The 109,658-nt window shown below is 41.1% G+C and overlaps 1 protein-coding gene across 2 annotated transcripts; it reads right to left on the reverse strand.

The window, feature by feature from the left end:
- Positions 1-21,483: 21,483 nt before the first annotated feature.
- ldlrad3 (low density lipoprotein receptor class A domain containing 3) lies at positions 21,484-95,536 on the reverse strand. 2 transcript variants are annotated; one of them, XM_019258317.2, is made up of 6 exons: positions 95,008-95,536; positions 69,077-69,223; positions 60,113-60,238; positions 58,293-58,424; positions 22,585-22,990; positions 21,484-22,265 (listed from the first exon to the last, which is right to left on the reverse strand). In XM_019258317.2, exons 1-6 carry the CDS (start codon positions 95,060-95,062, stop codon positions 22,061-22,063), a joined length of 1,071 nt encoding a protein of 356 aa, XP_019113862.1. In that variant the 5' UTR covers positions 95,063-95,536; the 3' UTR covers positions 21,484-22,060. The 2 variants fall into 2 exon arrangements, with proteins under 2 accessions (XP_019113862.1, XP_019113861.1); XM_019258316.2 differs by having other exon boundaries at positions 58,293-58,427; positions 95,008-95,534.
- Positions 95,537-109,658: the final 14,122 nt, after the last annotated feature.

Genomic DNA, 109,658 nt, shown 5'->3' on the forward strand with positions numbered 1-109,658 from the left:
GAAAATAGTAGTTTGACAAAACAAACAAAGTTTTTTTTCTCCCTTTTTAAAAATCATTTTCCAGAGCTTTCTGTACAAAAATGTACAGGATTTAAACATCAAGAACATTCAGTGTTATGTTCTGTCCAGAGACAACTAGCACCTGCAATCTCCTCCATCTTAAACATAACCTATGTTGTGGGGTGCCAGTTAGCTCAATAGTTAGAGTGGGCACCCCATGTACAGAGGCTCAGTCCCTGCTGCAGTGGCCCTGGGTCTGAATCCGACCTGTGGCTGTTTACTGCACGTCATTCCCTCTCATTCTGTCTTTCTGGAACTGGACACTCCTGTCAGTCTTCAGCTGCTGCTATACAATAAAGGCTCAAAAAGCCCCAAAAATATCTAAAACCCCCCCACAAAAAACAAATGTTGTGAAGAGCATGGTATATGGACACTTTTATGGTGGACTAGCTGGGTTTCAGCATTAGCAGCTATCTCTAAATGTTCTTGTATATGTTATTTTCAGAAGACATTAGACAAAAAACAGACAGCACCTTCTGGACAGCACAGGAAAAACAAACAAACTAACCAACGGGATGTCAGAACGGCCAAACAAAACATGCATGAAGATGCTACGGTAATGTCACATTGTTTACAAAGTACTGAATAAATCAAATGAAATACACTCATTTCTGTAATTATTTAATTATTAGCTTCTTATTGTCCAGATCACCCATGTTTTCTCCTTGTGTGAGGGAACCACGTAACATCTGGTTGTGAAGGATGGCAAAAAGGTCAAATATTATATTATAACGCTGCTGGTCTCAGCTAATTATACCACCTGATCTTATTCACTAAAAATACATCCTGCTGTCTAAATCCATATGAATATGGCATATAGTAAAGAGGAATATATCTAGCCTGAAATAAGACTTAATAATTTAAACGACATTTCCCTTCACAATTCTGCAAGGTGCACCTGTACATTATATGAGGTTACTTAATTTCATCCTATTTGATCTAATATATTGTATATTGTACTGTATACTGTACATTGATTAGAATATACACCTCCGAGTTGCTGTCTTAAATAGCTATATTTTGCTTATTGCCTCAACCGTCCATGGTTTTCTGCCTTTTTAAATTGCATCTATCATTTGAGGGGCAGAATTAACCTGTGAATGGAGCTTTATTTGGTTCACTCGTCTAAGTGCAAAAACAGCAAAGCAGCCACTTAATCAAATTATCCCTGCCTGTTGACATTGCACTTTGTGCTACACAGGAATGTTGATCTCACTCAAACATACTTTCGCATACTTACTGCCATCACATTCCAATAGCTAAATTAGTCACTTAACAAGGATGGTATTTGTGTAACACTTGCATTTATCAATGTGTACATACGTTCCTTGTGTATGTTGACTAAAGCCTTACAGAAATCCCAGTGGTAGTTGAATGGAACTAAAGTACACGTGTGTTTTTATTTGTGTGGTTATTTCCCAACAAACTGCAGTGTTTTAAGAAGCTTAATGAAGTGGTGTTTGTGGGTGAGAGTGTAAATGTGTGTATTTGCCTGCCAGCTGAAGCAGCCAGGTCAATAGGACGTCTGAGGGTATAGCCTCCAGGTTGAGCAAACTGCCCCCTGCGAATCCACTGTGTGAGCTGTTGACACTGAGCACAGTTAGATTGCCTGTGGCTACAATACGGACATGGCCTGGGCTCAGGGGGCTTGGCTTGGGGTCGAACCCTGTTCTGCCCAGTCGTTCAGACGCCCTGGTGAGAGCCTGTCAGCTTGTCTGAGCTGAAGAGGGCTAATCCTTGTAGCTACGCCAGGGTCTGCTCTCAAAAATATCCATGTTGTACGTAAGTGACGGCAAGGTTTCAGTCCTTCAGTGTTTTTCTTCTATTATCTTAATGTCCCTTCTGTCTCCTTTCATAATAATACCTTTCCCCTGTAAGATTTGTGTTCGCATGGCCTGAACCAGGCCATTGACATGACCAAAACTCTTACACTAATTAATTTACCCCAACCACAGCCAGAACCTACCTTGAACCTAACCCTAAACTATAAAAAGTAACCCACAGCTTGCTCAAATGTGGCAGTTCCTTTCATAACTTGGATCATATATATTTACTGTTTACTGTTATTTTTACTGACCATCATTTCTATTGGATAGTAAAGTACAGCGTGGTAATTGCTGGGCTAGAAACACAGTAACTCAAAACAAGCTGAAAGTGAATGCATCTAAAATGTATCCTGTCTCCTAGAAACTACACTGATGCTACTAATTTGCAACAACAAATATTTCGTAAGAAATGTAATGTCAGCTGGATTACTACTATTTGTCACAGAATGTTGATGCTAAACGTATCAAATATAATAAAATAGTAAAATGTCCCCTGATGATACACTTCATTTGTTTTCCCTACAACATTTAACAATATCCGCTTGCAGCAAATAAAGCGGAATAAAACTTTCGTTATACTTGTATGTTTATGTCCTCAAGATTTGGTTGTGGTTGGGGAAAAAACATGCTTATTGTGGTGTCTAGGCTGGGGGTTGGGCTCCAGGTGCTCTCGTTACAGGGATGGGTGTGGTGCTGTGGAGCTGTCTGCACACACCTGAAGCTGATCATCATCTCGAGCAGTATTTAGAGGCTGGCCTCCTGCATGCTGCTGCCAGATTGTCACCGCGTCGTGACTCCAGCTCTTCGCCCTCCTCTCCACCAGGCTTCTGCACCAGTCCGCCCCAGCCTAAACCCCTCGACGGCCTCTCCCTACCTCGTCCCCGGCTCAAGCTTCCCCCGTGAGCTCCCCTGCCCCTGCTGCCTTCCTGACGCCCGTGGCACTCCCCTGCCCCTTTTTCCGTGGTCTAATAAACGGCTGCTTATTTGGCAAACTCTGCTCCTCTGCATTTTTGGGTCCATTACCAGCGAGACACCACACTTATGTTTATTTGATTTGATAACAGCTGTAAATCAGACAGGAAACAAGTGGAGAGAGAGAGAGGTATGACATGTAAACAGAGGTCCTAGGAAGAACTAGGGACATTGGGGTATGTGGTATATGTGCTTAACCGTTAATCTGTTGGGGCGCCGTTGGCTTTCGAGTGAAATTGCATCCTAACCAACCTTTGCCTAATCCTAACTACGTGCAGGAGTCAGGATGCAAAGCCTGGATCAAACCCTTCTCTACACCTCAAAATGTAATTGGAAAAAAAAAAGTAATATCTAAACATATTCTTATAATCATGATAACACAGTCTTTGGTGAAATTCACAACATCTCTCTGTTTTACATTTCAACTGTCCCTCAACTCCCATTCTCTCTCTCTCTCTCTCTCTCTCTCTCCTTCTTCTCCTTTCTCTGACTTATCTTTCCATTCTGCAGTAATGAGCGTGCTGTAGCTGCAGGCCTGTCCGTGCTCTGTGTTAATCCTTCCTTTCAGCTGGAGGGCCATTTAGAGCACAAGCACCCAGAGCCCGTTCCAGAATTTAATTAAACATTCTTGGTGTCGCTGTGTTACCTTGCACTCGCTCGCTTTCTCTTTCAGACATGCACACGCATGCATACACACACCTAGACTTTTTTTTTATTTTTGGAATTCAGATGATTCCCACTCAACAATTTCTGTGTATTTCTAGAGGCATCAAGTCTCTCCCATGTCAGTGTGTACTCTTTACCCCGAATGCCTGACTGGTGGAATTATTCTATCCATTCTATCACACTCACTTCAACTATTTTAGTTTTGATAACAAAGAAAATAAATATGAATATATATATATATGAAACAACTGCCAAAGCAGCAACAGTTATTAATGCAGGTACAGGTCATCGCTCCCTGAGCTGCTCAAATGTTTATTTTTCTGATCTCTGAGTGACGTCTTACAGGTGCAACTGAAAGAATTCTCCCATGACTCAGTTCAGACAAGATGAAGTATTGCAAAATGGCCATGTTATTCCTCTATTTAGTGATTGGAAGGGAGCATGTTACAGTTTATTTGACTTTATGGAATTTGCTTCAGGCATCTCTGCAACCTCATATGACATATAAAGTCTGACGTTCATAAATCAAATCAACTTGTTTCACTACACCTCAACCCTCAATGCCTTGTGTATTGGGCAAAACACCCATGCGTGCATATACTTTTGTGTACATACTGTACATGTCTGAGGCAATCACACAAACAATTTTCTCCAGTGATTGAAATTGCTCTCAGAAAAGCGGCAACTTTATTGATTTGGCTTCTGTCTGAATGTTGTTTGTGTGCTGGTTTGGCTAAAACCCACTCCTGTCTTTCTTTAATAGCCAAACTCTCAGGGGGTAGAAGAAGACTTTTCTCTTCTGTCACACATACACATGTATAAGGAGGCATACATATATGTATATGCATACAACAACACACAACACTGTTGGACAGGTGTAAAACGTGCCACCGGTCAGTTATGCACAACAGCCAATCAGGCAACATAAATCATTTCTCGCCAATCAGATCTTGAGGACGAATGGAATACACAGCGTTAGTTCCCCCTCGCTGTGAGTGAGTGTGTGTTATCTTCCCTGGACTAACAGAGGCCCTCATTCATACTCAGGTCTTTATAACTAGCCAAAGAAAGACTAATTTGGGTGGAGGTTTTTTCGTGGAGGGGGCAGCATGGGGGAGCTGTATTGTTTGCCTAATCCGCAGTGACTGGGAAGTTGTACGCTGTGCAAATAGCGCATATTTGAGCAGCTCTGCTCTAAAGTAAAGCCCCTTCTGCCCCAACAGTGAGATAAGCATTGGGCTTGGTTTTATTCAGACAGCGATGTCTTAACGGTCAATTTTTTTGGCACTCTCTCTCATGCTGTTTTGTTTTCCAATTCGAGCTGCATAATGCATCAAATCACACTGGATATAGTGGCATCGGGAAATATTTCAACGCTGTTAGAGAGACAATTGTGCTTTTTATCCTACAGCAATTTAACTTATTAGTGCCTTTATCTACAGGGAGACAGAAAGAGTTATGATTTTTTTTTCCCTGTTGGACAGTAAAGAGTGACATACTGTAGTATTGTAGAATGATGGAAAACGGCGGCTGCAGGACTCTGCAAGAATTTTGCGGAAAGCTTTATGGTTGTCTTTTTCTCTTTCCTTTTCTTCTCCTCCACCTTCCCTACCACCTGAGCTTTGGGTTTAAGAGAAACCTCAAGATTAAAGTTTAGAAAATCACTACACTGATTAATTCAGTGTCCCCAAAATGTCCTGTGTGGTTAGATATGGGGTGCTTTGATTTATAACTAAAATCATAGACAAAGACCATCTGTGAGCAGAGTAGTCAGTCAGCAAATCAGTTTGTCATCCTTCCATCCATCTTTGCATGAAAAACAGAACAGTTTTTTATGTTGTCATCCAGACCAGTTAGCCAAACAACCTACTAATATGTGAGGCGGTTAGTTAGGTGGGGTTGTGCTGCTTTAGTTACTGTTTAGACATGAAATATGTTTAATGTTTATATGGGTGATGGGCTCTGTACTGTGCATGTGTTTGTATGAATGTGACATTTAGTTGGCATGGTCATGCCACAGTGAAATGTTTCACCTTGTTTGACGTGGAGGCGCTGGGCCCGTACCATGGCCCCAGGCTGCATGTGCAGTGTCTTGACGATGCGTCAGTGTAAATCTAAATGTTCTGACACACTGCCTTCTCCACAACTTCAAGTTTCCTTTCACATAGCCCAGGGCTGACTTTACTATCTTGCCCACTATTTGACTTTCAGATCAGTCAATCTATTACATTACCATAGGATTGGTTTTCAAACACTGCAGACATTCTGGCTTGGAGCGCATAAGTCAAACAGAGTGCACTGAAAGGTTTGATAAGGAGTATGGGACCAACAGCTAAATCCGCTGTTTATTCTATAGCGTTTTAAGGCTCAATAAATTCAGACAGCTGCAGCAGTTAGTGCCATTGTGTTACCTTTTGAATTATTGCGATAGATCTCTGTATCAGAACTTTAAAGGCCTTGTGTAGTCCAGGCCTTTCCTAATCTCCCGTCATCTGCATAGAACCGCATAAAACTACCACTCACAATGGCAGCGCAGATCAACACCAACAAGGCTAACTTGTCCAACAAAGTACTGCTTTATTTCAGCCACCCTTTAAAACACACAAGCTATAATCTATGGGGGGAGTGTTTGGATTTGAGGTCTGAATCTCTCAAAAGCAGTGCTCTCCTTTCTTCCCTTTTTGCTGTATTGAGGAATTCCCTTATCTTACCCCACCAGTGGCGTAGCACAGAAAAGAGCAGGCCGCTCCATTGTCAGCCCCTTAGAGTTCCAGTCTTGTTTGATAGTGTTTTCTGCGGGTCACTTGACACCCCCTCCTTTTTTTTTTCCAACACCCCCCCATGCCCCCTCATTGTTTGCTTCTTCTATTATTCCCCTAACCAGATTCAGGGTGGGGATTGAGGGGGGGGATATTGAGAGGTGGATGAAGGGAGGATAGGGAAGTTTGTCATCAGTTTGAAATAATGAAAGGCCTCAGTCTGCTAGCAGCCAGCCAGGGTGAACCAAAAAGCCACGGAACCATATGGAGCCTTCAGACAATCAAATTACTTTTTTCCCGTCTCTTCTCCCCCTTCTTTCCTTTTCCTTTCACTCTTTCCTTTTCTTTTTAAAATTATCGCAGACCTTTGCATTTGCCACCCTAAGGCCGGGAGGGCATAAGTGGAAGATGCGACCAAATTCCACCGCTCCTAATAAGTTAATGAAATAATGAGATCATCCCCTGTCCATCATGCACTAAAGAATTCTGGGGGAAATGCCTTCTTCTAAAGGTGACGACCCTTAAGGGGTCAAATATTTCAGACCTCCAGTTTTTAGAGAATGGGTGAGGGACAAATTAACAATAATGTTACAAAACATATGTTTGAAAATTAGGAATAGATGAATGTGAAGTTTATTAAGCAACACATGGTTTGTGGAAATAACCGACATGCTATTCAAGCACTTTTTATTGAAAAGTTTAACACTGTAGGAATAGTTCCTGTTGAGGCGAGGACAGAATTATAGCTGATGTGAAGGATGACTGTTTTTTCACCTGTTACAAAATGATTTCATCTCCACTTGGAGTTGCTTCCTTCACCATGGTAACAGCCATTCATTTAAATGGCAAGGTGAGTGGAGAATAGCCAGAGGGTGTTTCATGGGACTGAGAGACATGCACGTGTTTTGGGGTAGAACTCACGCCAGAGTCAATGCCTGGGTGGCCAATTAGCAAAAAGGAAATAAAAGACCCTGTGCCATCAACCAATGACGGCTGGGGGAGCAGAGAAGGGGGAAGGTTTCTTTTTTGTCTGTTTACCTCTCCCTTTCCTCCCTCCCTCTGTTCCTCTTTTACTCTCTAACTTTGTCTGTCAACTTGGTGTCCACAGCAAAACTCCGTCGGAATAACAAATGAGGATTACTAGACTGGAAGCAGTGGGATTTCTAGAGTTGTGTGTGTCTGTGCATTTATGTATGTATGCGTGGCCGTGTGTGTGTGTGTGTCTCACTTGTTTGTGGAACAAAAATGTCCTAGTGTGTCCCTAGACAGACATTTGGCTGTGTCCCATAGGCCATAGAGGATTACAAACCCTCTCTTTGCCTCTTCACACTGGCCCACAGTGCTCCACTCCCCCTGGCTAATGACCCAGTGAGACACATTCATTCCTTCAAATAGACCTCAGATCTGGGCTCATCCCTGATATTTCCTTTCCATAAAACATTTGAACGCTAGAAGCTGATTGCTATGAAATCAGGAAAATAAAAAAATCACACCCTTGGATTTTTGTGCTCTTCCTGCCATGTTGCTTATTGGGACTTTTTTAGATGTTTAGTTGCTAAAATAGCTTTTGTTGGCTTTGCTAAGCAACGACCATTTATCTGTGCTATCCAATGTAAGGCATCACATAAATGAGACATTTTTCTGTTTTCCCAAGTGGCTAAGTTTGATGCTAAATTTGTTGTTGGAGGCCTGAGCATGGACCACCGAGCTGTTCAGCACCGTGTACAAGGGGCTATCCTACTGCTTCATGAGATCAACAAGGTTGTGGTTTAAGTACTGTTAGCCATGTTCCTCCCAGGCCTTCTTTATAACGATCTGGGAGTAGATGGAGTGTAAGAGAGACCTGTGGGAGCCTGTCTTCACTCTCCTTTGCTTCAGCCTTTTTCTTTGCACTCTGCCCCTCCAGATATTCCACTGAGCTGATCCTCCCTGATGCCACGCCAAGCCCCGAGCATATTACTCTCCTGCAGCAATACAGCCTATTTATACACATCAGGGTTATAGAGAGTGGAATGTTGCCAATAGTGGAAGAAGCCAAGTGCTACAAAAATTTAGATGAAAGAGAGAGATGATTTTAATGTGGAATGTGAAAGTTTTGATTTCTATATTATGAGTGTACAGTTGTTTTTTGTTAGTGAAGGAGCCAGGAGAGACTTCCTGCACTTGTATGACTCATGTAATATTGTACATACTACTGAAAATGATCTATTTTTTCACCGTGTTTTTTGTCTTCACTCTCCTGCAGGGGAGTATTACTTTGTGGCAAGTGAAGTTAACGTTAGCTGGCTTGGAAATATCCTGTTTATACTTTTCTATAAAAATGGTTGGAGAAGCATTAAAATGTACCACTGCTCGCTTTTGCTGGTATGCACAGCATGTGAGTGTGTCTGCGTTTCTGCACAAGCAGCCCGTTTTAATGACTCCGGGTCTCGCTGTTGTAATTGAGAATAACTAATGAGTGTGCGCCGGTGGGTGTGCATTTCTGTGCAAGCATGCGTTTTTGTGTGCGTCTGCGTGTATGGGTGCGTGTTGAGGAGCGCAGGCCTGGAGTGGGGTGCTGCTGCTGCATTTGGGTCTTTGTGGCTCTCTATGAAACGGGGTCGACCTTGTGGGGCTCTCCTCTGGGGCCCAGACAATGCCAGTGCAGGATTATCCACCCCGGGACAAAGTGTGTGATTACCATGAGAAAACAGCCAGCTCCAGCCCTGTAGCCAAGGACTGCCAGGCCTGCTGGAGAGGTGGGCCGCCACTCATTAGCTGCAGGGAGATGCTGAATGCAGGCACACACTCATCGCCTTACTCATACACACACACAAACACACACACAAGGAAACACAATGACACACACGCACATAGTGACACGCATGCTCATACTGATACACATTTGCATGAACTCACAAATGCAATTTGTAGACATACAGTACATACACAGTCAGGTTTACAAAAACAGCAGCATTATCAACTTTTCCTAATTCATGCAAATGTGCTATTTGTTATTTATATGATAAATACATAGGTTTTAGCCAATTGGGACTTAACATGGCCTTTTTATATGAAGGCAGACATGCAAAAGCAAAAACTACCCTAATCTTAACCAAGGAAATCATTTGATGAAACGTTAACACAAACAGTGAGTCAAAGTTTGAACAAATATGTAGATGTCAAGGCAATTTCTCTGTTAAATCCATACAAAATCCAAGGTTTTGAGAGACTGTGTTACTTTATAAAGCATGTGAGGCTGCTTTATGTACAAAGTCATACAGACCAAAATGAGTATCTGTCAAGCAAGGAGCGATAATTCATTATCATTGTATCATATTTTACGTATTATTTGTTCTTATTTTACTTATTTAAGGGTTTGGCTAATCTAATGCCCCACACAGCTCACACTTGAATATATTAATTATATTGGAACATGTTGATATTGGAAAATAAATTCTGAATCATATTTTTATAATGATTTTAGCCATACCACCAACTAATATCAAAATATACTTGTATTTGTGTGCATATGTGTAAATATGTTGTAACATGTTGGCAGTGTTGATGTATTAATATGCATATATGCATAATAGAGCATGTGTGCTCCACAATGCACAGACAGAGATTGGTGTCCCATCTTGCTGCGACGACCCCAAAGAGAGCCACAGGTCTATTGTAGAGTTTGCATGTTAAGCCCCTGATCAGTGGATTTCCCACCTCTTCACTGAAGAGTCTCTCTGTCCACCCTGGATTAAAGGGATGAGCTGATACTCTTCTATCTCCTCATCTGTCCCTCTGTCTCCTCTGAGGAGGATGAGGAGAAGATGTCTTTTGTTGGTGGGAGGCAACCCACTCAAATTGAGCTGGAGAGGGTCTGAGATGGAAGAGGTCTTGGGGGAGGAGAGGAGCAGACGGAGGGAGGATGGGAGACATGATTACTGATGAAGAAGACGTTTTTAAACGCCTACCAGGAGGTACCTTAATCCATAGGCACCAGAAGACAAGACAAGCCGACACACACGCTGAGAGGGTGGAGAGATTATGAACGTATTGTTTTAACTGGGTGGCAGCTCTCGGTCACAGGATAGGTCAAGAGTTCAGTCCTCTTGCCACTTTGACCCTTCACAGTTACAGCATTTTGTTTTGTGTGAAGCCACTCTTTTATTCTTTGTCTTTTACAACTTTGTGCTATTTTACAACCTCTTTGTTTCCTCATTGTTGGGAGGAGTAGAAGTAGCAGTGGGTAGGATGGATTGAGATGGTGGGGAAATGTATTGCTACAGACATATGTGTTGCTGAGGATTACTTCTGCTTTTTATTTGACTTCATCTTCATCTTGTACTTTTTGTAATCTAATCTTTGTTTTCTCTTCCTCTCCACTTGAATTCATTCATATTTTGCCTCTCTCCTCCACACTTCCCTCTTTTAATCCATCTCTTCTCCTTTCCTGTTCTTCTTACCCTCTCCAGGGTGGGAGACAGGTCACAGCTGTAGGGGGACGGCGAGCCTGTCACGTGTTGCTTTGTCTCGGCCTTTACCAAAACATACCACCACAAGTTACCCTGGCAACTGCCTTTCCTTTAAACCACCCTACTGTAGTTGGGAGGAAATGGCAGCAAACCTCCTCTGGCCAGTATTCTCCTGTGACTCCCCAAAAGGTCACTTTGACTTTTAATTTCTCTCCGCTGGGTATGATTCATGGTGTGCTCTCTTATGTGGGCCGGTTGATGTTTATATTTGACTTCTAGAAGAGCTAAAATAAATTCAGATCTGATTGGACACACAGCTATTTATCTACCTGGAGATGGCTGCCAAAACGCTATTCGCTGAAGCAGGAGTTAGTGAATGTCACGAGAGAGAAATGAATCCTGGTGTGTAGCTCTATAAATATTTGACTCTCCTTCCTCGAGCCCTCACCGTGAGAAGAGGCTCTACCTATTCCTGCTCTCCTTACCAGAGGGAACAGGGTGGCAAGTCGCCTGATTAATTGACTTAAAGAGAACATAGATCATGTTTTTTGGGAGCCCTAGAAAAAGTTTGGGCCTATCCTCTGTATCCTACAGAACATCTTATTCAGCAGTAAATTTGAGCCTGTTATCAGTGAAACATTACACTGCTAAAGCCTGCCCCGCTTCTTCCCACATTCCCTTTTTTGCAGTCTCTTCTTTAAACTGAGCCCCGTATGGGTTAGAAACCCATTCTGTCTCAGCACCCAATATTCCTATCTCTGTGTCTCTTTTCTATTTTTGGCTACTACTTAAAGGGAAATTGGGTCTTATTTGTTCTTACTGTTGGCCATGCTACCTTTACACTCTCGATTTTCGATATTTCAGGCTTTCGAGGATGCAACTTTGTGGCTATCCAGTTAGCCATCAAACTTTCCTCAGAAGTACATCTTTGTACTGTGAGCTACAATAGCTAAACCAGGGGTCTGCGTTCCGTGTTTACTTTTGTAGAGATTCAGGAAACATGACCCAGACAAAACAATGTGATTCGGGGAAAGTAGTGCAAGCCTCCCAAGGCTTTTCAAATAAAGTTCAATTTTACATAAATCATTTCAAACTGTTTCCTCTAAAAATAAACACTGAACGCAACCCCCTAGATGAGCAATTGTAACTTACTGCATGGGCAACTTGCAGGCTAACCAAACTAGTGTTTTCTCGGATCTCTTGAAAGTTAGCATTGACCCATAGTTAGAATGAAAGAATAAGAACAAGGTTGAAAAACAAAAACAAAACAAAATAAAACAACCCTGAAATTAAGAAAAAAGGTTGAAGACATTTGACAAATCTTCGTATATATTGCTCTTTTTGGCAATATTCCCAAGAGGATAGCTTTCACTTGAGTGTGTGTGAGTGTGTGTGTGTATGTGTGTGTGTGTGTGTGTGTGTGTTCGGCATGCACACTATGAGATCATCTGTGAGTATCACAGATGGCCTGGGGTCCCTTTGCTGACATGACTCTCATTTATAATCATCAGGGGTGGATGCTGCACCCTTGCCTCTCTACCCAGTTCATTCTCTCTCTCTCTCTCTCTCTCTCTCTCTCTCTCTCTCTGTGAGACACACACACAAACACACATATACACACACAAACCACGGACTAGTGCACTCTACCTAGCAACGCTCTGCACTGAATGGCATCACACTGCTCCGTGGTCCAACTCTAAAGTCAGCGGAATCAATAGATGGCTGATGTTTGAGGATCTGGCTGCTGTCCACAAGGGGGACTGTTTGTCTTTGCTGATCTATCATCACAATCACCACAGCGTTATGTCATCTTCCATTCATTCAGATCTCCAGATCTAGCTGAAGAAAAAGAAGCTGCAAAGTTAATATTCTATAAACTGATTATTCTCAAGAATTCTGCTTCTGCTTTTCTTCTGGCATTAGATGTATGCAAATGAGGCCAGATGAAATATTCTCATCCTTCCCGCTATTCAACAGTTACTATTAATTTTTGAATTCCCCGAGTGAGGGAACTCAACAAGCTGTTACACACAACTCCCCACTGCCCTCCCTGTACACAGCAACTGGTGCTCATTGAAGAAAAGGGATCAGCTCCTTCTGGTGTGTTCCCTCGGCCCGTTTAGCATAGGTCCCCACCCTGGGGCCTTCGGGCATGGCTCTGTGCCCTGACACTGGGGTCTGGGGGAATGCACACCCTGCTGAATGCTTTCTAATGGCTCAAAATGGTCTTTAATGAGCTTGAAGATGCAGTGCTCCGTATGGCGTTGTTCACCTGGGAAAATCACAATCTGTGCACCCCGAGGACCGGACACAGGCCTACGTATATACACACACACACACCACACATATACACATCCAGCACATACACACCCTCACACACACACATTCAACTGGCTTTTTGCAGCCTCAGCACACTATTGTCCTTTTAGTGAATAGACCTGGAACGTGGTCAGTCACGGTTCCATTAGGGTGCTGTGTGTTTGAGGACTGATGTGCGTGTGTGTGTGGTTTCATTTAGGTCTAATTTTTGTGTTTGTCTCCACTAGTCTTGCAGTTATTACACCCCCTCTGTCCAACGTCTTCAAATACTGAATGTTGTATTCATTGCATTAGTGATACTGTCGATAGCAGAATATATTGAATATATAAGATGCAGTGGCCCCCACCTCTCTTCATGGTGGTGCTAGGCACTAATTAACAATAGCGGTGCCACATATAACCCCATTCGTTCCCTCTCTCCACCCCTCCAGCCCCCTCTCATTCCACCAGTCTACTATCTGCCTCACAAGTCTCTTGGGTCTCATAAACTAGCACACTGAATTTGGACAATCCAACATGTGCTTTGTTTCCCCCGACCAGGGCTTTCTCCTCATTAATAATTTCCCTGTCTTCTAACCTTTTCTGCATAAACCTTTTCCTCAACAGTTTTCCAGGTCTGCTTCATTTGTTCTTCATTTTTTTCTAACTTTAATACGTATTATATTTAATTCACCATTCTTTTATTTCTTTGTATGAATATCAGTCAGACATCAAATATATTTAGTGTGTTTTTTTTAACTGTCCCCTTTTTATTTTTGAAATCCGTCTTTTATACATGACTGTGTTTTTGTGTCTGCTTCTGTCCCATTTCGATCTGTCTTTCTGGCTGTCCCTCTCTTGTTACCTCCATTTGTGCCCACGCAGCTGCAGGACTTTCTAACATCCATGACCAGCAGTGAGAGGTGCTCTATCAGCAGAGGGTGTGAACGTGACCAAGTGGGGATTTCCCTCTCTTCCTTGGGTCACAAAGGCAGGATGGCCTGCAACAGAACATCAGTACCAACAGAAAGGCACCCGCTTTTGTTTGCACTTAATGGATGCTGCCCATTCACTTATACACTCCCCTCCTCAATCTTAGCTCTTTTTTTATTTTTCGGCTTTTCTCTTCTTTTCCTTTAGCAAAAGCATTGCTATGAAAGGGTTTTTTCTCTCTCTCTTTCTTTTTTCTTTCCTTTCTTTCTTTATTACCGTAGTATCAGAAATAAAATCTGTGCCCCAGCGGCATTACAGTTGAGTGCACATATCACACAAAAGTCAAAAGTGTCTTTGATGTCAACCTATGTAAATCTTCTACTTCATCCATCTTGCTTTAAAAGTTTCCGTGCAGATGTGCACTCAGCCCCCCTCCACACCTGAGTTTTACTGTTCCACTTCACAGAGCATCAGTGGTCAGGTCAGCAGAGCACGGTGAGCCTCGGCTTGTGGGCCCCTGAGTCAGGAGTTAGGGGGCCCCTACTGCCCCCCAGAGGGAGTGCCCATGGACGCAAGGGGAGGGACAGGGCGGCCCTGTTTGACAGCCCAACACACAGGATCTGCTGGTGACCAGGGGGCCATCGAGGGGGTCAAACTATACTGCTTTAGATAGCACCACACCCCGGTTCCATCCCCCTAGCCTCCGGGCTGTTGTTCCCTTGGAGAAGAGGGTGTGTATGCAGGAGAGTCCAGGCGAGGAGAGGCAGGGCCCGGGACAAAAGACGGTACTCCGGCCAGCACTGTTCTGCATGGTAGCGGCCGTATTCTTCTCGCCTCTTTTTTGCCTTTTCTTTTCTTTGGGTTTGCTGCCTTTGTGGGGACGTGATGGAGGCCGGGGGGCAGATATGATGGATGGAACTAGGGGGCATGGACGAATTAGGGGGAGCGCAGGGAAGACGGAGATGGAGGGGCCCAGTGTCGTGCTCCCTGTCTGAGTGGAACGTGCGAGGCATGGGGTGGCCCTGGGTGGTAGGCGGACTTGGGCCATGGGGGGGTATAGTTTCTATGTTGTGTGCGTGTCTTTCATTTTGAAAGAGTGTGGATGGAAGTTTGGGGGAGGGTGCAAGCCTTGGTGAGAGGGAGCGTGTGAGGGATGTGAGGGTCCATGCAGAATCTATGGAGGATGGTGGAGGATGTAGAAGTGAAGAAGGATGTTGCTGCTGTGGGTGGGGAATTGTAGGAGATGAGGGTACATGTTGAGGAAAAAAGAATTGCATTTTAGCATCGTGGGGGATCTAACTTCCCAGATGAACCTGCAGGAAAAGTCCACCACAAGCACAAATATTGTCCACTATTGCAGAAATGTTGTATATGACGGACTTCAATGTCCAATATTTTCATGATATATATATTTGGTTTAAAAACATCTGCGCATCTGCATCTGGAAGTTGAAAATACAGTCAATCTACGATATTTTTTAATAGTAAAAGTGTAGAGACTGCCTGTGTGTGCATGTGTGCTCCTAGTGTATGCGTGCATGTGTTCTGGGTGCTGCTGTATGTGGAGCTCAGTTCTCTGGGGGTGAAAAGACAGATGAGTGTACAGAGTTGGGATGAGACCACAATATTTCATCATAGACAGTATAAAACCAGGGCTGGATAAATTGTTTAATATAATCATCATATGGCTATCCTTTGGCCAACAACACATAATACCACACACACGCTACATGATGTTGTCATCAATTTTGAAGCTTCACTCTGCTCTTTGGTACTCATGTTTCTCGTGTACAACATCTTGCTCTTTATCTCATCACATCATAAGAATTAGAAATAGTAGTATTCCCAAGGGGGTTACCCTCCTCCCGTGGCCTCCTTACTGCACCTTGCACTGTGGAATGTCCTCTCAGCAAATCAATGACAGCAAGCTTCTTGACTAGCTTCCCTCTCCCACTGTCCACCTTGCAATGTGGAATGTCCTTATCCATAGAGATACACAAACAAGTGCTTATAAACCCCAGGAACAGCTTTCAGCAATTTGCATAAAAAAATCAAACCCCCATTCAATTGTCTGACACGGTTCATACTCAGAACTTGTTGCCACTTGCCAGGTAATTGCAAAAATAGATTTAATGTCAAGTGATGATGTTTTTGTCAATAGCAGAATCTGCCGTCGCCGCTCATTTATCTTGTAAACCAATTGTTTCAAAGCTTGTTTGAAATGTTTCAGATTGTTGTCAAGGTCACTGAATGGGACTTTAAGACAATAAGTATGATGCTACTGAAAAGAAGCAACCTCATACCACTCCCTTTGTCATCCATCAGATTAACTGCAGGTCTTTGTTGACACATACAGACCACCTGCTGCATGACAACTACGCCACACTTTCACTTTCCTCTCCCAGAGAAAGATAGCAAACCTCCTCCTGGTGCATCACAGACAGGAAAAATAAAACACACAAAAAGGAAACCAGGATAGACGCCAATCTTCCGCCCATCAGATACCAATCAAGGCCTGGCAACCTGCTGGCATCCCTCCGGAAGATTGAGATCAGTATCTGGCAACATGCTGGTTGTCCAGTAGCTGGCAGCCTGGTGGCTGTCACCCAGTGCCCAGAGAGAGACATCCTCTTAGGGCTGTGACAAAGGTGGCTGGTCCTCAGGGATTACCCATTAGCATGCTAGTCTGTGTGTTTAACACTGGCCTGAATGGAAAGGACAAGAGCCAGCACCCTGGTCTATTCTTAAGCAGGGAAGTGTTACTGTTTCAGCTGCTAATGCCGGTCTGACTTATGCATATATACGCATACATGCATATATATGAGAGGAATTTTCGTTTCCATCGGTATGCTGACTGGCTTAATGACACTGAGTGACGTCAAATACGATGCATTAAAAGTTTCAGTGCGCAAATTATAAACTTCAAGAAAACAATTTCTTTAATAACTTCATTATTTACTGAAAGAAATATGTTTTTTTAAAAGTAATTATGAGGCTTTTCAGCTTTCATTTCATGAACCTTTCCTTGACTTCTTCCTAACAATATGCTTGGCTGGCCTTTTGAACTTGCATCAGTCCTTTAGTGGTTATCAGACTGTGACATCCACTGATTTAGGAACCGAAATACATATTGTTTGTTGTCAGATGTGCAGAATCTGTGTGATTAGTCCCTTCATGACATGAAAGACTGGCATAAATCACATAGAAAGTGAGTGTTTTTATCTGCCCAATTCTAGGATTTGAACACAAGCAATACAAGGATGTTGAAAGCAGGTGGTAGTTGAAATTGTTCCTGATGTATCCATTCAGTGAAACTAAAAGGTTTCTCAGTGGTCACTCTTTTTCTATGTGTGTGTTAACCTAATGATGTGTAAAGACGCCTGTATGGAAATGTGTATTTGTGAATCTCTGTGATTGTCCTCAGCGATTGTGTCTTTCGTGTGCATGTGTGTCTGTGATTGTGTGAATCGCTCCTCTTTTTCGTGCTGCTCTCTGTGTGATTATGTGCTCAGACTTGCTGGCTGGTGGCTGATAATAACACAAGAGGCCGTGTGTTTGTGGATCTCTTAGCTGAGGAGATTCCCACCGTGCTCAGCGTGTCTGGGCTCTGTGTGTTTTTGAGGTTGCACGCGTGACTCCGCCAGCTGTTCTATTCTCTTGTTGGACCCCTCAACCCTACCCAGCCCTTGTCCCTCGCCGACCCCTCCTTCCCTCAGAGGCCTGCTCTTCATCTGATAAGGGTTGCGCTGGCCAAACCCTCAGCAGAGCTCCTCACAGCCCCTCAGAGCTGCTCCGTGCTAACAATACACCCTCCTTTCCCCTCCACGCTCATGCCATTTACATGTGAAAACACTGGGTCTTATCTCCAGTTCACTGGAGCTATGGCACCGCAGCCAAGTGAGTGTGAGTATATGTGAGAGAGAGCTGCAACTGTGAGCACCGATTTGACTGAATCTATATTTATATCCCTACTTGAACTTTACATCGCTTCCAGTAGAGAAATATTATCAGAGCATACATGAGCAAATTAAATATACAGTAACCTCAAGAGTCTCATTCAGCACTAAAGAATTAAGGTCTCTCTTGTCAGTGGGATATTAGCCAGCTTTATCACACTTGCACTGTATCCAATAGCTGAAGGCTACGGTAATGCCAATCCAAGTCCCCAAGAGAGGAAAACCAGTCTCTCTGCTCCATCACCTTGGAATATTGCCATGGTGTATGATAACATTAATCCCCAACTACTTGAACATTAACGTCACCACTTTCCTACAATGACAGCTGACCCAACTATCACCATCACTCCTCTTCCTTACTGTCATCGCTTGCATCATCTTCTATCCTCTGCGTCATTGCCCCACCGATGGTGCCTTGAATTAAATGTAGGGTAGAGCATCTTCTTGTGCAGCAACACTACTATTTTTCAATATATGTAGAAATTCTCTTCTGCCAATCCACCAGCTGCCGGGCAGACAGAGACAGGACAGAGAGCAAAAGAGAAGCGTGCAGGCTTTTAATTAAAGTCTGTGTAGTTAAGGGCTCGGGCTAAGCAAACATGGGCCTCCAGCATCAGAGTTTAAGATGAGGTAAAGGAGAGCGGGGCGATGAGAGAAAAGCTCCTAACGTTGGACGAGGGAGGAGGGGTGAAGGGGAGCAGAAATGAGAGATGTGTGAGTGCAGGAAGATAAAAGATGAGTAGACGGGGATAAAGAACTATTAGGAAAGGGCAGGTAGAGGGATGGGGAAGGACGGGAGAGGGGGTGGATGTGTGCTGTCAAAGATGGTATCACATGTTATCTGATGTGTCATAATGTGATGCGGATATTGGGGTGGGAAGGGCAATATGAGATGCAGGGGTTTGGGGAGACATTACAATGAAAATAGGGGGCGACTGGTGAGATAGTATTCATTTATGTATCACTGTGTCATGGATAAGATGTAGATAGTTGCCATGAATCTGAGATGTATGCGGATCTGAGCTTGAATGCTAAGAATTTAAACATTTGTGTATAAAAAGCTTCTTTGACCAAGCCTACATTTGACATATTAGATTACAACAATGCAGCAGGACAGAAATGAAGAGCTTCAATCTTCACATTGGAGCTTTCTGCTCTGAGCTTTGTCCACCATGGTTACATGGTGACATCTATTGGTGGAAATGTAGAACTGGACAAAAGCTACACAATAATGACTTTGTCCCTTTACCAGCAGAGGCTTTCTAAATGTGATTAACATACTTTTTATGCCACCACACTTGACAGATATAGTAACTTATTACTTTGCAGATTAAGATTTTACACTTTATGACATACAATCCATATTTAGACAAGCGCTTCATATTGGATTAGAAAGTCTTATCCAAGCTTTTATTGCTTTGGTAAAGGTGGTCAGTGCACGTGTTATCAGTGATACTAATTAAGGTTCTGTTCCATTCAGTTCAAACAGAATCAGGGTGCTGCTGTTTGCTTACTGGAAAGGCTCTGCTGCAATAAATGGAATGGAACCTTAATTAGTATCATTGATAACGCCTGCATTGAACCTACTATTGCCATGGTAGAAAAAAGGTCTATAGCTCAGATTAATCTTGTTTTTATTTGTAATGAGTCTGACTCTCAGGTGGGGCGCCACTGAACTAAACTACCTGTGTGTAAAGCAGACAAAAGTAGCTCTCACAGTGAAATGCTACATGGACACTCATGCTTCAGCATTAACAATCTAACAACAGAACAGGGAGCCTTTCATTGCAGAACAACAAACTAAACAACTGTTGTCTTCAAGTGCATTAAGATGATGAACTTCTGGACTTCTACATTGTGGTATAATGTTTTTTTTATTCTGTAGTAAGTGATCTGAATACTGAAAACTTTCACCACATGATGTTTCATTCTCTCCACTCACAGCGTAGACTCAGAAGGCATTCATGCAACCGAAGCTTTATTATTTGGGGATCTGTGAGCTAAGGCTTGTCTCTCTGGGGCACACGCTCATGGTACAGCTCCAGACTTTGCAATAAACTGAATCTGACAAAATATTAAGTTTGTCAGAAAATGTAATATTAGATCTCTAGGAAGACTCATATACACACAATCTGAGTCAGAATTTTATATTACTTTCAATTTACAGAATACAAGAGATAAAAAGATCATGATGGGCAATGTTACAAATATGTAAATAACTAATCTCATGAGATCAAATTAGAAAAAAAAGAAAGAAAGTAATTTGATGTTAAACATTCCTTAAAACAAAACCAAGATATAAGCAACAGAACAGACAGACTGGTATACATGTCCTGAGAAATATTCCAGTTTACAGCAAATAACATGCATTCTGTTTTTCTCAATAAAACTTTGCACATTTTAATATAATAACGGTACAAACAAATGTGACACATAATCATTCCTTTGGAGGGTAATAGTCTTGGGATTGGGTTAATAATGATTATCTTTGGTTTGATTGTTTTCTTGCGCTGCATCATCACTGCTGGCTTCAGAGGAAAAGTCAAATGCAAAGCACAAACACATTTCCACATTCATCTCTCACTTTAAACTCTTACTTATAGATTTCTTTACTAGTCTGAACTCCTATGTACAGTGTCGCACAAACCACTTTGAAATGAACAAACAAAGGTGAACAGACAATGGTACATTTATAAACACAGATCCTTCAGATATGGATTTCATCATGTCTAATACTATTGAAGATGATTTTCCAGAATGATTCACAACCAGGTTTATATACATTTAAAAACTCAAACTACATGCGGACAATCTGATCTAAGACAAGGCATTATTAAATGTATGTTGTCATGTTAGCTTGCTAAAATTCTGTTTGTGCCCATAAACATATCACAAACAAAGACACTAACAGCCAAACCGGCACAGAATAAGGCCTCAGCAAAATCATTTCAATTTATTTTTGACTCGACATAAAAAAACAAAAAACATTATTGGTCTTCTAACAGAAATGTAATAAAAAGTTATCTTTGCCAAGAGAGGTGGATCTTTTGCTTAGAGGAATGATTTATGAAGCTCACTTGGTAAGGATACACTTAGATAATTTCTGCTCAGCATTATTTAAAAAAAAAATCTCAATGGTCCTCTTCACATTTTGTGCTTGAATTTAGCCAAACAAGAAACAAGAAATACTGTGAATGTGAAAAACTGAAAATGTTGTGAATAAAGCACACAAGGCCACTACTGCTCCTTTAGAAATATCTCAGATAGCTCCCAACAACTCATCTGAGCTTGAAGGACCACTGCAGAAGTTACAAAATGTTGTTTTTACTATAGTCAGCTATATATAATCGGGTCATTGTTCACGTCAATACTGAAAAAAAAAAAAGATTAAAACTTCCGAGTACCTCTGATTGAGCTGCTCTACTATATACAACTGCACAACTGCGGGTGTCTCTGTTCTAAACTAATACAAATCTTACGCAATGTTACTGTATTGTCTAAAACTGTATTAACTTCAGGAAGAATAAGGCAACAACATAAAATGATCAAAGTACAATAAGTCATCAAACTGTAGTACAGATTTTATTTAACATTCATTATTTTACTATATATAAGCATTAACCTCACTATGGAAAATATTGTAGATGTGAAATGTGAGGATTATCAGAGAACGGTGCTCGACTTTGACTAACCACTCTGTCATGAATATAATATACCACACTGACTATTTCAGCTGTTATCATCATATGTGATTTGTTACTTAATATGTTAATGAATGGCAGTTTACTTATTTCTTTGGAGATGCAGGCTATGGTTGCTATACAGTATTTCTTCAATGATGAAAACCGTATGAAATGTGTAACTATTATGGTTATGGTGTAGTGCAGCCATGACCCCAGCAGGGGGAGCCAGCATACAAGCTCAGTATAGCAGGATGAGCTTGTCTCTGTCCAGTGCTTCAGTAAGCCGATAGTGTAGGCAGCAAGTTATGGGCACTGTTTAATCTACAGTCTCTTAGTCCCTATTGATTCTTCTCAGCAGGACTCTAGTGTGGACTGTGCTGGCCTCATGTGGCCCTGCAGCCTGGTCCTTCAGTCCTGCAGTCTCTCCAGTCTAACTGCAGTTTCTAAATGAGACCATCTACAGCTGGTCCGACTCCTCTCTGGAGCTCGAACTCAGCTGCGTGCCCAAGGCCACAGTTCTGGTTGTGGAGGGTGCAGAGGGAGGTGCTGTGGGGTGGCTCAAAGGGTCTTGCGGGCCCTCGTATTGAGGCAGCTCAACATCCGATGGAAATTCACCTTCTGAGAGGTATGGTGGAGGAGGGAGATCAAACCAGGGAGGCCGACTAGGAGAGAAAACAGAAGAAACAGATAGAGGAAGAATATGATGTCAGCTGTGAGGTATTACAAAAGACTGTGCGATGAATATTCTTCGACCAGCACCAGCAACAGATTCAAGATGTATACCCGTTTAGCTAACGAGTAAATGAAACTGCAGTCTTATTATGTTGTATTAAAATGATAAACTAAATTAGATCATAGTTTGCTACAGAGACAACATTCATTGCTGCTATTTTGTCATGGCTTATAGTGCAGTGCTACCTCTATAGGTAAAGACAAAAGATTAAAAACTTCCATACAGCTGTGAATCATTATTCCTTTCACCTGACATCCAGAACAGCTTGTGAGTATGACGGAGGGGAGTCCATAGAGAGTTCGGAGGGATACAGGGTACCAGACAGCAGCTGCAGTGCCTGAGGAGTGGAGCGGTACTGGCCCGCTGCGGTAGGGGAGCCAGGGGAGAGACCTGGACCTCCGGGATGGACGTGGCCCCGGTCCAAGATAACCAAACGTGACAGCAGCAGGGGCTGATGGTGGTGGTGGTGGTGATGTGAACTCCCTCTTACACCTCTGGGCAGCAAAACACTCCGCTTCCTCTGGTGGTGGAGCACCAAGGCCAACAAGGCAACCACTAGGACGAAGATAACAGCACTGCCAATGACGGCGTAAGTGATGCTGGGGTAGTAACGCAGACGATAGTCCAGTGTCACAAAGTCCTGCCCCGGAGCTTCTGTGGAAGAGAGGAGAGAGATGAATTGTAAGAGCGAATTCATGATTATGTAGGAGGCTGGAGAAAATAGGAGGATGGGTTAAGACAAGGGAGACAACAAGGGGAATAAAGGACAGTGATGAGGAAAACAATTTAAGGGAACAGGACGATTAGTCGTGGAGTTACAGATCCAGGGGAACGAAAGAGAGTGAACGAAAGATGCATAAATATTAAGCAGTAAATTGTTTGAGATTCATTGTGAAATGTGCTCTGTGAGATTCAATTGAAGCAGCCTGTCTTGGAGATGAGATGGCTACGTAAATAAGCATAACAGCAGAGAGACTATGCCTAAGAGCCCCTAGAGACAACAAGAACAAATGGAGCATCGTGTACAGTGAAGAGGCTAGTTTTGAGCCCAGAGTTCAAAAGTAGGGATCCTCGCTCTTTTATTACGAAGACAGGGAAAGAACAGAGAGACTAAATAATTCTTTGTGAGTACAAAACAGCTTACAGCAGTTTTAGATAATACACGAGTTGAGTTCAGTTGAGTTGCTTTGCACTGAAGACGACAGAACGCAGAGTAACACCAGAGGCTGTCACGGATTACCATGTTTGTTGCAGGGAAATGGGGTATCTGCAAACTAGTAGTCCAGAGAACATAAAGTTCACACTGAGAGCCGTGGTAAGCAGCAGTAAGAAATGCAGAGCAGTTGAACCTCCGCTGCCTGAAATGAGGAAAGGGACTACTGTAATGCAGACGGCAGTGCAGCTTATTATTCCAGATGGGATGAGGGGAATAGCACTTAAACATTTCCACTGACTGATATTACAGTATGAGAATTTCAATCAGGCACTTGGGGTGAGGCTCATCTAAATGGTTTCTGCTGCTTACCAGCAGACAGAACAGTTGTATTAAGAAGAGAGGGAGGGGGTGTGTGTGAAAAAAATCCAATTTATTATGAAGCTGCAGCACTGTACTGGCTGTGCTAATGAGGAATAAGCTACATAAAAGTATTTTACAGATGCTGCTTCAGTTCATATTACACTAATACCTCAGGGGGCTGTAAACATTAAACCCCTGTGCGCCTCCTAAAAAGTTCAACACTCATTGAAGCACTTTCAATGTTATGTGTTCGAGGTTTTCTGTATTGCTGCTTAACAGCCCGCCTAATATACGCTTAAAAGGACTGATATCTCTGTTCACTACTCATCATGCAGACAGTTGAGCATATTGCCCAGAAAGCTGGCCAGGAAACGACCATTGCAAGTTATCTTGAGGTTGAATCAATAGTCTGAAAATGCTTGAATCTGTAAGGATTAGATCCCCTGAAACTGCAAAGAAGCTTTTTGAAGTATCCCAGGCTTACACAGATTTACAGGCTCTTGGGGGATATTGTGTTTAGCACAGGGTAGGGATCCCCTCCCACATGTACAAGCTAGAGCTACAGGCCCTCAGAGACTTAAAGGAAATGTGCAGAACTCCACAAAAAGTCAACCAGGGTGACCCTGTTATACTGAGTTATAGGTCAGATCTATAAAACCACACCAGCTAAAGTCTATGAAATGCAACTTCGCTGTCTGATTCCAAATAAATGAAGTAATATGCAGTTTATATGTACTGGAATTCAAATCAAGCATTGGTAAGGCTCACGATGTGCACTTCCACATGTCCACTTTTGTTTTGTTGGAAGATTGAGACCATGCTCCAGGATCTGACTATACCTTAGTCCCTCCATTACACTGCAATGCAGAACATTTTATATTATATATTTGTACAGCATGATGTTATGTATTAATTAGTGAGCTTTAGAGGTTCACATAAAAAATATTCTGTCTCCACAGCTAGCTGTTTTCTTTTGTTTCCAGTCTTCATGCTGAGCTTAGCTCACCAAGTTAAATATGAATGGCCTCATATTGAACTGACAGATATGAGAGTGGTATCAAACTTCTTATCTATCGGTGAGATGACAAGTAAGTGTATTTCCCGGGAATGTCAAACCACCCCTTCAAATAAAGGTGTCAGCAGTTAGAGAGAGTAGAGCACCTGTGTGGATAAAGCTATGAGCTATCATTAGGGGAGGTTTTTCTCCTCTTTTTTTTTCTAGCTCGTTTTCTCTGTCTTCCAGACACCATTCTGCATGTTTCCTCTGTCTATCTGACCTTGAAGGCCTGTGGGAGTCTTCAGTAGTGTGTGTGTATGTGTGTATCTGTGTGTGTTGAATTCTCAACAACAACTACCCTGGCAAACAGCCTACTTTTGTACCAGTGTGTAGTCAGGGGCCCCATGCTTTAATTAAATCTAATCTAATTCAGATGCTCTACCCGCCCGTTGCCCCAACCAGGCACCAGCCAATAAAACAAGCCCCACTCGACCCCTCCCTTGTGATTTAAAATTGGCTACTCCTTCACGCTACCAATTAATTATGAACTGGACTCTAAGCACAGAAAGGCCAAAACAAAGAAGAATTATTTCCATAATTACCTAGTAAAAAAAAGTACAAATAAAGAGATCCCCACCGCTGCCACCCTACACTGCCTATCAGGTTTCAGTGCAGTCCTTTGGGAGTAGAGAGAAAGGCACACAAAAGGAACTCATAATGCTGTAACATTAACAATGGGAGTCTACTCGGTACATTAGTGATAGAGGCCTGAAAGACTGTTTCAAATCACACAAGATGAAAAGAGGGGGAAAAAAAGAAAAACTGAGGCAAGCTCTTCTTCAGTCAGGAGAGGTCCTGTGTCTCTGAGCCCCCTGGCCCGCCTGCTGTGGGTATGATGGAGCTTTGTATTCACATTTTGGCTGTTAGTGAGTTGTAGTTGCTGCACAAAGGAAGGTATGATCATCAGATGCAAAGATAGGTGAGGGAAGGTCACGCTATAACAATGGTAATTCTGATATTCTTCTGTTCTGATTCAAAGAAAAGAGTCCTAATCATGCCTTCACACTTCATATGCTTTGATAGCAAAATCCTTAGCTTCTATATGTAAATGTAATCTCGATGAGGTATGAATTGACTCATCAAAGTCCTCGATAGCTGAGCCAGATGTTGTGTTTAAGGTACATCAAAGGAAAAAGCCAAACACACAACTCTGATACAATCTTTTTTTAATCTCAAATTCTATGGGTCAACATTTCTGTGTATATTTCATCCTATAAAATAAAAACCTGTCTGACATATGTATAAAACAGGTCATTCAAAGCAGTGAACTTGAAGTTAATTTACTGGCTTTCACACTTTTACCCAAATCTCTGGAGCTCACATTCCATGTACTCATAGTGCCTGGTCCTGCCAGCATCTCTGACAGTGTTACTTTGCACTGCATTCATTCGATGGAACTGTCATGATCAAAGTTGAACATCAAAGTTCACTAGAGGCTTTCCTGTCTTGTCAAACTCGACATGAAAGGCTCGAGTACATCTGTGCTGTCGACCAGTGGCAAAGCTGCTTGGACACTGTTGACTTTGGAGGGGGCAAAGTCCAAAGTGAAAGAAGATTTCCTTTTACCTCATTACAAATTCCTGAGACCTGCTGCATGGCTTTCTGCAGGTCAGAGTACAAGTTGAAGTACATCAGTATAGTGGATGGTACTTTTGTAACCTGTAGGTAACTGGTTAAAGGTTATGGTAAAAAAAAGGATAAATGGTTGAAATAAATAATCAAAAGTAACAGATACATGTTTAATAAAGCTAGCGCAATAGTAAGGGATGAAAGAGTAAAAAGTTGACAGCTAAAAAAAAAGGGTTGAAACATTCAGTTTCTTTTACTCTAAATGGCAGTCCTATGAATGCAAACTTGACCAGACTGGGAAAAAAATACAAAACATTTTAATCATACTGGGGATGGCCTACATAAACTGAATTTGAAGAAGTAGACCATTTTAAGAGGCTAATTTTCAGGAATGTTTACATTATCCCAAGGCTGCTTGGATAGAGAGACACCAGTTTACAAGGGTTCAGTTGTATACTCTTCCCTCTTTTTGAAATATTTATGGCAATTATCATGCACGTTTTCAAAACACTTACAGTCTGTGATGATTGGTGCTGTCGCCATTCTGCGAGCGGATCAGTGAGTTGTAAATTACCATTTCATCTTGAGCGGGGAAACAAGATATATAGGTGTAGCTGCATGTTGAAAATGGGCTGTGCATGGATGTACTTGGGGTTGCACATTAATAACCCCACTCTGCAGCTGTTCCTGGTGATATTGGCACCTCTAGTGCTTCCATACCATATTCATAAACTCATAAACCTTCTATATGTAGAGGCTTGGTGAGGGGGGCAAGGTGCAGACTTTCAACTCAGCCACTCCAATTACATCAGAGTGCCTTCTCCCCACATCTCCCCCTCCTCATCCCCTGTTCTCCCCTCTCGCTTCCACACCACCACCTTTGTGCCTTTTGTTTCCCCCTCTTGTTTCCCCCTCTAATGCCTCGCTCTTCCTCCCCCCCAGCTTTGTGCTTTCCATAGCTCCCTTCTCTCCTCTCCACCCACTATTCCACTCTATTCCCCTCTGGTTGGTAATTTACTGTCATGGAGATGACATGTCCCTTGCCTTTATGAAATACAACAGCTGCACTCACCCTGGATTGTGCACTCAATAAAATGCTTATCAAAAGCAAAAACCTATCGGATCTCTCTTTCAATCTTTCTTCACTTTCTCTTCCTTTCCCTTTGCACTCTTACCGCCTTGTTCCCTCCCTCTCCCTCTCTCTCTCTCTCTTTCTTTTTTTTTTGCATTCCATTATCTGCTGCCTGCATCAATCTTGTTGCCCCTGTATGAGAGGAGAGAATTATAGGGACATAGAGAGGTCAAAGTCAGCACAACAGTGGACAGAGGAGAGGCGCTGAGAGAGGACAGAGGTAGAAACAGATGAGAACAAAGTCCAAATGGAGAAGGAAGAGAAATTTAGGTAGGAGAGCACAGTGTCTTTTGAAGTTTCATATGCACACATCTCAACAGAAAATTGAACTCCACTCATGCTGCTCCAAACTAGCTTTAAATCTATCACAAGAGAGAGAGTCACACAGACCCCCTGCTGGATGCTTTCAGTCCCAGGAACACACTCGTTCTGCCTGGATCCCTTTTTGTGTTTTTCCAACCTGGCTAATCCAGGTTTATTTGACAGTTTTCTATTTTTGAAGTACTTTTTTTGTGGAAAATAAAAGACGCTAAGTCATACATATGCTATATATACTGTCTATGAGTATATAATGACTATTACATAACAACAGTTGCCAAATACATGTTTATGGTCATTTAGAAACATTGTGGAAATTACATGCATGTTTGTGTTTATGTACACATATTTGTCTACACTGAAATGGAAGCATCTATCTTCAACAATGTGACACACCGTAATTCTGTGGCAAGGAGAATATGTCTGCGGTAGATTACATTAACAGGTCTTTTTTTGAGGGGTGGGTGGTATGTATGCGGCACAATTCAACATATAACATATATACATTATTATACATATACACATTATTTGAGAGGCTAATGCTATCTATTAACTATATTGTCACTTAGGCTATATTAATACATACAGTCCCCATCAGTAAATTCATAGATGCTAGCACACAACACAACAAGGCAGTTTGTTCAATGCTGTACTGGCAGAGGGGACAAAAATGTTGCTATTGTGAGTTCTAGGTGTATGATGGCTCTCATCATCCTGTCTGCAAATTTGGGTGTGGGACGGCATGTCATTTTCAGATAGTGCTCTGAGTTTACGGATAACATAGAGTCTTTGCTTGGATCTTTTATGGATAGACTTGATGTGCTGATCAAACTGGTCTTATTTTCAGTCCAAGATATTTAAAGTTGCTGATCTTTTCTACTGTCTTGGGTGTGTGTTTGAAGACCATTACTTTTGTTTTGCCCATGTTCAACTGCAGTGCACCATTGTGTGAAGTGAGAAATGGAGTTTTGATAGGCTGTAACAAAGAGTGAGTAGTCAGAGAATGGCAGTGTCATCAGAGTACTTTAAGTATGTGGTGATGGGTGAGTGGCTGGAGCAGTCATTTGTGTAGAGGGTGTATAGAAAAGGACACAGCCCTGAGGACCCCCTCAGTGTTGGTGATGAGAATTAATGATGAAACTGGAAAGGGAAGTTGAGGTGGTGAAGTAGCAAAGTTTGTAAGATTGTAGCAAAGTTGACTGGTAATTCCAGATGTTGGAGGAGAGAGTGGGGGATGCATGTCACAATATCCTCTGTCCTATTATTTAATGAATACATTTCCACTAAGGGTTCTGAAGGGTTTCTTAGGCACTGGTGTGATGGCGGATGTTTTCCAAATGGTGGATATTGCTGCTGTCCTGTATGATTCTCAGGAGACAGAGTGGAGGATGGGAGAGAGCTCCATGGCACAGAGCTTGAGCACCTTAGCTGGGATGCCATCTGGCCCTGGTGTGTTGCCAGACTTGCACCTGCCCAGCAGCTGCATCCTCCTGTGTGAAGAGGCTCATGAAAGAGAAGCAGCTTCTCACAGACAGCAGAGTGAATATGGGTGTCAAACAATTTCCTTTTCCTTACAAAGGTGACGGGGTCTGTTAAGTGGCTGTACACTAGTTAAAGCCCTTACTTCATGAAAGACTTGTTATATGCTCACATTGGTTGTTTTAAGGACAACCCTCAGTCCCAGCGTTGCTCCTGTTTTTCTGAGGCTGTGAGATGTGTGAGGTAATCCAAGGTTTGGAAGGTTTGGATATTTACTGGACGCTCCTGTGGGTATGGTGGTGGTAATGCAGAACCTGATGTTTACTTACTAGAGGGATTTAAATAATTTATCGACCACTCAAAGGTGGGTGTGGCTGATTTAATACAGTACAATATGAAGAGGATTGTTGGCCCTATTGCTATCTGAAGGACAAGGATGAAGGAGAATATGATAAATCAGACCTCAACCATGCTCTCTTGCAAATATGAAAAGATATAAAAAAATTGCTGACTAAGATTTAAACACACACCTCCTTACATCCAATAAACTAATGGTCAAGTGTGATTTTGTATATTTAGTGGGGTTAGCTATTTATCAATATATGATGAATAATGAATTTATTCATTCATTCTTTTCCGTAACTATTTATCCTTATCAGGGTGATCCCAGCTGACTTGGGCGAGGGGAGGGGAAACCTTAAAGAGCTGATGCACAGAGACAAACAGCCATCCTCACTCACATTCACATGCAATTTAGAGACCCGGAGAGAACCCACGCAGACAGTGATTCAATAAATTTATGCAAACTCCCCCGAGTTCATAATGAGTCATCAAAAAGATTGAAGTGTTTTACAGAAAGAGAAAAGAGAGATTTTGATGGATGAAAGCATATTTTCGGCACATCTTATATAGCATATAATAAGTGATAAATGAACACAAGGACACAGGACTATAGATTAGAAAATATATTTCATGTCATAGTGTCTTTGAAGAACCTTAATTAAAGGGATAAAATAGTTGACGTGTTACAAAATGAGCAAATATAAAAATATCATTTTCAAGATGTTTTTCCTTTTCATCAAAATATTTCTGTATACTCCATTAAGAGATGCTACAGAAAGGATTGTGTGCAGCTACTGAAGCAAAGTGAGGCCCGATGTTAGTGCACAATCGGCTATTTAGCATGCAGTGATTAAAACAAGCTCTGAAGCACTCCTTTGTCTGTCTTTAATCAAACTATGGTGCAGATCAACAGTAGACATGCCGTTGGGTTGCTGTGATACAAGTGTTTTTTTTTTTTTAAACGGAGTGCATAGCTTTATCCTGATTGGCTAACCGCCACTTAATATGCTAAATAACAGCTGTCAGGATATGCTCATCTGAAGATGAATGAGCCAAATAAAAGGAAAAGAAATCGGACCAATAAAAGACTCCACATATCTTAATTGCCACACTTAAAACGGGAATGGAGATACTCCCACTCCCCCCCCACCTCTGGCTCAATCCTAAAGGGAACAGATAGGGCCTGCACAGATGCTGGTGCTGTACTTTCCCCATGCACTGAAGACTCATTTCATATTCACAAAGTGCTATCTTTAAAAAGAGTCCAAAGTGGGGGGAAAAAAGTAATCATCCTCGAGCTTCAGCATTCCAGGGTTAGCTGCTACGTGTCGGGTACGGCTGTCTCCAGCTGATAGTCACAGCAGTGCTTTCTCTCATTGCAGAGTCACTTTGTCTGACTCTAATTACAGGTGTGGGGCTGCTGGCTCATTTGGGCAGCTCTGTTGCCACGGCTACGCCCACAACGACACAGTGATAAAATGCAGAACAAGTGACAGCCAGCTCATAGGTCAGCACATTAAGTCCAGTACAAAGAGGAGCATGAGCAGAGAAGAGAATTAAACCACTAGGTGGCAGACAGTTCTCATGTTTACTTTGCAACACACACACACACACACACACACACACACACACACACACACACACACACACACACACACACACACACACACACAGTCACATCCATGGTATTGGGCGGGCATGAAGACCAGAGGAAGGGTGTGCATTGGGTTGAGTCGACATGCCTTTTGGTTTCAAACACCCACAAACAGACACAATTAACACACAGTTCCCACACACAGAGTGCAAGCCAACCAGACACATACATTTGTGAGCACATAAAACATTTTACTTAAGGAACTTACGTTACAGTAAGTTCATCTGATAGTTCAAACACATCCAGACATTTGCACACAGACTGCTTTCAGATGTTCAAGTGAAACAAAATCCCAGAAATTCTTTCATCCTGGTCCAGAGCGAACTAGTTAAACCCATGCCACATGGTGGAGAAATAAAAAAATAAAAAATTGGGAGGGGGGTAAACTACAAACAGCAACTTGTGGGCTGTTTGGTGCGCTCATGCCTTTATTCTCCTCATACTGCACTTCCAGCAGAGAGAGATCTAGAGGGTGAAAAACAAACTCCTAAAAGTGACTGCGGTGGTTATGGTCACAATAAACTTCGCTAAAAAGGATTATAAAACTGAGACTATCCTGGTTTTACCGCCTTTCTGACCCAATTTACACCTGCTTAAGTCTGCGTCTGGAATATAAAACAATCAGTCTACTGCATTTACTCCCATCTTTTTTATGCACACTATACACAGCAAGTGGGTAGGTGGAAATGTGAGAGGTTCATCTATTCTCAAAAAACAACAACAACAAAAACAACAAAAAACATCTAAAAATAAGTCGATTTTGCGGCAACATGTTTTCTTTTTTCGAGATGTTGTCCTTTTTGGTACATCACCTTGGCTTGTAAAACCTGTAGTGATTTTATTTCTAACTCGCAGGCAGACACTGTCTAATGCAATCCAATCACTCTAGAGGTGGTCTGCCTGATCTGGTCATATGCTCAGAGTGTTTGTGTGCGTTCCATTAACATACAATCTTCTTGATCTAGACACCCAGATACAGATCAAACTTTAATTCCCACACATAAATGGGGTCCATGCCTCACCTCTATCCCAGCCCGTGCTTTAGGTATTGCACTCAAGATGTATGGTATTTGTTACCGAAGAGACATATCCACTCAGGCAACACTGATAAATGGCCTCTGATACAGGCATCCTTGCTGAGAAACTATAGAAACACAGGTCCAATGTCCTAAACAAAAGGACATTGGATTTTACATTAGGTAGGCAAATTAAATACTTCCTACATTAAATCATTTCTAGGCTGCCTGCATTGTAAAACAATGACACACCTAAAGGGTAATCTTGATCTGGTCTAGTAATGACTGAGAGCGTTGCAGCCTGCAGCAGCTACAACGTGATCCTTATGTACAATTGTGCACTGTCAAAAATGTGTCAGTTAAAAGTTCTTGTTTTTGCCACTGACCAATTCAGCTTGTTATTATATGTATCTGACAAGATGACTCTAAATGGAACATTTGTTTGTTTTGTGTCTAACCAAGTCTAAAAGGACTTTAAGATTTGTCATTCAGAGTTTATTGTGCTTGAGTGCAAAAAAGCATGGCTTGGTGTTATGCAAAAGATTTTCAATGTCATGGCTGAATATTAGCTGATTACGCCAGTGTGGATGGCTGCCAGTATGTATTTGAGCCAGAGTACATGGATGAAGAGCTCTTACAAACTGAAGAGCAGACAAAGCGACAGGCAGAGGAGAATGAACCAGCTGCTACGTGGCTGTGAAAACTCAGGAGATTGGTGGTGTTCCTGTGGGTGCTGTGATCCAGTCCCCACAGAGAAGATTTCACAGACTGGATTAAACGGAATGCATGTTTAATTGTTCTGCATGGTCCTTTCAATAATGTTGTCAGACACTATAAATAACAATCTGAGTCTGTCAGTGACAAAATCAAGTATTTTTGATGGACATATTTTGACCGTGTGCAATTGTATGCAAAAATTCTGTTGTAGCCCATTTGTCACTTTAACACAAAAACACAGGGAAACAAGATCCAGATGGAAAAATACTGAAAATACCCTTTAAATCTGATAGTAGAACTTTTAGGACTATCATTTTTTTTCTATTTTAAGTCCATACTCCCTCGAGATGTTTGAGTTTTCACCCTTTACTTTAGTGTGGGATCACCCTCGTTGTCCTCTATTATGTGTTATTGTGTTTAGAAACTCTCACTGCCAACAAACTTTCCCCTGGTGGGACATGAAACATTGATTGATTGAAAGCTGCTCTGCCAAGCCTCTGGGAAGCAAAGCATGTTAACTGTTCTGTGACAGGACTGTTCCAGATCCCTTCGGCATCCCAGTATTAATATTCATGTCCCATGCTGTCATCGTGCTCCTGTTGCTGTGCCCTGTCATGTACTATACGTCTGTTCTCGTTAGCATGCAGAAGGAAAGAAGGAATTAATGGGCAGGCTGTGTGTATGCACGTAGTACTCCATAAGCCTGCATATGGTATTTTTTTTCTCATTTAGAACTTCTGCATATCTTTCCATGGAAGAGAGCAATAAAAGCGTGTGTGTTGGATGTGTTTGTCCTTGTTTTTGTCCGCCTCTCTGTAATGTGGGCCTCCAGTCTGACTGTATATCTCCAAGTGTGTGTGTTTGAGTCAAGCTTTGGGGATGGGAGGTTTTCATGCTTCATCGGGCCTCTATTTGCCTGTCCTGTAATAACTTGTCCGCTCCATTGCTTGCCACTATCAGACCCCCTCATAACACTCAGTCGCAGCTTACTGTAGGCTGCTATAAGGGTGGAGAGGAGGTGGGCTAGAGTTAAAAAAATGACTTGAGCATCTATAGAACATTCACAGAGAAAGAAGGCTGGAGGGATAGCTGCGACAGAGATGTTGAAGGCATGAAATGGGAAACAATTGACTGACAAAATTTAATGAGCAGTAAGTACAAAAGCTATATCTAAGGAGGTTGTATGTTTTTTTATGTATGGTGCAGCATTTGGAAGTCGTTAATTTGAGGTGACTCTGTATGTGAACATATGTCCATATACAACACAGTATGCATGTGCTTAGAGATCCATTTCTGTATTATGTACTTGAATGGTGTTTTCAAGGTTCACTTGACAAGACACAAAATTAAAATTCATTAAAGCAATAATTTGACATTTTTGGAAACACACTTGTTTGCTTTCTTGCCTCATGTCTGTGTGACATGTTTTGACAAGGATTTCTGTGCTGGACTATTTTTTTTTGGCTGGGTGCAGTGACTTTACAGTGTCTTGTCATCACTGTTACCAGGCAACCAGCTGAAATGCACATGGCCCACGAATAGACCGGCATTATCCCTGTAAAATCAAAACATGCATTTCTGTTGTATGGATTAAGTAAACCACATATAACATAAAAATGACTGTTTAAGCAGAGCAAGATAGCTGTTTTCTTTATACTGAGCTAAGCTAACCAGCTGCTGTCTGGAGCTTCATATTTAGTGGACAGATAACAAACTATAATAATAATAGTAACAACTGGATTTCCCAAAATACCAAACTATATGTTGAATTCATTTATTCATTTACTATAATAATAAACTTTTTGGCACAATCGTGTGTGATTATACTTATAATTATACTTATATTAGCAATAGCAAGATTACCAGTCTTATTTTGCAGGAAAATAAAATTAATTAAGAAAACAAAAGAAGACACAAGAAACAATAAAAGCAAACAAAAATCCACTAGCTAAAATAAAAGTTTCCACTACTGGATCTAGAAAAGAACTTAATGCTCCTGCTGAGGGAAAATAGGCGAGCAATGAGAAGTGGGATAGAAGAGTAGCCGACTCTAAGGCATGTTCATAAATAACAGGCTTTAGGATGCTGGTGAACAGATTTGGCTATGAATATCACTCCTGTTTGTGTATCACAGAGAAAGCTACAAAAACAAAGACGCGTCACTCTTTGTTCTATTCGTAACATGTTGCTTGCCTCGACTGAGGCACAGAAGTGGGAGTTTCAACTGTCTTTTTTTTTTTTTTTAGGAATGCTTTCAGTGGTTGTAAGAGGCACACAATTTTTTCCAGAGGAAAAGGAAGAATGGGGAGGGTGAGAGGTTACTTTGGGTTGTTGAGAGGCTTTGACTATGAGCCTGTCCCCTCAAACCTGACAGGGTACAGTTGCCATGGCAACAGTTCTTTAGGGCCAAAAGGTGAGTTAGGAAGGGGTGGAGGCTCGCCTTAGAGTGGACACAAGCAGAACTCGCATCCGCCCGACGCGTGCGCACAAAGAGATGGCGCCCGAAGCAAAAGATGTGATGGAAATGAGCGATAAGACTGAAGATTATGGGCTGTTCTTTGGCTTGTGTGCATTTGCAGGGATGGGATCCGCAGGCTTCGACCAGCCCTCTCCAGAGGGACAGGAGACTATTATAAACTGTAGCCTGCAGCTAGACTCACAAAAAACAGCAGGCAGGGTGATGTGCAGGAGTCACAGAGGAGACACAGGCTCATCTGACAGCCTCAGTGACAGGGGGGTATATATGGGATGTCTGAATGTTGAGGGCAAAATTGGTTTTATGGTTTGGTGACTTTCATACAATGCAAAAGTACTACTTTGTGTTTAATGTTGAAAAGGAGCTCAGGATGACATTCACAGAGAATTAGGATATTCATTAAGCTCAAATGTAAAAACACAAGGGAAAATGAACAGATTTTTCTCTCTTCTGAAATATATTCCTGCCAAGAGGATGATTTAACACAATACAGTATGCCACGATATGTTAAAACCACCGAGAACAGGATGTAAGCACAGCAGCGAATTTAAACAACCCTTTCACATTTATCTGCTGTGTGTCCTCGAGAACAGAGCCACACAGATATAATATGAGCCATAAAACCATAAAACCCCCTGAATGAAGTAAAACACCGCATTTCCGTTCTATTAGAGCTAGCCCCCAATATAAGCTGGATTTATTAGAAGTCAGACTCAAGGTCAACTGAGAAGGTAAATAGAACCAGAGGGAACTTGACCAAAAACGTGAGTCTGATGCAGAGGAGGACAGGGCTGAGTTGATTGGTAAATGATGCTGTCACAAAAACAACTATTTTAAGGGCACATACTAAAAGCAAAGAACTATTTAAAACCCTATTACTCAGAGGCAGCAGGGTGTAACAGGACTAGTCTTTTAATAACTTGAGTAGTACAGCAGTGAGGATTGTGCTGTACTGCCAGCATCCCAGAGTGCTATCTCTAAGACTTTTTTGTTCTGCAGTGCACACCACTAATTTAAGTTTCACTGTCAACAAAACCTTTGTTTCACATTTCTTCAAAGCAGTGAGAGGTCTGTGTGTCGAAAAGCTTGAACTGAAAGGATTTTTCAACTTGAAAAATATGCTCCTGTCCTAAACCAACAACTAGGTATGCACAGTTTCACAGATTCAGAAAAGCATCTCCAAAGATGTAGGTTTTAAAGCAGCTGCTGGTGGTTTTAAATGTTTTAAGTCTATTGCGCACAATGCCAAACATCTTCCAAAACATGAAATGTTAATTAATCCATATGTATTTCTTGGTCACTGTTTGCTATGTTGCATAGTAATTTTTTTGTAGATAGTGAAAGTTTTAAAATGCCTTCTTTGGAGATGGATTCAGTGAAACTTTAACATTTGAGAATCTTCAGGGTTGTGAGTCCAACCCTGGAAGAAGTCTATAGAGGCAACATGAAAAGATTAATGTGAATATTGAAACATCTTCTATTGAAACATTTGCATTTCAGCAGCTGACTCTCAAATCTCTAATGTCATACCGTCCGTGACTACACTAAAACAGACATGTCTTGTTTTGCTGGGAAATCTTATGAAGAGAGGCTTATTGATTGTAAAAATTCAGTTATAGTTCTTTAATAAAACCTTGCTGTAAAAGAACGCATGGTAACTGTCACTCTTGTCACAATCCCCATGTGTGCTTGTAGTTAGGCTGCTAGTGCTTATCCAACTCTCTAAGGAGAGCTATCCCCACATCCACATACTGCAACGATAAGATTAGTGCATTATTTTTGCTGCTTGTTTAAAGTTGAGTGTGCTGTGTGTAGATGTCAGGGGTATTGATCACATAAGTGGCAGTTAAGCCATCAATCATTCTCAGGCTGCCACTCACAGGTTTACCTGCTGAGTCTGTCCCAAAGTGCCCCGGTGACTGGCAGGTTTACAGACGAGATTAAAGCGGGTTAAAGAGGTTGCTGTGGTGCAGCTTATTGTATCAGTGTTGATGTTATGACACACAGAGATGTATTGTCTGTCTTTTTCTTTGCAGCCCTTATCTACACAGTGCTGGATGCTGTAAGAAACAACAAAAAACTAATCCATTTGAGCATTATGTGACATCTTTTTTTCTGTTTGTGTAGAAAGTTGTAATACTTTGAAATGGGGGTTAAAATCCAATTATTTTTAAATTGTTCAGAGTGAATTATGAGTTTCAGCGTGTGTCAAAAACAGAGCATTTAATGTTCCCTTTCCAAACACAGAAGATAATGTGTTATACAAAATTATATTACAGTATATCTGAACACACACACTCACAAAACACTGAAGGCAAGATGTCAAACTAAATTTTAATGTTGGATATTTATAAGCAGTACAAGTAAAAGCTGCAACCTTCTGGTTTAAGTCTGGTACAAAGTGTGCAGTCAAGAAAACCACAAACACACATGCAAACACACATGCAAACACACATGCAAACACACGCACACACACACACACACACACACACACACACACACACACACGATCATGCTTGCATGAGCACACAAGCAATACATTCCTCTTTGTAAGTTTATCTTCTCAGAAGTGGTGGCAACGGGAGACTGTGTTTCAGTGAGTGAAGTTCCAGCTGAGAGCATTTGATTTAGTTCTCAAAGCGGAGATCATAATTACATAGATGGGATTAATTAATCTTTTTCTTAATAACAATGTAGGAAATAATGAATTATATTAATAATAATAATATAATTCCAGGTGGTTTCTACCTGGATTTATTTAAGACTGCATCACTTAAATTACAAAAACGTTTATCATACATCAAACCTTCAAACAACAGATTTTCACGTCTGCTGTCACTTTGATATATTGCTGCATATATCTGGCCTGCTTAAGTACTATAGGCACACAAGTTGGAAAAAACACACACACACATTTTTTTGACATGTTGTGTAAACATGTTTGTTTGTGTGTTTGTCCATAAGTATGCAGAGGGGCCAGTCAATGTTCACATGGCTGAAGGCCGGCATGGACTGCCTGTTCATGGCTTGTCTGTTAAAAGTACAGTGAACATTGGTCCACATTATCCAGACAGGCCATGCTACGATAAGTCTGAGCTCAGAAAGGAGAAGGGAAGTCAGGGCAGGATCTGGCTACAGATCAAGTGGGATAAACCCTACAGGACACACTACACATTTACACAGATGTGTTCATGTTCGCTTTGCAGCCGTCTACATAAAGCACTTAAGTCTTTTGCTGCCATGCAGACACACATGCACACGTATTAAATATCAGTGCCTGCATACAATGCCAGTCCTCCCATTGCTTCAGTTCTGCTCTGTTGAGAAAGAGAGCAAGATCCCTGATGCCCATTCCACCATTTAATCCCCTCTCCTTCAACAATAGGCCTGGTCAGGCTGGAGGACGCACAAGGAGACCCTGCGTCTTTTATCAAAGTTGAACAACAGAACAACACGGCCCTGCTCCTGTCATGCTCATATCTCTGCATTAAGCTAGAGTGGAATCAATGGCCTCTGTCTATGTGATAAGAAATGAAGCATGATGGTCAGTCGTGCAGCCTGAACATATTTGCTCCTGGTGTGACAGGTAGGGTTGAGAAAGCATGGAAGGATTGGGGATCAGTGCCCGAGGGGAGGCTGGTACCTGGAGGTCAGAGATAAGACTGGTGTAAGAACGCTCTCTGCAGATAAATGTTTCAAGTCATGACCTTTTACATATGAGAAGGCAAGGAGGAACCAATCAGTGAAAATGTTGGTCATGCTGTGTGGTCTGAACGCACAATATATCTTTTGCATAGATATTTTGACTCATTGTAGCCACCCAGGTAATTAAATGCTAATTCACTGTCATGACTGTGACGGTCGATGGAACTGAGCCATGGTTTGACGTTTGTTACACCTGTGCTCATCCTGGTATGGCCACTCAAAATGTCTGCTGTGAAAAATGTCTATGAGGAGCTGTTCTGATGAAAATATGAGGAGAGGATAGAAAGAATTCACAGCAGGAGTCTTGGGTTGCCTCACCAGAAGTAATGCTAAGTATGTCACCATCTCTGCATGGCCTTTTGCATACTCCCTGGATATTGTTGTATCTCAATCTTTTTCTTGTGTCTGATCCATTTTTTCTCTCCCTGCACATCCATTTGCATCTTCTTGCAAACCAAGCGAAGCACACAGCTGGAAATAGCTGACTGAGATGTTCTTGAAGACCAAAAAAGACTGAACAGCAATGTTCAAAAAAAATTGCGAGGATGTGAGGAGCAACAGTCTTTGGCACCTTTTCCCCTGGAAACAGCTTCATTAACCAGAGGGAAATAAAAGAAACACCTCTTGTTGCTGAAAGGCAAGGCTATATCACAACACAGCCAATTAGGATCAATGCTTCTAAAATCAATTCTGCCTGTACTTTATTGTATATGTGCTATATGCACAAGCCACTGTGGCTTCTTGGCAGAATCGAAAGGGGCTCAGTGTGTGTTTAACCTTTAAAAGTAAGAGACATTTTCCCCTGCTATACCCTTGCTCATTCCTTCCTTTATACTTTCACGCCGCCACCCCCTTCCATTTATCGACAGCATTATTTCATTCGTTTGATCACTGAAAGCTCAATGAATGTTTTTTTGCCTTTCGCTCACAGATGTCTTTGTTTCCCATTCAGTGTCTTCGTGCTTGTTGATCCTCAATACGCTCTATTCTCAGCAGGAGCCTCTTTTAATGGTTTAGACAACCACATTAATGGTTCCTCCGAATCAATAACAGCCAGCCACAGTATGCGTTAACAAACACTTACACTGCATCATTTACAACATAACAGATGCCCTTCCATGCACTCACACACACGTTTGTTTCATCACTGTAATTAATAAAAAAATATGCACATTTATTCATTACCCCATTCATCAGCACCAGGCTCAGGCGTGTATAATGTTACATATTCTGTAACACAGGAACACAATCTCTCGCCCACACAACCACAGATGAGACAGACCACACATATCAAGCTGTGGAACTCAGTGCATATGAGTCAACTTTATGCCCATCTGATTAATAATGCAGCCTTCAGCTATGCATCATCTGCAGCCTGAGGGACTGGTATGAAACTTTGGTCATGTAGCATATTGTGGAGGGTTTGTATGTTGAGGTACAGCTTTCACAGAGAAATTATAAGTGTCCCACTTCCATACTACATGCTAAAACTACACAGTATATGGAGACTTGTCTTGAGTTTAAAAGCTACTTTTGGTGAGATGAAATTCTCTTTTACAGACAGAAAAATTGTATTACATGAATTCTAATAGGCATCAACAAAACCAAATATTTATCATTCGCAACCTCCCTAGAGCTGTGTCATTGACATTCTGTTTTTGTTTTCCAGTAATAACTAGCATGTAAAATATGAGACATATCAGCACTACTTAGTAATGATCAGGTCTATGTTGTCAGACTTGGGTTAACTTTGATCAGTTTAAGATTGGTGATCCTTAAACTAACAGAAAGAAAAGAGTTCTTATTCTGCCTTGAACTGAAAAGCTCTTGTTGTTCTGTTAATCTGTTTCTTATGCTAGATGGAAAGTCTAGGTATCACCAAATCACTTAGAATATGGATATCTGTACCAAAATTAAATATTTAATTCTGAACCACACTTTTGCCCCTGAACAACTGACCTCCAGACAGAGCCACATAAGTCATTACAAATGAATGCGGGTGATATGAGTTTTATCTTTTAAACTTTTATCACTACCTTTTATAAGGTAGCCAATTCGGTGCTGTGTAAAGAAAAAGAAGAAAAAAAAAAAAGCTTTTCTTGGCAGAGCTGGAAGATGCTGCTTTGAGAAACTAGGCTATAGCAACTATAAAACACCACTCGAAAGCTGTCCCTCAGGAAAACACTGGGTTGGTCTAAACACCCACATCTATTGTGCACAGTCTACAAGAATTTCATATATAGCACAGTGCATACACAGAAAATGCACATAAAGGAGTGTTTCATAATGAGAAGAATAGATAAATGCACATTATAGGTGCTTTGACACGCAATAATTGTCAAACATTTGCACTATAGCAGATAACCCTGATGAAAGAACACTTTAAGTATAAAAACTGTTTCAAACATGTGAAAGATCCAAATGCAATAATCCAATGGTCATCTGCTTTCAATCTTAATAGACTGTCATCTGAAATGCTTGTTGGCTATGAGGCTGGTTTTGGAGCCCACACATTTGAATGACAGCTATGTAAGAATTTCTCATAGAGGGCAGACATTTCACAGGTACAGCCAAGTTATTTTTGTTCCGTGTTTAAGCCGTGAGAAACAATAGACTACTGCAGGCTTGTTACTCAATTTACAGGAAAAATAATAACTGACCAAAGCCTGGTGTATCAATAAAGAAGAAGAAATAAACAGACTCTGACTCTGACTTTTCTGACTCTGATATTGCAGTGGCTCTGCTCCACTGATAATTAAAATAAAAACACCAAAGGTAGTTAGTCAAAATGTAGCCTACCAGAGGATTAAGAAAGGTCAAAGTAATTTGCAGATCAGCCATGGAACTTCAATATCCTTAATCGATTGCATATCAAGCTGCCAAGTCAGCCAAAATGACGTATAATTGGTTCAGAGTACCATGTATAATTCAGCCATTAATCATGTCTGAAACTTAATGTAAATTTAAATCAGTACTACATGCATTGCTACATGCTTGAAGAGCTGTGCTTATCTAAATTGCAATATATTTTTCAGATAAGAAACTAAAGCAATAAGGAAGATTATAAAAAAAAGCAGCAGACTATCCTGCCATGCTGTTAATTATTGCTTCAAACGCTGCATATAAAACATATATACACACATATAGAGAAATACTATACTTTATAGTATACTATAGGGTAAGACTGCTTTTTATGTAACAATACATTGTCTTGGCTTTCAAAGAACTGGGTGCAGAAGTGGTTTTTTTTTTCTTTCTCCATCTCTGTGGCAACAACGTACTGTAATGTGAACAAGCCAGCAGCTCACAAATGTACACCACAGACCTGTAAAGACATTAGTCCTGCAGGCACACTTGTCCTTGTTTTTTGTGCATTCTCTCCACCAAACAAAGCTGCTTAGGAGAAGGACCAAAGGTGAAACACACCACAAAAAATCTCTTTTTAATATTCACTGTATCTCTTGCTCTGCTATTTTTCTCTCTATATCCCGTGGCTCTCAATCTCTAGCATGGTTTGTACATACTCGACTGTCCATATGACAGTAGCAATGAGAACTATACAAAAAGAAATAATGGGCGAGGAGGAGACAGAGACAGAAAAAAAAAGGATGAGGAGGATATTAGAGGGAATGAAACACACACACAAAAACACATACAAAAACACTACTTGGTCTTATCATCTCAAGTGTTGAGTTTAAGCCATGCCCATCGGAGCAAAGCGACTGCAGACTGCCAAACGAAGCAAGAGCAGAAAACAGAGGCGAGAGGTAGAGCTTATAATGAGAGGAGACAAGACACTGGGGAATGAGGAGGTGAAATGGTAAAGAGAAGTGATGAGAAAAGATTGGAGATGGGAGCTAAGTGCCAAAACTGAGAAAAGTTGATGGGAGGTTAATGGTACATGAGCAGAGTGAGTCGGAGAGACAGCAGCTGAGAGATATGGTGCATAGTCCAGTAATTACCATGAATGAGAGCACTGTTGCATGCAGGGGCTAATCTAGGCCCCCTATTCAATCTCTAGGCTTCAAGTATGGCCCCTTTAAAATCTCACCCTGTAGTTTTTCAGTCCTGCTCCACTCTCCTGTCATCGTTCACACCACTGTTCTCCATTTTGTTTTCATCCTTACTTCCGCTCTTTTTTGTCTACCCTGCTCTGTTTCACTCCCATCTCACCACTCCGGCTCGACTCATCCTGATCACTCACTTTGTTTCTCTCTGTTCTGCTCTTACCTTTGCTTCCTGCTCCTGTCTCTCGGCTTCCTGCCTGTTTATTCCATTCTCTCAGGACGCCTCGTTTCCTGCTTACTTTCTCATCTTGTCCTCCACTCAGATTCTCTCTTTACCTCTTTTGGTGGGTTTTCTGTCTCTACCAGCATCCGCGACCCCCTTGCCAGCTACCATTTCCATCTCCCTGTTTCCATTTGCTTCTTTGTCCTCCCCCTTGATACCCTGTCTTTCTACACAATGAATCCAGGAGGTTTTATCTTTCTTTTCTTCCTCAATGGCTTTGCCACTCTCCTTAATCCCTCATCTCCATCAGCTTCCCTCTCACTCTCTATCACTCTATCCCTTGTGGTTTCCTTCCCTCTTCCGCTCTATCGTTTTCACACTCACATTTTGCTCTTTTTTCATCCCATATCCTCCCCCCCTACCGTCCTCTCACATTTCTATCTTTCACACTCTCTGACATGCAATCCCTCTTTTCTCTCTCCAGGGCACTCTTCTTTTTCTTTTGCTCCACTTAAGCCTTCCTTCTTTTTGCATTTCCATGATGGATACACACACATCTAACATATATGGACCTCCAAACACACACACACACACACTATTGCACCCTCACCTTTATCACCACCCAAACACACACCGCCGTCAGTCTTTTGTCTGTCGAGCAACACCTCCAGCTCAACCATATCATGGGTGAATGCACACTTACAGTATTGGCAGAAAACACATTTGCAGAAAATAACCCGGTCCATCAAGTGAGAGCTGACTGACACATAATGCATCACTCAAGGGTGTCTATCTGTTTACGCCTACTATCTGCACACCATTTGGTCCATCGCCACTTGAGTAGATGCATCTGGGAGTAATAGGGCCTTTTAGTAATAATTAACTAGATTAGTTACTGTCAGGTGACCAGTACACGTTTGCACATTTTGAAAAATCATGAATGAAAAGTTAATGCAGTATTTAACAGACTGGAGGATGTGTTTAGTGATCCAAATCCGAAGCAACGTGATAAGTAAGCCAATCGGTTTTTGTAGCCTAAAGGAGTGGCATTTAAGGGGGGCACTCAATTATTCCCATTTCATATTCAGATTTCAGCTTCTATTATTTGCTTTAATACACCAGTCTTTCAGCCCTGCAAAACAGTGACACCAAATCTAGTATCACACTGTGATTTACTCGAGCAGGCAAGAGTTTTAATGCTACTAAGTGGCCCTGCTATTTATGGATGGGTGCATTAGTCATGCCTAAAGAAAAGATAACATAGTTAAAAAAAAATGATTGTGTGGGGGGCAAATTAAATTGAGCTCTGGGCACATAACCATCTCTTAAAACTACTGTATCTAAATTTCTCCAACATTCATCAAAGCTTGAAATCATATTTAGTGCACCTTGTTTCTCTGGTTCCATAAAAAATGCAAAAACAGCATTTTCTCCTTCACTTGGGCCACAAAGAGCCAACAGAGATTAAACAAATGTTGCTTGTACAAACTTATGGAAACATTTCTAAAACAAGGAACAATTACACGTCCCTTTCAATTTTCTTTTACTGCACACTGAACTTATTAAAGGCTTCATTAATAATCTCTGAACCTTTGCAAAGAAATCACAGTATCTGCTACCACTTAACAGCTATTGAGGGCAGGTTGACTAATGAGCAGTCAATATCTAGTATTGGTGCAGCCTCAACAATTCTTGGTCTTTTTAATGTGATATTGCTCGAGAAAGATAATGGCTTCTGAGCCCCATTGGAGTTTTGCACAATGGAGACTAGGCAAGCACAATTGTACAAAAGCACAAACATGTATGGTAAAAAGACGTGAGGTCACAGGACCACTATAACAGGCTTAATAAAGTTGTAAACACTCAAATGTCTGGTGTGAGAATGTTAACCCAGACATCTGATCTAATGACGTATTTGCTTTATTTGCATATCCAAAGTGTTTTACACTTGAATGATTTTGCTTTAATCAGACTAGGTCATAGCTATAAAATGTAGCTTTGTGTAATAAAATATTAAGTTTATATTTACTTTTTGGGAGAAGTTAGGGAAAAAAAGACACAGCAGGATATTTGAAGATTACTTTAAGAAGACTTTAGAGTCAGACAGATTGCAGTGCAATCCAATGCAGGTCTGAGCCAACCTTTCACCAGTCAGGCCAACCAACTAGTAGCCTCTGGACCTGCCAGCACAGGTGATGGCCAGACTAAAAGGACCACTGAGGGCGAGACCAGCATCCACCTATCTGCAGTGACAGATACCAGAACAGCCTGTTATGAATTTGGTTGGTTCAGATTTTGAGGGTGATGGTGACAGAGAGCACTGGCCAGTCCCATCTGCATCAGTATATGCTATTTCTGTTGGAATTCAGGGTATATTGACGTGACAGACCATTTCAATATAAATACTGTTGATGGTAAAATAAAAGGGATTCATCTGAGTGTCTTTATATTTTTAGATATTTCACAATAGCCTAAATATCCTGTATAGCCTAAATTGATTAAAAATAAATCCATTCTTCTCTACCACCAAATCTGCTTTAGCTTCACTGTCTGGTTTTACAAACTAACAAAAACTAAATAAATAATTTAAAAAAACCTATAAAAGGACGATGAATTTGTAATACTTTCTAAATTAGAGCACCAAATGCCATGTTGCATGGTCTGAATACAAAAGGGGAGTAACACATCTTTGTTGCAGTCACTAGATAAAGAGTACCAAAAAGAATCAGGATGATAAAAAGTGTGACAGATGTTCTCCTGCTTACTGCTACACAAAATATTCCCCAAAGAGGCCATTGTGAGTCAGTGGAGTCAGACAAAAGGGGCAACTTTCTGGTCACATTAGAACAAATAGCAAAACATGACCCAATAGAGAAGAAAGAAATGGAGGGAATGCTACATGCGCAAGTAATACCACAACAAAAAGAAATCCTTGGGTGTTTGGCAGACATGGTTCAGCATAATATCATCCAAGAGGTTAAAGAAATCTTTCAAAAGTACATTTTAAAAATGCTGATAGTTTAGATGCTTCAGGCCGAACAGAGAAGATAATCAATTGCCTTGGGAGATATGGGCTTGAGTACAAAACAATCTTGCAGACCAGGGATAATGAACTATGCATTCTATGTTAACTGCAACAGACACTGCTTGAACTTAGTTCCAGCAGTCAGCCTAGAGAGATTCAAAAGCTCAGCAACACAAGATGGACATGCAGGCACTTTGCCTGCTCTAATATGATGTGCAGGCCACCTACATATGTCCTTGAAGATACCGCTAGTGAGCGAAGTCATGACAAGTCTGTGAAGGCAAAGGGCTTCTTGCCCAAACTGATGTACCTTAGACTGTGCTTCTACGGTCATTCTGTAAAGTGCTGGATGACAACAAACTTCTATCTGATATGCTTTACTAAACCTGGTGAGAGGTGTTGAAACATTTAAGGAAACAGAAATTACAGAGAAGAATCCGTTTTTCATGAGCAGTGGAAGGGTCTTCGCCACACCTTAAAAATTCAGTATCAACATAGGCCTAAAAAATAGAAGACCAGCTCTAGACTAGAAGGATCTGTAGTGGCATCCAGTGTTGGGGAGCATAGGAGTGACCAAGGATTGTTTTCCTAGACTCTATGATTGGGGAGTTACAGAAACACTTCTTCAAGCTGAACTGAAATGTAATGAATGGTGTTCAAGCACTCTTTTCCAACAGCAACAGCATTTTAGAGAGTCACCTCTTTTTTCATTCAAACGTGTCACCTTGATGATCTGAGTCAGCTGAGCTGCACCAAGCCTAAAAGACTTTGGAAAGGAAAAGAAAAGAAGAATTGCTCAAGTTCACTGTGTTCCTGGAGCCTTTCAAAGAGGTGCTACATGAACTTTTCCAGTTGTGCAAAATGACTAGTGCAATTTACTGATGGGCGACTGAGTGACTGGTAGTGCTTAACATCGAGTCACAGAGAGCCAAGTCTCTGGATATGGATAAGTTTATTGGACCTTTTAGTAGCCAGCACAAAAACCACAAAATACATCGGTTCTGAGACAGAGCATATGTGTGACGGTGCCGTTAAATAAAAGAACAGACACAGATTTGAAGCTTAGAACTTGGTGCAGAAAACACACAAACGCAGATAAAATAAGTTAAATGTTAAATGAATAATATTCTAATATTATTAGACCAAAATTGTGTTGACCTATTCACACAAAACAGTTACTCAATACAAAACAATTTTCAGACTCTTGTGTACTGCCACTATTCATGTAATATTACCTGTACTTGGGCACAGGATGCTGTACAAGAGCCTGAAAATTGTGTCCGCTGTTTTCGAAGCGAATTTCCAACCCTGTTTTTATTTCTGATAGAATTTTCTGATTTCCCATGGGCCCCCCCATGACTGTTTCCTAGTCCGACCTGTGCCACCTCATTTAATAAATCCTGGAATCACTGTACCATAAATGACTTAAATGATTTACAGATGCAGAGATGGAAAGAAAAGGCTAAGAGAGAGGGAGCCCCATTCAAGCACATTTTACATGGTGATCTCACTGGTTGGCTGAAAGCAAAAAAAGAGGTAAGTGTGCAGTGAGGGGCCTGAGAGGGGCACGTCTTTCAAGCTAAGTGTCGTTGGAGCAGTGAAATGTTGCAGTTGCGGCCAGGCTTAACACACTCTAATGCAAATGTGATGCTCCTAGAAGCAGAAATCAGTGAAATAATGAGCTTGTTTTCTATTCCCCTTTGGAGCTTTACATTTTATGGTGTTACTTAAATGGTTCAAAATCAGTTCATTAAGATAGATTAAAGGTTTTTGGCTGGAGCGTGGCAACTATGGACCAATCCAGCTAGAGATTGACACTTGAGCTATATTATCTCGAACTGGCAAACCTGAACTTTCCTCTGAGTCAATCATCCAAAAAAACTATTAAAGTGGACGAGTATGGGATTGAGAAGTGATGGAAAACAATAATCGGTCCACCCACATGCATATACCCAGATACATGGCCACACTCAAACAAAAAAGGCACCATTATTCAAAGTACAACTCTACCAAACAGCAACAGTAGAGCTATTGTTTGGACTGAAATTCCTCCACTAGCCTGTGGGTGCAGGTCGTCACTTGACCGCCATCACCATGGCGACTGAATGAGGATAGGTTTAGGAGGGAAAGGTTGTTAATTTACAGGAGCCTGAACAGCAACGGCTGACGGGAAATAATTCAAGGACAGGGATGATTCATGCAGACTCTGGTCCCGGGAGTGACCCCACTTGGTGGCCACAGCCAATGGCAACGAGGTCCTTAAACAACAGGATCTCTGAAAAGACTAACACTTAGCCTTGGTGAGCACAGAGAAGGAACAAAGGGATGACAGGTAATGAAAGATTAAACAAGGGCGGATATGTTCTAAAGCAGGCTGCGAATACATGGATAACAGTATACATGCTAAATGTTTCTGCTAGACCCAATTTAAAATGAACTCTTACTGTACTGGCAAATATTTTCATCGAAACTTTAAATGACGGAAATAGAACAATGCACCCCCTTAGTCCAACTTTGCCAGCAGCAGCAAACAGCATCTTGGCAGCTGGCATCTTCTTCTCCTGCAGACCAACAGCCGAGAGCTCGTCAACACCACATTGTGAGCATGCTTTAGGTTAACAAAAGCGCAAACCAGAAACTTTTCCAGAGTTCACATCCATGGGCGGTGACATGCACAACCTTCCCTATTTGTGCCTGTCAATTGTGCGTTGGCTCTGACGAACTGGCACCATTACATTCCACTCCCACACCTCAGTCTACTCCCGTTATACTGTATTTTCCTGCACCATTTCACACTCCCTCCCACACCATTCTCTCTCTGCCAGTGCTACTGACGAAGGGCATGAACAGACCAACATCTCAGCGTCAAACACATCTCTACCACAAAAATTGCACATGGATTAACTTGTCATTTTAATCTATAGCAGCTACATTATTCGGGGCCAAAGTCTGGCAGCAATCAATGGGGGAGGACGTGGCTGTGTGAGAAGCTATTAGCAAGCTAAAAGGATAGCAACAGTGAATACGGACAGGACTTTTAATCACTCTGACATTCTTTGTTCTTTATGTATCGGACTGACACTATAAATTAATGTCTAGTTTACTGGTGACTCTAATGGAGAGGCAGGAGTTACTGTTGGATGTCAGCACACACTGGCTGTATATACAGCACTGCTTGAATTACTGGTGTTTATTGGCCCTGTAAATGGCAGGGCTGTGACGACAGGTGGCTGAATACTTAGTGCTCATGCAAAGCAGCAGATGTACTGCTAGTGGATCTATCGAGTAGTTCTTACACAGCCTTAGGAGGATATAACAAGTAGAAAGCTGCAGATTACTCTCTATGGGAGGGGAGCATCCATGGAGTTTAAAATTAGGGATTTGACTTCTCAGAGAACAGTGCTCCACACACAAACCAGGTTAAAATAGCTTTTTGTACTGTCATTAGGAATATCGGATGTTGGTGGACATGTGGCAATGGTGGACAGAAAAAGTGTATGATAATATTAATGTTTCAGTTAAGACATTGTAACTTGCCAAATGCCCTTGACAAGCCGTGAACCAAGTGATTCTCACTGAAAGCCTTATCAAAAGAAGCTGGCAAGTTAAATTATTCACAGTCATGTTCTCTAAAAAGTCTTGCTGCCTCTTCATTTTGCACATCTTGGAGGACATTTAGTTGGTGGCTTAATTTTCATCAAACCAATCAGGGTCAAGAGTGAAGTCAGCTGCCAGTGTTTTGACAGCATACTCATGTAGCAGACTAATGTTAATTGTCATCTTGCTGCCCAGCAACTCGCTCTGACTGACAGTTCTCTGAGGACCCGTAGGCCAATGATGAGTCTGATGGGGCCACTGGTAAAAAACATTTTCTAGCAGTTATCCTTCATACAATCTAGGTTGCAAAAGCATTTTTAAGTTTGCGGAGGGACTTAATGACTCAGCCTACCCTTCAGTTTGATTCTTTCATTGTAAGGTACAAGATACACCAGAGCAGAAAGACTATAAATAATTTATTTATATTGCATTGTAATTTAATTCACAAGTGAATAACCAGCAAATGGTTTAAATGTATTCCAAGATGTGTCCTGAAAGTCAACTTTTCTGAACCATTTTGGTCTGCAGAATTGTTAAAGTAACCTAAACCTAATTAATGTATTAATATTTGTGTTTGTGCGCCACATATGGTGCAGTCCTTAATCATTTAACGATTAATTGGCTTTTATTTATCCAATAATTGCACTCTATCATTAGACACCTTTTAGGGATGGAGGCAGTCTCTCAGTCAACCCTCAGAGTGTAATAACTGCACTTAGGACTGCAAATATTAGACCTTAGATCTTCAGTGAGGTGCTTTAACATTTTCTGATCTAATGACTACAGATAGTGGTGTTTTCATTTTATCAATGAATGCTAATTGTAAAACATAGGTAAACATTTTAAACAACTCTGCACTCTTCTCTCTTCACCATTGTTGTGAAGACTATCATCAAGATCTAATGCCTCAGTCGACATAACAAGAGGCAGGTACATGCTGCCAGACGCTATTGTTCACTTGTGAGGAAAGAAATTGATTGTACTGGACGCGAATATAGATCAATATTTCTCAATCACTACACAGATCCATCTAGCATTGTGTGGCTCTGCATTGAGCTGTGGAGTCTGAAAAGGACAGCTTTGTGTTGATGTATGGACTCTCTTTTTGTCTCTCTTGCAAACACAGACCCCTTCACTAATTAGGCAAAATAAAGAATAGAATGAACTAGAACAATTTCACAAAGTTTCTCATAAAGGCAGTGGAGTTGTTTTTTTGCAATTAAATATTCATAACAATCACTGTGTGCTCTTTTTAAGTGTGTGCATGTGTCTGTGTGTGTGCTTGTGCACATGTTTCCTTGGATATGCAGAGTGGCTCTCTTGTTCCCAGCCAGGGCTCCCCCCAGCATCTGGCCACGTCCTATGAGCCCCGCTGCGGTGTTTCAACAACAATTTGTTGCAGAGGCAAACATGCGCTCTATCACTGCAAACGCTATAAGCAACCGTGAAGACCAGAAGAGCACAGAGAGGCTCTGCTTTACTAGCTTTCATGTCATTTCTGTTAAATCAGCTTCACTAATTAGGCAAAATAAGGAACAGAATGAACTAGAAAAATTTCTAAAGAATTTTGAGTGTGCCTGACTCTGGCTCCGTCACCCCCATACATTATTACTGACACTGCTCAGCAAATTGAGTATTGAGTATTAATACAACAAGCTGTATCATCATTGCCTTTTTAATGGGCTCTTATTTTGAAGGGACTCTTATTTTGAAAGACATTTGTCTTGTGTGTGTGTGTGTGTGTGTGTGTGTGTGTGTGTTTGTGCATGCTCGTGTGGTCTTGTGTCTGTTAATGAGACTTTTATAAAGTCTTTTATTTTGAAGGGACTCTTATTTTGAAAGACTTTTGTCTTGTCTGTGTGTGTGTGTGTGTGTGTGTGTATGCATATGTGCATGTGTTTGTCTTGTCTGTCTGTCTGTGTGTGGCATGTCTGTCTCTCTATCTATGTGTCTGTGTTCGTGTCTGCGAGAGAGAAAGATAAAATGGCTGACATTAAAAATGTAGTCTTGATACTCATTGTTATCATACAGAGACTTCAACAAAGTTAGTCAAAGGCAGGCTTGAGGTTGCCAAGCAACCAGGGTCAGCTGCTGGCCAGAGTAAATAGGCACAGGTGCACGCACGCACTCTGTGTCTCTCCCCTGAGACACACAGAAAATCTCTAAATGAAGCCCCTCGAAGGTGGCCAAAAATGCCAAAAAAGGTGTGCCGCAAACCAAAAGCTGAAATGACCATCAGCATCCTCATCTCGTGGACAATTTCCTTGCCGATTTTCAGGCGAAAATTGTATAAACTTGGCTCGGCCTCGGGAGTTAGAGAAAGAACAGGTGCTCCCTGCTCCTTTTGGAAATTTCTCTTCTCAAATTAACATGGGAGTAGATTGGTCAGGAGATGCATATTGCTGGCCCATCTTTGTGTCTGACCCCAAAACTATAAAAATTACAGCTTCAGCGGTGTTTCTGACCCCAAAACTATAAAAATTACAGCTTCAGCGGTGTTATCACTGCGCCCGCCTTGAATCTTCCTACGTTTTGTGTGGTAATCATGTCTGTAGAGTGACATTTGCAGCCTCAATTGCAGTTTACAAATGTATTTTTCGAGAAATTGTTTTCTCCCTCTCCAGTCTAGCCATGATGCCACGCACTCTAGCTCTCGAACATTCTTCCAATACACACCCATTCATTTTTTTGCAGTGGTTTTTGATGATTTATCTGCAAACTGTTTGGCGAAACGCTTAGAAAAGTCATAGCAGTCAATTCAATGATATTAATAATAATAATAATAAATAATAAATAATAATAATAAAATAATAATACGCACGGTGAATAGTATATAGTGTGCTCTTTCAGGCACACTCAATAAAATTTAGATGCTAAATCATAATAAGTATAATTATAGCCTGGAACCATTTACCAGTCCGTGTCAGATCAGAGGCATTATTCACAGCCAGGGGGAAAATCTGAACATTTTTATTCAGTTTTAGAGAATAAATGATGTGGAAAAGTTTCACCAGAATCTACTGTGTTTATATTCTGAAGTCTAATATACATCTGCTGCCAAGCTTCCATCTGTTTAGGTCCTGAGTTTGAATAAGGTTTTAGCTGACTTTGCCTATCACAGTATTGGTAATAACATTACTGTCTTGTGGGCTAAAGACAGGTTATTTTCAACATTTTTTTTATTGTCCAGACTTAGCCAGTTTCTGTTTTGCTATTTCTGACAGACAGTACAGAGTAAATCAGTGTGACAGCCGTACCTAGACAGAAGGAAGGGTAGGGATGCACACATTTGTTTGTTTTTTATTTATCCAATGATTGCAATGATGTTAAAATATATAATCTAGAGAAGACACAGCAGTGAAACCATAAATCTTCCTTGTGTGATGTGATGCTTCAGTACATCATGAAACGTAATGCAGGATTGTACAGCTTTACTGTCAGAGAATATAAAATGTGGCGTACTACTGTGTGTGTGTGTGTGTGTTGTTCACAAAGAACAAATGCACATTTAAACATATGCACAAACACACACACACACACACACACACACACACACACACAAACAAAAACACCTTTGATGCCTGTGACCACACAGTATACCTTATCTTAAAACACACAAAGCAATTGAGAGCTTTTGAAGCCCGCGTCCTGTTTTTGCCGTCACATCACTTATATACGTCCCCTGGCTCTGCTACTTTTTCTCTCACAGAATGACTTCAGTTAAGAAAAAGGCCACGATGAAGCTGCTTTGAGATAGAAGAGATGTGAGAATTAATCACTATCACACTCTCCCATTGTCACCACGCCATCTGATACTCTTTTTCTACTTGTGCTAATTAATGTGAAATGAGAGACGCTGATGTATGCATTTTAAATCGATTACTTTTCTTAAACGACTCCAAGGGGATTCTCAGACACTTTTTAAAAAAGCATCAGCTTCTGTGCCCATCACTTTTGTACTGAGTCCTTCAACTTGTCAGCGCCATGACCTTCACAAAGTTTCTCATGAAGGCAGTGGAGTTGTTTTTTTGCAATTAAATATTCATAACAATCACTGTGTCACTCTCTTTAATCACTCTCTTTAAGTGTGTGTATGTGTGTGTGTGTGTGTGTGTGTGTGTGTGTGCTTGTGCAAATGTTTCCTTAGATATGCAGAGTGGCTCTCTTGTTCCCAGCCAGGGCTCCCCCCAGCATCTGGCCACGTCCTTTGAGCCCCACGGTGGCGTTTCAACAACAATTTGTTGCAGAGGCAAACATGCGCTCTATCACTGCAAACTCTATAAGGAGCTGTGAAGACCAGAAGAGCACAGAGAGACTCTGCTTTGCTAGCTTTCATGTCATTTCTGTTTCCAGAATTACACAGCTCAGGCCTCTGGGTTTGACTTGAGATGGATGCTGGTCTTATCCTCTCCGGCTTATCGCTACCCCTCACTCAGTTCTATCCAAATCCCGGCTTTTCTCTATACCAAATCACCTGTCTCTCTTTGCTTACCTCCATCTTTCTACCCATTGGTATTCATTGCTCCTTCGACTCCATTTCGGGTTCACTATATTATGTTTATGTGGTGTGCTTTCCATTTCTTTATCTCTGTTATCCGTTACTGGCTCCCCTTTCCTACTCCTTCTATCTCACCACACAGTGATTGCGCCAATGCATTTATAGAAGATTGTGTACTGTTACATTGCACTGTTTGCCACTTTGCTGGCTCTCTGCTATTTGAAAAATCAATTACCCATCAAATAAAACGATAAACAGTAAAAGCGGCTTTGTGCTGCTCCGTTTGTATCTAACTGTGCCAAATTGTTTGAAATCACACTGATGGGAAATAAAAAAACACCGGAGGCATAAAAAGAGCTAGGAGGATGGTGGTGCTTCTATGGATCTAATTATCGGACACCTCTAGGGCAGGATAAGCGGCTGCTACTCTATAAATGTCATGACGACGCGGGGATCTCTCAGTAGACTATTCAAATCAAGGAACCAAATGTGGAGACACTGAAGCAAGTAATTATGGGCAGTAAGGAAGAGCAGTTGAACAGAGGAGGAGGTACAGGAGAGAAAGTGAGCAAGGAGATGCTGTGCTCAGGTGGCTTAGAGCGGATATTGTATACCTTATCTGTCACCTGCAGGTCTGTGCTTATTATAGAGAGAGGCAAAGTTAGAGCAGAATGTAAGGTATGTGTGTGTGTGGGTGTGTGCATACAGGAAGGAAATGCAAAGAGTCAAACTGCAGCGATGTCTTCACTCCACAGAGGGTGATGATAAAAACTGAGCTGCTCATCCTTCATCGGTTCTGAAGGTCACAACAACACGGGGCGCAGCTTCTCAACACTTGTACTTTACGAAGCGCTACAAGTTTTCGGCAGCAAAATAAGCGGGAGAACATTCAGGTCGTTTGCACTCAGTGCATACAAATACTACTGTAAGTCTTTAACAACACTTCCAAACACAGCCAAGATAAGGCGGGTTCACTGTTTCTGTGAGCTGAATTGAAAACAAGCGAAACTACTCTGCTGAAAATACAGCCATTATTTATGATAAGACACCTTTTAGAGATGGAGGGAGTCTCTCAGTCAACCATAGCAAGCCTTTTAATAAAATTTCAGCAAGGCAGAACACTCTTTTTTTAGGAAACAGAGTGTAATAATTGCACTTAAGACTGCCAATATTAGACCTTAGATCTTCAGTGAGGTGCTTTAACATTTTCTGATCTAATGACTACAGATTGTGGTGTTTTCTACCAGATAATTATCAATGAATGCTAATTGTAAAACTAACATGTTTCTAATTCATCAAGCTTTCCTTCATACAGCTTGTGAAGACTGTCATCAAGATCTAATGCCTCAGACGACATAACAAGAGGCAGGTACATGCTGCCAGACGGTATTGTTCACTTGTGAGGAAAGAAATTGATTGTACTGGACGCAGATATCGATCAATATTTCTCAATCACTACACAGATCCATCCAGCATTGTGTGGCTCTGCATTGAGCTGTGGAGTCTGAAAAGGACAGCTTTGTGTTGATGTATGGACTCTCTTTTTGTCTCTCTTGCAAAGAAAGACACACAAAAACATGCAGGTAAAACATTATAGAATTTTTTTTACTAAATCAGCTTCACTAATTAGGCAAAATAAAGAATAGAATGAATAAAATGTAGATGCTAAATCATAATAAGTATAATTATAGCCTGCAACCATTTACCAGTCCGTGTCAGATCAGAGGCATTATTCATAGCCAGGGGGAAAATCTGAACATTTTTATTCAGTTTTAGAGAATAAATGATGTGGAAAAGTTTCACCAGAATCTACTGTGTTTATATTCTGAAGTCTAATATACATCTGCTGCCAAGCTTCCATCTGTTTAGGTCCTGAGTTTGAATAAAGTTTTTGCTGACTTTGCCTATCACAGTATTGGTAATAACATTACTGTCTTGTGGGCTATAGACGCTGACAGGTTATTTTCAACATTTTTTTTTATTGTCCAGACTTAGCCAGTTTCTGTTTTGTTATTTCTGACAGACAGTACAGAGTGAATCAGTGTGACAGCCGTACCTCGACAGAAGGAAGGGTAGGAATGCACACGTTTTTTTTTTTTAATAAAAGGGGGAAAAAAACACACCAGGGTTGGACTTCTAGCAGAAATCATGTTGGCTTGCGAGTGGAAGTACAGTTGAAGTGTTGACAGAAGCTGACTGTTGTACCATAATGGTAGCAGCTGCGTGTGAGAAGTGAAGCTGCCAGTGGAATAAGACATTCACACAAGAAGACATCAGGGATGTCAGGGATCTGCAGTCGGCCTTTATAAAGCACTGACTGCAGAACACATTCACTGATTGATGCTTTCAGAAATCTCAGAAGGTGTGCCATATTGAGTGATTGAAACTCCTCAATCACCATTTTATCTGGTTTAATAGCAAAGCTGTTCTGAAATCTGCTGTAAAGTTCACTGCCAATATTTCCAACAATTATGGCCTGATTAAATTGAACAAATTCCAGTTTGTCACAACAAGTGACAGTGATTACGACTGATGTGAAATGAACTCTGAATGCTGTAAATAAAGAGAGGAAATTGATGTTTTTATATTTTAAAATAGACTTTAGACTTTGAGAGAAAACTTACTGCAGCACTACTCACCCTGCATAATTGGTGTGTCTGTAGCTATTTCTAAACACAGTATGTTAAGGCTTCTCGTGCTGTCTGCAGTGTCCACTATCTCATTACGAATCATCATCTACAGGAACATTCCTGGTACTGTATAATTACAATACACATGAAAGAGACTGCTAATTGTGATCTCCACACCAAGTACCAATGTATGCAGTCTGCAGACCATTAATTCCAAGTTATGGACTATCCCATCTCATGAGATTTAAGATTAAATCATGTATGTCTCATGTCTCGTGAACCTGTTATGGTGCATTCTTTAAAACTGTTTGTTTGTACTGTTAATTTGTATAATACGCTCCTTTGAAAAAAGTACTTTATTCAAGAGATAATGAACAAACACATCAATAGAGATATTGTTAGTTTTTGTTGTGCATATGGTCTCTCCATCTGGAGTTTCTAATGGAGCCTCTAATTTACATCCCAAAATCTGCACATTCTGTGCACAAATTACCTACTGTGGTAAAGTGAGTGCATATTTCCCTTAGTGTATCGTGTTTATGTCTCTTTTACACTTCTCAGATGATGTTCTTACTAATTTTCCACTACATGTTATATTTTGTTCTTTTTCCATGAATTTTGGCATTTTCAAGCAGTTCTAATATTTGGCATTGTCTCATTTTAATTCCAAGTCCATGCTGCTTATTTTGCCTCTATCAAGTGCACTGTGGTTGATAAAAAATGTCAAACTTTACATGTTCTGGTTGTAGCTCTGTGATTGATTTTGCTGTTTCATTCGTCTGTGATTTGTATTTTGGTGAAATGTGCAAGCTCACCAACCATTACCCCAATAAAAAACAGTTTGAAATGTGTGAAACTTCTCTGATCTACTGTAATTCAGTCCATTGCCACTAAATGATCCTCAGCCTCAGTATGTTTGATTCCCAATGCCTGAACAGATGTTTCATTTCCACGTCTTCACATGACTGTCTCATACATTTGACTTAAAGACCTACCTGCTGTAGTTAGGCAGAGCTCCTCGTCACTGTTGTCCTGACAGTTGTCCTGGCCGTTACACAAGAAGCTGCGGTCTACACAGTGGCCATTTCGACACTTGAAGCGAGACTCTGAGCACACCAGTGGATTACCTGCTGTGGTAGAGTCAGGGCAGAGGTGAAGTGTCAAGTGTTAGTTAATACAGGGTTACGGTGAAAGTTTTCCATTCAAGTTAACTGACAAACAGGAGCAAATATGTCAGTAACTCCTAAAAAAACAAGAATATTTTGTTTGTGCAATTTGTTAGATAATTAGTTTTTGTGTCACAACTCATCTAAAACAGTTTGATATGATTAAATATAAAAGAAAAATATGGTTATTGTGTTTTCATGGGGATTTTCAGAGAAGAAATTAAACAACAATGTGAGTTAGTGAAGCATTTGATCTGGTGTGTCTGATAAAAATCGTTCAAAAACCCTGCCCAGCACTTTCACTTCCTTTTAGCACACATTCTAGTTTTGTCTTTGTTCTAGCTTCTGCAAAATGAGGCCGAATTATCTTGTGAGAAGATCCAGACAATTACACAGTGGTGATGCAGTATGTGCTGGGAGCGTGGAGCAAAGCTCCATTTAAATGGCTAGATTAGATTTGTAAGCGTGGGGCCCTGCAGGCTAGGAACACTGCCTCTGACAATAGTGAGTGATTGACTTGATGCACAATCCCCTCTGGAAAATCAGTGATGGGATCATATGAGGACAAATGATATGCCTGATAAAAAAAGACTACACCTGGATGTTCCCCTTTGTCCTTTATTTCAATTCATGGGTACGAGGCAAAACTAGACCGAAGGATGCAGAGTCAGGACTTGCATACAAATAAAGATGACTCGAACTTTCGTAAAAGTTAATAGGATTTCCGACATTTGACATTTTTAGCTTGTCACCACTATTATCTGTTCTAAATGCAAGATTTGATAGTGAGTGGAGCTGGCAGCAACGACGCAGACATTGTCTTTTTTTCCCCCCAAGCAATACTGCTCTGACATTATAAAAACCAAAGCAGAGCAAAAGTAAGAAGTAAGAAGTAAGAAGAATGCAGCACCTCTGCCCACACCTGAAATACTGTTCATAACCAAAACTAAAAAAACACTTACATGAGGATCATGTGCATGATGTGCCTCTGGAAAAACACTGAAATCTTTGTTTTTAAAAATCAATCGTCCAACCTCCAGAGATGAAGGTTTGGATTTTAGTTCAGTGAGGTCTTTAAAATAAAAAAGAATAAACCAACAATAAAAACAACACTGATAAAAGACATACAAAGGTGTGGCCATTGTTCTTTTTATTGGACCTCTTTATTTGTCTAACTAGCTTTGCTGCCTCTAAATTAAATGAATTTAAACATTTTTATCACCAGGTAGTTTCTTGGATTATTTGTCATTGACCCTTTCAGACTGCATGCAAAGCATCTGCAGGTATCCCTTCTTTTGCTTTCATTTCCTGCTTAATCAAACTCCACACTCCTTGTACACTCCTTGTCTGTAATTCAGACTTTCTGTTATACATGTATATTCTCCAAACTGCTGAATAGCACATAATAGCTTTAAAGTGAAAATTGCTGAAATGCTGAATACTATGCTCAGATTATACAGGAAGAATTGTTCTTGAGTATATTACCTATTCAGCACTTGACCCACTGCTGACTACATGACCAGTGCAGTACCTGCAGTATAAACTGTTGTGACTAGGGGATAGTACATCACTGAACAGACCATGACGTCTGGTGGCCATGGGATGAGACAGATTGCTATTGTTGAAACTGGTTGTCGTGTGAGACTCACTGCAGTTCTCCTCATCACTCCCGTCGGGACAGTCGCTGAAGCCGTTGCAACGGAAGCGTCCGATGATGCAGTGGACGCCATTAGCGCAGGCGAAGAATGTAGGGGCACACTTTGACTTGACCTTAGCTAAGGATAGATGGGTTGGGGATAATGGTGGAAAGAAGAATAATTGGTTAGACCATGGGTGGTGTGGAGATGGTGCAGCAAATTCAATGCATTACATCATGTTTTATGACAGAATTAGCCTTGGCTGTAATCCAGCAATAAAGTTGACAAAGTTTTCTTAAATTTATTATCGCAATAACTTCAAACACACAACCTCATGTCCTCAAGTTAAAACAGCAAACCATCCAACCACTGAACAAGGTTCAAAGAGTCAAAAAGCTGTTTTGTTCTCGACAGCAATTAATTACACAGCAGCATTTGTTATGCTTATCTTCACATTCTTTGAAGGATGACAAGGAAAGGGCAAGATCTTGAGCTCAAAATATTGATATGGGAAGAAAACAAGTTAATGACAAAAACAAAGAGAGGAAATCATGTGGGAGTGTGTTTGAATGGATTCTGCCATTGATCAGCCTAAGCAGGCCACAGGACTTATCTCCAGGACAGGCCTGAGACTGAGTGACAAGCCTGCAGAACATCAATGCCTGGCATCCTCTGTTTAGCACTAACCCTGAGTTTAAAGTCAAACGCATTGATCTGTCCTGGCAGAAGGAGAAAAACAAGATAGCAGGTAGATACAGGCAAAGACATCAGAAAATAAAAGACCTTGTTTTAGTCCGATCACTGTGAAGTTAGAATTTTAGACCCTGATTTGGCAACAAAACAACAAAAGACACCTCCAGTACAGTCATCGCTATTTACAGTTTAGAATAATGAGCCACATCTACGTGAAAAACAGTTTCCGCCCATTTTTCTACTCTTTATTAAACCTCTCTTTATTATGCCCTTCTGGTAATTTGCATCACAATGCAAATGCTTAAACTTGTACATGTGGCTTTTGTGTGAGAGCTACTCCCGTTGTAGGCATTCTTACTGGAGACATAAAGGCAAAGCTAATTACAGCTAAGATATTGTCACGATGCTTGTGAAATACGACTGGAAGTTAATGCCAATGAAAGATCGGCATTATAATCATGCATAAGTATGGCGCAACCCACACACTCAAACAGAAGGTTGAAGGGAGAGTGAGTAGGCATACTAGACATCTCCAAGCATGCCACCAAACAGACTTTCTATTTTATTCTCTCTACTGAATACAAAGGGAGGAATTGGCCTGCTTATAGGTTGGCATTGTGCCGTCCCAAATGCCAGAAGTGCACATTTTTCCCTCTACAATATATTGTGGTAGGCTGATTTATGAGCTCTTTCAAGCTGCGGCGATTATGTGTAGCGAAGGGGGGGAGGGCTAGGCACAACAACCATGAGGGTTTGGAGCGGCTGTCTCCAGGATGAAATGTAATCCGCTGAACGCGGGAGGAAGCTGGGATAGCGCCCGATCTCTGTGTCTATAGTCTGAAAAGCCTTTGTTTACCTGGACAGCAGAGGCTCTAACCACCCAAAGCTTATTTTGCATGGTATATCATGTTCATTAGAGGCCAGGCAGAAAAACAGACATGATTTTGAGCTGTAACAACGTAAGCCAGAAAAACATGCTGCTGTGGACTGGGGGAAATTGAAATTCATCTGGCTATAAACCAAAGCACTATCATCCTTTATTTTCCATTTTTATGAATTTTACATGTTGAGGATTTTTGCTTCTTTCTAGATCGAAATATTTCTGGGCTGGAAGGACAGCTCATTAACTTCCTGCCTCACCCCATCCCCATCACCACTTTTACTGCTGGCAGGATTCATCTGACCCAGTGTTTGTGTTCCAAATTAGCTCAAAAGTCAGATGAAGGGCAAGCTTATGAAGCGAAATTCGTGGGTGGGAGAGACAGTGCTGGTAAGAACGATAGAGCTAATGTGCTTAGCTGTATTTTCAGGGGAGGGGGGGAGTACATAGCCCTTCATAGCCTGAGTAGTTTTCAGAGTAGGAAGATGAAAAATTAATTAGAAGGAGCAAATTAAGGGTGGAAGGGATAGTAAAAACACACATTTATAAAGTTTCCTTTGATAATCCCGTGAAGGTGTCCTGTTTTACTCCACGTGCACAGTTCAAATTCATGCAATGCTGTTGATCCAGGTAATGCTGAATCTTTTCAGCACCTCTACCTTGCTCTGCAACCTATAGCCATCCCTTCTGTCATCACTCTGTTCTGTTTTTTCTTGTAGTTAAAGCTGCTATAATTCCATACCGAAGTTTCTTTCTCTTCCCTAAGCCTTTTTTGAATTTGTTTACGAAAGGCAGGCAGGGTGTTGGACACCTTCCAAACTCGGTTTCAGTGTTCAGTTGAGCAGCACAAATGAAAACGAATGAGGTTAGCAGTCGAGCTGATTCCTTGAGGTAAGACTATCACTGGCAGAAAAACGTGGCTGCATCACACACAAACAAGCACAGATGGACGACATGTAGACAAAAACACACACACATGAACATGTCTCCTCTTTCTCTATTTTACTGTCTCCAATACAATTATAGGCACACACACGCACCATATGAGCTGCCTATTTTGACATCTGCTCGAGATTTCTTCCACAAAAATATTTAAAATTAAGAATAATGTATCATGCTTGCTCCAAACATCCATACTTTGTTTTATTTTTATGGATTTTGGAACATAATAATATATTTCTTTCTAAGTTCAAATCAAGGCCAGGCAGTGTATTTTGGGTTTTAGAGTAAATCATCTGATAATCTAACAAGTTGAAAGTGAATATTGTTCATCTTTTTTTTCCCCTGCTGTTTTTATCTCCCATGTGGCTTCAGCATTCATGCCAGGCTGAATCTAACAGCAGAACCCTTGTTGGAGATGAAGTATGCTTTGCTCTTCCGCAACATGCACCTCTACTATATGCCCCTCACCACACTTCTCCCCTTTTCTCCCTCTCCCTTGCTCCCTGGAGAACAGAATAACTTGTTCGGCACAGGTAGGTTTGGTTGTGATGGACATGCATGATTGACAGAGTGAGGAGAAACACCAGAGGAAGAGACTAATAAGAAAGAAAAGAGGGGCGTGTGAGCAGGAGAGAACACAGGCCTGAGAAAGAGTGGAGGAAGCAAAAGGACTTCAAAGCTTTCTTTGACCTTGCTGAGCATTTCTGAGGGGAGGAAATCAATAGGTAATGGAGTCAGGGTGTAAGCAAGAAGATCAGGTGAAGTTTCAGGCTAGGGGGCTTGGGGATCAAAATAATCATTCCGTACATTTCACTGTCTAAGCCTTGCACTGTTGTTGTACAATGCAATAACTTTCTGTGTAGAGGAAAAGGTATTGCAACATTATAGAGCTGCCTTCATCTCAAGGGCCAAGCATTTACGGGCCACTGGCCTTCTGCAAAGCCATCAAACTTTATGCTAGGTGCTGAAGCAAGTACGACTCATATATGGTACAGCTGGCACATGTAAGCAGAGGCAAGCAAGGGCATATAGTGAAAAAGCAGTGAGTGATCTGTCTGATAATAACCCTGCTGGATTATTCATCATAGAAAGCAGCGTGCTATTAAAATTGCCTTGTTTGATCCGGTAACGTCCAACATTGTATTGTAAAATGAAAAGACAGCATTTCTTATTCGTTTGAAGATTCTGAGGCAATAATTTAACCTGATTTGTGCCTATTGATCAGACAAGGAAAGCATTCAATCTAAAAGATAAAACTAGAAGAGAAAGAAAGACTGTATGTAGGACCCTAATCAATATTTCATCCTGGTTCCTTGGTATTAATTACACCAGCTCATGAATCAGTCAACCATTAAGCATGTGGGATGGAGCAGTATTAGTCCCATTAAAATATTCCCTGCTGTCCTTACGTTTCCTGCCATTAATGCTCCATATTCTCTTGCTTCTCTTACCATTTTCCCTTTGCTCTCTATACAGTTTTTTTTCAGAGTAAGGCTAAAACAGCCCACACAAACAAAGACACGCTACAATCTCGCAAACTCCTGCAAAACCACGTGCTTGTCCTCCGACAATGTCCTCCTAAATGTACACACCCACACAGAGACACAAAAAACAAACACGCTCAGAGCAAAGGACACTGATGCACAATGAAGCAGAGCATGAACAGGAGAACAAAAACAGATCTGGCAGCAGTATATGGCTCTTTGTGTTCGAGTCAAAGCATTGGTCACTGTTCTTATCACAGAAACACACACTCCAAATCTTACCAACCCCGTCCCAACCCACAGAGGGGTTTTATAAAAAATTAGCAGTGTGTGGAGCCTTGATATCTAAATCATAACCGATCTGCCTCAGGAGTCTTTTTTAGCAATTTCCATCCCTGATGTCGGGGAGAACTTTGTTGTTGATAAGCATTTAGCGGCTCCTTTGAACTCAATATCTCGTGGGTATTTTGTGGAGGTCAGTCCACAACAAAAAAACAAAAAGTGGCATTGATGCTGCTCCAGGCTTTGGCTGTGTGTAGAAAGCAATAAGAAAGCGATATGATAGTGTTTGAGAAATCCAATGAACTGAATTTATTTTGCTCCTAATTGTTGTGAAAAGCTAACAGGATTAATAAAGAGTGCGTCAGGTATTGAACACACTATCCCAGTGTTGGGAAGTACTATTAGACTTTCCAAGTAACTGTCAAATCATCATTTTCTTTTGAGTAAAATATGAAAAGATGCGTAACCCTTTTTGTGCAGCCGAACTTTGACCCTTCTAGCTAAAAGTTAGAAGTTTTTAATACATGGATTTTTCCCACGCAGAGATGCCACGGCCTTCAGCCTGCAGGGCTCCTAGTTCAGAGCACTCTTCTTTAGAAAATTGGCTTCTCTGTCTTCTCTCTTTCTCCCAAATGCTTTTCCGTCTCCTCCGTGTCTCTACTTCTTCCTTTAAACATCATGTCACCTCACCCTTTCGACCTCACTGTGTATCTCTCCTCTCTTTGCATGCTCATGCTCTGTTCAGACAAGGGCGAAGCAGCTAATCCTCGCTCTGAGGCCCAGTCAGATCAGTCAGCTCTCCTCCTTCTCTCTTCTGTCAGTGTCCATTTCGTCTAACACTCTCCCATGCTGTCGTTACGGACACCAGAGAGCAGGCTGGTACTTCTGACCTTTTTGTATGAGGAATTAATCAGTAGCCTGTCTCTGAATCATTGCCTTAAGCCCCTCTGTTACGGCTGTCGCCGTTTCGCCCTGCGCATATATGTGTGTGTGTAGTGTTTGTTTTCCCACTATAGGTAAATTCAGGTGTGCGGTTCCCGGTCCCTGGTTAGCCCCAAACTGGAGGAGGCGGGGACAACACGTTCGGCAGCTGTGCAGGGCCAGGATTGGTGCGGCATGATTTCCGCGCCACCAATGAGAGGGCCCCCGCAGCAGCATCACCGGCATTTAAACCACCGCCGCCCGAGCATCGTGGCGGCTTCACTTGTTTGTGTGGTGGTTGTGAGCTTGCCTCGTTTGTTGGTAATCGAAACTGTGGAGGATAGAGTATTGAATTGTTGGGACTGGGCAGGGATTAGTTTAGGTATATATTTACTGATCACACTAGAGTGTATTTCTGTTAGCCCCATTAGTTTAGAGGTGCTGTTTTTGATGTGTTTTTGTTATTTAGAGTTAGAGACTTAGTTAGTGAGGTTTTTCTTTCTCGTTTTGAGTTTCTAGTTAGATAATAGGCTCTGTTTAGAGTTCTTCTTTTGTTATATTTGGTTGTTCATTTAACAGCACTTGCTCGCCCTAAAAACTTTCATTTAATAAACTACTTTTGTTTAATAACCTTTAAAATCTGGTTTTTATGTTACTTCTTTCATACCCTCAGACATGCCAACCTATATACATACAAGCAGGCCCACATAGAGAAGATGTTCAGTAGTGGAGTTTCTGAAATGCAGTTAAATTCATCTGGAGCAAAGCAGGGGTTACACAGCATAAAAAATTGGACGATCTGCAGGGGGGTCCTGGCCTTGTGCAGCAGGAAAGTAATACAATAAGCTGCATCTTTAATGCAATAAGACTGGCTGGAGATATTGCCTCTCTTCTCTGTGCCCAGACTGTTATTTAAGAGCCGGGAGAAAGTATTTACATGACTCAAGTTGACCCTTGTACTAGAGGGGACCCAGAAGAACAAACAAACAAGTGAGGAGCAGTGGGGCTTGGGAGGAAGGGAGAAGGCTGTCTTTTCTGGGTGAATAAACATTCCCTGACCATTCAAAAGACAATTCTTGGCCTATGAGGTGTAGCAGACTGGAATACTTCTAAAATTAGTTAATAAAAAAGGACAGAGGTAGGCAATTTGAGGCCAAGTCTACATGACAGTCAGGTCAATAAAAAAAGGACAAAAAATAAATTTACTTTTTTGGCAAAATAACTGAAAAAATAAAGTAAAACCTGCCAAAAAGTGTCTTTGTAAGTTCACGTGTGGGTGGATCTGTCTTGCAAAACACTTTTTTGGCTGATTGGCCCAATGCACCACAGTGTGTGCAAGTGAGTGTGCTTGTTGGTGCCTTTGCAAAATTGGAGTTTATAAACTCGGTACAGATTAATAAGAAAACTGACCTTTTGTATCCAACCAAGTCATTTGCAAGTCCAAATTGATTTGTTCTCCTTTGCATTTCCCTATTAGCTACATGGTTTCCAAAAACATAATCCTCATCATTGAGACACCAGGCGGATGTCATCACATCTGACCTTTACTTCAGGCTCTGCGTGAGTATTCCTTGAATTGGAGACACCCACATCAGCACAATGTGTTGGCTAAACAGCATGGGCTCTACTCTCTAACTACAGCTGTCTCCTGATGCAGATGTGTGTGTTAAAAATAGACACTGGCCCTAATAGCACAAAATCCACATATGAATTATAATATACTGTATAAAGTTATTGTGCAAGGTTGCTAAAAACATAATGCTATAATCGTTTAACTTACACTCAAAATTGACTAATTAAGGTGAAAAAGCTTCAACAATAATGGACAATTAAAAGACATGTTCTTAGAAACCGCCTGACATATGCCATCTGCTCATATTACAGATGGGAGGAAATTGAATATCCTGTAGTGGTCAACACTGCTCTGCTTCCATAGTAATGCAACTATGATTGCAGATATTATCAGATACACTGTGTGATATTTAATTGGTTAAATAAAGGTAGGGGAAAAAAGGCCCAGTCTAATAGCAATATTTCACAAAATAAAAGCAATTTTTTGCATTTTCTAGAGAAATCTGAACACACTCCTCATGTAGCTCACTGACAGAGGAGGAAGAAGTAAAGTCAACAGTCTTTCAAGTTAGCAAATCTACCATCCCCAACTGTTAAATATATCTATATCTATATCTATCTATCTATATCTATATATCCTTAGAGGAGGATGTCTAATTATAATTCTACCCGCAGAGAATCCAGGCATTGTGTTTTCCTCAGATAATAGACATCCAGACAGAACTCCTGCTGTAACCACCATAATGAGTCCTGCTCTCAACCTCCTCTCCTTCCTTAATTTCTTTGTTTCTTCCTCCCTCCGTTGGTCTGTCTCTGCAGAGCCCCTAATGGAACCTGAGGCTTGTCTGGGGATTTTTGTGAAGCTGTCGCCGGAGATATGGACTGACAACTAGCCTTATATTTGAGGATAATAAGGGGCCACTTATGCCAGTGCAGATAATGTGGACGTCGACAACAAACACAAATAGATCCCTGACAACCGGAGAGGCAGGCTGAGTAAGATGCTTTATGATAGCTTGCTTTTATCTTTAGCGGTATGTAGTGTCAGCAACAGACAAAATTGCCTGTTTCTAAGTTCAAAGTTAAAGTATTTGAGGTTAATTTGATTGAGCTGTAACAAACTGACACATGAACTGCAAAATTAGATGCAACGGAAACACTTAATGTATCTAATTCTCATGCAATTAGTCCAATGCATCAGAATATTATTTCTCCACGTCTGACAGTTGTTGACAGTTTAAGGCCATCGAGTGGTGAGAATCTGGGGCACAGAACCCATCCATCTCAGTAGTTTATTAATGTGAGATGTTTTTCAAGTTGCAGGGATGTCAGTAGTTAAAGTGTACTAAAGAAATATAGCCTAGGACACCTTTTGATATTGTCCTCTGTACATGTAACTTAAAATGTTCCCTGGGCTGCCAGCAAGGGAGACTGCCAGAAGAAAAGATTAGAAAATGAGAGAGGTGACAGACTGGAAGACAAACCATATGTGTGTTTTTTTAGTTTGGCAGGAAATTTAAATTATTATTTTTTTAAATCTCTGCAAGGAAATGGTTATGCTTTTTATAATTGAAAATATGCCCGTGTGAGGAAAATTACAAGCCAAAAGCCAAAAATAATCAGATGAGATAGAGAGGGAAGGGAGACGGAGAGGAGTTAGAAAGCTAGATGAATCTATCTGGAGATGGGGGTTTCCATTCTGGGTGGCAGGGCCTCAAAGTCAATCTTCATCAGCAATGCCATCTTTGCGTGGAGCTCTGGCTGAGCTAGGAGGGGAAAGAGGAGGAGCAGCAGACCAGAAAGATCAAAGCCCACTAAAAGTGAGGATCAAAACTGAACTGTTCCTGTAGCCTTACAGTAGAATTATGCATGCGCTGCTATTCCTGTGCGCAGTAGTAATCGGCCTTTGCTTTGATGGTATTAAGTTTTGCCCCAGTGCTAAACTGGGGCTGAGGGTCTGGCAGGGGACAAGAAGGAGGAGGAAGAGAAAACCGAAGATTGAAGAGGGAAGTTCATTTAAGTTGGCAGAGAATTAGGTTTAAATGGCCGCTATGCCTCTATGGATAGGGACGGGATAAGAATGCAACTGCAATGTTGGATAGTGAGAGGTGTTCAGGAGAGGAGCTGAGCAGACATGACTTGAATGTGAATAGACTTCAATGCTTTAAGGCTGAAAAAAAAAAGGAACTAAACTGGACTTACGACAGCCTTTCTCGTCGCTCTTGTCAAAGCAGTCGGGCAATCCGTCACACTGCCACCCACCTGGGACACACTTCCCATCTCCACACATGAAGTTCCCAGGGATGTTGCACTCTGTGGTGAAGTTATTCCCTGGGAGCAGCTGGCTCTCTGATTGATAAACAGACAGAATGACACAGGAAAGTGAGAGGAGGACAAGGAAGAGAACAATCTATTAGAATCTCACTCCATAATGAAATTAAACAGGTAGAAGGATATTACATTCCAGCAATATTCATCATCATAATGAGAACACTGGTACTGTCTCCATTGTCTAAATATAGAACAATGTTAAACACAGTGGCCTTATTTAGAGAGAGCTCATTATAGGGTTAACAATATTGTAGGTGTATGGCTCAGCTTAGAGCTGGGCAGTATCATAATTGGTATCATAATTAAACACCAGAACACACACATACAAACAAAACACATATTTACGTCTTGGATACAGATATCCACACACACACAGACACACAGACACACACACACACACACACACACACACACACACACACACACACACACACACACACACAGACCTGAAATTAACACACTCAGCAGTGAGCCTGAGCATTGAACTGGTCCGGGGCGTTTCAACTTGACGCAGTGCAGCTGCGGCATAATAGGCTGGAATGTGAAACATGGCCTTCTGGCTGAGGTTTGACACTATGCGGTGAGAGGTTTAGCTCGTAAACAAAACTATAGGGCAGTAATGAGGAGTCCCGGACAGGGCAATGCTGCAGTGCTGAAGCTAGATTCGGCAGGTAGGCCACTTCATCACACTTGAGAGCGGGTTGCAGGAGGTGTGGACCTTTGAGCCCTATGTAACAGTATGGTTAACCAGTAAAGTGACTTATTGGGTCACACTTTCAATATTTCTTTGTTACACAACTCCAGTTGCGAAAAGCAGTGATGTGAACATGTAAAAAGGTTTTCGTCGTTAATAACTTGAAACTAACAGTAGGACAGCCTCTATCTCACACTGACGATGACATTTAATGACAACAAGTTTCTATAAACCCCATCCCAAAGAAGATAATTGCTTACTAACCTGTTTACTGCTTACTAAAAACTTTTATTAAAGATGATGCTTTGTTGTTCAATGCACATTTCCTGCCTAATGCCTAATCTGGGGGTTTATTAAATGTAAAAATGTGTTGTTAGTGGTTAACTGTGACACTAATGTCTCCAAAAACCCCAGTATTGACGTATATCCACTTATATTTCTAATAATGTCAAACAAATAGCAAATAACACATACAATATGGCAGATTAAATGTGTCATGTTTCAAAGCGATGCAAAGAGATTATGTTTCCTGCAATAATGCAGTTCAGAGAGAAGGCGCTTCTTCTGCTCGTCCAATATTTCAAAGTAAATCAGATAAATGAATTCACTTTGTGCAGAGGAAACAGGGTTTGTTTTCTCTATTTAATTATTACAGGCACACATTCTCACAGCGGTATTCATTATTGAGGGATCCATCGTATTCCGATATAAACAGTAATATTTGACCTTTCAGTGCTTGTTAATTCATAACAGGAGATCACGTGTTCCAACACAGTTAGTTGATATTCACTTAGTAGATGTTGCCATTTCCCAGAGTACAGCTGAGTAACTGACACATAGAAATCATCTGTTCTTGCATCATCCTTCTCCCACTGCCCTCACTGAAGCAAGTTGTGGAAACCATGTATAGATCCAGCACAACCCTTCTAATCCTCTGCAAGGATGATGCAAACCCCTCTTTTGTCTCTTGCAATATAAAAAAGGGGAAGTGAGTGTTAAAGAGGAATGGCTCCTGTGATTTATGAGGGCTGGAATGCATTTCAATTATCATTTCTTTCATTGGTGGGAAGCAACTGTTGATGAGTACATGCAATGGAATTAAAACCTTCACAAAACCTGAACAAAAATTAAACTTTTCATGGCTGCTTCTTAGCTCAAGTTTCAACTGTGTGGTATAATATTTGATTAAACTGACTAAGACATATCCCAATGGTGTCTACCATTTCTTGTAGACACCACAGTCAGCTTCTTGAATATATAAACAGCCATCCATTTTTTTATGTTGTTATCTATCTGAGAAAACACCACCATATTCACAAAACCCATCTTTTCCTCGCCCCTCTTTCAAATATGCACACTTTGGAGACAAATAAAGAGATAGAGAGATAGAGAAAGGAAAATCAACATCGTAATGTCAAAGTTCTTTATGAGCCATCTCAGTTGATAAGGATTTAAGATATGGCTGGACTACTTATTTGACTACTTTAATTGAAAAAAGTACTTCAATATATTTCAAATTTGCAAGATAATATGCACAACTAATTGGCATATTTACAACAGTAAATTAACATATCATTACAAAGTCATCTTTTTAAGATGCTTACGTCACATAGAAAAGGTAAATATATGCAATATAAGCTAAACTCTGTGTTTACAAGCTCTATTTGACTTCTTCATAATGGAGCCACACATGCTTACACTTAGTATAGTATAGATGCCTCAGAAACCAGCAGCCTTTTTACGGACCAAGACACTTACACTGAGACAAATGTGATTAGGCCCACTCACTGACACAACTGAAAAGCACCACGTAAACGTCCATTCAGACCCACACAGAACAAGTGTAGGAGGGAGACATAAAATGGTTTCAAAGAGCTGGCTGTTCGGGAGGCATCAGGTTAATTGGAAAGTTGCTTTGAGAGCATGAGACAAAGAAAGGACAAAGTATGTGTGTACGCTTGTGCCTGTGTGTGTGTGTGTGTGTGTGTGTGTGTGTGTGTGTGTGTTTGAGAGACGGCCAAATAAAATGAAGAAAGAAGGTTGACAGACAGCTCATCTTTTCCCATAAGTCTCAAACGCTGCCAATGGCGAACCTTTGCATCACTTCTTGCATCCAAGTTGTGAGTTCCTCTTTTGGCAAGCTTGATGCTATACCCATGTCATTCTGTCGATACAGTAATAAGCTTGAAACCTTACAGCGGTTTACCGTTGAGGTAACGAACAGGCTTGTCTCATTACTGAAGTAAGCGTGGCTACACAGCTCATTACAGACTGCTTCTTTGAGCTTGTTAACAGAATAACACGTAACGCCAGTTCTCTGTGGGAACCGCAACACTCCAACAAGGTGACCTGAAAAATTTTAATGGATGTGGACTGTGTCTACTCACTCATTCATCCCATATGCTTTTACCTGTTATGTTGTGGATAACCCCAGGGCATTATGCACAGCTGCACAACACTGCTGTGTGCAACCGTGGTCCCACAGTAGGTGTGTGAGGGAGAACTGAAGGAGATAAGGCAGGGATGACGCTGGACGCCTGTGTATCTTGCTGGGGGAAGTGTAGACCAATTACTCAGGGTAAATATTGACTATACTATCCTTTCCTCTGCACACCCATCCCGCGCCTTCCACTCTTTTCCACCCTCCACCATGCCTGTGTCACCTAAGGCCCTATTTAGACTGTTAAATCATAGAGGGGTACAATCTTTCAGGCATTAGCTGGATACTTTTTAAATTGCATTTTCTGTTTGAAATACTTCCAAGAAGTTTCTCTGGTTCACTCTGGGTGAAATTCTTCCCATTCCATCCCCATTTTAGTCCAGCTGCTGCTGGTATCTGGCTTGCACCTCTCTTACGTCTATGATAATTTGAAATTTAAAAAACAAAGTCTCATTTCCCAATGGTTCTGAATAATACTGAAATCAAATTTGGATTTTTTTTTTGTGATATTTTCTAACAGCAAAATCATTCCTAATGCAATATGTCCTTGTTGAGTCATCAGCGGCATGCAATATAAACACAGCTGATTACACAAACACAGGTTTAGAAATCCTCTTTATGTTTTAAGACACATGAAACTGTTGAAATCTGCTTTGTATAAGAATTTGTGTTTCCACAAAAACATATATAAATACCTTGTTCAAAATTCTTACACCTGAAAATTGTATATTGGACCATGTTTGGCTTCCAAAATAGTTATGATTCAACAAAATCTGTTGAACTTTAATTTGAAGTGAGTATGGAGAAACTTTGCCCCTTCAGCAGTTGAATGTGAAAACAGCCTCCTGGTATTAAACTCAAAAACACATATGCACAGTGAAGGTCAAACATCCATGAGAGGTACCAAAAAGCTTTTTACATTTTAAAAGTACCCTGTGTCATTTTTGACCACTTATACTGCTGTGGGGCAATGCTTTTACTGGAGGGTTTCGGTTGCAAATGCATGCATGAGTGACATCTAATTTAAAGCTATCCTACTGCTTGACACTTGGTGGCGGTAATGCACAAAAATAACGTAGTAATGTGCCTGCAAAGGCAAAGAAAAAAGACAAATGCAAGCTAGCAAACACAGTTGGGACTTAAAATATTCAAATTGGTTTTGAAAATGTTTTCTGATAAAGGAAACACATCTAACATGTTGTCGGGTGAGTAACACTCAATGTTAAAAAAGAATTTTGTTTACAAGAAAACTTCTTCCGGCACCTCAAAACATTTTTGGTTTAAAGAAAATATCAAACTCATTTCAAGTTCAAACAAAATCATGAAAATAAAATTGTGTGGATGGGTCTGGTTCTCCAGAGTATTCGATTTTTCCATTTTTTTAAAAGGAAATTACTTTTTGCATAATTGGAACTGGAAAAGGGAACATGTACCCACAATCTCTTAAAAGGGTTGTCAATTATTCAATATCGTTGACCACTGTTGGCCATTCCAACGTGAAAAAAATCAAGTCAATGCATAAATGGCAGGCCTCCAAATGTCATTCCATGATTTTCCATGGGTACACTTCATACATAATGATTCTGGAAATGGCAGCCTGGAGACTTCAGTGCACCCTAAGCAATTCTCTAAAAACATAAAGCATCAGTTCAGCCACCCACATCTGCAACTGTCTCCCAGATCTTATGAATATTTTCATGTCAAATGTCAGCATGCCGTCAATACACTGGACAGCTAATTTGGTAATAAAATCTGTATTGCTCTCGACAGAGCCTGTTGAAAATGTAATAAACCTTAGCATGTATAGATGGTCTCCCCTACAAGACCTTTTTGGGTACATTTGGACTTTGGGTTTGCTATTGGTCCCCTCACTCTGTTTGGTGGGTGAGGGGACCAAAACGAGATGCTCACTAAGGTAAAGGAGACATAAAGAGAGGTAGATGTATGATGAGAAGAACAAATGGGAGAAGGGGGGAATCAGGATACAGTTGGAAAAGGAGTCACGCAGAACAATTATGGAGGGGAAAGGTAGAGGGGTAATAAAAAAGAAACAAAGAGGTGAACAGTAACATAATTTTCTGCCCTCCGATATAGTATTAGCCGCGCTAAGCAAGTTCTATTCCCTGTGCTCTGAGCATGAAAGGTCAGTGATATAAATCTATATCTGAGATGACTATTGGCTTAGCTGTTACTGTTTTAACCCCATCTACCACAGCTGGCTAAGAAATCTGACCTGCATTGATTAGCCCTGGGTGAGAGATTTGGCCATGGATTGAAACAGAACCAGAAAATTGATTGAGCCATCTTTGGATATCCTTTGTAAGCAGTACCATAGAAGCTAAAGTAATACTGAGGATTATGGGAAAGATATGACAATATATTATTTAGAAAGTGGAGTTGTTGAGCTCTCCAGAAGAAATAAAATCAACCATCCTTTAGTGAAGCGTAGCGTCGACTGCACCACACTGTACAAAAAGTCTCCAGTGAATTATGTAAAGTCCTACCGGAAATCTGAAACAAAGCAAGTAAAGTTACATAATATGATGATAATGTCAATACAAACATGAACAGCAAGGTTTGTTTGTGATGGAGGAGAAGTGAGGTGTAGCTCCAAATAAATACTAGCTTTTTCAGGTTTAAGAACAGAAATTTTCAATACACACAACTCCTTAACTCCATCAGGATGCTGGCATCCATTGCCCCAAATTCCACCGGCGTAGATTCGACACAAAACAGTGTCAGTCTCAGTTTCATATGAAACTAGAACACACATACACATTCAGTGGTGCCAACCATGTCATGCTAGCTTGATGGGAAAGGGCAATGTAAAAACAGATGTGGCTATTTTCAAAGGGGCCTCTTAATGTTTCTCCATACCCAAATTAAAATGGGTTCTATTGGTATCCACAAATCTCCTCTTGTCCACTTAAGCTAATCGCTTGCAACTTTGGGCAAAAACATTAACAATACAGGAATTACAGAAATTAGTTAAACTCATTTCATTGTAGTGAGACCATCTTTAAAACCTTTAAAACCTCTAGGATAATCACACCCTTATGAAACTTCACAACCACAGACAAGAGACCAAGGGGCTTTCAGAGAAGAAGTGATTGCCATCCAATTTCAACAATAAAAAAAACAATGTAAAAAGTCTTTGAGACACTCTAATACACTCTAAACTTCTGATATTTGTATAGGCAGATATAAATAAATAAAAGACAATATCCATTACATATTTGTTACTAGAAAAACCTGAGGCACAGTGCTGACCTACATCTTAAATTAACCTTTAGGTTTCCAGTTTTGAGACCACTTCTGTGTGGAATATACTGTTAACCCACCCACCTAAACGTTCTCTACCGAAATATGTTTATTACACTGAAGTGTAAGAGGTTAATGGGCTGGCCATACAAGCAGGGCAGGCTCTAAGGTGCAGCATCAGAGGGAGGGGTGGAGGGGATTAGGCTGTCGCTCTCATTGTGTGTGTGTGTGTGTGTGTGTGTGAGCCGGAGAGAGAAAGAAAGAGCTTCTCAGAGAAAGGACAAGATTCTCCATCCTGTCCCCTCAGCTCACTGAAGCGTCCAATATAAATAAGCACAAGTGTAAAGAACCTGGTCTGCATCAATTAAAGCCCCCCTACAGACAGACAGAAAAGCACAGAGCAACAGAGCAAGCAAAGGGGAGGGATAGAGAAAAGGGCAGTCATGCATGGAAAAGGACAGTAAAGCCTGAATAATATGAGAGTGACTATGACTGTGGGTCTTTCAGTCATTGTTTAGTCTTTTTTTGCCACATGGAAACTGTGAATCTGTGTGTTTGAGGGGGAAGGACACAGGCTTCACCACCTGCTATGTAGTTACTTTGTTACACACAACTCCTAACTCTTCCACTCCTAGGAAGCTAGGAAGTTGGCATCCATGACCAACATGACTGTCTTTACGAGGCTATAGCAAGCTTAGTTTCAAATTAAACTAGAACATCTAACACATGAAGATGTGTTCTATGGGTACCCACAAGTCTCCCTTCTTTCAGCTATTGTTTAGTCTTTTTTTTACCACATGGAAACTGTGAATCTGTGTGTTTAAGGTGGTGAAGGCACAGGCTCCACCACCTGCTATGTAGTTACTTTTGTGGTGTCAATTCTTCCCCTAGCAACAAGGACAAATGAGCAATTCTAAATTCTAAAGTGAAATGAGTACAGCTCTTAAGAGAGGCTATGGTAAAGTTACATCATAAGTATTACAAATCATTTCAACAAATGCGTGCTGTGTTCACAAATCCCCATAAAAATTCACAGCAGAGTGTAAATACTTGATGAAGAAAATATGCTAATAAGATAAGCAGATATTAAGTCCTAGGAGGCCTTTTGTGAATGTATGTTGACTATACAGGATCAGTGCAGAGGGGTTATGAGTTTATACCCCCCACAACCCTAGATTCTTTGTTTGAGTGATTTAGGAAATTACATACATCTAATTACTTCCTTATACATATACATTACTCTGCACTTTACTGCTTTTTGAACCCCTAGTTAGACGCTAAACTGCATTTTGTTGTCTCTAATCTAATCCATATTAGTCATGTTTATAGTCATGACTACCGTCTATATTGGAGATGCTGAATTATTGAGTCAAATCAATAACCCTGTGCAACAATTACACACTATGGTGCTTTCAAATACTCTCCCTTTTCTATGTTGACTTTGTGATGTGACATGGTACACTCAACATCTAGGCCATATCTTTTATTGTAGCATTCATTGTGTAGCACACTCAAAAAATAAGACTTCCTCACACAGAGATATTCGAGGCATTGTTGTGAGTGAGTCTTTCTGCCAGAACTTCTGCTGCTGTCAAGAGTAGAAGGACATCGACAGCTGACACCATCCCTCCTCTCTCTATCACTTAATCCTTAAAGGAAAATGTAGTCTTTTTAATTCATTGATACAGCTAGCAACAGAACAGCACTTGTAGCTTCTGCTTTACAACAGAGGCCAACAAGGCAACCAACACAAGTAATCCCACAACCAGACAGATTTTAAATAAATCTCACCCAGTTGTATAAAGGCACATTGTAACCCCAGTAAAGACTCAGATAAGTTTACTGAATGAAGTTGGCCCAAGCCATATAAATATCTGGGTTAAATGAGATCACTTCCTCTTTCCGAGGCAGCTTGTGCAGCTAGCAAACTAATTGTGGTCAACGATCTTTAGAAAGAACACTTTCTCAGTTCTAGGATGTTTCCCATCAGAGGTGGGTCAATTGTAAAGGCCCTTAAACAGTATTGCAAATATAAGGCTTAGCATTAATGACAGAGATTGCTTATTTAATGGCTGTTTGATGAATTGAATGTTGATGTATCCTCTAAAGCAGGGATGCTTTGTTATTGTGTATGTGCTTGTTAAAATATGTTGCTGTGAAGTGTTGAATGTTTAACGATTTTGTTAAGTTATCTTGCCTTTTGTTTTGTAAGAAAAAAAAAGAGTTGTCCTTTCTATGTTAGTGTAGCCTGGAAGCAACAAATATTAATAGATCAGTAGAATCAATTAATAGTAGTTTCTGATGAGTTTGTTATGACCTCTTATAGGTCAGGTTTTTGTGAGAGAAATGGAACCGACCTTTGGACTTCCTGCAACATGATGGCAAGCTACTTGGAACAAAATGGAACGAACTGAAAGGAACTGAAGTGAGGCCTCCACAGGTTGGACACACACACGCAGGACTTAAGAACTCACACTGGACCACAATTAGTTGTGTTTGTGTGCCTATTTTTTTAAGTAATTATTTCTTACTTGAAAGCTAAATTACAGATCTTGGTTAACTGTGCTTGTGTCTGTGGTCATAATCATTCAATTTAATCAATCACACTGGTTATTTGGAGCTGAAAACAAATGCATATTCACTTGAATGTCATGCAATCATGCACTACTTTGTGAAAGTAGTGCGAAGTGGGCCAAAGTTAAACTCTCCAAAACCTACTTTTACAGTAAACTGGAAAAAAATCACCTTAATTATGAGTTCCAAATTAAGAGCTTTGGACTTGCCTTGATATGTTTAGAATGGTCACTGCATCACAAGATCTCAGTTATAAAATTAGTAGAACTCATGGCCAAAACTGTGACAAAACAGTAACAATGGCTCAGTGTTGTAGTGTCCCAGTAACAGTGACAGTGAACCAGTACACACAACCTAAGTGGAATCCAGCTATCATTAATACACTTGTGGGTTTCCTGCTATGACCTGTCAAAACGCCTGCTGTGCAACCAGTCCATTCTGTTGCTCAATTGTTACCAAGCAATAATGAGACCAATCATCTGACTATGCACTAGATTTAGACTTCAGACTAGTTTATTCACAGTGACAGCTGTGAGCACAGTTTGTCCTGATCCTGTCCTGATTTTCCAACCCCAGCAGCTCTGGAAGATGGTTAAAATCATAATGGTAGACTATATGGTATGGTATGCCATGTCTTCGTAGCTACCATGCGTACACTCACTGTCAACACTGCAGCTTCAAGCACTGGTCCTTTCCCCCCAGCAACCCTTCCAGCCAGTGCAGCAGAATGCAGTGTTTGGAGAAATGCTCAAACTGTTGCTCAAACTCTTATAAATCAGCTTGATTCTCCTTGACGTTAGCAGCTTCTTTTTTCACTGCACTTGTCTGTTCAACCTCTTCCCTGCAGACTCATGTGTTCCCCCAGGACTTGAAATCTGCTACCATCCTAATCTTTAAAAGGGCTGATAACTGAGACCTTAACTGCTGTAGACATCTATCATGCCATGCCTCTCTAAGTATTTGGTAAAGTGGTCAATAAACAACTCACAGTTAAGAGACCCACAGCAAGGACAAGATTCACAAAGAAATGTCTAGCATGGTTTGACAGCTGCGTCTCAAGTCATGTACAATATGTTAGAGTTGAGGGTTTCCTGTCAGACCCATTGTCCTTGTCCAAAGGGTTCCCTGGGGTCCATTCCAGGGTCCTACCCTTTTCAAGATCGGCGTACATGATGTTGCCCCTGCTGTTGGGAATGCTCACATCCACCTGTACGCTGATGACACCAACATATCTGTAGATTTTTTCAGTCCTGGTTCCATTTTCACAGCAGCAGATGAGCCATGCCCAGTGTCATTCTGATTAGATTGAGTAGAGCTGTTGTTGTTTTTCTATGGGAATGTATAATTAATGAAGATTGTATCATGTGACTCTAGTCTAGAGTAAGCAGGATCACACTCTAACAGTCTTTGTGTGTGTGTAACCACATACTTGCAGCATGATGCTTATTGGTATAATACCATTACATACTAGACTGAATACTTATCTACTGTGTTTAACACACAAGAAGAACCTTCCTGTGGAACCATGCATATACAGACAGAGAGATATAGACTGAACATGGGAGGCAAACTGAGCAAGGAAGTTAAACAAAGGCAGCACGGTAGCTTCTGATGAGAGCAAAATAACATTTAAGAATCCTCCTCTGTCACAGAGGTATAGTAATACTGTGCTTTACTCATTTCACATGACACTTCAAATAATGGTGTCACAAAACAGGAGTCACACATTTGCCCATGCAACTAATGACATAAAAAAAATCAGCATGGGCATGCCAACCTCTTGAGGAAACAAATAAAACATAATAAAAACAGGAACTTCTTAATGCACCCACCTTAATGCATCAATCATAGACCACATGCAACACATATGCATAGAATTAGAGGTTAGGCTTGATCTTTGAAATGATGTGTGTGGTTTGAGTGGCTGTGTTTGCTCGTTACTGTGTTTAGATCAGAGTATAATCAGACCAGCAGCAATGGTGGGTGTGACCCGTCACACTACTGTATCTGGCGGCAGCTTCATATCTGCATATTCATAGGTTTGGCAATTTTTGATGAAGACGAAGGAGTGGATGTATTTTTTTTATATTTTCCAGTAGTTTACTGAACATGTTTTATGAGAAAACAAACATATTATTCAATGTGGAGTATTTTTACATGGGGACAAGCTTAACCAAGAAGATAAGTTTGTCCTTTCAACATGTTTAGTCCAAGTTCAAAACTGTTAAAAGTGAAAAATAAGATGAATAAAATCCCAACTTATAAAACAGCTACAGCAGAAAAGGGTTAACACTTGCATGGCCAAAATAAAAAACCTCTTGTCATGACCACATCAAGACAACCAGACTAATTGCTCCCAGCTGACTTCACCACCCCAGCAAAAGTAATCCAAGGACATCCCGAAAAACCACCCACCGTCAGACCAAATCAAAGAAGCCTTAAGCACCAACCTCAAGAGGAGAGTGTAGCTCATTCTCAACAGGGTTGGCCACAGTGCTGGTCAGCTCTCACACCCCCCAGTGTGCAACTAGAGAGACAAACAATAGACCACAAGCTCGTCCTCTCTAAGCAAGATTAGCCACTATCCGTGCAGCAGATAACGAGGCAATTGCTTGGAGTGGAATAAGGACACTGGCTCTCAAGACAGAAAGTCAGAGTAAATGCCTCAAGGAGGGAAGACGGAATATAAGCCAAGTCTTCTGATGTGAGAACACTGTAGTTTGTGGTTTGTAATTTTGTCACATTTTCTATCACAGGCAGAAGATGATACAAGAAATAATGTACAAACTCAAAATATTGAAAGCAACTAGTCTCAAGTTAGTTAAGTGTAATGTGAAAAGACTTGATTTGTCACAGTAGTTTAATGGAATGTCATTGGCTTTTCTATCTGTGTAATTCCAAAAGTTATTTTTGTTTTTCTGCACTGGATTTGCTCTCTTGGACTGACATCAAACACAGTGTTGTTTTCAGTCAACATGCCTGAGTGAAGTAGAGTTTTCTAACCTCTTTTAGCTTATGGCATTATCGCAGACATTGAGGGGAAACTGTGATTTCAGAGAACAGTCTGGGCCTATATTTCCTCAAGACCTTCCTTGTAACTAATCCAATCACACAAACACACACGCTTCGCACAAAATTAAGCAGACTGTATCACATGGGTTTTACCTGAAAAGATGCATGAAGCTGCCTGGGGTTTGCCAAGCCTACTGCTGTCTCCATGGAAATGCAAACAATAGCCTATATGTTGAAACACAATACAGAACTTTCTGCAGTGATACAGCGACTGTGCTTTCTTTTTACCATATCATTTTTGCATTCTGCTATGATCAGTCAATGCTCAGTTCTACTTCCCTTGTGAGACGGTGACCTCTTGCACTACCAACAAGCGATGCTTTCCAGCATTTGCACATTTCGAAAGAAAAAGCCTTGATAATCATATGAATTGAGTATAACAAGTCATTAAACAGTGAGTTTATTTCTGGTTTCATTAAAAAAATCGAACCGTTGGGACATGGCCACACAGCGACTAGAAGACATCTAGAAGGGAGGGGCGCAGACAAACCCTCTTAAAAGCATCAGCGTTGTTAAAGAGGCTGCATTATTGATAGTGCATCTGTGGGCTGAAATAGTACCAGAGTGAGTGAAGCAAGGCAGGGAGAAAGAACGAGAAAAGAAGAGACAAACTAGAAACAGCTATTTTTAACAAAAAAAAAAAAAACGTTGTTTAGAGATGTGCAGATCTCGCCAACTAGTAATGCAAGATGATCTCTTGATCCTTAAAATATTTTCAACTGAGTATATGGAAGTATAATTTGGAATGTGTAATATACATACATACACACAGATTTAAAAATCAGTGGGTGATGATCCACTTCAACTAAATCCTAAATCCTAACAACGGTGATGGTCGTGGCTTGATAGTGAAAGGTACAAAGAAAGTCAGAATATAAAGTAAATGAGAATTTCTCACCTCGCAAAGGAGCTGATGAAAGTGCTGTGTGGCTATAGTAACTAACGGCTGTCAGTTCAAGTAATTACTCCCTTCAACTGATTCCCCGCAGCTGTTTTTGTGTTCTTATGTACGAACATGTAAAGGTTAATGGAAACATAAAGATGCATACGTTGCAAGCAAACATGCACACGCAGCTCTTTGACAACATGAGCACAACACTGATTGTTTTATTACCCTCTGTCTTATTATTATGTATTCATTTAGCACCCTCTCCTTTATCAAATAAGCCATGCAATGACTGCATTCCCTTGCCTTTGGATCTTGGGAATGATGGCTGGCCAAATTAGCCCGGCTCAGTTAAAGTCCCCATTAATCATGCGCTGGTCTCCCAGTGATCTGGGATCACAGATCACTGCTTACAATCCCATAGCATCAGTTTATTTAGGCGGTTTATAAATCTGTCTGTGTCGAAATAAAATGGAGATTAAATGCAGGCTCACTATTAAAGGACATCAAATCCAGCACAAACATACTCAAGGGTCTCGAGGTGTAAGGTATTTTCAGAAAAGTTGTTTTGGCTGCAGTTTTCTTTCAACCACTTGGCCTAGGCTTTAGAGAAGCAATTGTCCACCTAATCCTCTAAAGGATGACAGTCGCATTTTCAACAGCATCCCAGCCTATTAACATCACCTTGGGATTACCTTCACATGGAGGAGGAGCTGATGGAGGTAGGGGGGCAGGGGGGTGACTAAAACAAGATTTCAAAGCTGGCGCTGTGGGCAAGCTGCTCACCACTGAAAAATAGACATTGTGTTTGACACAGACGTACAGAAAAGATAGAACATGAACAGTGATACAAGTACACGTACACACAAAGCCAGCCATATAAATATCTTGTCATTGGCTTGAATTGTTCATCAATCCAAAGGAGGAAGTGTCTCCCGTCAAACAAACACATTTTTCCCATTAATTCTTATTTTCCACATTTGCCCATCACCAGTGCAAAAACTCAATGTCAACACTCCCCTGCATCTCTTTCATCATGCAGTCGACCGTCGCAGAACACACGGGTAAACACCATATGCCCTTCATCTCCCACCACGCCACGAGACCCCTTGCTGAGTAAATTGGCATTTCCGCAGAGCCAGCTAGATAGTGAGAAATGATGCAGACAGTGGCACAGAGGGAAGCTGCCTGGGTTGACCTCGTGTTACACCTGTGAAGACTCGTGTTTTCCGGCATGCTTTCTAGCTCACACTGAGCTCTGGATGTGACAGGAGGAAAGTATCTGCAAGTAAAGGATTCAGATTCTTAAAAAGAAACAGTTTGCATAAGGGAAACGAAATCTACAAAGCAGTCAAGATACTACATGAGCCAGAAAATGACACACACAAACTCAACTGTCATAGGTAAGAGTTGAGAGTATGTACATTTTTTTTATAAAAACAAATGCTTAAGAAATAGAAACTGAGCTATTAATTCTTCTGAGGACATGCAGGCTCATTATGCACCGTGGAGGAGATGTGAGAGGAAGAGAAGTAGCTTTTACTCAAAAAAGTGCCCGGGGAGAGAGAGAGAGAGAAAGAGAGAGAGGGAGAGAGATAAAATGATGGGAACGCTCAACAAAAAAAGGCACAGGCTGCCTGCCTTTGTCTGTCTTCCAGTCTGTGTATTAGCTAGTAATGAGCTCCTAATTGTGTAGCCAGGCCATGAAGTCACTGCAGGGGTTGAAAAGCAGTGTGAATTAATTGTATCTGCCAAAAACACAGACGCAAAGAGAGCGATAGAAGAACAGAAAGAGAGAGCACAAGGTGAGGGCGAGACATAAAGGCATCTGAGATAGAGATGCTACATTAAGGAGAGGGGGTAAAGGCGGGTGATGGGGGCATTACAATGGGAATGTTTATTTCGACAGAATCTAGATAAGGGGAAAGAGCGCCAGCGGCCCTCACCTGTGCTCTCTGTCTGTCTCCTATTTCCCTTTTCCTCTGTATATTATAATATCTACTCAGCTGAATGGTAATGAGCCAAAATGGTAATAAGTGAAATGGAGGACCTTAGCTTAAATGGTAGAGGGTGTATGAATAGTTCCCACAGTGGCAGATGATGTTGTAACTAAAGGTCATTCCAACAAGATTTCCGTCCATGTGCTATCTGTAAAAGGCCAACTTAGACACAGAAGCAACGTGACAGGAAAAGACATGAACGGTGATGAGAAAGGTCACCAAAGTATGAGGTGACCAATTTCTTCCCAACTGGTAATTACACTCAGGGCGATGAGTTCACATCATAGGGATAGCTCACTCTGATGCTCTCTGTTGAGCTCTTCTCTTTCCCGCCGTGTGTAACGCGCGGGGGATGTTAAATTTGTGTGTTTCGTGTGTTTGACTGCAGGTGCGTGCGCAGTGTTTGTTTGTCTAAATCTATCTCGACACGATCACAGTGTCGACGGCCCCCATTGTGCCTCCTGGTTGCCACTTAATTCATCTTCACCGGTGAGCCTGGTTCATCTGGCTTCACTTCCCCTCTGAGAGATCAGCTGCATTACTCAGACCTGTAATTTTGTTATGCTCACTCACACACACAGAGCCCTGGACCTCTATGTTGTCATGGTAATGGCTAAAATGTACTTTCAACACTGCATTGGGCGAAAGCTTCATATGCTCACAGGGTTCATGTTATGAAAGCCAACTATGTCCTTTTCACTGTGGAACATGCTCTTGCTGCTAGATATTGCATGCGGACTAACGCGCGCCTTGACACCCCCATAGCTTCCCCCTGGGTCAATATCATCGTCTATTGTTTCTGATCCCCTTTGAACTGTTTCAGATTCAAAGAGCAGTGCATGAGTCTGCACCAACAATTAGTGCCATCCACCTCATTTCTCTTCACCGCAGATGCACTAGTACGATCGGTGGTAATGGAACGGGGAGCGGCGACTGTGCGGTGGAGGATGACGTGGCTGGTCTGACAAAGACACACTGCTTCCAAGGCTCTGCACAGCACCAATAAAGATAAACCAAATGACAACAAATAGCCTCTTGGATGGCTCCCACTCTTTGGGCTTGTTTTTTTTCCCCTGAGGCTTTATTTGCTTTCATGTGAGTTTGTGGTCACCTAATTCGTTTTGGTTCACTGCTACTGATCCGAGGTTATCCTCCAAGAGGGTTAGTTACAAGCATCACTGCATGACACCACACGGTCTCATGTTATAGCCTGTGGTTATGCATGCATATGTGTTGCTTAACTTTTAGTGTGTTTGTGTGACTAGACAACATACAAGTGTGCACATTTTTGTCTGTCTGCATTTATGTATCTGTGTTTACACTTGCGCATGTCCATTACATAAGAGTGTCTCCATCTGTGCGTATGCAAATGCACTGTCTGTGTGTGACTGGTTGCAGAGGTCAGTCAAGGAGGAATCTATCATAATCCATCATAATCAGCTGCTGTGCTGTTTCTTCAGGACAGATGAGCTTCTGACCCATGGCGGACACGGTGCAGATGAGAATCACATGAGGGTGAAATGTGATGTTTTCCGGCTTGACTGGTTACTGTGTAAGACGTTTTCAACTCTGTTGGGGGCTTTTGTAGACAGCGCAAGAAGGTCAAGGTGTCTACAAAAGCATTGCATTTTACGTGCACATCTTTCCAGTGAATGCACAAATCTCGTTTTGGAAATGTCACCTGGAAATTTTAGCTGCATCAGAAAGACCACGTGTCAGACATACTGATGGAGTGACGGACATGCCATTGTCTGAGCATTAAGAGTAACCAAATCGTGTATGTGGGGATACAATATGTGCATTTCGGCTATTTCTTTTTAGAAAATGTATTTTTACATCCACACACTAAGGATAGTTTGCTGTGATTTGTCTGGATTGATTTGGAAGATTATGTTATCATGTTTTGAGTTCCAGAAATATAAGGAATGAGATATCTTTACAAAGTGGAAGACTAGTTGGTCAGGTATCTTCTCTTCATTGATTAGAAACATGACACAATAAACCATATTCTTTGTCATGTTAGAAAGTCAACAAAATATCCATCAAAAGCAGGTACATGAGTTAAAGGTCTAGTGCGTAAGATTTAGGATTTAGGAATTTATTGGCAGCATTGGAAGTTAGTGTATAATCACCTGAAATAAGAACCGCTATGTTTGCATTGTCTTTTAATGAGTCCTTTATATCAATAGTAAGATCAGATACTCTTCCATGGAGTCCGCCATGTTGTATGTATGTATGTGGACTTTTGCTTTTAATGTCAATTTGACAGCCAGAGTTTTTCATACATGCTTGAAAGGAGAGGGTGAGACAAGGGAAAGTATTCATTTGGTTGCAGTCTGCAACTTCGCCACTAGGTGCCACTAGATCCTACACACTGGACCTTTAATATAAAAACATATAAATATTTTATAACTAGTTTCAGCCTTGAACTCATCCCATTTCTGCATCTCACATGCTTAAGCACACCTTAATCTTAATCTTTCACTCCCTCTTTGACTTCAAATTCATCTCATCTCTCATCCCTCACCCCTCAATCCCTCTACCCTCATCCCTTCATCCTCTTCTCTCCATACTTCATCCCTACATCATTTCGGTTCACCTTTATCCTTTGTTAGTGAATACAGTTTTTTAAAGTGACACATTGTCAACACTTCAAAAGCCTTCAAATATCATTATACGAGTCCTCTGAGTTTACAAGTGAACTTTCGAAGTACACTAAAGCCCTATCCATGTCTTTGGAAATCCCACCAATCCCTCATTAAGTGTCTGGAGTCATTACGCACAGGCTGGCCAGGCTGACATAGTGTCCTAGGCATAAAAAAAATTACTCAAATCTCAGGCCTGCAGCTTCTCATTAGAGCAGGCTGCACGGAGATGGACTCAATTACCATCTCTGACACAATGGACCCTGGGAAGACAAATGCTTTTGGCCCAATAATGGCCTGAACTTCCTGCCCTCTTCCCTACTTCACAAAGAACCCACCTCCACTTTCATTTACCCTCCTATACAGTACCTCTCTTGTGTTTCTATTCTACAGAGTTCAAAATATCAGAGGGTAAAATGGCTTTCTGCTTTTCAACCCTGAGGAGCAGGAACCCCTTTCGTCTTTGGTATTCATTGAACAAGTGAAAAGAATTTGTTTTGTGGCCTAGTGCTGAGGGCTGCTGCCAAGTCATGGTTGACAGGGAAGCAGCATTAAGGCAATTAAGATGGGCTTTGCATTTGGTTTTGGCTGACGAGAGTGTCTCTGTAAACAGCAGGTGGGATCAGGTGATTAGTTCCAGTGAAGATGAGCGCCTCGCCTCCCCTGGTCCCTGGCCAAGAGAGGATTACCCTTTATAAATACTGCACATGTACACACCGCATCGTATACATAACATTACACAAACACAAATGTATTTAAATCACTGAAATGCATGATCTCTACTAGAGAAGAAAGAGAATGAGCATCGGGAACCAAAGAGTATAAGCGTTCAGCGTGTGGGGCCAACATCTCAAAGGGTTAAGCCAGGTTTGTGACAGGACAGGGGTGGAGTCCTGTCTCATTGTCACACTTTAACTTCCAGCTTCTGCATTACTTCATTACCTCTCCTCCCTCAAACAATCAGGGAAATAATCTCCACACACCTTGACCCTTTTTATCATCCATTTGACACACTAATTCTTTAAATTTCATTTAATGAGCAGGTTTGTGTGTAGTGTGTAATAATGGGAAATTCAATCTCAATATCAAGAGGTCTTGAGTCATACCTCTGACAAATATTTTAAGTCAGCCAAACAGAGATTGATCTTATTTGTTCATTAATGCGCTCGCCTGGAGAAGTAGCCTCAAGTACATAATGGCTTTTAAATCCCTAGATTGGAATTTCACCTGAGAGGTTGTTAAATCAACGAGTGTCCGTGTGAGTGAGCATGCGATAATTAGTAAAAAAGCTTCATTGGCACCAACAAAATGTTAATCTGGTGTAAAGAGAAGGGGCGGGTCACGTCATTCTTTGTACTTTTCCCCTCGGACACAGGGTGGATATCAGAATAAGTTTCAGCTGCCTTCTACTCTCGCTCCATTGAGCCTGAGCAAATGCTTGTACTCTAATAGTAAGGTTACTGCAACACATGCAAAAAAATCTCCATGGTACACAAACTGCACACTTAAAACCTGGAAAAGAACCTGTCAGATAACTGTCAATGAGAAAGATGACTATAATACGTCGAGATGGACAAATTAAAATCAGTGCAGTCTGCAAATCACCTAAATTTCACACTCTGCAGCACCTCAATTATAATTGTGTAGTTTCACTTCAGGAAATGGCTTGTTTCATGAGCTGGCATTTCTTGCGTGTGAGTCTCAGACTTAAGAGTTTATCCCTGACCTATTAAGCAATCCCAAATCGTTGTGTCTGGTGATAGAAAGAGAAAAGAGATCCGCTAAAGGTCTCTGTAATTCTTAAGATCAGCCTAATCATCTTAATCTGAAAAATATATTGGCAGTAACGCTGCGCTTCTAAAACAGGTTTTATCACACAGGACACTGAATGCTTACGTAATCCCACTTGGCACACAAAAGGAAGACTCAAAGGGAAACAAATGTCTGTGTGATTGCAATATAAAAAAAACATGTCTCGTCAAAATCACCATTTCACTGTGATTAGATGTTTGGAAAATTGCATTTAATTATAGCATACAAGCGGGTGGTTGGAGTTGGGCTACTCTCTGGAATGATGAAATTGCCAGGGCTGTATCCCAATTACAAAGCAATTATGCAACAGGCTAAAGGTGTGTCCACATGAAAGTTTAGTGCAACATAATTATCGCCACAGCTATTTGGCAGCTGACGATAAGGCGCCGGGATATTATGATAAACAGAGACAAATCATACAATGCTATGTCAATGTACAAAATATTATTTGAGCAGCATGTCCCTTTAAACATTACTGCTTGTTTCTCTTACTGGCTGATATAGACTGAAAACAATCAGTAAGAGGTCACCTCATCACATAATGACAGCATGAGTGATATTAAGTGTTTTCGGAGTGATTTTTAGATCGATTTGGGAATACATTGGATCCATATTTATTTTAGCATCTTAAGGGACAAATGAAAGTCATGTGAAAACCCAAATATATGAAACCACATTCACGCCACGTGTATTTTCGCAGGATCAGCAAACAAACAGAGGATCAGCTGCCCTGATGTTATCTGTGTCTCTCTCTGGCTTTTTGTTGACCTTTAAGGTAATGTTTGTTTGCTCTGACAGAGGGATGCTGGAATTTCAGTCCAAAATAGCCTGTCAGTGTCCACACTTGCTGCCACGGTGGCAGTGAGACACAGTACAGCAAACGACTGCTGATCACTGGGGACAGCGGGGGGAGCCAGCTGTCATCCTGCCAGGGTCCGTTCACTCTCTGACAGAAGGCGAGGCAACGCAGGGGACGCATGCAGCAGGTCACTCTCCTCTCGGGGAGGGGGGGGGGGGGCACCGTAGATGAAGATAAAAGTGGGGAAAACCAAGGTGACTGGACAGGGTAAAAAATGCGCCACGTAAGCTCTAAACAACTCTGTAGCTGTGTCCAAATGCAAAGGTGAGCTTAGCCAAAGTCTGTAGACTGAATACATCACAACAGATCAACAGCTTCAAGGTCAAACATTTGTAAAGACTCAACAAGAGACCCACAGCAATAGACTGGCTAAAATATATACTCTAGCACCTGCATACAACCTTGTGTAGGTCTACTCCAACTATAAAACATAACAACTTAATGAGCAATTAAGTGCTAAATTACCTTGATATTTTATAGGCAGAATATACAGTATATGCAAAAGCTTAACTGCCCTCATGGTGCACAAACTAAAGCTTTTGCCCAGAGTGATAGTACAAACACAGCAAAAGCTGAACATCCCGTAGACTGGTTAATTACACTTATTAAGCAGAATGGGTGTGGCAATTAATCAAGGACTGTCTTTTTGTGAGTCCAATCCCTGACATGGGACACATCTGTTCAGTATTTTTAAGATTATAAAAGTTTGTTATTTAATTCATATAAAAACGAGATGGTAGATGGTCGGTTGGTGTTGCACATAATATAATGAGGACGACACACCAAACGTGGCCGGGCTGCTGATATATCCCACAAACTTTCGCTTGTGGGCAGATTAATCATGCAGTTTACTGCTTGCTTCCACGGTTGCTGCAGTTTATATTCACAAATGATATGGATCAGTGCAGAGCCTGCATCTGAAACTGCATCTTATTTAAGCAGTAAAATTACTTAATTTACATTAAATACACAATAAATCTCAGATGTGATTGCTATCCTCCACCTCTTGAATGTCACAGTTCGCTGAAATGAACTTTTCTCTGCCTGATTATTTCCTTTGCTGCTCCTTCTGAGCAGAAAGGGATGCTGCAGCTCCGCCTTTCTTCCCATGTACCCTAAAGGATTATTCAAAACTGAAAAACAATGGCATGTCAGTTAAGAGAGAGGCGGCATTTGAGATAATAAGAGGGACCGAGGGGTGTGATTTGTGGACAAAAATATGTTTTTTTGTTTCTTTAAGCTCCACATCCACATGTTCTCCAGTAAAACTGAAAACAGAGTGGGGTGCTGTCCACTGGAAAGTTTGTGATAGGTAAACTGCCTGTCCTCGGATGAAATCAGAAATGTGTGTATGTGTCCATGTGTTGTGAAATACACTTAGAGACTAGAGCAGTCTTAAACCTCTCAGTACATCTCAAGTTACCCTTTGGGTCTGGCACTGTAGACAGTTAAAATCAATGTCTAGCACAAACTGTCCTCATGTTATCTCCACTGAGAGTAACTATAGATAGTATACACTGCACTGGGTAAAAGCACTGAGTAAACACTATATGTGCTGAAGAGCAAGAGTGATGTATTCATAAGTCGACAAAGTCGAATGGCTAGGATTCAAAATAACTTCGAATTTATCCAAGAAGGAGGTGTGATCTTGACATCCAAGGACGCGGTGGATCAATATCAGGAAACCACAAGGGATTAACAAAGCTTCTGCATCACTGCATGGCAAATTAGTTAAGATCAATCCAAAATCAATATGTAATGAGCTGACTTCTAACTTTTTCCAGTACATTTTACTCCTCTGTTTCTCTCTGTCTCCTCCGATCCATATATCCTAGAGTTTATGAAACATTTAGCATCATGACTTATAGATCAGAGATGTTCAAAGAGAATGGACAGCAAGGCTACCCTTGAAGACAAAAACACAATGTAATTTACACCTGATGGTCAAAGATCCCACAATGTACAAATGCGCCTTACTGATCAAAATCATACAGCATGCATAATGTGTAGTTACTTTTCACTGATAAATCACGAAACAGAATACACACAATGAGTGCTTACGGTAGTTAAAAGCTGCACTCTAACCAAGGTCTGAAACGTGACTCCAGTCATGTGGCTTTGTTTAACAACTCTGGGAACTAAAGCCCTCCTTAATCCCTGGCCTTCACTCTGCGACTATGGCTGGAAGCATATCAAGCATGTCAGCCACTCTCTTTCTCTTACTCTCTCTCTCGCTCCTTCCCTTTCCTGTATCAAAGACATGCAAAGATAAGCACGGACACACAGCAATTTATTGAGCCAACTGGCCTGTCTCTGGGAAGCCACGGTGCAGCAATACAGAGCACAATAAGCAGCAGACAATGCCATTCTGTCTCCCTGTTCAGCGAGGGGAAATGACCCAAATTGTGTGTCTTTGGTTGTGGATGAAAATATCCGTTCACCTGGGCTGTCTGTGTGTGTGGCCTGGCCTTTCAGAGCTCTAAGAGCTTAATTATTCGAGATGAATGACAGAACATAGTTGTTAGAAGAAGTTATTACAAATGTATGAGTCATTTTTAAGGCTTTAAGGCTGAAAACATGTTCAAACGTGATCCTGCATTTTATTGGTGCACGTAAATCAAAGGGAGACAGTCCTATAGTCATTCTACGTATTCAAACAAACACAAAGTGACAGAATAACTTTTTGCAATATCTGATATCAGTGATAAAACATTTTTGGTAGCACTGATTTCAAATGTAGCAACTGCAATGTTTAAAAAATGCGTCTATATAGTATTTTATAACCACACATATATCTGTTAATTACAGGATATATAATCCAGGCAGCTGTGGGTGCTACAGCAATGTAATCAAACATTTATAAAGTTGGCATCACAATGCTGATCCTTAACAAGCAATAATCATCCTGGGGGGGTAGGGGGGAAATAACTGAAGCAAAGCTAATTCATCTTTCCAACGCTGTACCAAAATGTATTTATATCATCATTCCCCGGTGCATGACCAAGCAGACCAGCTGAACAGCTTCAATATATTTTCGTGCTGCACACCACAACACCATAAACTCTCCTTGTTTGTAACTGCGTTGCAACATTCCATTGTCTGTGGATCCTGTGGCTGAATCTCATATTACATAATAGCACTGATTTATCTCATCTAGCTTTCAAGGCAGTGGAAAGCTGTAATGATTGGAGCCCAGTCCAGGGCGATGTCTGTGAAGTCTGTACGCATCCTCTGCAAGGGAGTACAAGATCAGTAGATTTTATATCTCATTATCACTATGGGACAGATGCTGCACAAAAGGACTGCGACTACATTTAATCAACAACTCACAGATATAAACTTCTAAAAGAAGAAGCAACACTTATTGAATCCAAATAGTAAACTGCAGTCGTAGTTATGTAGCATTTGTTCAGAAACATGTTATTGTATGGTGAAATGTGTGCAGGAAATTAACTGCACCCACATACTGTATCATCAGATGGGTGACATTCATAACTGCAATTATGTATACTAAAAATATTTAGCTTTTACAATGTGCATTTAGAAAAACCCCTGTAGCACACCTAGCATGGAAATTCTACTCCATTCATACATATTTTATTTCCCTCATTACAGACTCTAGGTGGGATAGAAAATTCCTCCAATGTAATGCCATATCTTCAAATGTCAATATTGTGATTATCATTTTAATAGGTTTTGCCCGGCCAAGACCAAAATAGATTTTGAAATGTATTAGACCTAATGTCTGGACTAAATGTCAAATTGTTGTGACAGAATGGCCAATTTACTCTTAATATTATTGGTTCATTTGTAAACAAATTGAACCAATAGCAATAGTGTCCTGTCAGAGGACAATAATAGCTGGTAATATGCTCTATTTTTACTCATATGTTGGCTTGGTACCAATACAACACACACTGGCATTATTATTACCTTAGGCTGGAACACAAAGTTCCAAGATTCAAAGTTGACAGCACAAACTAAGCAGCACTGAAGCAAACAAACTACAGTAATATTGAGGGAGAAATGTTCAATCCTTTGTACATGCGCCTTTGCTCGAACACAGCAAACTAGGGTGGGGTTTTGACAGCCTATATTAAATCTCTACTCCACACCTAACATAATGGTATTTACACTTCATGCTCACAGTCATCGGCAACATCCTTTTCATATGCGTGTGCAAATACGCACTAACTAGGTGTGTTTACTGTGTTAAGATTTAAAAGTCGACATACTGTGCATTCTGCAGGGCTTGTGTGCTTATGGAGAGAAAAAATGTCATTTGATGTAGCGGTATTAATAATAATAATAAAAAAAATAAAGTCACAGTAGACATATTGACATGTCACAGTCAGGAAAGCGCAGGTGTTACTAATAACATTAACTCTATTGAATGATTCCAGTTAACCATGACAGTGTGACAGTGAGCCAGCATTCACAATCCCAGCAGCCCTGAAACCAAAGCGTGCTCGGTGAAATCCAGCCATCATTAATTTCGTTGTTTACACCGATGCTTCTCCAACTGCCAAATGTATTCCATAAACAAGACCTACAGTACCAGGAGTGTTTGTGCTAGCACCGGCTACATTCATCCAATGCACCTAATGGACATTTGGATGCACTGAATACACCGTGGACGTGACTGAGGTTCATGCTAAAAACGCAATGCTTTTATTACACTCTATTAAAGGTCCACGTTGAACATGTTAGTTGCTATCTACTTGGATAAACTTTGCATGCAATGATTTGCATGCATGTTGATTCAGGAGGAATTCCAACTCACCTGAACTTTTCCTTTACCCTTTTTCTGATATAATACACATGCAGGATTATGTTAAAGGGCAGTGAATGCTCCTTGCATTGTCATCATAACCATACATACTTTGAAGCTGTTTATCATCAACAACATGCACAATTCATTTTCCAGCATGCTGTAATAACCGGTGAGTGGATGTCACTGAATGGATCACCAGTCTAAAAACTACAGCTGCAAGTAAAGTGCCAACTGGCTGTCCTATGTATAAACTCCTGTTCAAGTGTCCTCCACCCGGGGCCCCCAGCTGCCATGGTGGGGGCTGGAGAACAGATTGACTTGTCAACACACTCCTGTCAACAACCTCTCGGTCATAACTTAACCTGGAGGCGAGTGGAGACTCTAACCTCATCTCTGTCAAACATATAGAGGATGAAAAAAAGGCATGGAGTGTGTCTGTATAGCATAAATATTCTCAGCCAGAGGTGAAGGGGACATGCACCCTGTGCAATGTATTCGACATGCATGACAAACTCCGAGAGACTCGCCGCTGCCCCAGCTCCTACAACTTGCAGTTTACAAAGAAAGAAACCCCGTTCAGTCAGATAACTTCGTCTTACAAAGGCTCCAATAAGTAAAAAAAATAAATAAAAGCTGTGAATAGTAGAGCTGTGCAGCGAACACTTCAAAAGATTTTACATGCACCCCCTCCTCCTCCTTCCTACTCCAACCCAGACGTACACCGGAGCGTGTCGGCGCCGTGACAACAAACATTACTTTGCTTTAAAAAAAAACAAAAAACTTACCAACAGTTCTTGAGCCTGACCCCGAACCAAGCAGAAGGTACCAAATCCACATCATACGGTCCCCCCACCCCACCCCCCGGCCTGCCCGTACTCTGTCCTGCCCCGCCGCGGGGCCAAAAACTGGGGGCAAATAAGAAAAACTTCTCCGATACAGCTCCTCCAGCTTACTGTATCTCTAAAGTCCGAGTTTGTTCTTTCGGGAAAACTAGCACTTGGTGTGAGAGAGGTGGGTTCGCGTTAAGGGGAGTCCGGTTTGGGGAGTCCCAGGCTGGAGTTGGAGGAAGGGGCTTCGGGGTGGCGGCAGGCAGGCTGGGGAGTCGGTCGCTCGTGTGTTGGTGCTGAGAGAGGCGGAGTCGGAGACAGAGAGCCGGAGAGCAGAGGTCGGCCAGTCCGGGACAGCGGTTCCCAAACTGCGGGCGAGGGACCGCTAACGGTCCCCGGTAGCTACACCAGGAGCTATTTAATTGCACCGTTACTCACGGTGAAACTCGCATATTAGAAAAGACGACACCAACATGAATTAGGGGGACAGTTAGCTGGTAGGAGTGAACCTCATGCTACATAAGGGGCCAGCTGGTTTTCTTCCACATGGAAAAAGGGGGAGGCCTGGCCACAGACAAGCATGCCCACATTCATCTGTCAAGAATGAAACTTTATTGATTCAAAAACTATACTAGAAAAAGTGATCTAAAGAGAGATAAAAGCATTATCGAAATGTATGTCACATTAATCATCACACTGTAAATCACATTTTGAGGATGAAACTATACCATAAAGCAGGACTAATGTCATTATAAAGCTAGGACAGTAAGACATATAATGCAAACTGCACTATCCAATTACATTTTACACATACTGGACCTCAATAAAAATGGAATTGATGTCTCTCATTCTGTCATGTATTTGTGTTGGCAGCCTCTAGCAGACACAATATATGTGATCGGACGTGTTTGGTAGATATGAATTGATGCATCAATGCAAGCAGACCAGTCGACCAGGCACCAGAACTTTGTTTCTCTCAGTTCAGCCTCCCAGGAAGTCCTTTTCAGTAATCAGCTTCAATCTGGAGATTTTCTCTTCTGGCTGTGTGAGCTACTCAGGCATTTAAATGGTTGACCCGCTGAATCCACTGAGACAAATCCTTTTTAAAACAAAGAACAGAACAATGTAAGAACAGCCCACACCCACACCTTAATACTACAAACCGTTCCAGTTCAACAATTACACCCCAATGCAGGGCCGCTAAAAATTCATTTTATTCTTGTTTCATACCAGTAATTTCATTTTATCATCATTACATTTAAATGAGATATCTAATTTTATGTTTTAACCATATTATAAGCCATAATGTGACTTGCCAGCTGTGTGCCAAGCTTCACCCGCAGATGGTTCACCAGAATGTGGCCTGATATTGCTTGCCTGCTAAGGTGTTTTTGATAGGAATGAAAATATTTTGAAAGTGTAAAAAAAATAGATATGGAGGCAACAGATGGCACAAGGGAAAACTATTTGGAGCAACCTTTTTAACAGATGGTTTGCCTTGATGAAAGTTAAAAGGGGCAAATATACTAAATCAAAGCATGTAAGATTTTTTCGGTGTGGTAACAGAAAGTGAGAAAAAAGACACCCAGAAAGACATGTTCCTCTTTTCACTTGTGTTGTGATGTTCCTCAGCTCTAGTAACTTCCACACAGTGAGGACTTTAATATTTAACAACCCACACAGACACACAGAGAACCGTCCAGGCATTCATACACATGCACACCGTGATACAAGGCGAAAAGTAAGGAAGAAAGTATTCTCATGCTTTGCATTGGTGTTTCATGACAATTTAGGTTGAATGGAATTAAGAGAGGGATGAAGGGACAGGAGGTTTCACCTATCAAACCTCTCTTTATCATAGAAAAGCAGCTGTGCGCAGACAGACAACCTTGCTTCAAACAAATCCCTCCTTTTCATAGCATATGATTGGGTTGAGTCTCAATATCAGGCTCCTCCAGCTCACTTTATATTCATCCACACACACACTGCCTTATCAAGCCAAAGCCTCATGCAGTCTCAAACTCCAGGGGAGGATCTTGGCATGTCAGTCGGATCTGTTAAAAATTTGTCAAAGATTCCAGCTTGATAGCTTCTGCAGGGGCCTGCTGTCCTCATATCCCTCCATTGTCGCCTGCGGAGCCTTATGTATTTCAATCTGTTATGATGAGTCCTGATGTTAGATGATTGTGTGTGTGTGTGTGTCTACAGTTGGCAGATATGAATATTTTAATGATCATCACAGCAAACAAAAGAAGATACAAGTCTCCTCTACAGCAATCCTGAACACAATCAACACTAATAAAAGTAAATGCTTGCTGAGGAAGAAGAAGATTTGTCACTCAATGTTTAATGGATTTTATTTTTGCTCCCCTGGAGTTATCATTAACGTTAATGCTGAGCTGTTTCACAAATTACACAGCCTGATCCATGAACCAGAACGGTATAATCTGTTTCGAGGGGGGGGTTGTGCACTAGAGGGCTGTAAGCTAAAAGCAGAAAAAGGCTCAGCTACATTACTGATTGACACAGTGTTTCAGTCATGGCCATCAATTACTGTAGCTTATGCTATCTGTGAACAGCTCAGACCCAATTAGCTGCTGGCCAACAAATGGACTCATTAGGGGATATTAAACTCTAATATGAAGGTTGTTATTGACTTAATCGCAGGAGAAACCCAATTAGTGGCCAAATTTGGAAAATGACTCTGAGGTAGTGAGACGATCTGATTGGTGAAAAAGAAGGAGCCTGGCAATGACTTTGCCTGAGGGTGAGTGAGAGAAAGTGAGAGAGAGAGAGAGATTCAACCAGAGATATAGTGAGAGGTAAGGGGATGTATAACAGGGGCAACACAAAGGGAAACCATGTGAGTGTGTGCATGTGTGGGTGTGGAGAGAGAGAACAATACTTATTGAGCAGGGAGGAGGAAGAATGAATGAGTAAGTCGGCGGTAAGAGAAATATCAGGAGATGGATGAGGACAGTGAGAGATGAAGAAGGTAAAAAAAGATGGTGTGAGAATAAAGAGTGAAAAGGATCAGGGAGATATTGTAATAGAAAGGGGTGGCAAATGAGAGGAGAAATGTATTTGAACGAAACCTTCCTCAATACCTAAGGTATTATCGCATATTACAGACTATTACATGAAAGCTCTAGAGTATTACTGAAAGTAAATATACTGTAACTTTGCCAACAAGAGCAGCTGTCATCTATGCTAATAAATCACTTCATCTAACGAGACTGTGGAATGAGGACAAGAGAGAGCCATAATACACTCATGAGAGCTTCAGGATGACATGTCCTTGTTGTGTCAAGAGTGCCTTCAAGGTAGCTGTGAAATGCCAAGGCCCCTAAAGGACGGGGCGATGGCAGTTTCACTCTCTAGTGTAACTCTCTTGACATTCATCTTATATTTAATAACCAGCGTCCCGATGTGAAGGACATCTTTGTTTGTGAGCAAATGTGTGAGTCACAAAGCAATAGAGAGAGGAAAAACAGGAGAGAGGACACATCAAGGGACAATGCGCTAATGATTTCAGCAAACGTTTCTGCAGGCCCATTAAGAAGTTGACTTTAGTGCAACACACATTTCTCCCTCAACAACACCGTGCACACATATATAGGCTTATATGGCCAGCCATATGAAAACACATGCACAAACACACCTGGTTATACATTCTTGGTTACAGACTAATGTTCACTCAGAGTCTCCTTCATGCTTCTCCAAGTGCATTAATTGAACTTTAAGAGTGCACTCAGTATAGTGCAGATCTCCACCAGGTGTGTCTGGGGCCATGTGGGTGGGGAACGTGTCCAGCGTATATGCATGAGCGTTGTGACTCCTACTGGCCAGTTGAGAGGAATGGGAAGTAAGCAGTTAATAGTATAAAACAAAGGACTCAATAAAAATGTAAATCACGCCAACGATGAGAAGTCATAAAAGTTCCTAAAAAATAATAGGTTGATGGGTCCAGAAGTATGCAAGATTAGCTGCGGACATATGCACAACCAAATGTACGTTCCCCTTGAGGCTTATGCCTGGCTGAGATAATAACCATTCAATTACGTGATCAATGCCTTGTTCCATTGACATTAGTTAGCAAAGCTGACGTCTAGCCTGGTGGTGCTGTGGGGACTTTAGATAGGCATCAACAATTGAATCAGAGGGAGATAGAAAGGGTAGTTTGTGTGCGTGTGTGTGTGTGAGTGGCTGTCAATCTATAAGGCCCAGACTGAGAATTAAATAAGGAACATATATTGATTTGGGATTTCAGAGGCAGGATCCAGTAACAATTTCAGTGAGAAACGCCTGAAGCATCAACAATTACTTCCTTAATTAAGCTAGATTAAATGATTACCAGATTGGAATGGGTTACATAGCAAACTGCAAAAAAAAAAAAAAAAAAAGTGTGATAATAAATATGATAAATATAGTATTAGCACAATATTATTGTAATAAAAAATGCAGGCATCTGGCTATCAAAAACAAGACTAAACCCAGGGGTATCTGAGTGAATGTAAATAACTGGTGGCCTACTCTCTTCTGTAGGTTAACGGAAAATGTTAATTAAAACCCCCAAAGTAAAAGTGATAATGGGCCCCCAATACAAAAGTTAATTATAACACAATAACAGCAGCAATAATTGATCAATTAAATGTAACGATTTACACTTATTTAACAATAAAACATACACAGAAAACAGAATACACATAGCTAGCAGCTGTTTCTAATGGATAAATATCCAAATGAGCTCCTTCATAAAGCTGGAGGAGGCTGGATTCACTTTCTGTGGGAAACGGACTCTCAAGGCTTTGGTCTATTATCACATCTGGCAGTGGCATTTCTAAATAATAATCTCAAACAAGGTCAAGCCCAGCTGAGCAGTAGGCAATCTTCTCTCACTTACATATGATTAGTAGACATCAGCTAACTGTGAGCACTCGTCAAGGTTTCATCCCTCTCTTTAGGCAAGATATAAACTAAACAGTTTGTTCTACAATCTTAGACGTTACTCTAAATGATGAAATTATTGTCAATTGAGTTTAAACTATGCTTGATTAGAGGGGGCAGAAACACCAGGGGCGGTGTGTTAGACAGGCACTGTCCCCTGTGAAGCTTAATGTAGGCACAGTGGTGCTTTGAGCTAAAAGCAGCAGAGCACAGCCAAGGCTGATGGAAATGTCATTAGTTTTCTAGGTATTAGGCCATAAACCATAGTATTGGACAAATTGAAATCCTGACCTGATGAAAACTCAGGGGATGACTGAAGCTATAACAGGTGGGCTGTATAAATACGGTACCAAACTTCTGGGCAGTCTGACTATTGAGACATTTCACTCTGCCAACATGCTGGTGACTTTGGATAAAAAGTCAGGGGACCACTGAAATCTCTGTGTGCCAAATCCATCTTTGACATGTTGGTGGCACTAGATAAAAGGTCAGGGGATCATCAAAGGGCCTGTGTGCCAATACATCTAGTAGATGTGATATTTTACTGGAAAAGTTAAATCTTTGACATGCTGGGGGTACTAGATGAAAAGTAGGGGCTCACCAAAGTCATGAGATACATACTCTGGAGAACCTGAATATATGGAGAGCTGGAATATTTCTTTCAATCATACAGTTGTCCAGCCATTTCACATAAAACCAAAGTTGTTAACCCCATGGTGGCATTCAAGGAAAAGTCAGTGGATAACCAAAGTCTTTAGGGTTCAGCCAATGGGGATCATAAATATCTATTGGAAATTTTCATGTATATCCAATATTTATCAAGAAATTTTAGTCTGGACCATAGACCATAGAATAATAAGAGCTTACAGGTCTAAAAAGTGAAGCCCCAAGTGCCAACTGGATAGAGTCTTTTTTTAAAAAATGACCCTTTATTTATTACCTCAGTAAATCTCAGGAGTTTATGGTCTCAGTTGCTAGCTTGAAGTCTTTTTTAACACAGCATGATATTTGGTTTGTAAATTATGGTCCCATTAAAAGTAAAATGGACAATAAAGTCCTTGTGATTGACTAGTTGCTAGCACAGTATGTCACCATACTCTTTAGTCAGATCCAATTTGAATAGAAGCATAGCCATGCGTATCCTTCCCAGCATCCAACCTTTCGTCCAAATGAAATCATTTCTGGCTCCAACATCCAAAATGGTTCCAGTCAGAGTGCCAAAGTTGAGTCTTCAAAATGGTAGCCCACAAACCAAAGGGTGACATCATGATGACTCCATGTCTCTGTCCTAGCCGCTTCCAGGTGTAGCTAGTGTCATCGATCAAAAACATCACATTAAAGTGAATAACTGTGGTTAGCAAAGGCAACATTAAAATGGGCTTACGGATTAAACAGAATCAAAGACAGGTGCATGAAATCAACTGTACAGACAAATTCTGATAGAATATTGAAGAGGAGTGGGAATATTGCAGACAGTAGTGAAGTGAAGTGAAAGAGAGGAGGAAAACAAAAGGACAGATGAGAGCATCAGGGCCAGAAGGTCATTTGATGAAGTGAGGCTAGGATGAAAAGAGGCACCAGTGCTCCCAGCAGGCTTGGCCTCTTTTATAGCAATCATTTTGGCTTGGCCCACTGCTCACACCCACAGGCTGCCTTCGTTTAAAGGACCACAAACCGTCGCAGGTGTTTCTCATGGGCCAAAGTGGGCCATTCATTTCCTGCCTTCCTGCCATGCCATGGCCCTGTTCTGCATTATTTCATCAGACTGCTTGGTGCTCCAGGCTATATTTATGTTAGATAAAAAGACCCAGATTCGTGGGATGGTAACATTGGGAGTAACCTTGAAAATATTACAGCAGCCTTGTATGTCTACGAAATACCCAATGAACAAATATGCATAGTGCCAGAAGGTGAGTGACATGCTTGAGCTATTGAAGTGTGAATTAGAATAGAAGGAGCAATGGACAGTGATTGAGAACAAAAGAAAGTTGAAGCAAGCAGGAAAAAAATTGGAATTGGTTCATACATAAGATTCAACAGCCAAGTGCATGAATATAGATGGGTATGTGAAAAGGGGTTAGGAGGAATGGGAGCATGAAATATCTTAACTAAACTGAAAGTTATGGCTGTTAAGAGAGGTTTCGTCAAGGGCGTGATAGCGGATCATGTGTGGAGTTCAAAACTGCTTAAGAGACTAAGCGCAAGAGGATGGCAAGAGGTACCAGCACTGTAATTGCCTAAAGGTTTCTTGACAGGCCAGGACTAAAAGAAATAGTTTGGTCTGGTTGCAGCTGCAGCATGGAGATTGACCATGAGAGGAGGAAGTTGGGGTTTGAATTGAAGGGGCAAGAGTCAGTGTAGTCAGAGTTTGCCAGTTGGGTAACACCAGTAAGATCTGCAAAACTCTGGGATAATAAGCAACCACACAATAGACACATACTCACGCCCGGTTGCTCTGGGCTATGATTGTAGCAACGAGGAGAGGGGAAGGAAGGGAAAATAAGGGGAACGGCAAGAGGGTGGTAAGAGAGCTTGCTGAGAAGGGGCCTTTGATCACAGGGTAAAGAATTACCAGTCAATGCCCACTGCTGGCTAGACCCCGATCCCAAAGCACCATGTGAAATATCCATATTCAAATATCAACCCATTTCTTTCTACGCATCTCTTCATTTATTGACAAGCACACTGACACACACACACACACACACACACACACACACACACACACAGATAAAAATTTTTGCTGTTGTATCTCGCCTTTGATGAAGTTTCTTTAGGGTCACTGCTGAGGAGCCCTGCGGCTGTAACACACAGCAACATAAGGTGACGCCGGACTGCACACACACACATCTATATTTTAGTAAGCACTGACACACTCAGACCGAAAAAAGAAGCCTCTGAACAATAGCAGCTGAAGAGTGGAACATATAGTTAAGATACAGGAGATCTTTAACAAGTGTGGAGACAACATGGTCAGAAGTCTAAACTTGTCTCCGACTGGATGACATAAAGGCCATTTAAATTCAAAACAGTAAAGAAAGCAACATGATTCACCTATAAATGAGTCCCACATTGCTACTACAAAACACACTGAAATGTCACCAGAATTTATGTGCAGTAATAGAAAGTCTCTAAGCAGCATTTGGGTACGTATCTCCCTACCCTCTCAAGCATGCCTGGAGCTTACCCCGCTGGCTGATACAGAGGTGTGTGTGTGTGTGGGCTGATGGGGGTTTCCTGCCTGCTGTTAGGAGGGAGGAAATGTGAGCATGGAATGAGCATAGCTTTGATCCTTTATAATCCTCAAAGGAGGGGGGGGGCACCTCATAATGTCGGCAGGGGAAGGCCAGGGGGAATGTCAGTGCATGTTTGTGTTGTGCAGTCCCTATACAATAGCGTAACTATGCAAACTTGAAATGATTATTCATGTGCTTGAAATGTTTGCGAGAATCTTTTAAAAGAAGGTGGGGCACAATTCGTCTACCATAACATTTGATGAGGCGACAAACTGCCCTCCATTGCTAAAGTGCCTTAAAGACCCAACATGTTCTATAAATGTCAGTTGGGAGCAGAAAGCACTGGCCTCGATCTTTGTTTCCCCGTGGATAATTTAATTCAGAAAGTCTCATTAAATACCACTGCTGGTGGTGCCTGGGCTCAGACACATGCTGAGCCTGACCTTTCATCATAAGAATTAACATGACTGGATGCTCCTTTAATCAGACGGCCATTTCATTATCATCATCCTAATGGCGACTCATTTATCATGCTTAAAGACAAACTCTGCTCATCAAGTCATGACCTCCTGTGCGGTGACGTGGCCTCAGGTTTAAATGAGCTTTCCGATTGGCTACGGCAAAGACAGGCTTAAAACATCACCTCAAAGCATTCACATAAGTTGGATAGTGGATGTTAAATATGAGGGAGGGAGGAAAGTTTTATCGTATCCGCTCATTACTCCACTCACTCATACACAAAGATTTTAGGAGAAAAGTATTCTGTATACAGTGCAGCTATGACTCAAACGCTGTGTGAATAAACAGATACTGGGTACCAGAAACAAGCCAGTTATTTATGTTCCTTTGAGTTATCAGGTAGGGTTCTCAGTGAGTGTATTTGCCATCTTTTTGCCCATCTGCCAAGCAGTCCCATGGTAATGGAGATAGAATGGCCACATTAGAAGTGATTATATGTTTTTAGAGACCGACCTTTGAAGGTGGAAGTCTTTTCAAGGAATATAGTATGTGTGCAGACGCAAGAGTAAGCACAAAACAGATGGAAAGAGGGAGAGAGCTGTCTGTGCAACTATTTATTTGGAATCGTACAACCACATTCAGAGATGTGTGTTTGGTATTCCACCCACAGGTACAGATCACAAGGCCACTCTGAAACAGTCCAAGCTACCTTGGGACAGCTCCAGCTCTCACTTCACAGTCCTCCTGTATACATCCGAGACCCCGCAGGGCACTCAGAGGGGTGGTTAAAATTGGAACACATTCATCTCAATCCCCTGCCTGCCAGCACTAATGGATGTTAGCCTGTTTTGAAGAGACAATGAAATCGAAGAAAGACAGGATTTCAGGGTCCAATGGCAAATGTGGACGCAAGTGAAAAATACACTCCCTTTGTGCTGGCGTGTGTATTATACATGATTTGAATTCAGCAACAGCTTCTTTTTAGCCTTGAAAGCAAAGCTCACTTCCCTCTATTGTTTCACTTTAGCCCTGAAGTGTCAGTTTACTACAATCAGTTTGGAGAATAGAATTACTTTTCATTCTGCTCCATCTCCACATTGTCTGCCCTTTGTTATAAGGCCCATGTCCCATTTCCTTTACTACAAATAAAAGATGCATCAATAAATCTAAAGGATGATTGAATACAGACTCCTCTGCTACCAACAGAAACAAAGCTACCAGGCTGGGAAGGTGCATTGAAAAAAAACAAAAAAAAATGATTCTAAAGCATCTTGGATGCAATAACACCCTATATCTATGCTTTCAGCTCTATCTACACATCATAAAACATTTTCTATCTGCAACAGAATTGTGATTCTGGTGCTCATGCCTTGTTTACAGTTTTTATTTCTCTACTTTTCATGCCTTTCAAACTGCACACAATAGAAACTGCACTAGTTCACACACTATTTATTATGTATCTTTTTGCCTGTAATGTAGTTATGTCTTTTCCTGAAGAAAAATATCACCCCTCGAGACCACACCTTAATTCTCTTCATTGAAGAAGGAGAAGCAATATCACAAACAAAACAGACTGATATGTCTATTCTGCCAATTTGCTGCTCCAGTTTAGGACAAATCCATCAAAAATGCTTGAGTCCCTTGGTAAAAAAAACAACAACAAACAAACAAAAACACTATTTCTCTTTTATTTCTTTTGATTTATCGTCTTGCGGCTTATACCTTTTTAAATTTAGTGAACAGATGCCTGCTGGGAGTTTTTGGGCTACAGTACTAGCCATCCATAAATACTATACCATAACATTGTACTGTATTGATTTTAGTCTGTTAGCAGCAGGATCATGAGTGCTGTCTGGATTTCTATGCAGAGGAAGTGTTTGTGATGCTGCAGAGATCGAAAGTTCATCCTTTCCCCTTGCTGAACAGAGGTCATTAGCACATCTGCCACATAGTGTTGCCTCTCTATGTGCAGGTGCCATCGAGTACAAGTATAGCAGCAACAAAGAGGTGAGAGACTCATCAACAGAAAACATAAGAATGCAATGTGTTAGGGTATGTGACTACAGAGAGAAGGATGGAGGAGTCACAAATCAATTCACGTTGTACTTTTAGATTTAGTTCTACACAACGTCCATGTGAGACAAGGTTTTTGTTGAGAGGAAGAATTTTTTCAAAATACAAGAGTGCAGAGTTCATATGTAATCATCACTGCAGCCAATTAGTATCTGAGCTATAAGCTGCTTGTCATCTTGATTAAACAGTCACCACAGGGCGTCTGCTGAAGACACATTTTGTGTAGGTGGAAAGTACAAGGACAGACAGTGATGCCATGTCCTGTTAGTAAAGAAGTAAATGGATAAAATGATGTAAAAATAATTCAGAATCTGACAGTCTTGCTAAAAACACTTAGTAGCAGTAGTTCAACATGGTGTTATCAGTTCTCAAACAATAAATGTGTGTACAATTGTAACAATAACAAATGTCTTCTACACCTACCCAGAAATATTAAACACATGTAACATGGGTTACTCAGTTCGTCATGCTTCTCATCTGCTTCCATCATAATTACTCTGCTCTACAATGAGCATAACTGAATTTCATAACAAAGGCTTTTTCAAGGCAAAATCACATTTGTTTGGAAATCGCTCTCACTAACTTCGCAAGCAAAGTAGGTGACTTGAATTCCTGACATTTTTGGTTGCCGCTACTTAATCCATGAGAATTAGAACCATCTAATGAGCTGTACAAGTCTGACCAACCTCTGTTGTGGTGTGTTGCATGTACAAGTTTGGCTAATGAGGCAAACCCATCAAACCCCTAACCCTTTTTCTATGACGCCATCATAACACAAAGCCATGAACCTTAAGGGAAGCAAATGTATATATGTTTCTTACTGTTTGATCTCTTACTATAGCAAAAAGCAAAGCATAACTATTCTGCATACTGTACAGTGAGCAGACTTCACACAAGAATTAATAAGCTCTTCTTATTTCACCCTGGGCAGCACTTTGGTGGACTTTTCCTGATTGGATGTACTACTTCACACCAGTGTGTGGCCAGTAGTAGACAGTAGATTGTGAAATAGAATGGTTGGGATAGGGAATGATACTATTGGTTAAAACGAAGCTGACAGATAACAATTGCTTCCTGTATTGCTTTCCAAAATGGATCCCTTAGGTAGCCCTCTTCTAAGACCAAGAAAAACACTTCCCCAAAACACTACTCTTGGCAGCAATTTGTGAAACTTTGAGGTTGAAAACTCAAGCAACACCTGGTTGGTGTTACTCCATTAATCACTGAGGAGATGTGTCCTCTATATTTGACCCATTTATCAACAGTGGGCAGATGTGTTGCAGCTCCAAGGAACCAAATGAAGGTCTTGGTCAAGGGTAGTGTTGTATAGTGGTTGTATTTCCACTACCTTAACATTGGGGTAGAAGAAAACCTTACAGAGGATTCCCAGGCCTTGTAACTGTGGTAACATTTCCTGTCCCTTCAATAGTCCTGATTATTCTCAATACCACAAGTAGTTCTTAATAAGATTGCATCTTTAGGATTGTCTCCCTTCTCAATTCACCCTGCAAGCGAATGAAGTTGTGCCAGAACCCCAATGTGAGAGCCAACCCCCCAAAGACAATTCAGTTTCACTAAATTACCATGGTGTGCCTTTTAATTAATCAACCTGCATGATGTTTAGTGCTTCATATATAACCAACATCGCTGGTTTCCCTCCAAATGCTGCCTTTGAGTTATTTAGGATCATTTTCACAGTAGAATCTCCAGTCTTTTCCAGAACAGGTTGATGAATGGGGCCCATTGACACTAAGCTACTAACTGAGAGAATGTGATTTGTTCAACAGCACAGCAGGCATGTAAGTCTGCTACTCTCATGCATGTGAGTCTACAAATTATGCTAAGTGATGGCATTTGAGCTGCCTGTATTACGGTGCAGAGAAACAAATATACTGAATGGATAATATGGTGCCCCTGCTTTAATCTAAAGGTCATTACAATAGTGTATAAACTTCATATATATATATAAGTCAGATATAGAATATGTGCATATATATGTATGTGTGTGTAGCATATTTGTCCAGCATCTGCAGCATAGTCTGGTAAACCCACTGGGGACAGCAGTACAAGCCTGTAGACTCTAGACTAGACTGTCCCTGATAAAACTGCTAATGCTATCCATCTGATCAAACATGGAAGCTTGTATCTAATCTCGTAGCCTTGGGGCAGACCCGGAGGCCAAACGGCTACACCCTTCCTCTCCTCAGGCCAAGCCAGAGCAATTATTGGTGCTGCTTCACACACAGACCTGTGTCACCAGCGCAATTAACAAGCTCCGGAGGAGCCTGGGCAACTAGAAAGGGACAGACTGTGTACACAGCATGAATGATGAGAAGCATGAGGAAGGAATGAGGAGTGAGGAAAGAGATGGAGGGGAACACATGAGTGGATCAAGTCAGGTTGCCAGCTTTTGTGAACAGTGTGAGTGTAGGCAGGTGTCAAAGTCTGAAAAGAAACATGAAGACTCCAATCTTGGGAAATCTTATTTCAACAGATCATTTTTTTTCGATTGGCGTCATCTTTGCGTCAACCACTGAGAAGAAATCTGATATTCCATTCTGATATAACAATATAGAAGTCTATTTTTTATTTCCTTTTACCTTTGGGCAGAGATTTTGGAGAGTAAGACTGCAAATGCTATGCTTTCTCCTACTTCTCTCTACATTCTACATTCATCCTTGTTGGGTGGATGATTCATTACAGCTGTGACAGAGAGAGTATAATGTGTTACAGCTCCCAGAAGGAACAGCAGTAGGTGTTATCTAGGCGAGATGTTCATTTTATTCAGAGGCACGTCCCATTATCAAATGGAAGAAACCAAGCATCCCGGCTCTTCTGCACTGCATCCATGTCATCATGATCCCCATCTCTACTACTTTGAATGTGACCAGTTTTAGTGTACGTCTTCTCATTGCAAGCTGCATTGTACTCTAATCCTCATTCTAAACTCTAGTTCGAGCTAGTTCATTTGCTGCTTTTGATCTCAATGTCCCCTCAATTTCCTTTCCCTTCCTGCACAACAATTCCTCTTCTTGTCCAAGTAGGATGCTCAGACAGGAAACAATTGCATGGAGGTTAAAGACAGAGGCCCTAAAGTATCTTTGCTGACTTGTAGATCTAAGAGTGATGGAAGCTGTCGAGACGAGAGATGGATTCCCGCGGCCGTCCTGTCTCCACCCATTCATTGTTCATGAGCTAGGGCTGCCAGACAGCTGTCTGTACATGCCAGACTTGACAGATGCCTGCTGTCAGTTAGTCTGGAAGGGTCCCACAATCTGCATCACCTCATCACTGACCGGATCTCATATGAGCCAAATATTGATGACTGGGAAGAGAAAGATTTATTCTCTGTTAGCATTTTTATTAGAGGTGCTTTAGCCCTATGTTGAACACATTAAAAGAAATGAAGACAAGTTAGAGGTTTTAGTCCCGGTTCCTCCCGAAATATCAAAAATGCACCCACATAAGTCACCACAAGGGATGACGATGGCAAACTCAACTTACTGACACCATCTTAAAGTCTTGTAATAGTCATCTTTACCTTCTGGAACAATGGAAGATGTAAAACTCCGGGTAAGCATCCCTTGGTTGATGCCAGTTTCCTTGTTCTTGTGTGTATGCGTGTGTGTAAAGAGGGCAAGGGGAAGGATGACTAACGTATTGCATTTACTGTGAGACAAGTAATACATTCTTTTGAATTGTGGAAGAGGTGTGGGTCTCTTTGCAAATAAACTGTCATGTTTCACAGGCTAATGCACAACCTCACAAATGCTTAGATGCACAAACGTATAGACACACACACACAGCTCACACACACACACACAAAGTAGACAAGTGTATCTCAGGGCAATGTGTGGTCTGTTATTAAAGAAATTTCCTATTTTTCTTCAAACT

Source organism: Larimichthys crocea, chromosome XXI, assembly GCF_000972845.2.
Source record: "Larimichthys crocea isolate SSNF chromosome XXI, L_crocea_2.0, whole genome shotgun sequence".
Taxonomy (NCBI): Eukaryota; Metazoa; Chordata; class Actinopteri; family Sciaenidae; genus Larimichthys; species Larimichthys crocea.

Bases quoted from the DNA above. Each gene is read 5' to 3' on its own strand.
- ldlrad3 (XM_019258316.2), bottom strand. From the start codon at position 95,062: ATGATGTGGATTTGGTACCTTCTGCTTGGTTCGGGGTCAGGCTCAAGA. The intron at 69,224-95,007 runs GTAAGTTTTTTG...TTTATCAATCAG, and splicing joins GTCAGGCTCAAGAACTGTTG to AGAGCCAGCTGCTCCCAGGG. The intron at 60,239-69,076 runs GTAAGTCCAGTT...ATCTATCCTTAG, and splicing joins GAGCGACGAGAAAGGCTGTC to CTAAGGTCAAGTCAAAGTGT.